Below are 128913 nucleotides of genomic sequence, written 5' to 3'. Positions count from 1 at the left end.
TAATCTAAAGGGGTCTTGATCAAATATAAACTTACTGTAATTGAGACTGGGGTGCTGCTCTCTTCCTCCATATCTAATCTATAAGGGTCCTGATCAAATATAAACTTACTGTAATTGAGACTGGGGTGCTGCTCTCTTCCTCCATATCTAATCTATAAGGGTCCTGATCAAATATAAACTTACTGTAATAGAGACTGGGGTGCTGCTCTCTTCCTCCATATCTAATCTATAAGGGTCCTGATCAAATATAAACTTACTGTAATTGAGACTGGGGTGCTGCTCTCTTCCTCCATATCTAATCTATAAGGGTCCTGATCAAATATAAACTTACTGTAATTGAGACTGGGGTGCTGCTCTCTTCCTCCATATCTAATCTATAAGGGTCTTGATCAAATATAAACTTACTGTAATTGAGACTGGGGTGCTGCTCTCTTCCTCCATATCTAATCTATAAGGGTCTTGATCAAATATAAACTTACTGTAATTGAGACTGGGGTGCTGCTCTCTTCCTCCATATCTAATCTATAAGGGTCTTGATCAAATATAAACTTACTGTAATTGAGACTGGGGTGCTGCTCTCTTCCTCCATATCTAATTCATAAGGGTCTTGATCAAATATAAACTTACTGTAATTGAGACTGGGGTGCTGCTCTCTTCCTCCATATCTAATCTATAAGGGTCTTGATCAAATATAAACTTACTGTAATTGAGACTGGGGTGCTGCTCTCTTCCTCCATATCTAATCTATAAGGGTCCTGATCAAATATAAACTTACTGTAATTGAGACTGGGGTGCTGCTCTCTTCCTCCATATCTAATCTATAAGGGTCTTGATCAAATATAAACTTACTGTAATTGAGACTGGGGTGCTGCTCTCTTCCTCCATATCTAATCTATAAGGGTCTTGATCAAATATAAACTTACTGTAATTGAGACTGGGGTGCTGCTCTCTTCCTCCATATCTAATCTATAAGGGTCTTGATCAAATATAAACTTACTGTAATTGAGACTGGGGTGCTGCTCTCTTCCTCCATATCTAATCTATAAGGGTCTTGATCAAATATAAACTTACTGTAATTGAGACTGGGGTGCTGCTCTCTTCCTCCATATCTAATCTATAAGGGTCTTGATCAAATATAAACTTACTGTAATTGAGACTGGGGTGCTGCTCTCTTCCTCCATATCTAATCTATAAGGGTCTTGATCAAATATAAACTTACTGTAATTGAGACTGGGTTGCTGCTCTCTTCCTCCATATCTAATCTATAAGGGTCTTGATCAAATATAAACTTACTGTAATCTATAAGGGTCTGACTGGAGGTGCTGCTCTCTTCCTCCATATCTAATCTATAAGGGTCCTGATCAAATATAAACTTACTGTAATTGAGACTGGGGTGCTGCTCTCTTCCTCCATATCTAATCTATAAGGGTCTTGATCAAATATAAACTTACTGTAATTGAGACTGGGGTGCTGCTCTCTTCCTCCATATCTAATCTATAAGGGTCTTGATCAAATATAAACTTACTGTAATTGAGACTGGTGTGCTGCTCTCTTCCTCCATATCTAATCTATAAGGGTCCTGATCAAATATAAACTTACTGTAATTGAGACTGGGGTGCTGCTCTCTTCCTCCATATCTAATCTATAAGGGTCCTGATCAAATATAAACTTACTGTAATTGAGACTGGGGTGCTGCTCTCTTCCTCCATATCTAATCTATAAGGGTCTTGATCAAATATAAACTTACTGTAATTGAGACTGGGGTGCTGCTCTCTTCCTCCATATCTAATCTATAAGGGTCTTGATCAAATATAAACTTACTGTAATTGAGACTGGGGTGCTGCTCTCTTCCTCCATATCTAATCTATAAGGGTCTTGATCAAATATAAACTTACTGTAATTGAGACTGGGTGCTGCTCTCTTCCTCCATATCTAATCTATAAGGGTCTTGATCAAATATAAACTTACTGTAATTGAGACTGGGGTGCTGCTCTCTTCCTCCATATCTAATCTATAAGGGTCCTGATCAAATATAAACTTACTGTAATTGAGACTGGGTTGCTGCTCTCTTCCTCCATATCTAATCTATAAGGGTCTTGATCAAATATAAAAACTTGCTGTAATCTATAAGGGTCTTGAGACTGGGGTGCTGCTCTCTTCCTCCATATCTAATCTATAAGGGTCTTGATCAAATATAAACTTACTGTAATTGAGACTGGGGTGCTGCTCTCTTCCTCCATATCTAATCTATAAGGGTCCTGTCTGTAATTGAGACTGGGAATTGCTGCTCTCTTCCTCAAATATAAACTTATCTATAAACTTACTTGAGACTGGGTGCTGCTCTCTTCCTCCATATCTAATCTATAAGGGTCTTGATCAAATATAAACTTACTGTAATTGAGACTGGGGTGCTGCTCTCTTCCTCCATATCTAATCTATAGGCGTCTGATCAAATATAAACTTACTGTAATTGAGACTGGGGTGCTGCTCTCTTCCTCCATATCTAATCTATAAGGGTCCTGATCAAATATAAACTTACTGTAATAGAGACTGGGGTGCTGCTCTCTTCCTCCATATCTAATCTATAAGGGTCTTGATCAAATATAAACTTACTGTAATTGAGACTGGGTTGCTGCTCTCTTCCTCCATATCTAATCTATAAGGGTCGTGATCAAATATAAACTTACTGTAATTGAGACTGGGGTGCTGCTCTCTTCCTCCATATCTAATCTATAAGGGTCCTGATCAAATATAAACTTACTGTAATTGAGACTGGGGTGCTGCTCTCTTCCTCCATATCTAATCTATAAGGGTCTTGATCAAATATAAACTTACTGTAATTGAGACTGGGGTGCTGCTCTCTTCCTCCATATCTAATCTATAAGGGTCCTGATCAAATATAAACTTACTGTAATAGAGACTGGGGTGCTGCTCTCTTCCTCCATATCTAATCTATAAGGGTCTTGATCAAATATAAACTTACTGTAATTGAGACTGGGTTGCTGCTCTCTTCCTCCATATCTAATCTATAAGGGTCTTGATCAAATATAAACTTACTGTAATTGAGACTGGGTTGCTGCTCTCTTCCTCCATATCTAATCTATAAGGGTCCTGATCAAATATAAACTTACTGTAATTGAGACTGGGTTGCTGCTCTCTTCCTCCATATCTAATCTATAAGGGTCCTGATCAAATATAAACTTACTGTAATTGAGACTGGAGGTGCTGCTCTCTTCCTCCATATCTAATCTATAAGGGTCTGATCAAATATAAACTTACTGTAATTGAGACTGGGTTGCTGCTCTCTTCCTCCATATCTAATCTATAAGGGTCCTGATCAAATATAAACTTACTGTAATAGAGACTGGGGTGCTGCTCTCTTCCTCCATATCTAATCTATAAGGGTCCTGATCAAATATAAACTTACTGTAATTGAGACTGGGGTGCTGCTCTCTTCCTCCATATCTAATCTATAAGGGTCTGATCAAATATAAACTTACTGTAATTGAGACTGGGGTGCTGCTCTCTTCCTCCATATCTAATCTATAAGGGTCCTGATCAAATATAAACTTACTGTAATTGAGACTGGGTTGCTGCTCTCTTCCTCCATATCTAATCTATAAGGGTCCTGATCAAATATAAACTTACTGTAATTGAGACTGGGTTGCTGCTCTCTTCCTCCATATCTAATCTATAGGATCTGATCAAATATAAACTTACTGTAATTGAGACTGGGTTGCTGCTCTCTTCCTCCATATCTAATCTATAAGGGTCTTACTGATCAAATATAAACTATACTGATACTTATTGAGACTGGGGTGCTGCTCTCTTCCTCCATATCTAATCTATAAGGGTCCTGATCAAATATAAACTTACTGTAATTGAGACTGGGGTGCTGCTCTCTTCCTCCATATCTAATCTATAAGGGTCTTGATCAAATATAAACTTACTGTAATTGAGACTGGGTTGCTGTGCTCCTCTCTTCCTCCATATCTAATCTATAAGGGTCCTGATCAAATATAAACTTACTGTAATTGAGACTGGGTTGCTGCTCTCTTCCTCCATATCTAATCTATAAGGGTCCTGATCAAATATAAACTTACTGTAATTGAGACTGGGTTGCTGCTCTCTTCCTCCATATATAATTCTATAAGGGTCCTGATCAAATATAAACTTACTGTAATTGAGACTGGGGTGCTGCTCTCTTCCTCCATATCTAATCTATAAGGGTCCTGATCAAATATAAACTTACTGTAATTGAGACTGGGGTGCTGCTCTCTTCCTCCATATCTAATCTATAAGGGTCTTGATCAAATATAAACTTACTGTAATTGAGACTGGGGTGCTGCTCTCTTCCTCCATATCTAATCTATAAGGGTCCTGATCTGATCAAATATAAACTTACTGTAATTGAGACTGGGTTGCTGCTCTCTTCCTCCATATCTAATCTATAAGGGTCCTGATCAAATATAAACTTACTGTAATTACGACTGGGTTGCTGCTCTCTTCCTCCATATCTGATCTATAAGGGTCTTGATCAAATATAAACTTACTGTAATAGAGACTGGGGTGCTGCTCTCTTCCTCCATATCTAATCTATAAGGGTCTTGATCAAATATAAACTTACTGTAATTGAGACTGGGGTGCTGCTCTCTTCCTCCATATCTAATCTATAAGGGTCCTGATCAAATATAAACTTACTGTAATAGAGACTGGGGTGCTGCTCTCTTCCTCCATATCTAATCTATAAGGGTCTTGATCAAATATAAACTTACTGTAATTGAGACTGGGGTGCTGCTCTCTTCCTCCATATCTAATCTATAAGGGTCTTGATCAAATATAAACTTACTGTAATAGAGACTGGGGTGCTGCTCTCTTCCTCCATATCTAATCGATAAGGGTCTTGATCAAATATAAACTTACTGTAATAGAGACTGGGGTGCTGCTCTCTTCCTCCATATCTAATCTATAAGGGTCTTGATCAAATATAAACTTACTGTAATTGAGACTGGGGTGCTGCTCTCTTCCTCCATATCTAATTCATAAGGGTCTTGATCAAATATAAACTTACTGTAATTGAGACTGAGTTGCTGCTCTCTTCCTCCATATCTAATTCATAAGGGTCTTGATCAAATATAAACTTACTGTAATTGAGACTGGGTTGCTGCTCTCTTCCTCCATATCTAATCTATAAGGGTCTTGATCAAATATAAACTTACTGTAATTGAGACTGGTGTGCTGCTCTCTTCCTCCATATCTAATCTATAAGGGTCTTGATCAAATATAAACTTACTGTAATTGAGACTGGGGTGCTGCTCTCTTCCTCCATATCTAATCTATAAGGGTCTTGATCAAATATAAACTTACTGTAATTGAGACTGGGTTGCTGCTCTCTTCCTCCATATCTAATCTATAAGGGTCCTGATCAAATATAAACTTACTGTAATTGAGACTGGGGTGCTGCTCTCTTCCTCCATATCTAATCTATAAGGGTCCTGATCAAATATAAACTTACTGTAATTGAGACTGGGGTGCTGCTCTCTTCCTCCATATCTAATCTATAAGGGTCCTGATCAAATATAAACTTACTGTAATTGAGACTGGGTTGCTGCTCTCTTCCTCCATATCTAATCTATAAGGGTCCTGATCAAATATAAACTTACTGTAATTGAGACTGGGGTGCTGCTCTCTTCCTCCATATCTAATCTATAAGGGTCCTGATCAAATATAAACTTACTGTAATAGAGACTGGGCTGCTGCTCTCTTCCTCCATATCTAATCTATAAGGGTCCTGATCAAATATAAACTTACTGTAATAGAGACTGGGGTGCTGCTCTCTTCCTCCATATCTAATCTATAAGGGTCCTGATCAAATATAAACTTACTGTAATTGAGACTGGGGTGCTGCTCTCTTCCTCCATATCTAATCTATAAGGGTCTTGATCAAATATAAACTTACTGTAATAGAGACTGGGGTGCTGCTCTCTTCCTCCATATCTAATCTATAAGGGTCTTGATCAAATATAAACTTACTGTAATAGAGACTGGGTTGCTGCTCTCTTCCTCCATATCTAATCTATAAGGGTCCTGATCAAATATAAACTTACTGTAATTGAGACTGGGGTGCTGCTCTCTTCCTCCATATATAATTCATAAGGGTCTTGATCAAATATAAACTTACTGTAATTGAGACTGGGGTGCTGCTCTCTTCCTCCATATCTAATCTATAAGGGTCTTGATCAAATATAAACTTACTGTAATTGAGACTGGGTTGCTGCTCTCTTCCTCCATATCTAATCTATAAGGGTCCTGATCAAATATAAACTTACTGTAATTGAGACTGGGGTGCTGCTCTCTTCCTCCATATCTAATCTATAAGGGTCTTGATCAAATATAAACTTACTGTAATTGAGACTGGGGTGCTGCTCTCTTCCTCCATATCTAATCTATAAGGGTCTTGATCAAATATAAACTTACTGTAATTGAGACTGGGGTGCTGCTCTCTTCCTCCATATCTAATCTATAAGGGTCCTGATCAAATATAAACTTACTGTAATTGAGACTGGGGTGCTGCTCTCTTCCTCCATATCTAATCTATAAGGGTCTTGATCAAATATAAACTTACTGTAATTGAGACTGGGGTGCTGCTCTCTTCCTCCATATCTAATCTATAAGGGTCCTGATCAAATATAAACTTACTGTAATTGAGACTGGGGTGCTGCTCTCTTCCTCCATATCTAATCTATAAGGGTCTTGATCAAATATAAACTTACTGTAATAGAGACTGGGGTGCTGCTCTCTTCCTCCATATCTAATCTATAAGGGTCTTGATCAAATATAAACTTACTGTAATCGAGACTGGGGTGCTGCTCTCTTCCTCCATATCTAATCTATAAGGGTCTTGATCAAATATAAACTTACTGTAATAGAGACTGGGTTGCTGCTCTCTTCCTCCATATCTAATCTATAAGGGTCCTGATCAAATATAAACTTACTGTAATAGAGACTGGGGTGCTGCTCTCTTCCTCCATATCTAATCTATAAGGGTCCTGATCAAATATAAACTTACTGTAATAGAGACTGGGGTGCTGCTCTCTTCCTCCATATCTAATCTATAAGGGTCCTGATCAAATATAAACTTACTGTAATAGAGACTGGGGTGCTGCTCTCTTCCTCCATATCTAATCTATAAGGGTCCTGATCAAATATAAACTTACTGTAATAGAGACTGGGGTGCTGCTCTCTTCCTCCATATCTAATCTATAAGGGTCCTGATCAAATATAAACTTACTGTAATAGAGACTGGGGTGCTGCTCTCTTCCTCCATATCTAATCTATAAGGGTCTTGATCAAATATAAACTTACTGTAATCGAGACTGGGGTGCTGCTCTCTTCCTCCATATCTAATCTATAAGGGTCCTGATCAAATATAAACTTACTGTAATCGAGACTGGGGTGCTGCTCTCTTCCTCCATATCTAATCTATAAGGGTCCTGATCAAATATAAACTTACTGTAATTGAGACTGGTGTGCTGCTCTCTTCCTCCATATCTAATCTATAAGGATCCTGATCAAATATAAACTTACTGTAATTGAGACTGGGGTGCTGCTCTCTTCCTCCATATCTAATCTATAAGGGTCCTGATCAAATATAAACTTACTGTAATTGAGACTGGGGTGCTGCTCTCTTCCTCCATATCTAATCTATAAGGGTCCTGATCAAATACTGGGCCATTGTCATTGACATCTGTTACTGTGATAATCAGAGTTGTAATATCAATCTGCAAGGTAAAAGGAGACAAAGTGTGATTACATGCAGTAGCCAGGGTCTATGGGGTGTACACAGATTTGAGGTCAAAGGTCATAAGTGAAATTATATTGCCATTGTCATTGACATCTGTTACTGTAATAATGAGAGTTGTAATATCAATCTGCAAGGTAAAATGAGACAAAGTGTCATTACATGCAGTAGCCAGGGTCTATGGGGTGTACATAGATTTGGGGTCAAATACTGGGCCATTGTCATTGACATCTGTTACTGTAATAATGAGAGTTATAATATCAATCTGCAAAGTAAATGAGATAAAGTGTGATTGCATGCATTATATGAAACATTGGCATTGGCTATAGCCAGGGTCTATGGGTGTACACAGATTTGGGGTCAAGGTCATTAAGGGAAATTACATGGTACAGTGATGAGACTTGCACATACGCATTGACTTTATCCAGTGTCCAGTATTTGTTTGGGTTCAAAAGCATATTTTCCTAAATATTGCATGATACAGATCAAGCCTTGAGCATAAAAGTCTTGACTAATGACGTCATGAGTGTTTATAGGGTGTTCTCAGATTTGGCCTAGAACACGGCTAGAGGGTCTGTTTTTGGGTCAAATTCGTAAGCTGATCAATGAAAATTGGTGATGTTGACATGATTCAAAACAAAGGTCAAATTTTGTTATTAGATGGATTGTTATTTAAATATGAAACTCATTTAAAGTTCAAATAAAGATATTGATCCATTGTCAAGGAACTGAAAATTAATGCTATTATTTTTATGTGAATATAATCTTTGGAGGAAGACAAAAATTCACAATGCAGAACCGTAATTAAGGCTTCTTCATCTTGCGTATGTACAATATATACCAAAGTGTAGTTACACTGGTTGCAGAATTGTACAGATACAAAAAACTGCCAGGGATCGCTACATGGACGCTTCTGCAATGACCCCTGAGGTATGTGCATCTAACCATGGTGGGGTGACCAGCACGTAAATAAATATCCACTCCCCCTGCGCAGCAGGTGTACTAGCTAAGGTTACGTCGAACCAGTAGCAAGAACATGTACTGGACTAAAATGACAGAATACGAGTTCTTGACCTGACATGGCTAATCCACTATTTTGTTCACGGTCAGTAACCACAGCAATTTCTAGTTCTATTTCTTTTAGAGCACTCCATTTGCTCATTTCATGGTTCCGCCATAGACAAGGAGAGACTGGAATGTCCCATTACCTGTTACAGATAGAGGGTTTCAACAGGTTTGAACTGTCAAGTTACCATCAGGACTATACTATGATCAGCTCTTAATAGGCGGGAATTATTCGGTTTTTGTTACTGCGCGAGTCAATAAAGTTCCAACTTACGCACGCGTAAGTTCACAAAAGCACGGGTCATTCGCGCAAAACGCAAAGCGCAGTTCGCGTAGGTGCTGCGCCTAGCTATGTGTACGCCATTCTGTATCAATACACGATGTTATGAGTCCCGCCTATTAAGAGCTGATCAGAGTATAGCTCTCACTTCTTCAGGACAAAACTAGAGAGTCCTGAAGATTAACCCCATGAGAACTACCTGCCTTTTTGGTCAAAAAGAAGTTTTCATTATCAATTGGACCAATCAGCAACATTGTTAAAATAATATTATTTCACCACACAAAAAAATTGGGGTGAATTATTTGCAAAGCTCCATTCTGATTGGTGATTAAAGTGAAGATATCACGTAATTGACCAATCAGAGACAATGTTAGATCGACAGGCAGTGCTCAGGGCTCTAGAGAGCCGATCTAGCAAACTGTCTATGTTTACTAAACCAGTTGAAACGCTCAATCTGACTCATGAATACACACATAAAAGCCTATCTAGCAATTATTACCTGTTTTCCATCAGATGCCCTTATTGTTATGACATAAGATCCAACACCATTAGGGGGATCGGTTTCCAGGGGACCAGATACAGTAATAATACCTCTGAAAAGACAGAATCATAAAGTCGGGGGTTTAGGACAGAAAGCCCCATCTGCAATAGCTGCCAGATGTTATATTGGGAGATTAAGTACAATATAGAATGCAGTAGTTGTCAAAATGTCTATAGGGCAGCTATTGCAGATAGGACCTTCTGGTCCTTAACCCCTGAAGTGTAACAACATGATTATACGCAATGCATTTTAATTCAATCACAGATAATAAATTCAAATATGCGGACGCACATGCAGGTTATTTAAAAACTATAATGACTGCATCTTGTAGTACAAAAGTTCTCTTTACAATGATCTGTGTTATGGGATATGTCATGTGGAACAATTTACACACTCGATGCCTGCTGTACTTGGATATTGCATGATTGCATTTTTTGCATTTCAGCATTTTCATGACCATATTTCAGTAGAACATGATGAAAAACATCCACAGTCCAAATTTGGTGGGAATCGGATCATGAGGGCCCGAGATATGGCCGCATGAATACCTAATTAGCCCCATTGAAATCAGTGTAAATTGGCCTGGTTCATAAGGGAAACAAGCAACTTCTTTGTTCATCCTGTCTCTTTAAAACTTTGTTTATCTTTGTAAGTGAAATAAATGAAAATACATTAATTATTCTACCAATGTACTTACTCTGGGGGATCCGAGATGACGAATGGAGCTCCTGATGGATTGGAATCTATTATGGTATATGTGATATCAGGATTCTCATCATCATCTGTCGCCTGACAAAAAATATTGGGAGAAAAATGTTGATCATGTCATGAACTATTGGTACCTCATTTGCTGAGCAAGCCGCATAACATTGCATGATCCTGGTGTGACCCCATTATTTTTATGCCATTACCAAGGCATATGCATCATCAGCCTGTGCAGAAATGTACTGGTAGTAACATTAAACATGTACATGTATGACCCATTGACAGCCTCATCAACCAACTTTACCTCATTAAAATACAGATTTTGGTATCAGGTCAAAGCTCATATTTTTCTCATCAGACCATAATAATGTTAGGCCTGAATACGGTCAGTTTTGGCAGTATGGTCACTGTGATTCACATTTTTGCTTTTAAAATCCACTTGAGCAATTTTACTTAAAACATGGAATAAGAACATTTTGGTGATTAAAGTTAGGATTAGGGTTATTTTGTGTTTGCTGGGTACTCATACTATGACAGTAATCACTATAAATCCTATCTTAGCATCCTCAGGTAAAGTTACATTGTAACTTGGTTAGGGTTAGGATTATTTTGTATGTGCTGGGTACTTGTATGCATACTATGACAGTTACAATCACTATATATCATATCTTAGCATATTCAGGGTAAAGTTGTATCATTGCTTAGTTAGGGTTAGGGTTAGGGTTATTTTGTGTTTCCTGGGCACTTGTATGCATACAGGTAAAGTTGCATCATAGCTTGGTTAGGGTTAGGGTTATTTTGTGTTTCCTGGGTAGTGGGTACTCATACTATGACAGTAATCATTATATATCCTATCTTAGCATCCTCAGATCAAGTTACATCATAGCTTGGTTAGGGTTAGGGTTATATTATGTTTGCTGTGTACTTACTATGACAGTAATCACTATAAATCCTATCCCAGCATCCTCGGGTAAAGTTGCATCGTAGCCTGGTTTCTGGAAAACAGGCGAGTTATCATTGATATCTGTGATAGTCACAATAACTGTGGTTGTGTCAGACCTAAAAGGAATAAGCAAAATATATACAGCTCTAGTTTAAACCATGGCAAAAATCCAGACAGTCAAGTATAAATAGCCAGTCATGGTAGCGACCAGCCTGACGTGAAGGTTTCCTGCTGATGCGCTCTGTACTCCCAATTTGGGTATCCCGATCGGATGGAACCAGGTCAGTCTAGCCTAACATGACATTTCTTACTCGTCCTAATAATCATTATGGGTTTAAAATGTTTTTTTAGATGGAGTTATATGCTTTCTAAGTTTACATTACAAGTTCAACCCCACTTCAAGGTTCCTAAAAACCTATAGTTATTTAAAGGCCTATTCAGCGATTTGCTCATCCAGAGGATTGTAAAAACCATCAAACCTCAGATTTTGGCACCTTTATTAGTGTCATAGTTGTGCTAGATGGGGCTTCAACTTTGTCGATACTGGTGTTTTTCTCTGTTTTTGACAAATTATTTATTTCAAAAATACCTAATGACAATTGTAATGACTTATCCTTCACCTTTGGGTGTAATTTTTTCACCTTTAAGCTGGGATCACCGAATGAGCCTTTTAAGTACCACTTTGTGAAGAATACTTAACAGAATGACATATACCCACATGCACACCCCTACACAAACAAAATAGTCACGAATTTTAAAACCATTCCTATCATTTAAAACTCTTAATATAAAAAAAAAAAAAATCTGAAGTCCCTAAATTTACAAGTACTAATATTATTAAGGATGGGTCCAGTGTTCCATACAAAACAGCAAATTCAGACAGATGTTCACACAAATGTACAGACACACTGACAGACAGAAAACAGACAAAGAGAGGGACATGAGAGAGAAAAGAGATGTTTAAACTTACAATACTGGTGCTGTTGTTGTATCCTGTGCTTCTATAAACAGTGTATACTCAGACACAAGCTCTCTGTCAATGGTGTCAGAATTCACTTTTATTTCACCGTCATCACTATCTACTATAAACAGGTTTTCACCACCATTACTAGCTGATTTCAGTAGGTAGAGTATATTATCAGTGGTTCCTTCGTCATTCAAAGCTGTCACCTTGGGAATAAAATGAGGTTGCATTATTATGTGTTCAATAAACATAGAGAAGTTTTAATTGAGGATTATCATGAAAGTTTTCTCCTTTCTCACGACCTAACCGATTTATATAGAATGAGTTATTCCAGTTGAAATCCATACAACCCCTATATGGCAGACATGATCTTAATCTGTCACACAGGGGGTGTAGATTTCTTATGGAGTCATCCATTTGGGTAGCATCATTTAAAATTCATACTCCCTGTGAAAAAGATTAAGCTTATGTCTACCATACAGGCGTAGGAATTTCAACTGGACTAGCTAGCCAAATAAAATGAAATTGAATCACCTTCCATAAGCACTTATGAATAAGCAGTAGTGTATAGCCAGCGGGGTGGCAGGGTGACAAAAAATGAAAGAAAAAAGTGCCCCTCTGACAAAAAATGAAAGAGAAAATCTGGAGGGCAAAGGAAAAGGAAAGGGGCAAGGAGCCTCTTTTCCACCAAAATTCATCCCTATAATGGGCCAAAATAGTGTAAAATACAAATTGTTTGCACGCTGCGAACGCACACTGTAACTATAAAGCCCTTTTTATCTCGATCATGGGCGAAAATAGTGTAAAATACAAGATCTGTGCACGCTATGCAATAATCATCACAAAGCCTTATTTGGAAGCTTGAAGATATTATATGATACAACAGCAATTTTTTTTCATCTGTGCCCCCAAAAATTTATTTTGTCCCCTCTGCCCCCTGTGAATAAGACAAACCTGTACAATAAACGTTCCTACTGCTGCTCCTTCAGGTACAGATCCTGTGTATAAGTCACTTTCAAAGCTGGGAGCAATATCATGTGCCGGAAACACGCTCACTGTAATATCGGTAGTCTCCACCGCGCAAGGAGGAATTACAAATGCATTGTCGTCTCTCACTGAAACCTGTGCACAAAAAGAAGTTAAGAATCATATACTTGCAAAAAGTCACATTGGTGATCTACCAGGGGCAAAATTATCCCACTTACCTAGCTACATCTGCCAAGCTACATCCCTGTGGAAATGTAGGCCCATGCACGTTTCTGGCACCTGCGGGGTCAGTGGTTCAAAACCGCACCCGATAAAAAAAGTTTTCTCTTCTTCTTCTTTCTTCCTACCTTCATTCTTTACATCCTCTCGTCAACAAGTAACTGAGGTGTTAGGGTTAAGAACACCTTAATTGTCCTCCTTTATGTGTATATTAACCCTAACCGTACCAAACATTAAAAAAACCTTGATTCCAAAAGAATATGCATGGGCAGGTATCCATGTGATGCGATTGCATCATCATACGAACAGTCATATGGCTACACCTCCATGGGAAGGTAGGGGTGTGCACGTCTATGGCACCTGTGGGGCCGGTGGTTCAAAACCACACCTGAGAAAAAAGGTTTTCTCTTCTTCTTTCGTCCTTCCTTCTTTCCTTCACCATTGCCAAAAAGCAACTGGGGTGTTAGGGTTAAAGAACAAAAACAACTGGGGTGTTAGGGTTAAAGAACATAAGGCCACTTACCTGAATGGAGTAGACATCAACATCAATGGACGTATCTGTTGTTACCATGTACCACTCCATCGTGTTATCCATAGAGTCTTCAGAAGCTGGCAGAAACTGAAACTTTCCTCCTGATGAGTCGCTCTCAATGTTTATGGTACCATTGTATATCTGAAATTATAAGATTAAAAACAAAAAGTGCTGTGATTTATATTGTGTTATGCATAAGAATAAGCCCACAAATCTCGGTATGCTTTACAGGAATTTGTTGACCACTATATGGCCAAATCCACATCATATACATTTATATAAACCATTTTGCAAGAAATAAGGATATAAATTCAAAAAGCACACAACTTAGACATACCACAATAAACCATCACAACCAGATTCAACTCCTAAAGTTATTGTACAGGTAATAAAGAAAATAATTCATTTCATGTACATATCCTTAAAACTTTTGAATCCATGCTTTCTTCAAATGTTTTCAGTTTTGACAGACAGTTGCCATGGCAATTGCCATGAGCATGAAAGTTAGTCTTAAAAACACAGTGGTCAATCTGTCATCCTAACCAGCTGGACTTCACTTGGGTCACCATACTATATGCCCTCTGTAAATTCCAGCCCTGAAACTCACTCCCCTGCCCAGCTGACCTCCAGAGCACCAGGAATGTGTTGACATGCAAAAGGTCAAACATCAGCAGGTGTCGAGGTATATAAGATCAAATTATGAAATCCAATATCAGAAAATGAAACCAGTGAAACAAAATTAATTACCCTCGCTTTTCTCTAATCGAGGGTAATTTTGTCAAAGTTCTTTAAGGACCCGTCGACGAAATGTTGATAAGTTCCTTGCCCAGAGGAATTTCATGTGAGCTCAATTATTTCTCAAGAATAAACAGGGAATGTGCCAGGGCTCGCACCAATGCATCAGATCCTAAAGCTGACTTAACTATCACTAGATCAGAGTGATTGTGATGCATCACTTTTGAAAAGTGATGGGCAATGTTAGAGATTTACAGTACATTGCTCATCCCTTTTGCACTTATACTAATCATGGCGATGGTTATTACAGACGCCAATAAAATATTCAAAATAAAACAAAATGCATTAATTAATTAATTCACTTCCAAAAGTTGATCAAAAGAGTAAATTAATTAACAAAATAATAGATCCAGTTGGTAGGTAATGGGGAGTTTGTGTGGCAGACTTGATCTACACTATTCCCAGCTCCGGCATAGTGTCCAACCAATGTTTGTATTGGAGAATAGGTATGGATTCGCATACTAACTCGAACTAGCCGTTATCCTAACCCTAAAACTTAATCCTAATAATCACTTACGGGTAGCGGAAGAGATCATTATAACTTTAGGTGATGAAAACAAAACCCCGTTCTACTGACCCGACCACCTCAGATTTTGCATCTTGGGAATATTTTTTAGCTGAATGAAATTAAAAACAGCTATTTTGTGGCCAAAGTGATTTGCTTTAGACTGAAATTTGTAACAAAAAAATGTTCAGACAAATTCAAATTGCGAAAAAATAATACCACAAAATAATCACAGTTTATAGTACAAAATACAATACCTGATCTCCATCTTCGGCCCTCAAAATAAACCTGCCATCAGCACCCAATACATAGCTTGTGCCTTGTTCTAGTGTACCGGTGTACATGTCTTCAGTGAATGATGGACACTGATCATTGATGTCTCCAACTGTTATCACAACAGTAGTAATACCAGATCTGGAATAGATTTAATGTACATAAATGATTGACATGATGTACCATAATGTTTATATCAAATGGGCTGCTTGTTTTCAGTTGACAAGGGGCAGTCTTCAGTAAACGGCTCCTTTTACGGCTACCAAACCTTTAAATTGAGCAGACAGGCGAGGTCTGCTTGTTTTCTGTTGACAAGGGCAGTCTTCAATGAACGGCTCTTTTCAGAGCCACCAAACCTTTAAAATTAGCAGATAGGCGAGGTTTACTTGTTTTCTGTAGACAAGGGACAGTCTACAGTGAACAGCTCTTTTCAGAGCCCCCAAACCCTTTAGAATTAGCAGATAGGAGAGATCTGCTTGTTCTCTGTTGACAAGGGGCAGTCTTCAGTGAACGGCTCTTTTCAAAGCCATTAGTAAGCAAGGGGCAGCCTACATGTTTCATTCTTAGGTACTTTGTCCTGAAGAAGTCAGAGCTACTTCTGACAAAAGCTTGACAGTTCTCAACTTGTCCGACGGCAAACCCGCTAAAAAATAAACCACACTAATTGTTATGAATTCCCGTCGTAAAAGCCTATCCCACAATCAAATGGGCACTTGATGATCCAGCATCAGAAACCATCAGAAACCTAGGTCCGTAACCACAAAAGAGTTAGACCGGGTCTAAAGTTAGACCTGGTCTAAGTGGATTTTATAGTTCCATCAGGAATGGTCCTTTACTCCTATTAAAGTAGCTAGCAAATTCTAAAGATTTAAATGCAGAGTTCAAAAATAATACACAATATCTTAAGCAAATGTAAAGGAAAATGTCCTTTCTCCTGGGACTAAATTCCACTTAGACCAGGTCTAACTTTAGACCCGGTCTAACTCTTTTGTGCATATGGACCCTAATGTTTGTAAGCTTATATCTTTCATGCAGATTGTCACTTGACAAAGATTTTTCAGTTATCAACACCTACAAATTACAACACATTGGCCTATTCGCTGGCGTAGTGCACGTTAGAATATGACCGTTGCTAGGTCAAATGGCTCACACTTTCTTTGTTACAAACCACTGATCGAAATGATCGTAACACAAAGCCTATGGCATATCATAATTCGGAACGGATGTATGAGCCCAGGCTTGAACCAGTAACTAATGGTTACTAACGTGCACTACGGCAGCGAATGGAGCCCTGTAATACATGTAAATAGGTGTAACTTGAACATTCAATTTCCGAATCAACCGAAATTTTGAAAATAAGCTTTTTTCTTGAATATCTATTGAACCATACCCTGGACTGGGCTTCCGGGTCTTAATCCTCTGAGCACTCCCTGCCGATCTAACATTGCCTCTGATTGGTCAATTATGTGATATCTTCACTTCAATCACCAATCAAAATGGAGCTTTGCAAATAATTCACCCCAATTTTTTTGTGTGGTGAAATTATTGTAACAATGTTGCTGATTGGTCCAATTGATAATGAAAACTTCTTATTGGCCAATCGGCAGGTAGTTCTCAGGGGGTTAAAATGGTGGCCACTGCACACATCAGCATGGGAATAAAGGGGAAATTATCACATGGTTGCATAGTTTGCAAGTGCATTTTGATCCAAAATCTTAAATAATAAATTGGCAATAATAAATAAAACCTAACCCTAATTCTGATTTCTAACCCTAAATATAACTAAACCATAACCCCAACCCTCATCCTATCCTAACCCTAACAAGGTGCTACAATAATGTGTAAGAAAACAATTAACCCAAAACGAAGGATTGGGTTAATCCATCTGAAATCCCCACTACCCCTATGGAAGATTTTAGAAATATCTTCCACAGGGTATGTTTTTTCAAATGTACCATAATTGGTCAGGGTGAATCATTTTAAAACCTATACTCCCCCTGCATAATGGCTTTACCTATATTTACCACAACTGTGAGTATTTCAAATGGAAGTTACCCAATTGTCTATTCTATTTGAAACTTGTACTCCCTCTGTGGAAGACTTTAGCTAAATCTTCCACAGGGGTAGTGTAAATTTTAAATGGAATAGCACATTGTTCATTTTACCTCTGTGGTGACAATCTTGTATCGGTGGCCTCAACAAACAGGACAAACTCAAGCACAAGTTCTGCATCAATTCCTCCATCTCGTACTGTTATATCTCCTGTGATTGGGTCGATCTTGAAGAACCGTGTCCCCTGATAACTTCCTGATTTGACACGGTATACAATACCTTCGCTAGTACCATCCTTGTTTTTGGCTGAAACCTTTAAGACAAAAAAAAGCAGGAATTTGTTAAATAAAACTACATAAATTTTGGGTGATTTGATCAACATGCACTTCAATCACCTACCAGCAGTGTGGTATTTAAGGGGGGTGAGAGGTTAAGTGGAATATTTTCTAAGCACCATGCGGCCTGTACACAAAGCTGAAAGATGAAGGTCAGCCAAATCCAATGATATTTGGTATGTAGTCTAGCTAGGTCAGATGGTTCACAACTATGATAGTAAAAAATCAGGTGACCCCCTGGGGAAATTCCATGACCCCCTAAAATTGGCCCTCTTTTGACCTGTCTCAGAATTGATACAGCTTAAAAATGAACAACATTTGACATCATGAAAATGTCCTTTGAAATAACCTGGGTCTGACAGAAAGTTGAACATATTGGAATTGAACTATGCTTTATAAGATGACCTATTCAGAAAAATTTATTTCTTTTGATATAATTACGTAATATCATCGTGGAATTTGGGCAAAAACATGATTTTTCATAATTTTGAAAGTAGCGAAAAAAGAGCATTTTCAAATCACATTTTCTGCTATATTCAGGCTAACATTGGATCAAACCTTTTGGATAATATAACCACCATGTTGTACTTCTGAAATATGTTTAAATTAGCGTGGGACTTTTTTCCTATACTGCAGGGGAGTTTGTTGATTTTGGCGGATTTCCGTTTTTTGCTCTTTTTTTGTAGACTCAATTAGCGTTTTCCAATGTATAAACATACTAATTATTTTACATTCACAATCGGCTTCAATTCTCAAACAAGGTTATTATTGATTTAAGTTTGATAACTATTTTCATGTGGATTTTGCTCTTTTATTATAGTGGAATTTGTCAATTTTCATGGAATTTGCATATGAATCTCCCTGCTAACTAATGATATGAAACTCGGGTTTCCTAGATTGATATGATATTTATTTTGATTGCTGATTTTAGAAATATGTTTCTAATAACAGAATGTGGTTTTTTTTTAATGGAATTTGTTTTTTTTTATGGAATTTGTGTCTTTAAACATATTTTCGAAAGTGGAATTTGCAACCAACATTACACTGTTTAGGTAATAAATCATATTTAAAATAAAATTGACTAATATTTAGTTAACTGTTAGATCAGGCAAAAAACAACAACACATTTATAACAAAACAAAACAAACACCACGCCATACTTCATATAATATCTACTACCAATGCAATGGAATTTTCATTTCTTTTCAAAGGCGAATTTGATAATATGAGTTATCTATCAAATAACATGTACAGGTACTTCAAGCATTGTCTAAAATTGGATGTGAATATGTACATGTAATGATGTACGTTTACAATATCTCATTGAGCGTGAGACTCGCGCATTCGGGGACTTTATCAGGTGTCAGATCTATTGCCATTTGGTCTAATACCATTTGGTCTAATACCCATTTTATCTACAGACTTGACATTTAGTATGGAATATTTTCTCGCAAAATTCGAGGACTGGGCTGGAATTTCGGACTTTATGCAAAATTGATCTGTTATTATCAAAATCAAATGTATAGGGGTTTGAGGTGATATTTCCTAAACTTCGTCAGCAATTGGCATTTATCACATTTGAAATACACTTGCAATGTACACATTTTTGAACATGGGAGGAGATTAAAATATGGCTCTTAAAAGTGGTGCGTACTCAGAAAGTTTAAATGACCCCGGGGTCAAATGTTATAAACTTATGGTACAAAAACAACTGCGCGGATTTCTGGTTGTTCAATGAACTCACACTGCTTCTTTGTGTACAGTAAGATTGTAAGGGGCTATTCAAACTTTCTGAGTTCGTACCACTTTTAAGAGCCATATTTTTAAAGCTCCTCCCACTTTCAAAACTGGTAAATTACAAGTGCATTTCAGTTCTGATGAACACTTATTGGTATTAAGGTTCAGTAAACATCACCTTAAACCTCAATAAATTTGATAATAACAGAATGATGTTGCTCACATTCAGAAATTTTACCCCCACAAAAATCCAATTCAGTCTCCTTAAAACCGCAATTTTAGGATAATTCACTACATTATGAGCGTCATAATGTTAACTAATGGAATTTGGAAAGCACATTTTCTGTCAAAAAATTATGTTACACCATCTCCCGACACACGCCGATTAATATTTAGCCCGTGCGGTTTATGCAGACCCCTTCCAGACCAGTCTTGGAATTTTGCAAAAAAATATTCCATACTAAATATCAAGTCTGTATATACAAAAGGTCTAGTACCAGAAAGGCTATAATTACCACGTCTAATAATCATATAGTCTAATGTCCATTTAGTATAACATTGTTTGGTCCATTAACCAGTATGTCTACTGACCATATAGACTAATAACCATTTGGTCTAATATTTTTGGCCCCACATATATGTGGGGCTATGTTATCATCCAAATGGTTGACTGGTTGTTTGTTTCTTTGTATTTTTGTTTGGCTGTCCGGGCGGAAGCAAATTCATTAATCCACTGTGCAGCTTAAACGTAATAACCTATCAATTTCAAACTTGGTTTGGTGATTGGTCATGGTAGCTTGATGTGCTGTATAGTTTTCTGTCATGTTATTGGCATATTTATGAATATTAATTAGCTTATTTGCATATTTTGCCTACATTTTGCAGCTACATTCACTCTGCAGCTTAAACGCAATAACCGATCAACTTCAAACTTGATTTGGTGATTGAATATGGTGGCCTGGTGTGCTGTATAGTTTGTGTCATGTTATTTGTATATCAATGAATATTGATGAGCTGATTTGCATATTTTGCTTACATTTTCATCAATCCACTCTACAGCTTAAGCGCAACAACCGATCATCTTCTAACTTGGTCTTGTGATACATGTAGTATATGGTGGCCTGATGTGCTGGATAGTTTTGTGTCATGTTATTTGCATATATTATTATTGATATTAATGAGCTTATTAACATATTGCATATTATTTGTTGTTTCCACACCTTTGGGTGGGGGCCACCTTAATTATAAACCGCGTAAATTCTAGTATTATTAACAATCTGGCCTAATTACCTTTGATTTAATAACCGTTTGGTCTATTAACCGTATGGTCTAATAACCAGTTATAATCTAATACTATGTCGTGTATTTGCCAATTCATCAAAAAAAATCGTCTACAACTGGTTACGGGCTGTAAAATATATGTAAATGAGGCAGACACGTGTATAAATATACTACATTCATCAAATATAGTTTACCCAAAAATTAAGAAGAAGACATATCACGGCCTGCATGTATTGAAAGTGACATTTTACCGGGCTATTTGTTCTTCTTTTCCGGTCTTTACAAGGTATAATATAACCGGTATAGGCTCATCATGCATCACCGGGGGGTGCCACAGGCATGGGACATGGGCCAGTATGAGTTATCTGTCACTCCAAACTTTAAAAGCGAAATAGGTTTCTATGGGGTTGACCCATAATTTTCATGTCAAAAAGGGAGGGGCCTTTGAGGTCTGTAAAGGGTGGCCCGAAAAATTTTCGCGATTTGCATCAGCCCCCCCCCCCACAAGTGTTTGTGAACTATTGGGTTTTGGTCTAAATGGTAAATAGGACCAAATGGTTATTGTACCAAATGGTAATGGGACCAAGTGGATGTAGTAAATTAAAATCTAACAAATTCTCACGCATCATCAAATTTAATTTAGGGATTCATTCATGAAAACCACGCTTATACCAGAACATTTTGTGATACTATACTATTTCTTCATCATATACCATTATTTCTCCACCTCACCTCCTGCCACGCAAATCAGCCGGTCCTAAGCGCTGGGCCATATATCGCCGTTGTTTAGTCTCAAACAATCAAGCGCGTTAGGTAGCGCCATGTATGTATGAGCATATATGAATGTAAATTATTGACCAAATACAGCCAAAAATGGGACATTTGGACATTAAAAAGTCACTTCTAGGTAAAAACTTGCACTCAGTTGTTATTAATAATCTACATACTGATGTTATATAATATTTTCTTTCTGATTAATACAAATTGTACATAGTATTAGAAAATATTAATATGCTCATTTTGATTTGGTTGATTTACGAACTAATGCAAAATGCAATATTTTAAAGACCCCTCATAACAAATTGGAAAAAGATCCCACAATAGAAAAAGCATTTTCCTATAGTCAAAGGATGGGAAATGTTCATCTAAAAAGGTCATATCAAACTCAGCCTGAATAAAGGCAATAATTAAGTTAGAAATTAGGTACAATTTGCATTTTTTTCTCATTTTTACATTTTGAAAATATGGCTATATTGAGTTTATGAAAAATCCACCTTAATGAAATTGCTGGCTTCTGCAAATTTGTGAGGAGATTCACCAATATATGTATTTTCAATGCCAATTTGTTTGGGACCTGTTGAATTATGGAGTTTCTTACAATATTTCCTTGAAATGCGATGAAAAACTGCTTTTTAAAACATATTTTAGGTGATTTTGGAGGCGATTTTTAGGGGTGGTCATATTTTTAATGGGGGCTCAGAGAATTTTTTAGTGTCGTGATTGAAAAGTGTTATCAAAACCTATCAATGTCCCAAAATATTATTGATGGCGGCCGACCTTCATCTTTCACGTCTGCAGGAAATTAGAAAATATGCCACTTAAATGGACCTCCCCCCCCAGGGTTTAGTTTGCTAATTCAACCCTGCCCCCAAAAGAAAATTTCACCCCTCCCTACAACCAACCAACAAAAGAAATTTCAACCCCCTCAAATAGTGAAAAATTTAAATTGGCCCGGTAAACACACAATGTCACCTTTAATAACAGTGTAAATTTACATTTTTTCCGTGCTTTGTGTGTACATGTAACTGTCGCAATAACACAGGGCCAAAATGATGTCAACTGGGAAATTTGCTATCTTTGCTCCTAAGACAACTGACTGTGATGCACCACTGAACACGTAAATTTTTTACAAAGACCACCAGCACACTTCATCAACAATTTATTCCACTACTACTATTATATATGTATATCCCAGTATTATTTCCCTTATATAGTGTAGGTCCTCTCAGTACTAATTAACTTTTATTCTTAGTCAGTGAGAGTGATCATTATGTAGATACATAATCTGATTGGACAATCGCATGATTTTGGGTGCCGTCTATTAGGCCGTAGATGATTACGTCATCGTGAGTGTTGAATCTGGCGTAACACGCTCATAGAGGTACAGCGTATGTATCACGTTAGGCGCGAGGCGCAGTGCGGAATACTTTCGCCGCACGCGCTTGTCTGTATAACAAAAGAAGTTGTAAACAAGTTTCGTTCATTTTAGAAAAAGGGGAGTTTTTATAACGGTAACATAATTTTTGGTTTAAAAAATAGTTTACAGTAATTAAAATAACATTTAACTGACTAAGAATGAGAATAAACGATAGGAATTTTTATTTTCACTATCCTCTACCTATGATAGACGACAGGCAGGTCCAATATTTTTATCTTAGTTGCGCCGGCATCCACTACTCAAAATATTGGACCTGCCTGTCGTCTATCACAGGTAGAGGATAGTCAAAATAAAAATTCCTATCATTTATTCTCTAAATTACCCCTGCCACTCTTACCTCCCTTACATCTGGATGTAAATTGATCAAGTCAAAAATGAAGGCACTGTAGCGCAACGGTAAAGGCTTCAACTCATAACCGTGAGGTAGCAATTGCGGTTGTGGGTTCGAGTCCTGTCAGCGACAACATGTTGTGCACTTGGGCAAGGTGCTTTACCTCGCTTGCCTTAACCCACGCAGTGTAATAGGAAGGGATAATTACAATCTGAGTGCAGGGAGGAGCTGTGCTATGGTTGCGCACTTGTTGACATGAAATGATTCTGATGTATCTCAGTGCAGGGACTGCCTTTTGAGGAGAGCGAGAGGAATCGCTCTCTACTGCTCTCCTTAAATCTGATATAGGAGAGTGATTTTTAGCTCTCCTTATTTGACCATTATCCTCTTTCACTCTATTGTAAATGCTCTAAACAGCTCTCCTTGAAGGCTCGAGAAGAGCTATTTAATGCTCTCCTGCAAATTCCAATAGAGCTGTAGCAGAATAATTTGTGTGCTGGTGCACTCTAGTGAACTGCACATTAAATCAAATACACATATTTTTATTTATTTATTACATTCTGCTATATTAATCCATATTGAGTCTTAATTATTATATAGAGTACCGAAGTGTGACGTCATGAAATTTTCTTTTTTGCATTTCAGCCTTTTCATGACCATATTTCAGTAGAACATGATGAAAAACATCCACAGTACACAAATTTGGTGGGAATAGGGATCATGAGGGCCGAGATATCGGCCCTCATGACACCTAATTACCCCATTGAAAGCAGTGTAAATTGGCCTGGCTCATCACTGTTTGGAACCAGGCCAATGAAAATGCTGAAATGCAAAAAAAGTTTTTTGTGACGTCATCACTTCGGTACTCTATATATTAAACAATAATGGGCTATTCCGTTTAAAGTTCACACTGCACCTGTGGAAGATTTAAGGGCAATATCTTCCACAGGGGGAGTATTAATTTCAAATGGAATTAGCACATTAGCCAACTCCATTAGCTTCTGTTTGAAATCCACCCTCCCTCTGTGGAAGATCAGATTGAATTTTTCTCAGAGGGTGTATGGAATTCAAACGGAACTGTCTAATATGTTCATTCTGGGACAATTAAAATCCAAACTCCCCCTGTGGAAGATATTTCCAAAATCTTCCGCAGGTGGAATGTGAACTTTAAATGGAACAGCCCAATGTCAATCTGTTCACCCAAACCCTGTAAACAGATATGAAATTAAAGTTACAATTTTTTAGTTACCTTTCAATTTAACCTTTGACCTTTCAATTGACCTAGGTTACTTACCTGAATTATAAAGAAATCTGGCAATGATGATTCCGGGACAGTAGCCTCATATGGATCCTGGTCAAACACTGGAACCATGTCATCTGTCACCGCAATGGTGACATTGGATAGATCCCGAGGGCAAGTAATAACAGCTGTATCGTCTGTCACATAAACCTGAAGAAAAAAGTAAATTATTACATATTTTATTTCGTTTTATTTTATTGATACATCTTTTGGATATAATCAAGATGGATTAGCATCCCTCCTAAGGAAGGAGTACTCTCATAGTTTGTTTATCCAATGTTAAATTAACCAAGGGGAGAGCGGAAGTCTACAGATCTACAGATTTATTCTACAGATGTTGCCAATTAAAAAGTCAGCCATTTTTTTACAAGCCAGTACCCCAGCGAATTGCCACTGTTGGGAATTGAACCTGGGACCTCATGCATCAGAAGCGAGTACACTAATCACTACGCCATGCATGTTCTCTCAATATGTATTATTACCATACTCATTTCATAATGGTAATTTAGAACATATCTTGATCCTATTTAAAGGTGGGACTATACTGAAATATTTAAAAAAACATGTCCAAATACAACTTTTTGCCAAGGTTCCATATTTACAGCAACTAAACTAAATTTCCTAACTGTTCAGATTGATGTGATGTGTGTTACGCCTATACTAGTATGAACTGAGAAATGATAAAAGATCATGCTGATTGGCTGATCAACAAACATGACAACAAGTTGATCCATTGGTCAGAGCACAAAGAAGGGGCGGAGACATATGTTAATTACAATTCATAACCTTATTAATAAACGCGATGTGTGCGATCCAATTACATTTAGGTATTTGTGAAAACACGAACGCAAATGCAGGTCATTGATATCTCAGAATTGACCGCAAAATGCGTAATTGTTCCAATGTCGCACACAATTGACCGGCGTTTGCATGTTGTTGTGCGTCGAACAAACTGCGCGTGCATTGTCTGCCGTATTTGGATTACGCGCTACCATATTTGCACAGATTGTGATACGCACTTTTGTTATTGGCATACCTGCCAACATTGAAAACCTAGAAAACAGAGTACATGGCATACGTAGGGCGCGAAGCGCCCATAGTATCGCCTCTGACGGCGGGGGGGGGTCCAGGGGCAAAGCCCCGGTGGGGGTTGAGGGGGCGAAGCCCCCCAAAGCTAGAGGGTTTCTACACTGTAAAAACCCATATAAGCCCCTTCACATTAGAAACATTTTATAGAAAAACAACAAGGTGAAAATGAAGCCCTAGGCTTTTATACACTTTGAGGAGGGATTTATACTCCATATCTAGCAACAATTTCAACACATATTTGATGACTACAACCTTTGAAAAAAATGCGAAAAAACATTCTGGGACCTGTTTTTATAAGTTTGAAAAATATGCTTCCTTCACACAGAAAATGTGCTTTTAAAATGCAGTTTCCTATACTTTTGTACATAACGATCATTCGTTGAAGCGATTTTTTGGCTTTATAACAAGGCCTACGTGACTGATAGGACATTGATATGATGCACAATACAAAGGTAAATTTTTTTTTTTAAATCCATTTTTTGGCAACTTGAGATCCTTTAGACCTATTCTGAAGGTTGCATTTGAGGAGGGATTTAGAATGATATCTGGCAATAATTTCAACACATATTTGATGACTGCAACCTTTGAAAAAATGTGAAAAAACATTCTGGGACTTGTTTTTACAAGTTTGAAAAATATGCTTCCTTCACATAGAAAATGTGCTTTTGAAAATGCAGTTTCCTATACTTTTGTACATAACGATCATTCGTTGAAGCGATTTTTTGGCTTTATAGCAGGGCCTACGTGACTGATAGGACACTGATATGATGCACAATACAAAGTTAAAAATTCAGAAAAAAAAAAAATAAAAAAAAAACATGTTAACGTTTTTGTTGACTTTGGAGAAACACTAGACGTATTCTGAAGTGCTAGGATCATTCACAGATGATTTGAAAAAAAAAAATTGGAAAACATTACAAAAAAATTACGGTTTGTTATCTTTAATATGGAAACCACTAATTAATGTTTACCTCTTCATCTATCACAATATTATACATGCATTGGTTTTCCATGCATTTTATAATATGTGCTAGATGAAGAGGTAAACATTAGTTAGTGGTTTGCATATTAGGATAACAAACTGTAATTTTTTTGTAATTTTTTCCAATTGTTTTCAAATTAACTGTGAATGATCCTAGCACTTCAGAATAGGTCCAGTGGTTCTCCAAAGTCGCCGAAAATTTTGAAAAGAAATTTAAAAAAATTATTTAAAAAAAATTTTTCGGGGTTTAAAACTCGAAATCGGAGTAACTCCGCGAAAATCGGAGTAGTTGGCAGGTATGCATTGGTCGTCCTGTTTTAGCCTGATCGATTTTTGAAAGGGAAGATGTAAAAATCATCTATTTTTATAAACTTTTGAGCAAAATTTGGTGTTATTTTGTAAGGTGAAGAGATTAAAGTGACGGTTATGAATGAGGTTAATAACTTTGCATCGGTAATATGTCGGGCATTGTGAAAAATCTAAACATTTTGCTTTGGACCTCGGGGCTACGCCCCTCGGGATATTGCTCGGTTCCAAAGGCAAAATGTTTAGATTTTTCACAATGCCCTCCAAATAACCGATGCGCAGTTATTAACCTCTAATTGGATTAAGAGAAAAATGGCCTTCTCTTGCTCTGATCAAGCGGGACCCCACTTTTGTGTTTACGAACTGAAACAAGTGCAGTTCTTCTCAGCAAGCAAGTGTAATATGCTATTCCATTTAATATCACACTACCCCTGTGGAAGATTTTGGAAATATCTTCCACAGGGGGAATATGAATTTCAAATGGAATGAACAAATTAGCAGCTCCATTTGAAACTCACCCTCCCTCAGTGGAAGATTCGGGTTGAATCTTTCTCAGAGGGTGTATGAAATTCTAATGGAGCTGCCGAATGTGGTCATTCCATTTAAAATTCATACTCCTCATGTGGAGGATATTTCCAAAATCTTCCACAGGGGTAGTGTGGATTTTAAATGGAATAACACAATGCATCTCTATCTGTTCTTACCATAAGGGAGTGTATTCCAAGTACAATACGAGAGGCATCAGCAACCCTGACATTCCATTTGTTTGGATCGGCTGCCTGCACCAGTTCAAATCCTCCACCTGTAGAATCAATGTCAACTCCAGCAGTACCAGTGAAGCCCTGGGGGTAATAAAGAAACATTGATGTAACATTGATTACTCTATAACTTTCCATACGGCATGGACAAGATCAACTGCAAATACTGAGATATTCATTACTTAAGTTTGTTCGGCTTATAATTGGTGAAAATTAGTTGTGTTTTGTTACCGCGTGCTTCAATAAGGTTCCAATTTACGCTTGCGTAAATTTACATTAGCACACTCCAGTCACAAATTATGCAATGCATAGCTAGTGTGTTGCGCACCCAATTGTGTGCACACAATTCTATTTTAATACACAATGTTACGAGTCTTATTTTTTTTGCCAATTATAAGCAAACCCATATTAGATGTCGTTGAGATTCTTGACTATTGGACTATTCCAGTTGAAACCCATACACCCTATGGAAGACATGACCTTACTCTCCCGCTGTAGAATGTCAAATGGAGGTACCCCAGTTGAAATTCACAATCCCTGTGTGGAAGATTAAGGTCATGTCTTCCATAGGGCACCTTTGTTCCATAACCATTAAGGTATAGGACATTTTTTGTTTTTGCTATAGCCCCCTAATGAAATGTATTTCATTATGTTTGTACTCACTCAGGTAGCATTGTGTGTGAATTTCACATCCGAACTAGAGGCTATTCTTTTTTTATGGGCAATTTTAGTGTCTAAAATGGCCCAAAATGAGGGTTTTTCAATATTGCCGTCCATTTCTAATCGTCACCCCCATAGGCTTTACATGTAAAACAAAAAGGCACATAAAAATTAAATAACCTCTAGTTCGGATGTAAAATTCACACAAAATGCTTTTTGAGTGATTACAAAGATAATTAAAACTTTTTATTCGGGGGCTATGTGGAATTTTTTTTTTTATGTATTTCTTGTACAGTGACATTTCACAATAAAATGTCCATTGTAAACAAAGGTGAGGGGTGTGTGGATTTCAACTGGAATAGCCTGTTTTGTCTTCAAAAACCATTAACTTTTTCATGTCTCCAAATACCACAAAATACCACAGGCAGGGTGCCTCCTTTATGTAGGGCAACATATCAAAGCATTACGGTAAATACGGCACATATGGTCAAAAAGTGACCACCAGAAATTTCGCCAAAAACAACAACAATTCAGGATGACCCCAGAGGTACTAGGTGTTACAAATTGATTGAAACCACCCATGCCATGACTGAAAATCAGCAACTGATTGCTCACAGTGCCGTAAATACCACAGAAAAAATAGTTAACAGCTGCCTTGCCCCACCTTATTATAACTTATAATATAAGTGATTACATTAATTACTAAAATGTATGTAATAAACCACATAGACCCCTCACTATATTCTTGGGTTCACCTCAAGTTTGGTAGTGACGTCAATGCTTTTTTGAAGTTGCGCTGCAACCGTGCTGACAAACCGCCCAGGTATGCACATGTGTAGACTTTATGCATTTAACATTACGTGCACAATTCAATACTGTGACCAGTGAATTTCAATAGTGTGACCAGTGAAATATGAATCAAAGCCAATAACGAACTTGAGGCGAACCGATGTGTATACACCAACAGTGAGCTCACTCAAGGATTCTCGAAATTTGTTGAAACTCTATTTGGCTATCCCAATTCAAATCCATGATATGCGGCCCCCTAGCTATATGGAAGACATGACATTAATCTTCCACATAGAGGGTATAGAATCCAAATGGAGTCAGTCACTCTTTCAGGTAATCCCATTTGAAATTCACACTCCCTGTGTAGAAGATTGCGGTCATGTTTTCCATAGGTGTATGGATTTCAACCTGAATAGCGAATAACCCATGAGAACTACCTGCCGATTGGCCAAAAAGAAGTTTTCATTATCAATTGGACCAATCAGCAGATGTTAGAATAATTTCACCACACACAAAAATTGGATGAATCATTTCCAAAGCTCCATTCTGATTGGTGATTAAAGTGAAGATATCATATGTAATTGACCAATCAGAGGCAATGTTAGATCGGCAGGTAGTGCTCAGGGGGTTAAGGATCGAATACTTGCTTCCTTACCGATGAATCTGCATCCACTGCCGTGAGCACAAGTCTGTCTGTACCATCAGTCTGTTGAACATAGTTATCTTCTATACTCATGGATCCACCATAATAAGATATCAAAAATGTTGGGCATTGGTCGTTAATATCCCCAACAATAATTGATACCGTTGTACTACCAGTTCTATCGGGGACAAAAGCAGAATATGAATATATTATACTATTTGGCAAATGTCAGGCAAAACTCAATATTGACAAGAATAAAGGATGCCTAAAACACCAAAGCTGAGCAATAATTATGGGTAAAATTGGGGGGGCAAGAATTTTTGGTGAGCTGAAAGCGTGGGGAAGCAATTTTTGACATGCCGGGGGGGGGGGGCAAGCAATTTATGGCACACATTCATGGGGCACCTTTTAAATAAAATGCTCTAAATAGGCTTATGAAAACAGTACAGAAACGCTTAAATGTGTAAATTTTCCTGCTAGCAACATGTATCTAGACCATTAAAGGTTTGCAAATTGAGATCCAACAAATTTGGCATGTGCAAGGAGTGGGGGGAAAAGATTTTTTGATAGGGCAAGGGGAGACAAACAATTTTGGCATGCCATTTGGAAATTTTCCCCGGGGCTCATAATTATTGCACAGACCCTTAGAGACAGAAAAACAAGGTTACACAAATAATAAAAATAATTGGAGAGCCAATTGAGGACTAAATGGAAGTGGCTACAGGAAGAAAGGGCCCATATGGATAAAATGATCTCTACAAAAGAGATGATGAGGTGCAGTGTGAATGTCTCATCATTCATTCATTATAATCGTGTCATAATCAGGAATTATCTTTTGGATTTTGTTTTGCTCTTGTTTTATCGCACAACTTTAGAATAATGGCAGCTTATACGACTGAGTAGTAACTTTTTGTATCGTCACTTCCACTGGGCTATTCCAGTTGAAATCCACACACCCCCTGTGAAAGACATGACCATAATCTTCCACACAGGGAGTGTATAAATTTCAAATGGAGTTACCTAAATGAGTGACTCCATTTGAAATCTACACCCCCTGTGTGGGAGGTTATAAGGCCATGTCTTCCATAGGGGGTGTATGGATTGCAACTGGCATAGTCCATACCTTGGTGGTTCCAATGTAGTATCCGTTGCATCCACGATCAAGATGAATTCCCCAACCAATTCTGCATCAATATCTGCACCAGCTTTAACGGTTATGTTTCCAGTATTTGGATCAATTTCAAAGAAGTCCTGATAATTATTACTTCCCGTTTGGATGCGGTATACGATGCCATCGCTATTGCCGTCCCTATTTTTTGCTGTTACCTGAAGAAATGAAGAAATGACATTTGAATATGAGACAAAAGAGATTACACCCAAGGAGTACCGACTCAAAATTGCACAGTGTGATAATGCTATGCATCTGCCATTTTGTATTGTTAATATGTTACATGGCAGAGAAGTTATAGTCTAAAATAGGTTTTAATACAATTATAATGTTATCAGTTCTACCTTGGTAACAAGACCAAATCTGTCAGGTACGCTAGAGCTTAAAGGGGGTAAAAACAACAAGGCGATTTATATGCCCAAGACGCACAATATTAAACCATTCAGCAACATTCATGACACAGCTCTAGCGCTGCAAACCCTACCAGTTTACATCTAGAAATAACCATCACAGCCAGAATCAGCTCCCCATGTCTGTGAATGGGCAACTGATACTACTCCATTTGTTTCAAGCTAGCTCAAACATGCATAGCCGAATGGGCTATTCCATTTAAAATCACACTACCCCTATGGAAGATTTGGGAAATATCTTCCACAGGGGGAGTATGTTTTTCAAATGTAATTAGTCAGGGTTAATCATTTTGAAATCCATATTATGCCTTATATCTTCCACAACTGGAGTGAGTATTTCAAATGGAAGTTACCCAACTGTCTATTCTATTTGAAACTCATACTCCCTGTGTGGAAAATATTTCCAAAATCTTCCACAGGGGTAGTGTGAATTTTAAAAGGAATAGCCCAATACCAATGCACTACAGTCTTGCATCTCAATGATCGATTGAGCTAAGTTGACTACAACAAATAGGTTGTACTTACTTGAATAATAAGATAGTTTGGAGGTGAATTTTCTGGGACTTTTCCATCATAAAAGTCTTTGTCAAACTTGGGAATGAAATCATCGGTTACTGTAATAAAGACGTCTGTTCGATCTTCGTTACAAGGTTGATCTCCACGGTCATCTATGACTGAAACCTGGGGAAAGAAAGAAGAAGAACTGTGATGTATGCACAGATACAATGCCTAATCGTTGATCCACAAACCTCTGCATACTTTACAGGTTGTTGCTGACCACTACGGGCCCCATATCATTCCATAAACAATTAAACGAACTAAAGAACACAGGGACTTGCAGCTATGAAGTGCACACCCTAGACAATCCACAATTGAAATTTGTAAACTTTATTTTTCACTATATATTTTTGTTAAATCTCGTAAAATTTAGAGTAGCAAAGACAAGCACATGAAAGTATTCTTTTTTCGAAAGGAAATTATGAAAGGACTTGAATTACATCTTCAAAATTTGGAAAAAATGACCCAATTTTTGAGAAAGATCCAAAAACTGGTTGTGCTTGTACTTCTGAATGATACAAATTACATGTTATTTCTTTCAGTCAAACATATTGTTACTCCCAGGACTAGTTACTATTTATTTTATCAAAATATGGATTGAAATAGGTGAACATTTTAACTTTTTCAATTTTTTTACCAATTTTGGTGATATTTTTAACCATATAACAAATTTGAGAACAAATTTTTTTTTTAAATGACTTTCGTCTCTAGGTTAATAATATGTTATTTAAATTATTTGGAAATGTTTATTTCTCTCAACAAAATCATCAGAACTTACCACAACAGTGTAGTCACCCAAATCAACCAGAGCAGGGTTTATGACTTGTATGTACCACTGTCCTGCAGTTGATGTAGGCACCAGTGAGAATCCACCATTTGATGTATCCGATTCAATCCTCGGAACGCCAATAAAACCCTAACAAAGAAACACAATGGTATTATATACATGACAATTGAGTACTTTTTAGCGACAAAAGAAATTGTTGAAATTTAGCACCACATCTCTTAATTTCGATCTGTAATTGAATCTATTTTGAGAATTTGTTGATACTTTCCACCCCTGAAATTCACTATGCACCCCATCCCCCCAAAAAACATTCTGGGCAGCCACTGTCCCCTCCCCTTCCTTATGGGGTGGCTTACACCTACAGTGATATCTTCGTCCATTCCAATCAGTCTTAGTATTGCAGTGCTTACTGTATGCAACACAAAGGAATTCCCTGGACCCATTGAGCCCATGTAGTATGAGGATTCAAAGAAGGGCCACAAGTCATAGGAACCAAGCAAAGACCAGATAACCCCCCCCCTCCTACTCCTTCTGGGCTGGGTTCAACTTACAGTGATATCTTTGTCCATTCCAATCAGTCTTAATTAGTCCCTCTGTGCTGAACATATCCAACACATATGAGTCCCTTTGAACCATTGAGCCACGTACATATTATGGAGGTTCAAATGAGGGACACACTTCATATAGGAACAAAACACAGACCATAACCTTCCCTCCCTCTCCTTCTGGGTTGGGTGGGTTACACTTACAGTGATATCGCCAGACTATCAGCCTTAGTTTCTAAGGTCCGTATGCACAAAAGACTGGGTCTAAAGTTAGACCTGGTCTAAGTGAAATTTAGTTCCATCCGGAATGGTCATTCTCTCTTATTTCCTTCCTAGAGTAGCTAGCAAATTCTAAAGATTTACATGCAAAATTCAAAAATAATACAAAATAACTTTTAAAATGTAAAGGAAAATGTCCTTTCTCCTGGGACCAGGTCTAATTTTAGACCTGGTCTAACTATTTTGTGCATACGGACCTATAAGTGTCTACCCTATCCAAAATGAGTCCTCTGACTTACCCATTGAGCCCACATATTATTGGGGTTTAAATGAGAGGCACAAGATAACCCTCCTACCCCACACCACCACACCCCACCCTCTTCTTTCTGGGGCGGGTTACACTTACAGAAATATCTCCATCCACTGCTATCAGTCTTAGTCTATCAGTGCCAAGCAAATCCAATACAAATGAGTCGCCTGGACTCATTGATCCGGAATATGATGGTGAATCAAATTCAGGGCACAGGTCGTTAGAATCAATAATGGTTATAATGACAGTTGCGCTAGCTGACCTGAAAGGAAGAAATATTTTATTTTTAGAAATATTGGTCACTGTTGGTATTTGTAATTTCATACAACTATAGTCCAAATATTTCCACTTACTTGCAGACGTTTCGGAAACTCACAGTTTCCTTTATCGATGCTATTGTTGCAGTGACGATCTGTGTACAGCAGATGATTTTTGCTGCTTAGCAACCGAGTTGCCAGTTGATTATAAGCATATAAGAGATGGATTAAGGAGGCAATCACCATCAGAAAACGGGAAAAAACCATGAAACGAGACGAGGGGCAATACAACTTGAGTCACGTCTTTGACGATCTGATAGCTGAAAAATCAACTGGCAACTTGGTTGCTAAGCAGCATAAATCATCTGCTGTACACAGATCGTCACTGCAACAATAGCATCGATAAAGGAAACTGTGAGTTTCCGAAACGTCTGCAAGTAAGTGGAAATATTTGGACTAGTTGTATGAAATTACAAATACCAGTTTACCATGAACAGTCCTGATGAACATCTTCAAGAATTGGTCACTGTTGTTTCCAAAATACAACAAATCTCAAACCTAACCCTTTAACTGGCAATAAAAGTAATATTTAAATATTTGAAAATAAGGCCACAACTTGCAATTTTAGGGTGTTTTTGTATGCTGCAACAAACACACCTTTGAACAAAGCCTAATAGCAGTGCACTCTAATTACAGGTTAATAACTGGACATACAGTTGTTTGGAGGGCATTGTGAAAAATCTAAACATATTTTGCTTTGGAAGCAAGGTTATTGCAAGGTCCATAATTTTAATAACTTAAAAGTTATGAACCAAATTCATAAACATTACTTTCAACTCATCACTTTACAAAATAACAAGATTTTATTCTATGAGGCTAAAATTGGTAAAACTTAAATTTTGCTCTTCAAAAAATTGAACAGGCTAAAACAGATTAACCGCTAACGACCAATTACAGCAGCGCGAAAGCACACAATGTACAAATACGGTATTTGTGCAGACATGAACTGTTCCGGGCGCGGGGCATAGGAGGCGCACACACAGAAGTTATTGTGTCGCGTAATCCATGGCGTCATCACCCGCAGAAGTCCTTGATGGCTATTCATAACCTCATTAAACGCGATGCGTGCGATCCAATCATTTTTATTTATTTGATTAAATAAAAACGCTGAACGCGGTCACTAATAAACAACAGTGGACCTCCGCGCCATCAGCATAAATATTAGTAACCTCCGCCCGCGCCGTGTTGTGCGTTGAACAAATTGTGAGAGTGCCGGTCGCCGTATTTGGATTGCGCGCTACCATATTTGCACAGATTGTGATTCGCACTTCTGTTATTGGTCATCCTGTTTTAGCCTGATCGATTTTTGGAAAGACAAAAGGTAAAAATTGTTTATTTTTTGAGGGAAAATTTTGTGTTATTTTGTAAAGTGAAGAGTTAAGTGATGGTTATGAATGAGGTTAATAACTTTGCATCGGTAATATTTCGGGCATGAGCCCCTCGGGATATTCCTCGGTTCCAAAGGCAAAATGTTTAGATTTTTCACAATGCCCTCCAAATAACTAATACGCAGTTATTAACCTCTAATCAATAAGCTCCATGCGTATGTCGTCCAACAAGCAATTTAATTGGGATGAACTTGTGGTTTGATACGTGGAGGATATGAATGGTAAGCAAACACAATATTCTATTCTATTTGAAACCAGTTGTTAAAAAATAACATTAATGCTCTGCGTGCTAGCCATGCGCTTCAACGGAAAAAGTTAAAGTTTTGAAATATTTTCTCAAAATATCAAGAGCTAACTTAAGAACTACTGAACCAATACTAGGCTTGCTTGTACTCATTTTAGTGCATTTTTCATGCTGATTCCAAATATGGTAATGAAAATTTACAATTCTGAAATTTTTGAATTTTTTTCAAAATGTGTAGTCTGCAGTCGACACCCGCGTGAAGAGAATTAAAAATAATAAAATTAAGAGTAACATGTTAGCCTATCAAGATTCTGTATGCTTAGACTTGTAAAGTCTTTGAATTTTGTGACTTTGCTCTTCCACTGATGCAACAAAGGTTTGCTGTACCTCGATCTACAAAACGAGTCAGAGACAATTTCTATGTTGTTGTTGCACCTCGGGTTTTTAGAATAGTGTTTTTGGTGACATCAGGGAATCTGCGTCCGTGTTTGTATTCAATGCCTGAAAGCATCTGAACCCCCCAGTCATTAATTATACTATAGTAGTGTACAATAATACTCATTTGAAGGGGGCATTTTAAAAGCAAAAACAGCCACTTGATTGGGTGGAAAAGATGTGACACTTTCAATTGCCAATGGGCTATTCCATTCAAAATCCACACTACCCCTGTGGAAGATTCTGGAAATATCTGCTACAGAGGGAGTATGTTTTTCAAATGTAATTGGTCAGGGTTAATCATTTTGAAACCCATACTCCCCTGTATTATGGCTTTACCTATATCTTTCACAATTGGAGTGAGTATTTTAAATGGAAGTTACCCAATTGTCTATTCTATTCAAAACTCATACTCCCTCTGTGGAAGACTTTAGCTCAATCTTCCACAGGGGTAGAGTGGAGTTTAAATGGAATAGCCCAATGTATACTCTACTGTAATGTCTGCATTAATGCTTACCTTGGAGGTTCAAATCTGACATCCTGTGCAACTACAGACAATGTATACTCTGCTGTGATGTCTGCATCAATGCTTACCTTGGAGGTTCAAATCTGACATCCTGTGCAACTACAGACAATGTATACTCTGCTGTGATGTCTGCATTAATGCTTACCTTGGAGGTTCAAATCTGACATCCTATGCAACTACAGACAATGTATACTCTGCTGTGATGTCTGCATTAATGCTTACCTTGGAGGTTCAAATCTGACATCCTGTGCAACTACAGACAATGTATACTCTGCTGTGATGTCTGCATCAATGCTTACCTTGGAGGTTCAAATCTGACATCTTGTGCAACTACAGACAATGTATACTCTGCTGTGATGTCTGCATCAATGCTTACCTTGGAGGTTCAAATCTGACATCCTGTGCAACTACAGACAATGTATACTCTGCTGTGATGTCTGCATCAATGCTTACCTTGGAGGTTCAAATCTGACATCCTGTGCAACTACAGACAATGTATACTCTGCGGTGATGTCTGCATCAATGGTATCGCGGGCATAGATTTGTCCTGTTGCAGAGTCTACCCAGAAGTGTGTAAGACCATCTCCTGTTGACCATGTTAATGAATACACTATGCCATCAGTCGTACCATCTTTGTTGAATGCAAATACCTATTTGGAATATAATAATATTCAATCACATTGTAGACTACGGTAATACCGTAAAAATTTTAAAGCATATGTGCCAATTAACAAGTTACTCTGACAAGAACAAATATTTTGTTCTTGATTTCTGTAACTCGTTTTTGACTGGTATCACCACTGACCAACTTAACAGACTTCAAAGAATACAAAATTGTGCGCCCAGAGAAGAAACCTTAGCTTGAATCAAGTATTCCATCTTTGCTTACCTGCAAAACCAAGGTATTATCAAGAATTTCTTGGGACACCGATCCTGTGTACTCAGGCTGTGAGAAACTGGGTGACAGATCAACGATCAGGATGTTGACTGTGGTTCGACTGAGTCCGCAAGGGATGGTATTATCAGTCATAGAGACCTAGTCAAAGAAAGTGTAGTGAACAAGGTAAAATTAATATTAAAGTTAGTGTTGTTACATGTAGTAGTAACGGGCTGTGCAAGAATTATGAGCCCGTAAAAGTTTTCAGATGGCCTGCCAAAATTCCTTTCCCCCACTCTCAGTCTGCCAAAAAATCTTTGCCCCCCCCACCTTTGCAAACATAAAATGGCCTAGATATATATTGCAGTGCAGCGAGCAGGAAAATTTGCATAAGGCGCTCCATGAATGTGTGCCAAAAATTGCATGCCCCTCCTCTCGGCTTGCCAAAAATTGCTTGCCCTCCATTTTGGCTGGCCAAAAATTACTTCCCCCCCCCATTTTTGAGCACAAATTATAGGAATTTCCATTGTTCTTTGCCCTGCAGTGTGCGACACGTCATAGTTTGCTCAATACAAGAAAGCCATTGAACAGTGAAATCAAACACAAACATGCAAATAAACAAACAAAGCTTACCTCTAAAACGTAACTCCTGCCATCTTGTATGCCCTGGTTATCTGCCAGGACGACGCGGATTTCACTTGGTGTGACGGGCTCTATGGCAAAACCTCCGAGGGACGAGTCAAACTCTAAATTGGCAATACCGTTAAAACTCTAAAAAGAATGTGTATGCACAGTTTGAAAGAAGTTACATATGCAACTTATCTCATATAATTGTCGGTTAACTTGTGAGTCCTTACATGATCAATAGCCTTAAAACAGAATTTTAGTGGAACGATTCACTGATGCCAGCATACTGCCATTACAGCAACATTCACGCAGTGGCGTAGCTATATTATAGGGGTTGTTGCACAAATACCATTAATTTTAGTAATGAAGTTGAATTTTTTAGTCTTAAATTGATCTTTCAAATGACTATTTGTGCTGAAAATGCGTGCAAAACGTGCACAAATTTGACTTTCATCGCAGGGGGGTGCAGCAAGGGGGGGGGGGCGCCCAGTGCACGTGCCCCCAATCAAAATAGTCCTTAGAAACCAATAATTTGACTGGTAGGTCCCATGGGGTTAAGCCTAAAAATGTGTTTTGAATCCAGTACTCTTCTCACCGTATCCCCATCAGACGCTCGCAACACAAGATATTCTACTGCTCCTTCTTGCACGACATAAATATCCTCGGTAGTTATCTGTCCAAAGTATTCTATTTCATCCCATTCTGGACACACATCATTTTCATCTGTGATAGATATGATGACCACTGTAGTAGCGAACCTGTGAAATATAAAAATGGCCCTTTCAATTACTCACAGATCCAATTACAAGAGCACTATCTGAAGTAGAAAATTCTTATGCAAACAAACAAAGAAACAACCAGGCAACCATTTGGATGATAACATAAGCCCCACATATGTGAGGTAGCAAACAAGAAGCCGGGTCTGGCACACATTATTATTTATTTTTAAATTGCATGCCAAAAATAAACCTATTGTTGATCTAAAGTCATGCATGTTGCAGCTTACAAACTGATGGAAGGTCCTACATATGTAATTTCAGACAACACCAAGGATATCAGCTTATACAATTCTGAGTCCTGTCAGGTAAGTCTTTAGTCTTTCTTACCTGGGAGGTTCAGTTCCCCTGTCTTGCGCTTCTACAACGAGTGTATACTCTGTGACTGACTCATAATTTGTTTGATCTGATATGACCGAGATCCATCCTGAGTTCTTGTCCACGTCAAATAAAATAAGGCCTCCATTGGTGCCTGATTTGACCGAGTACGAGATCTCTGCTGTGCCGGCATTTTGACTGGTGGCATTCACCTGTGGGTTCATCACAAACATGGTTATCAGGGTTTAAAAAATCTCAGAAGATTTTTCCAGATTTGATGATTTATTTCTTTGTCTCTGTCTTGGGTATATACCTATAATAGCTGCCAGATGACCAGACTGCCTATCCAGGATAGGATGTGAAACTGTTGCCAGTTCCGAACACAGGCATAGATCCCGGGGGATGGGGGAGGATGGTCCATACAATCATCCCCCCAATGTTGATGCCTGTATGAGGGTTTCTGACCAAATTAACCTCATATTTGGCCATTTTAGCCCCCAAAGCCCAAATTTTATTCCACTTTTGAACAATATTTCATCAGTTTAGCTTCAAAATGGCAAATTATTTTTGTGCACTTTCTGTGCATTTGTACATGTACCATACACTTATTCTGTTACCAAAAGGTGCTGTATTCACTATATTTCAAGAAATTTTTCTAACCCCACCCCCCCCCCAATGTCAAAAAGAAATCTACACGAATAATAAATCCAGTTGAAGAAATTATACCTTTGGTTTAACTACTTTGCAAACCTGGATGACTGAGAATATACAAATAACTACATGGTCAGGATACTAATTTTTGAGCAGGATTTAATCTTTCCCTAGAGAAGCCTTTTCAGAGGGCTGAGCTTCTGGAACTCTCGCGAGTGCTATCATCAAAGCACTGAAGATGGTACTCGTGAGGGCTTTGAAGATGGCACTCTCTAGGGAAAGATTAAATCTTACTCATGTTTACCAACCTCGAGTACCAAGTAATTTCAAATGATACTAACTTTTACTCAAAAATGCAGCAACCATTTTATATAACCACATACTTGGGATTTTCCTCAAGTCTATTTAACAAACTGATTACGGGTCCATATTCAAAAGGGTCACAAGTCCAAAAACCATAAATCCTAATCCTTACCCCATTCATAACCCTAACTTTCACCCTAACCCTAAGCCCTAACCCTAGGCCTAACCCTAACTTTCACCCTAACCCTAAGCTATAACCCTAGGCCTAACCCTTAACCAAATCATAAACATAACTCTAATCCTAATCCTAACACTGACACTAACCTAAAATGCCCTAAACCCTAACTTTAACCCCCTTTTCTGACTCTTTGGACAAATGGGCTGTTCCCAACAAACTTCCCATCTTTATCAAGTTATCAGGGTTGTCACTACACTGGTCGGTGCCGGTCGGTAGTAACCAGCACTCAGGCAGACCAACCGGCACTCAAGGGAATATGAGGACTTGCCAACCGGCACTTAAGTAGAGAAATTGTACTTTTTACCTAAAAACAGCTGGAAAGTGATGCATGAGAGTATTTTGGACAAATATCATGGAAATTTAGCCGGCACTAAATTCAGTCTAGTGACAACCCTGCAAGTTATTATATCTGGCCAAAGGCCATGTATGTGATCTAAACAATTATAATTAAACATTTAAAGCAATAATGTGTGATTTGCACAAAGAATAGATTCCTATTTAAATGCTACTATTCATTGATCACATTGTCCCCTTTTTAATTTCAAGCCAAACAAATGAGGTAAAATTGCTATTTCATTCCAGTGCCTACAGAGCATGTATTAGTTCGCTGATTGTATTATTATCATGATTATTGGCAGAGCTTCACGCAGCTGGGATGTACAAACAAAACGTAAGACGAATATACACACTGTTCATACATCAAGATATACGATGAATGGCGATATGCACTCAGTTTATACATCACTGATTCAACGATACACAATCATGCACATGATGTGTTTAGCCATCACTCCATTGGTGAACTCTGAATATTACTGGAGGTCTCCAGATTTAATATAAAAACTTATATTTTTCTGTAATTAAAGCACTTCAGGTTTAGTCTTTCACATGGTATTTTAGGCATTACAATCATGCAAAAAGTAGAAATTCAAGAAAAATTGAGGGTGTCACTGTGGGACAAATCACATATTATGGCTTTAATCCTGAAACATTATATTCCAATGTTCTTTTAACCCCCTGGACACTACTGGTCATCTAACAGCATTTCTGTTTGGTTGATAACTTGAAATGCTCATTTCAATTGCCAATTATGACTAGGCTTGAAACTATTTATGGTAAAACTTGCATTTGCAGATGATCTTATTAATACCCTCCTTGATTGGTTCAAAATTGGACACAATATTCATTTTGGCCAATCAGCAGGTAGTTCTCATGGGGTTAAACAAGCTCATGATTATGGTCATAAAATATACATTACCTGAACTACAAGAAATCCAATGTTAGCGCCTTCTCTCACATTACCAAAATATTCTTCTTGATCAAATTTTGGTGCCAGATCTTCAACCACGTTTACTGTTATAGTAGCTTTGTTAATCACACATGACCTAGGGGCGTCAGTTGTCGTAATCTGAAATAATCAAAGATATTATAGAAATATTTGTACCAAGAAGAGCAACACAATATGCGAACCATAGTAGTGTACTATCACTCAGGCATGAAAATTGGTCTTTTACCATTTTCTGTGAATTTGATTAAAAAATATATTAGGCTGAAAAACACTGAAAACAATAATAACAATAACAAAAAATGCTGAAATCAGCTAAAACCTCAAAATTTTCAAGCCTGAACACTGCACTAGTAAAAATCCCCAAACCACAGGGATGTAGACAAAAGCTAACAATAAATTAAATTAATTAAGCCCAAATGATCAATGTGAACCAAGAGCCACTTTGGGTAAAAAGTGGCTCCTAGTTCACATGAAATCCCTGTGAACCAGGAGTCACTTTGGGTTAAAAGTTGCTCCTAGTTCACATGAAATCCCTGTGAACCAAGAGTTACTTTGGGTAAAAAGTGGCTCCTGGTTCACATGAAATCCATGTGCTCCTGGTTCACATGAAATCCATGTGCTCCTGGTTCACATGAAATCCCTGTGAACCAGGAGTAACTTTGGGTTAAAAGTGGATCTCCTGGTACACATGAAATCCCTGTGAACCAGGAGTCACTTTGGGTTAAAAGTTGCTCTTGGTTCACATGAAATCCCTGAGAACCAAGAGCCACTTTGGGTAAAAAGTATCTCTTGGTTCATGTGAAATCCCTGTGAACCAGGAGCCACTTTAGTTAAAAAGTGGCTCCTTGATCACATGAAATCCCTGTGAACCAGGAGCCACTATGGGTAAAAGTGGCTCCTGGTTCACATGAAATCCCTGTGAGCCACTATGGGTATAAAGTGGCTCCTGGTTCACATGAAATCCCTGTGAACCAGGAGCCACTATGGGTAAAAACTGGCTCCTGGTTCACATGAAATCCCCGTGAGCCACTATGGGTAAAAACTGGCTCCTGGTTCACATGAAATCCCTGTGAACCAAGAGTTACTTTGGGTAAAAAGTGGCTCCTGGTTCACATGAAATCCCTGTGAATCAGGAGTCACTTTGGGTAAAAACTGGCTCCTGGTTCACATGAAATCCCTGTGAATCAGGAGTCACTTTGGGTAAAAGTGGCTCCTGGTTCACATGAAATCCCTGTGAACCAGGAGCCACTTTGGGTAAAAGTGGCTCTTGAAGGTATAAAAAACCATAATTTCAACACACTCTACGTTGACAAATTAAGGACACTTTTGGGCCTCATAACTTCTAAATTGTTGGTCTAAACAAAATTTTTTTTTACTCAAGAAATTTTTGTTACGGTATCCGTAAATTTGGGCCCCCCAAAAAAAAATTGGGGGGATTTTCTCTCAAACTGAGCATTTTTGCCCAAATTTGACCTCACAGATGGATTCATCAAATCTTTTCCATTCTAAAATATGTATACTTTTATATACTTTAGATCAACAATTTAGAAGTTTATGAGTCCCAAAAGTTTTAATTTTAAATTTGTCATTATATACTCAAAATGCTGAAATAATACTAGTAATAATTATCCGGAATGGTTTCTGTCCATTTTGAGCTGATAGTAACGAGGTAAAGTAAAAGAAACACTGCTTGTTATTTTGGCCGTTTAACACGCAGTTCTATGGGAGGACATAAAGTCATAATTCTTTGAATTATGACTCTATGTCGAACTTTGCTCTGTTTACCTACAAACACAACAAATTTGGCTGATTCCATTTAGGTGCAAGTTGTGACATGTGTAAACATTACAAATATGCCAAAAAATCAGGTTTAAAAAAAATTAACCAAATTTATATTATAAGATGTACATTATGACTTTAATTAAGACCACCCTTAAGCTTACCTCTAAGATGTATGTTGGATCTGCAAGTAATTCTGGGTCCAACAGTTGAATGTACACCTCTATTTCTGTATCACCAGGATCGCTATAGGTGACGATATTAAAGATACCAGTCCCTGGACCAGACTCAAGATTGAATGTACCAATGAATCTCTGGAGAGCAAAGAAACGATAAAACTGAAATTACATGTAATTCTTGTGGGCAAACGGCATTATTCATGATGTGAAATAACAAGCGTTTTTTTGTCTCAATATCGCATATACATCACATATGTGATGCGATGATCAGGCTAAATAAGTCTGATGTCGATCGATGAGTTTTTAATTTCATTACATGAGCCATTATCAGACCTTTATTTTGCTGAAAACCCCATCATAATTAGACATATGGTTCCAAGATATGGTCATTTTAATGTTGCTCAGAACAATAAAATACAAAGAAGTTGAATACTAGTATTGGCTATATCTCAAAATCAATATTCCCTACATCCCGACTCATTTTGCTTGATCGCATCACATATCTTGATTAGGCCTATACATCTTCATTGGGCTACTCACAGTTGAAATCCAAAGGGCCATCATGTTTGAATGCTATAGCTATAGTGATATAGCTTCAGATTTCAAGATGGCTACTTATTATGGAAGACATGACCGTAAACTTCAAAGTGGGGGGGGATAGATTTCAAATGGATGGCTTTTGATGAGTGAGAAGCCAGGGCCACTGACATATTATTTCATAAGTTGGAACCCATACCACTAAGTGGGGGATAAATTTCACATGGATGGCTTTTAATGAGGGGCCAGAGGAAACCATGGCAAGAAGAAACCTGGATGGCAACAAACCTTGTTCTGGAAATACATCCAGTGTCTTTTTGGGGATATGGACAGCATGCTGAGTCAAGGTCAACTATCAGCAATGGGTCAAAACCGATGTAGCTGGAGTAAACTTGCAGTCCCCTGCTCAGCAGCCGAAGGATGATGATGATGATGAATGAGGGACCAGGGCCACCTGCAACAATGCCTAACTTAGAACCCATACCACTGGGGGGAGGGACAGATTTCAAATGGATGGCTTTTAATGAGCGAGGGGCCAGTACCACTGACACAATATTTCCTAACTTGGATCCCATACCACTGAGGGTAGATTTCAAATGGATGGCAAGTCAGGGCCACTAACACAACATTTCCTAACTTGGAACCCATATACCACTGGGGGAGGGACAAATTTCAAATGGATGGCTTTTAATGACACAACATTTCCTAACTTGGATCCCATACTACTCACCGTATCATCATCGAAAGCAGTGAGTACAAGTCTTTCTGTGCTGCCACTTCCAGTCACTACATATAAATCATATGCTGATATTACTCCAGTGTAAGTGTCCTGGCGAAAGTCTGGACAGTTATCATTAGCGTCTCCAAGATAAACAAAAACGGTTGTGGTGGCTGACCTGGTGAAATACAGTTACATTGGAATGATGAGTGAGTTATTTGTACTACTTAAGAGTGGAAGTCTGAATTTAAACTATCACATTCGGACTTCACTTTCCCAGGTGAATATTAAGATAATATTAATATTATTAATATTTTATATTAATATAGAAGTTTATACTTCAAGTCTTTTCATGAGTCCCTAGAGCATCCCCTATCATTTCAAATTACCTGATTGGTTCTACTCCTCTGTCCTGAGCCTCAACAACAAGAGTGTACTGTGTTGTGCTCTCATAGTCAGTCTGGTCTGACGTGACCAGTAATTCTGTCTAGAGCAAAGAAACTACTACCACTGTAACTTACCTGAATGGTTCTATGCCTCTGTCCTGAGCCTCAACAACAAGAGTGTACTGTGTTAAGTCCTCATAGTCGGTCTGGTCTGACTCAACCGTAATTATGCCACTAATTCTGTCTATAGCAAATAAACTACCACCATTGTTGCTAACAGACTTTAGGATGTACACAATGTCAGGTTTGGCACTCTGCGATGTGGCTTCAACCTAAAAGAGAATTGATTTAATTAGACAATAATAACTGTGCATCATCTATTTTGAGGTCATTGTGTGAAATCGGAGGGTTTTGTTTTGGAGTTACTTTTCCAAGGGAGCGGTTGACAATTGACAATTTCACACAATGAACTAAAAATAGATGGTGCAAAGTTATTATTATCGATTTTTGTTTTGGGCCTCAGTATTTTTCCTCAGGAGCTACCGCTCGATACCTTGGCTGATTTTTGTCTTTGAAGTCTTGTTGCATAATGTGCTGGGAAGAGATATATTCATAAGAAGCATGCAAATAAAGAACTCAAACAAACCACTTACTTGCACCACAAATGTGCCGATAGGAGCTGCTTCAATTATGTTTCCTGAATATTCTGGCAGGGTAAAGTTGGGTGCAAAATCACTGACCACTTCAACTAGGACATCGACAGGGGTGCCACTACAGTCTACGCTGGGTACAGCTGATGGATCCGATGCAAGGATCTAAACAGAAGAAAAAATGTCTTTGGCATGTCAGCATAAATTACAATGTATGTGTGCATACAAATCCCCCACTCAACACAAAAGTAGATAACCAATGAATGATCTTCCATTTTTTTTTAAGATCGCTTTTCAGTTATTTTTTATCCAATTTCCACCCCCTTTTTTTATACAAAATCAAGGATAGCACTTTATTTTAGCTTTTCAGGGCATGGACCAATATGGCAAAGACTTCAAAATCTGCCAAAGATGCCATATAATTGTATATGTTTTTCCTGGGATATTTTTGTTTAAAGAATATTTTGAAAAAATGAGAAAAACTTCTCTCGACTCAGAGCTCTAAACGATAGTGCAAAAAGTTTTTACCCTTTGCTTGCATATTTTTTATATATCTTGTTGCAAAAATAGCGCAATACTGTCAAAAGTTTCAAAACTAGGCACAAAAAGGGCTCCAATAGCGACAACGTTTGCACAGTACTTTTTTGGGACCTGAGCACATATAAGACACATCAAATTGCATTCTGAATACAAGGAATGTCCTTCTGATATAAAATAATTTTGATTTTTTTTTTCTTCAAATTTACGATATAATACAAACTTTATGGCAATTTATTAGTCCTCAAAGTTAACTTTATAAATCTTAAAGTGCATGTACCGGTAGCTAGAAGGAAAAGCCGTTCATCATATGAAAATTTTGACCGTTACAAGATATACATGATCAACGTGTCACCACTCAGCGGCAAGCAGCAGAAAGTATGAAACCAGCATTTTCCATCAAGCAGTTGCCACTACATATACTTCTCCACTACTACTCCATGAACCCACAAATGTAATTTTGTTGAAAAGTTTAAATGTTACCTTTGAAGCAGCAACCTACCTGTAAGTCATACGAGCTGTCTGTAAGCCTATCATACTCCATGAACCCACAAATGTAATTTTGTTGAAAAGTTTAAATGTTACCTTTGAAGCAGCAACCTACCTGTAAGGCATACGAGCTGTCTGTAAGCTGATCATCATCAAGAAGTCTAATGAAGACTCGTGATTGGCCAGTTATTGACCTGTCTTCATCTATAGCAAAGACTCCATTTCCAGGACCCGGCAATAATTCAATATCACCATCAAAAGTCTGAAACATATAAAAAATAAGAAAATAATATGCACTGATCATATTTACAGATGGGTGACCCGATCAACAGCCTCATCCCCCACTTCTTCCTATCAAAATGGAGATTTTGGGATCAGAAGAAAGCTCATATTTTTCTCATAATCCCCGTAAATTTTAGACCTAAAATATATTCCGTTTAGATGTTATGAACAAAAAAGAAAGCATACCTTAAAGGGTCCATAAAAGCAAAGAAAAGATACCTCATGGGGGTCCGTAAAAAAGGGGCCCTGTGCGATCATTTTACCCCCGGGCCCGTAATGGCTCTCAGCGGCACTGGATGTAGCAACCTTGTCTTCTAGATCTAAAATAGTTGTGTGATAATAAACTCACCATATCCACATCATAAGCCACAAGAACGAGCCTATCCAATGTATCCTTGTCAGCCACGAACAGATCCTGTAAGCTTATTTGACCAGCGTAGAATGTGCTTCCAAATTCTGGGCAGTTATCATTGGTGTTATTGACATTTATAATAACTGTTACAGTTGAAGACCTGAAACACAAGATATATAATTGGCTATTACATTTGAATCTGCCATACCCCTGTGGAAGGTTTAAGAAATGTCTTCCGCACAGGGAGTATGTTTTTCAATTGTAATTGATTATAGTGATAGACAGAGATAAAAAGACTAGTTTGCGTCTAAAATTCTGACAACTAGAGAGAAAATGCTGTACTGCGCAGGTCCGCAACCAATCATGGCGTGCCTTTTTATCTCTGTCTTTCATTATAGGTTTAATTATTTAGAAACCCATACTCCCCTGTATATGGCTTTACCTATATCTTCCACAACTGGAGTGAGTATTTCAAATGAAAGTTACCCAATTGTCTATTCTATTTGAAACCCATATTCCCTCTGTGGAAGACTTTATCTGAATCTTCCACATGGGGTTTAGGATTGGGTGATATTCTTCATCCCCAAATTAACTCCATTAAACTCAAGCCTGCAAGCCTTATCTGACATCAGATGCAGGGATAGCTCATATTTTTCTTATAACCATGTAAATGTTGATTGATTGATTGATTGATTGATTGATTGATTGATTGATTGATTGATTGATTGATTGATTGATTGATTGATTGATTGATTGATTGATTGATTGATTGATTGATTGATTGATTGATTGATTATTTGATTGATTGATTGATTGATTGATTGATTGATTGATTGATTGATATTTTATTGCCAATTCGTGGCCCGTAGGCCCAATTACATACAATAAATTACAATATAAAAATGCACATAAGAACAATTAGAATTAAATATTTAAGCAAGAACTGCACCAGATATAAGCCTGATATAGGTTTTGTTTTGATGATATGGACTAGCAAGTGGTAGTGTGGTGGCAGTTTGGTGGCAGTGATGTCAATGCAGCACCTTAGCATTGGCTATCACTTGCTGCTGCTCAAAAAAAGCATGCCGCTACTTGCCTAAAATTGAGTTGCCACTTTCAGGCCACAGCAATAATTTAGTTGATTTATAAAGGCTTTGAGGGCCTGAAGCTCCAACCGGCACTAATCTGATCACCTACCCTTAACTCTCTTCACGCTGGTGTCGACTGCAGGCGACAAGTTTCAATTTTTTTTTAATTCAAAAATTTCAGAAATTTCAGCATGAAAAATGCATTAAAATGAGTACAAACACGCCTAGTATTGAGCCAGTAGTTCTTAAGATAGCTCTTGGTATTTTGAGAAAATATTTCAAAACTTGAACTTTTTCCATTGAAGCGCATGGCTATACGCAGATGATTAAAATAACCCTTATAACAATTGTAGGGCCTTTGGAATACAACTTTACAAACTAAACTAAAAAAATAAAATACCAGCCTTTTTATATGGCTTAGGATGGGTCTCCTCGGACATGATTTTTAATTAATTTATCCCTATTAATCAAACTAAAGGATTTAATTATGATTCAGCTGTTTCAATCTGGTAAAACCACAGAATTAAAACCAGAGAACCAGGACTCGGCCACCATCTTGATACAGGCATGGAGTAAAAATTGGGGTATTCGGTTTCCCTCGAATGCGCTTTCGAGGTATTCATTGTCATGCAAGCGCGACATGGATGATGGGCACATTTGAGAGACGCACTTGATACAACCTGCACGCGAGTACCAAGACGCTTCAGATGAGACCCAGAATTGTTTTCGTTTGTCTCCGCGCACCGTCGGCAAGGACCCGAATACCCCCAATTTTCTCTCCATAGCTGACGGCTTGATTGTATGTGGCGGTATAGGGAGTCCCGGTTCTCCTTCTCTAATTCTGTGGGTAAAACAGAATAATAATATTTCAATCACACCTCCACATGCACAATTAGTTCAGTATTTGTCTGACATCTCACCTGAATGGTTCTGTGCTTCTGTCCTGTGCTTCAACTACCAATGTGTACTCCTGTATAAGTTCAAAGTCGACATCAGCTGATATTGTTGTTATATCACCCGAATCACGACCAATCTCAAACAATCCTTTGCCGTCTTTCAACTGGTATTTGATATTACCGGTACTTCCATCGTAAGATTTTGCAATAATCTGCAAGATGTTTACAAAATAAAATGCACAAAAAGTTAGCATCTCCATACAGTGACCTGTCATTGGTAAAAATATTGTCTTAAATGTTAATACTTTCTAATTTGTGACCAGCTCCAACAAAACCTGGAACAAGTCGCTAGACATGTTTTTGAGTCATATGCCTTTAAGAAGATGACATTCCCATACAAAAAAAAAATCAAATTTTAGAATTCTTAATTTTATGGTGTTTGACTGTGGGACTAAGTGGACTTTCAAATCCTTCAAAGTACTTATTAAAAAGAGGTTTATTTAATCAATAAATAAGTTGAACTGTGATAATCCCTATTTAATCCTGTATAAAAGGAATAGCAATTTGGCAAAAATATGAAGGTATCATTTACAAAATTATCCATATCTTAAGAAATATTGATGCTTTTCATATAATTTTGGTGTCAGTTTAAAGCTTATTGTCTCAAGCTTACATTTTTATTCAAATCATAAAATGTCAAAAATGCGACTTGTTCCTGGTTTTGTCAGAACGGGTCACAATTATTGTTTATCTCAGTTTCAAAATTAGGATTGAGCGCACAAATCGGCTTCACTAAAATTGGGCTCACTCTGGCCTCAATCAACATATTTTCTCTCGACACACTGTCTGGCTGCAGCAGCCTGTGTGAGGGGACACTTAATGCAAATCACCATATGGGTATGCTACTGTTTTTGGACCGTGCAGCTCCAATAGACCAAAGAATATGATCAAAACAGAGCACTGAAAGACCCTGACTTTGATCATTTCAGCTGTAAAAGACCCCTAAATTGCTCATTCCTCACATTTCTGGGTTTTTTTCAGATAACTTTCAACCAGAAATCCAAACAAGAGCCTTGATTTAACCATTCTCAGCTCTGAAAGACTCCCCTTTTACTGGTACACCATCAGCTCCCAAAGAACCACTATATCCAAATTCTGGGAGAGGATACCCACCAAAAAATTGATGATGTGCTCCTTGATGATGATGTGCCGACCTTGAGTTGGCCTCACTTGCCCTCTCTTAGATTACAGTTGGCCAGAGTGAAGCCATCCTCACTAGTTTGAGAACAAATTGTGCTCTCATTTTTTACACATGCATGTACAATCATTCTGCATAGGTTATAAGCAGGTTCCTACGATTTTCGCAGTGCGAAATCGCGCACCACGCTGCGAAATTCTCCTTTCTCAGTACAATTGTATTTACTCCGCAAAAATAATGTTTTTCACTGTGAAATGTGAACAAATTCCCTCCACCAAATCACATCACGATACTCCTTATCAGTTCCAAAAAAATAGCACACGCAAGCTCGGACGGAATGACAGAATAACGGATGGGCAGACAACCAGGAAACATAATACTTCTGGTGGAGGCATAAAAAGCAACAAACAAACTAAAAACCCTTATTAATTACCCATGTGAGACAATTACTTACTGTAATAATAAATGTACCGATTGGTGAATTCTCCGGCAGATATCCTATGTATCCTCCAGGAGGGATGATAAACACTGGGGATAAATCTGCAGTGATGATGATGCTGACATTAGCTATGATGTCGTCACATGGTGGGACACTTGGTACGGTCATGGTATCGTCAGTTATTGAGATCTGCAGACAAAAGAAACCAGTAAATTAAGCAGTTCATTTATTCATATTAAACCAAATCTCATAAATGGATATAATGTGTATACCATCCAATTGCATTTTATCATTGGTAAAAAAATACCTTTAATACACAAGCAGAATCACCTCAATGCATTACAAAAAATTTGGATAGTGAAGTAGCTCACCAAACACCCAAGCAAAACACATACAAACACCCACCTGCACAGTCATCCACACAGATATTCTATAGTAGGCCAAAAAACTTTTAAAACTCATTTGACTTACTTATTCATAAGTTTCTAATGTATTTATCACATTTGTACAGCATAAATTTTCTTTGAACTTCTTTATTTGTATAACTTGTTATCTAGTTGTTTGTGGCAAACATTTCATCAGTTTTGGGTGCCTTTGAAGCTTCATACATTGCACCTTTTGTAGCATCCACTCCTCATGATTATTGCTTTATACTTCATACACCCCCATCCCATACACAATTACCCGACACATCCCAGCCTACACTCCCCTTACCATACATTACACACTTACCGATACAGTATAGAAATCCAATCCTAGTTTTGTAGGGTCTTCCAATGTAACATAGACTTCTTTACACTACCATCCACACACACACACCCATCCTACACATATCCCCCACACACCCCAGACTACACTCCCCTTACCATACATTACACACTTACCGATACAGTATAGAAATCCAATCCTAGTTTTGTAGGGTCTTCCAATGTAACATAGACTTCTTTACACTACCATCCACACACACACACCCATCCTACACATATCCCCCACACATCCCAGACTACACTCCCCTTACCATACATTACACACTTACCAATACAGTATAGAAATCCAATCCTAGTTTTGTAGGGTCTTCCAATGTAACAGAGGCTTATATAGCACTACCATCCACACATACATACATATCCCATTCAAAATGCAACCCCCCCATACAACCCTCCCCCCCCCATACAACCCTCCCCTCCCCCACCACAGCCCACCCCACCCACTTACCAATACAGTATAGAAATCCAATCCTAGTTTTGTAGGGTCATCCAATGTAACATAGACTTCTGTAGCACTACCATCTGATACCAGGTTCTCTTCTATCCCAAATATGCCATCATTTGGGCCCTCGATTTGACCACTATAAATCTAAGAATGAAAACAAAAATAGCTTGATATCAAAAATCTAGATATAACCTCCAGCTTGATGTACCATTATGCCTTCTTCCCTACTACAATTAGGACGTGGAATGCTTTACTAGCTGCATTGGACACGGCTCTCCCTCTTTGAGGTATCATGAGAAATAGTTTTTAATACCAGTCCTTGAGAACCAATGAAAAAAATCAATGATCATCCAGTATTTGAACCTGTGGCCGTAAAGCTGAATTTATACTCGATCGCCGAGCGCTTGCGATGAAACGCTTTTGGAAAGCGATGGTCAATCGCCCAATTTTCCGATGCATCGCTCGTCGCTTTTGCATTTATACTCATCACGGCGATAGCAATTGCAGACGACAATTAAAGCATTCTAAATGCCACAAAATACATTTTTATATAATTATTGTTTTGAATTAATTCAACACCAAAAGTTAATAATTGAGAAAGGTAAATTAATTAGCAAAATAATAGATCCAGTTGGTTGTATATGATTGGTTGACGCATTCACGTGTCAAGTGATATCGCTGGGAAGTTGAGATTTCTTCAACTTGCAAAAGCGACATCGTTTTTGTCTCAGTGATTTAAATCAATTGATCGGCTTGCGCTCTGGAAATGTAAGTAAACACTGAGCATGTGTGAGAATCGCTTTTCTGCAAAAGCGATCGAGTATAAATTCAGCATTAGACCACGGACCAATGCCCTATCAACTGAGCTAATGAGTCAGGTGGGGAAATACACTGTCTTACTTATTTTTATTCTTTTGTCAGGATTTATGGCAAAATGAGTCTCAAATATCAAATATTTTTTGATCCATCAGTTACAAAGTAGGCTTGATGTGTGAAATTGATTTTAATTAAGTGTTATCGATTTCATTGTGATATACAAAAATTTAACCAACAATAAAATCACAAATATATTGTTCCTGGACATTTTATACATGAAAATGTGGTGTTTTTTTCTGGATTTCACTGATAAAAAATGAAATGTGGTAAAATCGGAGAAATACATGTACTGCTACTAAAAAAAAAAAATTTTAAATATCGCTAAATATGTGTTTTTTTTCAAAACTGAATAATTTTAGCTACTCTTGCCTGTTAGGTGAGAGCCTTAAACTTGTTCCCTAAAACAAAATACAGGTGTCCTCAACTGAGAAGAAACATTTCGTTTATTAGCCCATTCCACATTCTCATAAATTAGTTGGCCTTACCTTGTCATTATCTACTGTAGTCAAAATAAGTCTGTCAAGACTGCCATCATTCTTGACTACATACTTGTCTTAATGGTGTAACCGTTCCTGTGTATCGCAGCTCATCAAAACGTGGGCAGTTGTCGTTCATGTTAAGCAAAGTAACAGTGACAGTTGTAGTTGCAGATCTGTCAATCAAGAACAAACATGTTTAGTAAATTACCCTATTTATTAAAAGGAAATTAAACAAGCATTCGTGCATGGCAATCTACAACACTCATGTTTCCTTTTGGTACAAATGCACAATTCTTGCGTTTCACAATATGATGCGCCGCCAGTGGTTGCTCTTTGGCAGTCAAAATTTATACTACAGAGTTGACATCGCTGTTCTAGCTGCTATTGAATTTTCACGTGAGTGTAATAATAAATATGTTGAAAACAGCTCCACGAAGGATTCCCTGTGATCAATAGATAGAAAATGGATCTACTATAATTGTAAATTGTTGTTTTAGTGTGCATTCGCATGTAACATCATAATAATGACATTTAAACCCACAATGATGTTCCTGTATTGTATTTGTATTACGCGGGCTTTGGATGTCGATATTTTCCCATGATCCACTCGTATTTTGGCCTCGACCGGCGACCGTTGAGGCGCATCGTATTGAGAAATGCGAGAATTGTTTGATGTGATCATTTACTAATTTTTAAAATTTTAGACCTGGACAATACCAACAGCAATAGCATATACTAATATAGGCCTACACATAATACTTTTTAGCTATTTTGAATATAGATTTCCCTTTCTTTATCAAATTTTTCTGCCTTTTTGTGGTAATTTTTATTCTATAAACTGTACATTTGTTCAAAATCCGAACCATCATGGGTTGATCCACCACTGTTTAAACTCTAATGTCTTTTAACAATTGTTTTTGAATATTTTATCTTGCCTGAGACTTGCTGGTCGGGTATCTCCATGTCCTAGATTGTCAATGCCAGTTTGTTTTACTTTATATGTATTTTATTGTTGCTATACTTATTTTATTTATGTATCATTATTTGTCTTTCTATATGTAATTAATGAGAATAAACTGGCTGATTTAATCAAGTCTACCCCTTGTAAAGTTCAAATGGTGCAGATTTTAAACTGCACTCAACCACATGGGGTTTTCCATGTAACAATTAAGCCATGAATCAACTTTTGTGACAATACTGAGGCCTATATTTTGTGACTTTTGAATATGGCAGTTTTTGTCTTCAATTTGGGCTCATTCAGCCCTGAAGTCATGGACATCTTTCATTTTCACACAACACTTAGTAAACAGTCATATAATTATATCAAAGTTAGTTTTATTGGTACAAAACGAAACCTTACAATGTTCTGATGAAATTTTTAGAGGGGGACTTATTTCTTGTACTGTGTTTATACATACCTGAATGGTTCTGTGCCTCTGTCTTGAGCCTCAACGACAATAATGTATTCAGGGATGGCCTCAAAGTCAGTTTGGTCTGATGCTACTCTAATAATGCCAGTATCTCGGTCTATGGTAAAGAAACTAGCACCAATGTTGCTAACAGACTTTATGATGTAAACAATGTCAGGTTGGGTGCCCTGCGACGTAGCTTCAACCTGGAAAAGAAAATAATCAAATTAGCAGTCAAGTTAGCTCAATCCATAACGCGTTCGACTATGGTGCGATAGGTTGCAGGTTCGAACCCTGGCAGTTGCTTAGTATGCTCTCATGGAAAAATTGAGTTAGTTTAATCCCCTGGACACGGAACTTACTGCTGTCTTGTTGTAACACGTACAAAACTCGGGCTGCGAAGTCCCTGTGTTGTTGTTAAATGGTTTATGGAGTGATGTGTGGCCATAGTGGTCAGCGACAACCTGTAAAGTGTGCGGAGGCTTGGACTCTTTGCACGACATATCCGTGTTGGAATTCATCACACAGTTTCTGCACAAAGTCCCCGGCCAAAACGTGTAATTCCACCCTGTAATTACACCTTGTTTTAGGGTCGGTAGATCGGTTTTTGTTGGTTTTTTTTTCCAAAAAAAAAGAAAAAAAGTGTAGGGTCAGGCCTAATAATAGGGTCGGTCGGGTTACACCAACATAACAATTTTTTTGGCCTAATGGCTAAAGAAAATTATATGATTGCATACAAAAAAGAAACACAAAGCAAAGGATCTTACCTGTACTACCCATGTGCCGATAGCAGCTCCTTCAATGATAGTTGTTGTATATTCAGGGGAGGTGAAAATTGGTGCAAAATCACTGACCACTTCAATATGGACATTGATGGGGGTGCCACTACAGTCTACACTGGGTACAGCTGATGTATCATATGCAAGGATCTAATGGAAGAAAAATGGTATGACATGTCAATATTATGTGTATAGTCTCAGACTACTTTGATAAGGTCATTAATAGGGGTGCCACTACAGTCTACACTGGGTACAGCTGATGCGTGCTACTACATTATACACTGGGTACAGCTGATGTATCAGATGCAAGGATCTAATGGAAGAAAAATGGTATGACATGTCAATAATATGTGTATTGTCTCAGACTACTTTGATAAGGACATTAATAGGGGTGCCACTACAGTATACACTGGGTACAGCTGATGTATCATATGCAAGGATCTATTGGAAGAAAATAATTTGACATGTCAATATTATGTGTATTGTCTCAGACTACTTTGATAAGGACATTAATAGGGGTGCCACTACAGTCTACACTGGGTACAGCTGATGTATCAGATGCAAGGATCTAATGGAAGAAAAATGGTATGACATGTCAATAATATGTGAATTGTCTCAGACTACTTTGATAAGGACATTAATAGGGGTGCTACTACAGTCTACACTGGGTACAGCTGATGTATCATATGCAAGGATCTATTGGAAGAAAAATAATTTGACATGTCAATATTATGTGTAGTCTCAGGCTACTTTGATATGGACATTGATAGGGGTGCCACTACAGTCTACACTGGGTACAGCTGATGTATAATATGCAAGGATCTATTGGGAGAAAACAGTTTGAAATGTCAATATTATGTATACAAGCTGTATCAAAATTATTTGTACCCATCAGTTTTCATTGATAATGGATGAGTCTGACAAATCAAAATTCAACATAGGATCCAAATAATTTGCAGATTAATTGATTGAATAACAAATCATAAACTATACATTCTGCACATTTCAAGAGTATCAAATCAGTGTTGCATTTGGAAGAGGCAGGCTTTCCAATAAACATCAAATTTGATGGGTACCAATCATTTTGATACAGCCTGTACAGACTCCTATTACCAAGTATTACTATAGCCAAAATATTAAATTCTCGATCATGAGATCCAACTTGGGTACACACAGGTCTTTGTGTCGTGCGTATTACGCAAATACCAGCACTTACGGCGCAAACACAGCTTTTGAGAATTGACCAATCACACGGTCGTTGCTAGGCAAGGTCAAGGTTCGGTCATGCAGGTCGCGTGATCGTGTTATTCTATGAAAAGTACGCTGAATTTGTTACTTTGGCTTATCTTATGAAAGTCCACTGTAAATGCTACATGTTTGGCCAATTATGACCTTTGTTTCATAACCACTTAAGTATATAGGACATATTTTGTTTTAGCTACAGGCCTCTCTTCAGAGGCATTTAACACTCTCCACACGGGTGTTGACTGCAGATGACAAAAGTTTCATTGTTTTTAAATTACAGAATTGTACATTTCCATTACCATATTTGGCATCGGCATGAAAAATGCACAAACAAGCCCAGTATTGGTTCAGTGGTTTTTGAGATAGCTCTTGATATTTTGAAAAAATTTATCAAAACTTGGACTTTTAATGTTGATGCCTATATGGCTAGCATGCAGAGCATTAATTATATTTTGTGCTCAACTAGGGTTTCATGTGAAATGTGTTACATTATTGTATGGGGTTCTTTTTATGAGCATTTTTAAATGCTCATAAAAAGAACCCCATAACTTAAAAGTGCCTAAAATGGCCTAAAATGAGGCTATATTACCCTTTCCAGCGTTTTCTAATCATCAACTCCATAGACTTTACATATTAAATGAAAAGGTCCTTAAAAAAGAACCCTATTCAACTGAGTTTGTAAATAAAATTCAAGTTTGCACAAAATGCTAATTGAGCAAATACATAATGCAATGCACTATATTTTTTGAGAGGGAGCTATACAAATTATCTTTTATGTTTAATTTGTTTTTGTATAATACTGGTATGTAACTATGTAGGGTCTCAAAAATAAAATGACCATTTGAAACGCAAGTGTCAAACCCAATCACTCATTTCTGAGATCAACCAACCTGTAAGTCATACGAGCTGTCTGTAAGCCTATCATCATCAACTAGTCTGATTGAGACTCGTGATCGGCCAATTATTGACCTGTCTTCCTCAACATCAAAGACTCCAAGCCCAGGACCAAACAATACATCGATTTCACCATCAAAGGTCTGCAACAAACAAACATTTATAACAAATTTATTGAAAATATTGGCTAAGACCAAGTAATCAAATTAAACAGTTTCTTCCCTAGAGTTACAACAAAAAAAAGAAGAAAACAAGAAGAACAAAAAAAAAAAAAAAAAGAAAAGAAATAGGACTGCAGGATGCCATTATTAATGGTGTAAGTAATTTGATCAATGATTCCATATAATTTACACTTGTCATAGGAGGCTGTAGTCATTTTAACAAAGTTGATGCTTCTGAAATTGTGATCGACAATGAAAATCGCACTGACTAATGTGAACAATGGAATATGATTGTTGTTTTCAATGTAACTGTTTGCTGTAATGAGCCAGGAAAGAAATGTCCAAAACAATACCATGGCCCAATGTGATTAGCACCATTTCAATGATATAATGAATGGCCACTCTTTTTAGAGGTGTTTCCACTGATTGGACAATGATTATGAATAACCAAAGAACTATGTGCTATTTCAGTGGTATTATCTATCTATTGTGTAATTCTTTAAAAACATTATGGTATCACCCATTTATTTACATTTTTACTGCCTCTGACAAATTCGGTGGCGGTGCCATGAGGGATGGGGGGGGAAAAAAACAGTAAAAACTCAAAATTACAAAAAATTACACTTTTTGCAGCAATTTTGCCCAAAATTGGTTGGTTTTGCCCCACCCCCTGAAAATCACTTTGTCCCCCAATGCCCCCCCCCCTAATAAAAAAAAGGGTTTAAAGGCTGGGCATTATTACTCTTTATGTGATTTACTCATAGTTACCGGATCGGCATCATTAGCTATGAGAATGAGTCTATCCAATGTATTATCTTCAGTCACATACAAATCTTGTAAGCTTATTTGACCACTGTAAGATGTTCGTTCAAACTCTGGGCAGTTATCATTGGTGTTAGTGATACGTATAATGACTGTAGTAGTTGCCGATCTAAACAGAAAGACAAACATAAATGATGAGCAAAATTAAAACAAGTGTATTTACCGTATTTCCTCGAATAGTCGCACCCCTTGAATAAATGCCCCACCACTTTTTTCAACCAAGATGTTTCAAAAATGCCAATATTTACATGCTATCTTTTGTAGTAAGCTTACCAGGTTGCCCACATGGTCAATAATAGCTTCAATAATGGGCAAAAATCTCGGAAACCCGGAAGTGAACCAGAAGTCAGTGTTTCTAGTTCATAGTTTGTCATTTCCGATGTGAGTTTTAAGCTTACCTAATGATTTTAACGTGAATTATCGTTCTAAAAATGTCCTTAAATAAATGCCCCCCGTTTGGAAAATGCAACGCCCCAGTGGCGTTTATTTGAGGAAATACGGTACATGTATTCACAGCTGTGAAAATCACCTAATTTCTATACTTCACGTAGTTAAGATTAGGTAAAGGTTAAGTCATGCCGAAGGAATGACCATGTTCTGAATTGACCATCTCTTTTTCCTTGAGAAATCAGCCAGACTCACTATTAACTTGTTGTGGGAGGTCCGTCACCTCATGCCTTGTGTAAGGGCACAACACAAGAGCACCACTGCCCGGGTAAGGGTTTGAACACACAACCAGTAGCATAGCGGGGAGTAGGGGCCAGATTCTGACAAAAAATATGTATTATAGGGTAATTTTCAGTCGAGTTTTCTTTAGATCTAATCTCTTACAATTTGATCCCTACATATTATGAATTCTACCTGAATGGCTCGGTGCTTCTATCCTGTGCTTCCACTACCCAGTACACACCCCACCCTACACCCACAAAACAGACTTACCTGAATGGCTCGGTGCTTCTATCCTGTGCTTCCACTACCCAGTACACACCCCACCCTACACACCCACAAAACAGACTTACCTGAATGGCTCAGTGCTTCTATCCTGTGCTTCCACTACCCAGTACACACCCCACCCTACACACCCACAAAACAGACTTACCTGAATGGCTCGGTGCTTCTATCCTGTGCTTCCACTACCCAGTACACACCCCACCCTACACACCCACAAAACAGACTTACCTGAATGGCTCAGTGCTTCTATCCTGTGCTTCCACTACCCAGTACACACCCCACCCTACACACCCACAAAACAGACTTACCTGAATGGCTCAGTGCTTCTATCCTGTGCTTCCACTACCCAGTACACACCCCACCCTACACACCCACAAAACAGACTTACCTGAATGGCTCGGTGCTTCTATCCTGTGCTTCAACTACCCAGTACACACCCCACCCTACACACCCACAAAACAGACTTACCTGAATGGCTCAGTGCTTCTATCCTGTGCTTCCACTACCCAGTACACACCCCACCCTACACACCCACAAAACAGACTTACCTGAATGGCTCGGTGCTTCTATCCTGTGCTTCAACTACCAATGTGTACTCCTGTATAAGTTCAAAGTCAACATCAGCTGATATTGTTGTTATATCACCCGAATCACGACCAATCTCAAACAATCCTTTGCCGTCTTTCAATTGATATTTAATATTACCGGTACTTCCATCGTAAGATTTTGCAATAATCTGCAAGATGTTTAAAATTAAAAACAAGATTAGTATCTACATTCAATGACCTTGGTAAAAATGGTATATCTTAACAGCAAATGCATTCTTCCTTGATTATGCAAAAAAAAAAGACTTGCTTGTCCTCCACCGACCGAACCTGAATCTGGAAAATCTGGAAAAAAGGTTTGTTGTTTTGTTTTACTGTACAAATGACTACCAACCCTAATTTTGGAAATTTCAGAAAAAGTTTTTTTCTTTCAACATTTTTAACATCCTGAAAAGTTTTTTTCAGTTTCTACACACTTCTAAACTGTTGTAAAAACATTGATGAAGTGGTTTACAGAAGAGAAATATCCCAATTTACAACTATTTGGGCTATTTATTAAACTAATTTAAAGGCATACAGTCATGTGACCTTTAAAAAAAATCCCGACCAGCCAACCAAATTCTGAAAAAGTTGTGGAGGACAAGCAAGCTATCTTTTTTTTGCCTTACCTCAGTACATTGATGCCACAGCTAGGCATATGTAATACCATCATTTTGCAGAGACAGAGTGTTACTATATATAACCCCCTCCATCAAAATTAAATTTTCTTTATCATTTAAAACATCTGTCCAACGATGTGAAAATTTCATGAGTCTGGCCCCTATACTGTATTGCAAAATGACTGAAAATGCCTAGTGGCTCAAACGCTGTGATCCAATTGTTTATTCTAACAATTCAGATATATGAAGCAAATAACTTACTGTAATAATAAATGTACCAATTGGTGAATTCTCTATCAGATATCCTATGTATCCTCCAGGAGGCACATCAAACACTGGGGATAAATCTGCAGTGATGATGATGCTGACATTGGCTATGATGTTGTCACATGGTGGGACACTTGGTACAGTGTTATCATCAGTAATTGAGATCTGCAGACGAAAGAAACAAGTCAATTTAAGCAACGAAGTTCATGATGTTGGCGCATAAATGGAGTACAGTGGTGTCATCAGTTACTGAGATTTGCAGAAGAAACAACACAGTAATTTAAACAACATTGAATATCCAACCAAAATGGATGCAATGTGTGTTTAATATCTAATGTATACAATGCACATTTACACATATACTATTACACTATATAGAAATCCAATCCTAGTTTTGAATGGTCTTCAAATGTAACATGCCTTCTTAATACCACCCACAAACTCCCCCCACCCACATACCCCCCCACATACCCCGCAACTCAGTCCCACACACTTACCAACAGTATAAAAATCCAATCCTTGTTTTGTAGGATCTTCCAATGTAACAGACTTCTTTAGCACGATCACCCCCACACACATACACCCCCATCCCACACCCAACCCCACACAACATAGCCTATAGTCCCCCACCATACATTACACACTTACCAATACAGTATAGCGATCCAATCCTAGTTTTGTAGGATCTTCCAATGTAACATAGACTTATTTAGCATGACCACACACCCCAGATACCCCAACATACACCATATACACCCCAACCTACACCCACCTACAGTACATACACACACTTGTTTTAAGCAAACATTACTGATAGACCAGCACACTAAATAGTATAGAATAATTATTACAGTACAGAAATACAATCCTAGTTTTCAATGTAACTTAGATTTCATTAGCAACAGCACATACATACACTCCTCCACCTCATATACACCCCACCCCACACACCCCAACCCCAACCCATACTACACACACACTTACCAATAGAGTATAGAAATCCAATCCTAGTTTTGTAGGGTCTTCCAATGTAACATACACTTCTGTGGACCTATCTGATACCACATTCTCTTCTATCCCAAATATCCCATCATTTGGGCCTGGTACCTGCTCGATTTTTCCACTGTAAGTCTGAGGATAGTAACAAATATATACTCCTTGCTTCCAAAAACCAAGATGCAAAAAATACTCTTTTATTTCTTTTCTCTTTGTAAGGATTTATGGTTAAATGACCCTCAAATCCCCAAATACATTTTGGTCTAATCTGTATAGGGTCAATGTAAAATTGTTTAACATTTAACCCCCTAGACACTACTGGTCATCTAACAGCATTTCCGATTGGTTAATAACTCGAAATGCTCATTTCAATAGCCAATTAATATGACTTAGCTTTAAACTATTTATGGTCAAACTTGTATTTGCAGATAATCTTATTAATACCCTCCTTGATTGGTTCAAAATTGGACACAATATTCATTTAGGCCAATCAGCAGGTAGTTCTCATAGGGTTAAGAAATCTGTAGACTGAATTTCCATAAGTATTATTGCTTTCTTTGTGCTAAGAACAAATTTTATGAAAAAAATATACTTTCTCAATGTTGTTCTTAGGCATTTTATGCCTAAAATATCTGGATATCTCAAGAAAAATAGGGATGGTGGTTCCATATAGGTTGTTTGAAGATATGAGACATTTTTTCTCCATTTTCAGCCTATTTTACACTTGACTTCAAATGACCATTGACCTCTGTATGTGACCTTTGACACCACTATTACACGAAATCTCCCAAAATGCATGGCTCAAGTTTAGTCGCAATATTGGATTGAACCACCCTAAAATGAATTGCAGTACAGTTGTTACCTAAAACTAAATACAAGTGCCAACTACTCGCTTATTAGCCCATTCGATGTTTATAAAATCTTTGGTCTTACCGTATCTTCATCTACTGTAGTCAAGGCAAGTTTACTGAGACTCCCATCATTGCGGACTACATACTTGTCTTGTGGAGTAACCGTTCCAGTGTAATACATGTCATCAAACCTTGGGCAGTTGTCGTTGATGTCATTTAGAGTAATGATGACAGTTGCACTTGAAGTCCTGTGAATCATAAGAGAAGAAATACTTTGTGAATTTAGGGATTCAATCATGTTTCACTGTTGTTCATCACCGATTAACAATGATGCGTACGCCTCGTCTCCATGGTTTACTTCGCGAGGGCAGCTTTATCTGCCTGACCGAAGTAAACCACGCAAACGCGCTAGACACAAGTTGTTAATCTGTGATGGATAACGGTGAAACATGATTGAATCCCTTTCAACAATGAAAACAAGCTAAAGATCATCTAATTCACATGATTCTTTTTAATTTGGAATGTCCGTTTGTCATTGCCACTCAACCTTATAAGAAGATCGATGATTTCTCTGTTGATATTATCAGCAATAAAAAACTAAAGAATAAGTAACACATACGCATAACCTTGTGTTCACGTATACGCTACTGGACTGTGGATTCATCACCGATTAACAATGCTTAACAAAAGCATATGAGGAGTTGTTGAATAGTCAAATATTAACTGGAATATGCAATATACTATATAGCATTTGCCATTTAATTTAAGGGGTGTGTGGCTAGCAAGAAGGGCTGTATTTGGAATACCAGGGAGGGTGATATAAAAAGAATTGATGTGCCCTTCAACAACTGATTAATAACCCTATATATACACGTCTAGCCCTCTTCTTTTGTTCCATTATCTATTGTATTTCTTTTGTTAAATGTCTGGTCAACTGTCAATTATATCAAGTAATGTGGACAGGTCAAGATAATCTTGGTCAGGTCAAGATAATCCTGGTCAGGTCAAGATAATCTTGGTCAGGTCAATAAATTTTGAACAAGAGAAGTACATGTTCGCATTTAGAAACACTGGCCACGTTATTTGACTTTTTGGACATTTCAACAAACTTAAATTGCATCAAAGTACATTATGAAGTGATCAAACTATAGAGGGCTCTAATTTTGAATTTATTTTGCAAGATCAACATAAATTATTATGCAAGTTTATGCATATTATATTTAAATGAAGATGGTAAACAATGACACCAAGGACATCTCTATTGAATAATGCAAATTAGTTTGTATTATGTCTCATAACTTAAGCCTGCATAATTAGGACGAGGGTGTCAATCTACCTTTGTCCCCCCTCTCCCAACAACGCAGATTCCGACAAATTAGGTTACAAAACAAGAGCCATGTGGTCTTACATCAGTTCAACCAAGGATATTTTGAGCACCTAAAATGCAGTACATTACAGGCCACAAGACTAGATGTAGGAAACCTACAACAATCCGCGGCCTAACCCCAACCAAAATAGGTCGAGGAGGGTACCCAGGAATATGCATTGATTTGGTTCAGAACATTTATTCTATAAGTATATTAAAGATAAATATATATTCTATGGTGTTAAAAGAGTTACCTTTATGGTAATTTGACCTTTGAACTATTTACATATTCATTATTGATATTATGAATTAATAAGGCTCTCGAGTGGGATAGGACCACAAGTGAATTGAATAGAATCTCCCGTAAAATCAACTAAATCAATTCTGTATTGATTTGATTAAATCACTTGCATTTGTCACTAGATAGACTCGAACGCAGGACACCTGGGAAGAATATTACACTGTTTCGGGTGCTTTTATTTTGGGGAAAACCCTAAACTTTTACAAGCTTTTCCATTTTGTCTTTTGGAAACTATTACAACAAATTTGTTTATTTTGGCTCGCCGTATATGTAAGATAAACGGTTCAAAACAGATCATTACCATAAATAATCGGTGTCTTGTTGAAGTATGGTTCGCATGTTAGTCGCTCAGAAGGCTCGACCCCTTCGGTGTCTCGCCTTCCGAGCGACTAACATGCTCACCATACCTCAACAAGACAACGATTATCTATGGTAATGGTCTGTTTCTCACCCTTTATCTACTACATAATCTTGTTCTGTCCAATAAAACAGTACGAGTACGAGTCATTGCACCTGAGGTTGAACCGTGTTCCATTGTTCAGAATAATAGAAACTGGCTCCAAATGGATGGAACTGGGCGGAACCGGCAGTTGAGTTTTAACCCCATGAGAACTACCTGCCGATTGGCCAAAAAGAAGTTTTCATTATTGACTGGACCAATCAGCAACATTGTTAGAATAATTTCACCACACAAAAAAACAAGAGCACCAATGGTACTGTGGCTCTACGCTTCTTTGGTGGGAAAGCAATTGTTCTTGAAGTCGAATGCGCAACAGGTTGGTAGCTGACCCCTAGGTGACACCAGATGACCCCGAAATGACCTTCCAAAAATTTGACCCCAAATGTTGACTGTACCCACCAAGTTTCATGCCCATACGACAGTTTTGGCTCATTTGACCTCAGATGACCCCTGGATGACCTCAGTTGACCTTGACCCACTAACCAATACAAACTTAATTGTTCTGCCTGGGGTCAAGATGCACCCACCAAGTTTGAGGAACATGCTACCCCACAAAATTTGGCTCCAAATGTTGACTGTACCCAGTTTCATGTCCATACGACAGTTTTTAGTAATTTGACCTCAGATAACCCCTGGTTGACCCCCGAATAACCTGAAATGACCTTCCAAAAATTTGACTCCAAATGTTGACTGTCCCCACCAAGTTTCATGCCCATACGACAGTTTTTAGTAATTTGACCTCAGATGACCCCTGGGTGACCTCGAATGACCCGAAATGAGCATCCGAAAATTTAACTCTAAATGTTGACTGTACCTACCAAGTTTCATGCCCATATGACAGTTTTAGTAATTTGACCTCAGATAACCCTGGGTGACCTTGAATTGACCTACCATAAATTTGACTCTAAATGTTGACTGTACCCAACAAGTTTCATGGCAATACGACAGTTTTTAGCAATTTGACTTCAGATGACCCATGGGTGACCTTGAATGACCCTGAAATGACCTTCTGAAAATTTGACTCTAAATGTTGACTGTACCCACCAAGTTTCATGCCCATATACAAGTTTTTAGTGATTTGACCTCACATGACCCTTTGGTGACCTCGGATGACCCTGAAATGACCTTCCAAAAATTTGCCTCTTAATGTTGACTGTACCCACCAAGTTTCATGCCCATACAACAGTTTTTAGTAATTTGACCTCAGATGACCCCTGGATGACCTTGGTTGACCCGAAATGACTTTCCAAAAATTTGACTCTAAATGTTGACTGTACCCACCAAGTTTCATGCCCATTCGACAGTTTTTAGTAATTTGACCTCAGATGACCCCTGGATGACCTCGGGTGACCTTGACCCACAAAACAATACACACTTGTTTTGTCTGGGGTCAAGATGCACCCACCCACCAAGTTTGAAGAATGTGTGACCCCCAGTCTCTGAGAAAATAGGTTTTCGCCTGTAATGCACAAATTATGCATGATTAAGTATTTCATAACCATACTTTGTGCTCAAAATCGAATCAGGTCGAGACCCTCTAGTCATGCTACCCCCTATCAAGTACATCATCATAGCGCTAAGGGTTCTTATGCATGGATCCCCATATACAGCTCCACAAGGCGGATTTCTTCAGATTTCCAACCATATTTGTAGAAGTGTTCGCATAAATTATGCAAATTAACAACTAAATGCGCATAATCTTTGCCAAAAACTAACCAGGTGATCAGCAGGTGTGTATCGCTCCCAGGGGTAGCGCTAGAACTAAACACTCCAGTGTACGCAGGGACCCCGAACTTGCAGAAAATTAAAAAGTAGGGGGTCCGGAGTAGAGTTTGGCGAGTACCGATTTGCACAAATGCAGCATAAATATGCCTGCAATAGCGCTAGATTGAAAAAAACTGGGGATCTGCAGGGACCCCTGAACTTGCAGTTGCAGAAAATTTAAAAATAGGTGGTCCGAACTCTATTTTGGTGGGTCCGGGACCCCAAAAAGCAACCTAACGCTATACCCCTAATCGTTCCTGCCACCAGGTTTCGTTACCATGCGCCCAACGGATCTTCAGATCTTGCTATCAATTTATGCTGATTTTTGCATCCACCGAAAACATACGGTTACGGAGCAAACTTGTATATGCTTCCTCCCACCAAGTCAATGTCCCCGCAGGTCTTACGGTTCCCCAGATACAGCTCCGGACGGACACACGCCCCCTCCCCCACACACACGGACAGACAGAAATAGTGATTACTAAGGCCCATCCTGAACGAGGTATCGGTACATGAGACCAGATATAAACATAGACCAGACGAGACAAAAATCAAACCCTCTCTTTTGCAGTGTTTGTATCCAAAGCTTATGCTTACATTTACAACATTATTTACTTTAATCAAATTCGGAAGACTGAACAGTCACTTCCGGGTCCATTTTATCTACATCTGCACCATTGATCCATTTCAGAATCTGAATTGATGCAGAATTTATCCTCATCTAACAAATACTCATGATTTTCTTCTTCATCTGAAACATTTGCGACATTATTTGCACAACTGAATCACTGCAATTTAATCTTTCCAAAAACTACGACTTTCGCCATTAGAATTGTTTATTGTGAACACATGTGCGAATGGTAGAGGGCTGACATCCTGAATTAATTGCATAACGTCATGCTCATCAGTCATCACTCTCTACACAGCCACTGTGGTTCCGGTCCCTTCACTTCTAGTGTGGAGCGAGCGGACCAAAGCGGCTGGTGTAGAGACTGAAAATTATATTCATTCCTGATTCATTCATAAAATTCACGCGTGCGTCGATTCTACTACATGGGTGACGTCGTGCATTTAATTGAAAACAGCAGCAAATTAATTTCCGACATTTTCTTTCGAGATTTATGAAGAAAATATGAATGTTTTTCAACAGATCATCAAATTACTTTATCATATATATTTTTTCAATTGGTAGCGTTACCCACACGCTTTATATATTGCTCCCACGCTTTTTAGAAACCCACCATTTATTCCACAAAATTTTAACCCCCACCCTTTTTACAGATTTTCAGAATTCCCAACCCCACGCTGGTAGAAAGCGTGCCGGACAAACAATGCCAGCTGTGACCTTCGCTGGCGAGACGTTGTTTTCAGGGTTGTCAAACCCAGCGATTTGGTAGCCCAATTGGGCGACTTTTGAAGATTTTAACCGGGACAATTTCCTGCCCCATAGAATACAAAGGGTAAAGAAAAAAATTGGGCGACTTTTCGATTATTTGATTCGGGCTGATTTTTTTTTGGCAACCCTGGTTATTTAGCATTAATTTAACTAAATTACTACGCCACTGGTCTCTAAATATTTTGAAGTGTTGTCCCATGGTGACGAAACTCCCGAGAACTCAATAAACAATCTGGACAAAGGAATCATCCAATCACGTTTCTAGCCATGTGAGATCACCGCAAAAATTCATGATAAAAGGTCACTTTCCCAAAGAAAAATAGTGCAATCCGTCAATTCCCGCCATGATCTCTTAACTTAAATTACTCAGACCAAAATAATCTCTAAGCGCATACAGGGAACCAAGCAAAAGATAGAAATGACTTGTTTCTCGTGACGACTTTTGACTTTTCTCACTTCAAAATAAGTACTTTCCCCACTCCAAATTCACCTCTAAAGGAGTGCAATCGATTGAAAAATAACTCAGCAAAGCTTAGAACCCAATTTGATATCTAAATATCACACACACAAAAAGCCTTAGTATAAACAAGCAGCGCCGGAAGTTGCCGAAAAATGAGGTAAAATATGGCTACCATCGAGCTGGAGTCCTTAGGCCCATTAGCTCCGCTAAGAGCCAAAAATGGGGTGAATTATTTGCAAAGCTCCATTCTGATATATTGGTGATTAAAGTGAAGATATCACATAATTGACCAATCAGCGGCAATATTAGATCGGCAGGCAGGGTGTTAAAGCCATCCCTTACCTTGTAGGCTGAGTGGCTCTATCTTCAGCAACCACCACTAAAGTAAACTCTTTCACAGTCTCTGCATCAGTTTTATCATCAATGACCGTAATCCATCCAGTTTTCCTGTCTATAGTAAATACAGCTAAGCCTTGGTTGTTGCCAGACTTCAAGCTATAGTAGATATTAGTTGTAGTGTTGTCATACCCGCTGTGTGCTTCTACCTGTAACAAAAATTAGCAATGAATAAAATGAGATGAACATATTTTTATACGGGTGACATACGTTTGAATCAAAGTCTGTTCCATAAGTAAAAGGCCGATAATGCATTGGCTAATTCATTTAAGGTTCACACTCCCCCCCCCCCAGAAGATTTTGGAAACATCTTCCACAGATGGAGTATGAATTTCAAATGGAATTAGCACATTACTCTATTTGAAACTCATCTTCCCTCTTATGTGGAAGATTCAGGTTGAATCATTTAGGGTACAATATTGAAATAGAGCTGTCTAATGTGTTCTAATGTGTTCAATATCAGCCCTCTCACCAATAGCTGCTGCGAGGGCCATATAGGACTTAGCTGCACAACAAATGTACCAACAGCAGCTCTCTCATTAATAGCTGCTGTGCAGGACAAATAGCACAAAGAATAGCTGCTGTGAGGGATATATAGGACTTACCAGCACAACAAATGGACCAATATCAGCTCTCTCATCAATATCTGCTCTAAGGGCATATAGCAGTTACCTGCTTAACAAATGTACCAATATCAACCCTCCTATCAATAGCTGCTGAGAGGGACGAATATGACTTACCCACACAACAAATGTACCAATATCAGCCCTCTCATTAATAGCTGCTCTGAGGGACATATAGGACTTACCCGCACAACAAATGTACCAATATCAGCTCTGTCATCAATAGCTGCTCTGAAGGACATATAGGACTTACCTACACAACAAATGGACCAATATCAGCCCTCTCATTAATATCTGCTGTGAGGGTCTTATAGGACTTACCTTCACAACAAGTGTACCAATAGGAGCTCTCTCATCAATAGCTGCTTTGTATTCATTGAAATCAAATCTTGGTGACAAATCGGCAGCTATAATGGTCACATCAATTACTTGTGGCGTACAACGCCCAGTTGCTGTATCTGTCAGGGTGACCTGTAATATATTCAAAATATGCAGAAAAAAATGAAAAACAAAATAAGAAAACCAAACAACAAATTCAAAATAATTGCTACTACCATGAGCGCATGTTTTTGGATTAGGGTTAGGCTTAATACTTCCTTCGCTCACAATGTATAAATAAATGTGCCATGAGAAAAATCTCACTCCTTGTTCAGGGTGTATAAATGCACTGATAGCATAAGCCCATGGTGGCCATCTTGGATATACAAGTGAGGGAAAACATATACTATCTACAATTGACCTTTTTCGGTAAATCCCATAAGCCTTTGCGAGTACACCTGAGAACTCGTCATTTGACGTCACGCCGACTTGCAATGCGCGAGTTACGTTGTTTAATAAAGCGATGTGCGATCGGCGCAGATCGGCGTGATGTCAAATGACAAGTTCTCAGGTCTACTAGCAAAGGCTTATGGGATTTACCGAAAAGGTCAATTACTTCATAGACATTTCAAAACAGTTTTTAAATTTACCTTTACTGCATATCCAAGATGGCTGCTCATGTCATGGCTGTGTAGGGAAGGGAAATATTCGTATTATATTTTTGAGGTTGTATGTCAGGCCATCTTGGATTAACAAAGGTTAGGCTAGCTTGATGGACCATTGGTCTGAATATGGATTACCTACAATCATCTGAACACAGCTATCAATCTTACCGTTAGGTTGTATGTCTGGCCATCTTGGATTAGCAAAGGTTGATGGACCACTGGTCTGAATGTGGATTACCTGGAATCATCTGAACACAGCTATCAATCTTACTGTTAGGTTGTATGTCTGGCTATCTTGGATTAACACAGGTCCACTAGCTTGATGGACTACTGGTCTGAAAGTGGTTTACCTACAATCATCTGAACACAGTGGACTGAATGGGGATTACCTACAATCATCTGAACACAGCTATCAATCTTACCGTTAGGTTGTATGTCAGGCCGTCTTGGATTGTCAAAGGTCCGCTAGCTTGATGGACCACTGGTCTGAATGTGGATTACCTAGAATCATCTGAACACATTTATCAATCTTACCATGAGGTTGTATGTCAAGCCATCTTGAATCAACAACGGTTCCACTAGCTTGATGGACCACTGGTCTGAATGTGGATTACCTAGAATCATCCAAGCACAGTGGTCTGAATGTGGATTACCTACAATCATCTGAACACATCTATCAATCTTACCGTTAGGTTGTATGTCAGACCATCTTGGATTGACAAAGGTCCGCTAGCTTGATGGACTACTGGTCTGAATATGGATTACCTGCAATCATCTGAACACATCTATCAATATTATGTTAGCTTTTATTTCAAGCCATCTTGTATTGACTATGTTCCACTAGCTTGATGGACCACTGGTCTGAATGTGGATTACCTAGAATCCTCTGAACACATCTATCAATCTTACCGTAAGGTTGTATGTCAAGCCATCTTGAATCAGCAAAGGTTCTACTAGCTTGATGGACCACTGGTCTGAATGTGGATTACCTAGAATCCTCTGAACACATCTATCAATCTTACCGTAAGGTTGTATGTCAAGCCATCTTGAATCAGCAAAGGTTCTACTAGCTTGATGGACCACTGGTCTGAATGTGGATTACCTACAATCATCTGAACACATCTATCAATCTTACCGTCAGGTTGTATGTCAGGCCATCTTGAATCAGCAAAGGTTCTACTAGCTTGATGGACCACTGGTTTGATTGGCGATTAACTGTGTCTGATGGATCCAATGCGAATATGTTGTCAACATCTCCAGAGGATATTGATATATCTGTATATTCAATTATCTGCAAGAAATGAAGAGTAAATATTAAACCAGAATTTATGAATAAACATTTTGTCAATCAACTATCAAGTTAATTTTAACAATTTCTTTATAAAATGTATTGATACCTAAGGACCAGTTGTATAGCCAGGGTGCAAGAGGGCAGCTGCCCCCTGTGAAAAGTCTTGCCCACCTCCCCCATGGCCTTTTGTGTAACTTTTAGCCCATTTTTTACCATTTACCTCATAGTGACCCCCTTGCAAATTTGCCTTGACCCCCCCCCCTGAAAAATTCCTGGCTACGCCACTACTAAAGACAGACTACTCTCATGGTTCATGTCACAGTTTTGACTTACTGTGTCATTATCCGTGGCTATGATTAGAAGTTGAGTGAGTGTGCCCGATTCCACTGCATACAAATCCGATGCCGAAATCTCGCCAAAATATGCCTCCTTGCTGAACTCTGGACATTGATTATTGGTGTCGTTGACAAAAATGGTGACAACAGTGCTGACACTCCTGCAACGACAAAGAAATTGGAAATGTAAATTAAAATTATAATTATAATTGTGTCATGGTGAGTATTACATTTATAGGTTATATGCATATCAGAAGTTGAGAAGAAACTGGACTCAATAATGCACACACGCTGATGTTGATGCGTCCAATCCATGAGCCCCACAGGGGAGTGCATGACGCACCAACATTCAGCGCAAGTGCACAGGGTTGCCAAAAGATTTCAGCCCGAATCCCGGGACAAATAATTGAAAAGTCGCCCAATTTTTCTCTTTACCATTGGTTTCTATGGGACTGGAAACTATCGGAAGTCGCGGGAGCCAATGTTGAAAAGTCGCCCAAATTTTTTCTTAACCATTGGTTTCTATGGGACAGGAAATTGTCAAAAGTCGGAAAAATCTTCAAAAGTCGCCTAATTGGGCTACCAAATCGCTGGTTTGGCAAACCTGCAAGTGCAGAATTTCATCAATTTCTACTATTTTTACAACAAAAAAATACTACAAATGTTGGAAAATTTGACCAATATCAATGCACCCACCTTGAATCAATCCTGCAAGATTCGAATGCACACTGTGTTGTACGAGAAACCGCGCGAGAGTGCAATAATTCTAAAATATTTATGCACTCCACATTTTTTTCTAACAGATTTTCTGATTGGCTAGGTGATTCTAAGAGTATATGAACTGGTTTTAATCATAGTTTGCTTAGAATGCTGAGTCACAACCCTGGGTAACTCAAGAAAGCCTCAAAATGGTGATTTTATCCATTTTGGATCTATGACAATTTCTATAGATACATACTGGGTGTCCCTAAACGAATTGGACTATCGGAAACTTTCATTTTCAGGGCTGTCAACTTTTTGGGATTACTTGGCATGAGATATGGTTGAACGGGGGTGTCCCAGATGGAAATATTGTTTGCTGACTAAAATTGTGAATTGTTGACCCCTGACCCTTTTTCACCCGAGTGCTCAAGAAATTAAAAGTGGAGGGGTGGGGGTAAACAATATTTTTTCTCAATCTATATTTTTTTTCAAATTTTTGTGTGAGATTTTTACCTTGGTGTGAGAGCATGATAAAGTGCTCAAAATCATGAAAATGTTTGAGACTCATGCCGAATGCATGAGAGTTGACAGCCCTGCAGGCCTGCATTTTTTTTAATCATGACAATAGACATCGGTGGCTTAAAAATGTTTCATTGTAAAACCTTTTTTTAATACCTCGTTGGTTGACTCCTCCTATCCTCAGCTTCAATAAACAGGACATACTCTGGTGTCTTCAATGCATCCGTTTCTTCGGATACCACCATGATATCCCCATTGTCATCATTCAATTCAAAGACGAACTCTCCCCCATTGGTTGCCTGTGTTAACAGGTACATGATGCCCTCTTCTTTGTGGTCATATGTTCTTGCTGAGACCTGCCAACGTAATCAAATTAAGACAATATAATATTAATATGATTTGAAAGAATTCTATGCATTAGTATTATCATTAAATGTGAAAAACAAGAAACAATACTTAACCTGGGCCGGCAGAGATATCCTAATTTTTTATGTCGATATTAGATTTACACGTAATCATGAAATTCTTGCGAACAATTCTATAGTACGTTTTGAAATAATATTTTTTCATTCAAAATCCATCCGGATTTCAAGAATGAGCCCTACTCTATCACTATTTTTTATGCTTTTGTGCGAATAACGGTTATTCACCGAATGATTGACCTGACATCAATTATTTATGTTATTTGTCTAATAATAAATAATAATCATGCTTCATAGAAATAGCCCCCCTTTGCCACTGGGTTGATTCTGCTCACTCCATACACTGGTTTGTGCAAAGAGACTACAAATAAACTGGCGGCAAGTCAAATCAAGGCGACAGGTCCCTGGTCTGATTTCACATAACCAAACACCCCCTGTGTGTGTTTGTCGCCAACCGAGCACAGTGTACATCGCTATCTAACCGAGGATGTGTGTTGTGGACTAAAATGGCAGATTTTTTGTGTATAATACGAAACAGAATTTTATCCATTAACTGCTGACTGTAGTTTTTACACGTGTGGACCTCGGTTTAAGGCAAATAGTGCTATAATGCATTTAGCATGCATTTGAGGTCTTTTGCAGCAGTTTGAGACTGAGGACTGTCCTTGGTTGGAAGTAAGTCCGCAGTTTAGGGTGAAAAATCTTGTGTGTGTCCTCGTTTGCGGCAAACACGCATTTAACACATCTAACAGAGGTGACCATGGTCTCATATTTATTGCCTTCTAGGATGCTAGCAAGTATTAAAGCAGGCTATACTATGACCAGCTCATAACAAACGAGAATTATTCGTTTTTTTGTTACTGCGCGAGTCAATTAAGTTCCAACTTACGCCTGCGTAAATTCACAAAAGAGCATGCCAGTCACACAATACGCAAAGCGTAATTTGCGTAAGTGCTCTGCCCAGCTGTGTGTAAGCCATTCTATATCAATCCATGACGTTATGAATCCCGCCGATTATGAGCTGATCAGAGTATAGTCAAAGGTGATTTCACACACACACACACATCTTACCGAAGTGACAATGGTCCCATATTTTGTCTCCTCCAGGATGCTTGCCAAGTAAGCGGGCTGGTCAAATCTGGGTGACAGGTCCACTGGTCTGATTTCAATAGTACTGTCATAGTAGCCGGGTGGTGCTGGTTGGCATGTTATACTGACATCGGTGACTGAAGCCTATACAAATAGAAGATAATGAGCAGATCAATTAATATGACCACAAACTACGAGGGGCAAGGGGGTACTATGGGGGGGGCAAAGGGGTTATTTGTCCCCCATTTTTTTCTTGCTCCCCACTTTGATGGCAAACCTCCAAAATTATAAAAATTTCCATTTTACTGCAACTTTTGTAATGTTTGCCACCTCACCACCCCCCACCCCCCCCCACCCCGAAATTCATTATCCCCAATGCCCACCCTCCGGAATAAAATCCTGGTGCTGCCACTGCACATACTCAGTCAAAAATTACTGGAATGCTTTTAAAAGTCATTATTAATATACCAAAAATATTCACCTGGTGGTGTATATGTGCTCCTTTGATATAACTGGAGTTTAATGCACAAGCTCCCTCCCACACCAGCAAATAAGGGCACAGACCTTGATTTTTGCTGGGATGTTCAGAGGAGATAGCTCTCTATTTGTATGTAAATAGAATTATATACCTTATACCAACTTGTTTTACTATTGTCATACCGTAAAAAAATCGATAGTTAGCATATGTCCTTACTATCAAGCACTTTTAAAACATGCAAACATGAAGAGCCCCATCCACAAAAGTGTAAAGGGTTTTGAGCAAATCATCAATACACATAGTTATATACGAACAAGTAAACCTGCAAATATGTCAACCCCATTAGCTTAGTTGGTAAAGCGCCAGACTTTGGTACAATTTCATGTTTTCTAAAGCGCTCGATAGTAAGCACATATGCTAAATATCAAGTTTTTACGGAAATTTATTACCTGTATGTAGTAATTTCTAGTACTATCCAGTAACCCTGGATGTAAGAGCTGGATGTATATCTGCTTGGAATTTGTCCCCGGTATTTGTTCGTCTGTTGCTTCAAATATACCTAGAGCATCACCATAATCATATTGCAATTCCCCATTGAATGGCTGAAATGGAACAACATAAAAAGATGATAACACATAGACATGTACGTTGCAGCCATATCAGCTCATATGACATAGGCATGAACCAATGATATTTGCATAACAGTTTCAGAACCTCATGAGTACTACCTGCCAAATTATCAGCCTCTAAGAACTATTTTGATTGGTTAGAAAACGGGATATATCATCTATTGAGCCAATCAGAGATATGGTAAGAATAGTCAATAGGACTGAAGGGGATCAAGCTCACGAGTTGCTAAGAGACTTTAAAGCTCTATTTTGATTGGTTACTAAGATGATTCTATTATGTAATTAACCAATCAGGGGCACTGTAAGAAAGGCAGTAGTGCCCAAGGTCAGAGGTCATTTTTTTAGGAACTGACTTACAGACAATTGACTCCTTACCAAAGCTATAGCAGTAATGAGTATTCTGTCCTGGGTTTCATTATTCATCACAAATAAAGAATTAACAATTAACTCCTTACCAAAGCAATATCAGCATCGGTAGCAGTAACTAACATCCTCTCCTGGGTGGCGTTATTCATCACATATATATCCTCCACAGTAATAATACCGCTGTATTCTGGTTGATCAAATGTTGGACAGTTATCATTTACATCTTCAATTTCAATAGTCAATGGTGCTGTCGAAAACCTCACAATATTGAACTTCTGAAAAGCCTGGGAAAATGACACAAAATAAAAAATTTTATGTTTCTGACATCACCTTTTTGGCAAACAGAAATGTGAAAATAATCCTGTTCTTTGCTAAACCCTTACTATGACTATCCATACATCGCACAACATACACACAGCAACAAATATAGCATTTTGGTGTCGGTTTATTGCTGCCAAACGAGAAGCACACACTGTGCCATGCTATAAAGTATACAGAACTAGGATATCATGCCTACGCTAATACAATAGGGCAGCCTACCACAGGAATCAACGTGATAACTAGGGGGCTGCGCAACCTCAAAAAAACTTGAACACGATTTTTTATTTCTTATTTTTTATTTTTGTTGAACAAGAAAAATCTGAGGGCATAGTACTTGGCTCCTGCCTAGGCTATCCCATGCCAACGTGGTGTTGATTCCTTCCTTCCCGCTATAAACAATCTTAATCGACCAAAATCCCACCCGAGACTAAAACTGGCTTTAATAAAAATATTTACTAATGATTCTAAACAATCATGCTTCTGAGAAGAAGCAACTTGACACACACTACTTAAATTCAACTGCAAGCAACAGAATAGAACGTGTTGCCGTGATAGAAACCGAACCTGAAGTGAGGTTACTCACGACTCTCCCACACAGGAATAGTCATACTATTACGTAACGCAAAGAACATTAATATATTCTTATTCGGGGGCTCTCAACCGAATATATTTTCATTTATTAGGAGCTGTGCAATATTTCTGTGTACCCCCAGGTAGTCAGAATTAATAGGTAAATTTTCACGGGAAAATTTTCTGGACACGTGACACCCATGGGCGCAGACATATTAGCATTATGGAATGTGACCCGAGCACAGCAGGTGGTCTGCCAATGTATTTGAATAATTTTTTATAAATCCAAAAATTATTTATTATTATTATTAGGAAGAATTCCTCCTTTGATGCAAAATAAGTAACTTGTCACAAGTTAATAATATTATGGTAAGAGTTTCCGTAGATAAATATTTTTTTCCGTAGGTAGATATTTTTGTAATTACGTTTTGATGATATTGTGAAGAAATTAAGATTGCATGATATTCAATAAATTTGCAATACACAAATTTCTATCAAAATTGCAGCCAAAAATACTATTCCAATTCAAAATTACTAAGACTTGATTAGCGAGGTCACCGCCGGTGGTCAGAGATCAGGCTCGAGGTCACACTCACATTGATACGCATTGGTCATGTGTCCAGAAAATTTTCCCGTGAAAATATACCCATTAATGTTGACTGCCAGGGTTGTGAATTTTCAAAATGGTCTGCCAAAATTACTTGCCCCCCCCTCCCTTGGCCATGTCAAAAAATCTTTGCCCCCTTTTGATGTGCCAAAAAATCTCCCCCCCCCCCCCCTTTTACACATGCAAGATTTTGGGGAACCCAGATTTAAAATCTTAAATTGTCTTATCATATAATATCAGTGCAGTGAGAAGGACATTGTGCATATTTGAAAGATTTCCTAACACTTTCCTACACCTTTTTAGGGCTTAACATGCCCAATACATCTGTGCCAAAAATTGCTTGCCTCCCCTTTCAACCTGCCATAAAATGCTTGTTCCCCATTTTTGCCAGCCAAAAATCTTTATCCCCTTAATTCACCACCCGGTACACATAATTATTGCACGACACCTTAAGGGATCTGGAATGAGCGTTTTGAGCGATTCAACAGTATTTTTTGTGGGACATGAGAGCACATCAGACATATCGAATTGCATTCTGAATACGAAAATGTCTTTCAAACAATTTTCATTTTTTGAAATTCACGATATAATATTTTTATGACAAATTAAAATTTGATATTTTTCACATTTTTGATATATAACAGTCCTTGAAATAAATTTTATAAATCTAATGATATATTCTTAAAGTGTATGTAGCTGGGAGGAAAAGCCGACGATCAATTGAAAATTTTGACCTTTAATATTGAAGATATGGATTTTTTTCCCAAAAAGACCCAATTTTTGTTGGTGTTTTGGGGAAAAACAATCCATATCTTCAATACGAGAGGTCAAAATTTTCAATTGATCGTCGGCTTTTCTTCCCTGCTACATACACTTTAAGAATATATCATTAGATTTATAAAGTTTACTTCGAGGACTGTTAAATATCAAAATATCATTTTTTAATCATTTGCCATAAAATTATTTGATATCAGAAGGACATTCTTCGTATTCAGAATGCAATTCTGATGTGCTCTCATGTCCCACAAAAAATACTGTCCAAACGTCCATACCCCATCCCTTAATTCAAATTGAAAATTGATACCAGCACTGGCAGCCAGCTGCCATTACTGCTTGTAGACAGGAAATCTGGACAGTTGATCTTCACACTGTGGGTGGTCTTCCTGTACACTTGATTTTTAGAGCTTTGTGAAGTTAAAATAAGACTTTTTGTAGCTAGATTTTTATTTCCCGTTGGTAAATATTTTCTAAATTAAAATTTTCATAACACATAATAATTCACTGTATTATGAAAGTAGCTAATTACAAAGGTAAATAGGTAATTTTTTGTGTGTACAAGCATACTTGCTGGATTTCTCATGGCGACGCTCATGGCCATCTGACGAATTTTAAAATTCAATTTGATAAATTTAATGTTATTGACTGTTTTCTGGCAATTTGAACCACTTTTTGTGACACTTGTTTCCTTCCTTGCATTTTCTTTTACTCTCAATAGAAAAAGTCCTATACAAATCGAAATGTCATTATTCTCAATAAGTGAAATAGAATATGAACAACTTTTTTATGTTAAACTGTTTGAAATAGCCACAAAAATATCCATTTATAGGGGGTGAAGTCATTTGCAAGCAATGATTTTATTCATTTTTTTTTGGGGGGGGGGAAGGTCCACAAAATCCTGTGTATTAGGCCTGTTAATTGCTAATCTACAATCAAGTGCAAATTTCCCTGGGACACTTGTTCATATTTTATGCCCTCTGTTCAATAAAACCGGTCATATGAAGTTCACCATGTGATATTTTATTTGTATAGTTTCCAACCTATTTGAATCCCTCCTCCCCACCAACCAATGTTGGAGCAAAAATATAGGCCATTTAAAAATGAGGCGTTTGGTATACAACATTGAATAAGGAGGTGGGAGGTCATTGAACTATGAAAGTGTCCCAGCAAATTTGCACTTGATTGTATAGGGATGCTGAAAAATAATCTATTAATATCAATAAAATCGCCATAACTCTTGAACGCGTTGCTCGATTTTCATAATTTTTTCAGTGATGTCAAGATAATTTCATTATGCATTACATGATTAGCCAATTTTAAAAAATTTATTAAAATAAACATTTTTTGAATATCTAACCCTGCAATGCATGCATTTTTCAAGGAATATTTGACACATTGATTGCTTATATTAGAGTGGACATACAAATTCTCCTTTGGTAGAATTTACAAACATAATAAAAGCAAACCAAATAAGAAATTAAGAAAATATAGAAATAAATAGAACAGAATCATGATGTTTGTCTCATCATTGATCTTTCAAACTCATTACCCTATTTCAAATGCTATTATCGGAATGCACGTTAAACTCTTTAATATAGGCCTTCAACTACCCATCACAGACACGCTAATTCAACGTAACAATGCCATGCCAAAAAGTGTATATACAATTATATACAATTACACATTTTAAATGTGCTTATTATTGGTATTCAAAAATAAAAAAGAGATAAAGAGCAGGATTTAAAAGTAAACATATCGGCGCATAATGAGCTTGAACCGTAGCCCTCATGATCAGAAGGCAGTAAGCAAACCACTACACTATGGTTGAGCTGTTGTTATTCATGCGAATATATTTATAACAAGGATAACAAGAATTAATGAAGCAATAACGGTCTACCAGAATAATATAACTTAAAAAGTAATATATATTTATTTAACGTTATGGTAGACCGTGCTCATTTGGCTTAAATGGAGGAATAATTACCAATAAACGTATCAAAGTTAGGAAGGTATGTATAATGTGACCGTGTATATTCAAAATATACGTTAGATAAATGCTGAATACGACCAAAATATGAGTTTTAATGAATGATTTCATTGGATCGAAGCTCGATAACACAATACAGTAGCATTGCAATGATAGGATTAAATACGCTGAAATCGAGTGCAATTGTCATCAGTCTCCGGTGGCATATAGTTACTGGCTTTGCTTCTCGCCCCGAGATCTCGAGTTCGAATCCATGTAATGCTATTTTTCTTTCTTTCTTTTTTATTCTTTTTGTCTTTCTTTCTTTCTTTCTTTCTTTCTTTCTTTCTTTTTTCTTTTTCTTTCTTTTTTTCTTTTCTTTTTTCTTTCTCTTTTTTTCTTTTTTTCTTTTTTCTTTCTTTCTTTCTTTCTTTTTTCCTTTATGTTGCCAATTTACATTTACATTTATCAATGAACTAAAGGGAAACAATTGTTTTGTTTTATGATTTTTTTTGTTATTTCAGTAGGTATTTTTAACTGATTGTACTCTATATTTCCAATATGATTTAATTTTGATTAGTTTTAAATTGTTTTAAAAGTGAATTTTGAGATAATTCGCTTATAATAGCAATCATGTGTCAAATATGCCTTAAATAATGCATATATTACAGCGTTTTGATACCTAAAATATTTAGTTTGACAAAAATGACAATTAAAGTAACCAAAATATGCGTAATGTTATTTGTTTTAAATTAGTGAAAAAATCATGTCAATCGAACAACGCGTTTATGAGTTATGGTAATTTTACTGAAAGTAATAGATTATTTTTTGTCTTCTTCAATACAATCAAGTGCAAATTTCCCTGGGACACTTGTTCATATTTAGCGCCCTCTGTTCAATAAAACCGGTCATATGAAGTTCACCATGTGATATTTTATTTGTATAGTTTCCAACCTATTTGAATCCCCTCCTCCCCACCAACCAATGTTGGAGCAAAAATATAGGCCATTTAAAAAATGAGGCGTTTGGTATACAACATTGAATAAGGGGTGCGGGGAGGGTCATTGAACTATGAAAGTGTCCCAGCAAATTTGCACTTGATTGTATAGAAAATGAGAAAAAATAATCTATTAATATCAATAAAATCGCCATAACTCTTGAACGCGTTGCTCGATTTTCATAATTTTTTTCAGTGATGTCAAGATAATTTCATTATGCATTACATGATTAGCCAATTTTAAAAAAATTTATTAAAATAAACATTTTTTTGAATATCTAACCCTGCAATGCATGCATTTTTCAAGGAATATTTGACACATTGATTGCTTATATTAGAGTGGACATACAAATTCTCCTTTGGTAGAATTTACAAACATAATAAAAGCAAACCAAATAAGAAATTAAGAAAATATAGAAATAAATAGAACAGAATCATGATGTTTGTCTCATCATTGATCTTTCAAACTCATTACCCTATTTCAAATGCTATTATCGGAATGCACGTTAAACTCTTTAATATAGGCCTTCAACTACCCATCACAGACACGCTAATTCAACGTAACAATGCCATGCCAAAAAGTGTATATACAATTATATACAATTACACATTTTAAATGTGCTTATTATTGGTATTCAAAAATAAAAAAGAGATAAAGAGCAGGATTTAAAAGTAAACATATCGGCGACAATGAGCTTGAACCGTAGCCCTCATGATCAGAAGGCAGTAAGCAAACCACTACACTATGGTTGAGCTGTTGTTATTCATGCGAATATATTTATAACAAGGATAACAAGAATTAATGGCGCTTAATAACGGTCTACCAGAATAATATAACTTAAAAAGTAATATATATTTATTTAACGTTATGGTAGACCGTGCTCATTTGGCTTAAATGGAGGAATAATTACCAATAAACATATCAAAGTTAGGAAGGTATGTATAATGTGACCGTGTATATTCAAAATATACGTTAGATAAATGCTGAATACGACCAAAACATGAGTTTTAATGAATGATTTCATTGGATCGCAGTTCGATAACACAATACAGTAGCATTGCAATGATAGGATTAAATACGCTGAAATCGAGTGCAATTGTCATCAGTCTCCCGGTGGCATATAGTTACTGGCTTTGCTTCTCTCCCCCGAGATCTCGAGTTCGAATCCATGTAATGCTATTTTTCTTTCTTTCTTTTTTATTCTTTTTGTCTTTCTTTCTTTCTTTCTTTCTTTCTTTCTTTCTTTCTTTTTTTTTTTTCTTTCTTTCTTTCTTTCTTTCTTTCTTTCTTTCTTTCTTTCTTTCTTTCTTTCTTTCTTTCTTTTTTCCTTTATGTTGCCAATTTACATTTACATTTATCAATGAACTAAAGGGAAACAATTGTTTTGTTTTATGATTTTTTTTTTTGTTATTTCAGTAGGTATTTTTAACTGATTGTACTCTATATTTCCAATATGATTTAATTTTGATTAGTTTTAAATTGTTTTAAAAGTGAATTTTGAGATAATTCGCTTATAATAGCAATCATGTGTCAAATATGCCTTAAATAATGCATATATTACAGCGTTTTGATACCTAAAAATATTTAGTTTGACAAAAATGACAATTAAAGTAACCAAAATATGCGTAATGTTATTTGTTTTAAATTAGTGAAAAAATCATGTCAATCGAGCAACGCGTTTATGAAGTTATGGTAATTTTACTGAAAGTAATAGATTATTTTTGTCTTCTTCAATACAATCAAGTGCAAATTTCCTGGGACACTTGTTCATATTTCGCGCCCTCTGTTCAATAAAACCGGTCATATGAAGTTCACCATGTGATATTTTATTTGTATAGTTTCCAACCTATTTGAATCCCCTCCTCCCCACCAACCAATGTTGGAGCAAAATATAGGCCATTTAAAAAATGAGGCGTTTGGTATACAACATTGAATAAAAAGTGCGGAGAGGTCATTGAACTATGAAAGTGTCCCAGCAAATTTGCACTTGATTGTATAGGGATGCGAAAAAATAATCTATTAATATCAATAAAATCGCCATAACTCTCGAACGCGTTGCTCGATTTTCATAATTTTTTCAGTGATGTCAAGATAATTTCATTATGCATTACATGATTAGCCAATTTTTAAAAAATTTATTAAAATAAACATTTTTTTGAATATCTAACCCTGCAATGCATGCATTTTTCAAGGAATATTTGACACATTGATTGCTTATATTAGAGTGGACATATAAATTCTCCTTTGGTAGAATTTACAAACATAATAAAAGCAAACCAAATAAGAAATTAAGAAAATATAGAAATAAATAGAACAGAATCATGATGTTTGTCTCATCATTGATCTTTCAAACTCATTACCCTATTTCAAATGCTATTATCGGAATGCACGTTAAACTCTTTAATATAGGCCTTCAACTACCCATCACAGACACGCTAATTCAACGTAACAATGCCATGCCAAAAAGTGTATATACAATTATATACAATTACACATTTTAAATGTGCTTATTATTGGTATTCAAAAAAAAAAAGAGATAAAGAGCAGGATTTAAAAGTAAACATATCGGCGACAATGAGCTTGAACCGTAGCCCTCATGATCAGAAGGCAGTAAGCAAACCACTACACTATGGTTGAGCTGTTGTTATTCATGCGAATATATTTATAACAAGGATAACAAGAATTAATGACACAATAACGGTCTACCAGAATAATATAACTTAAAAAGTAATATATATTTATTTAACGTTATGGTAGACCGTGCTCATTTGGCTTAAATGGAGGAATAATTACCAATAAACATATCAAAGTTAGGAAGGTATGTATAATGTGACCGTGTATATTCAAAATATACGTTAGATAAATGCTGAATACGACCAAAACATGAGTTTTAATGAATGATTTCATTGGATCGAAGCTCGATAACACAATACAGTAGCATTGCAATGATAGGATTAAATACGCTGAAATCGAGTGCAGTTGTCATCAGTCTCCCGGTGTCATATAGTTACTGGCTTTGCTTCTCGCCCCGAGATCTCGAGTTGAATCCATGTAATGCTATTTTTCTTTCTTTCTTTTTTATTCTTTTGTCTTTCTTTCTTTCTTTCTTTCTTTCTTTCTTTCTTTCTTTCTTTCTTTCTTTCTTTCTTTCTTTCTTTCTTTCTTTCTTTCTTTCTTTCTTTTTTTCCTTTATGTTGCCAATTTACATTTACATTTATCAATGAACTAAAGGGAAACAATTGTTTTGTTTTATGATTTTTTTTGTTATTTCAGTAGGTATTTTTAACTGATTGTACTCTATATTTCCAATATGATTTAATTTTGATTAGTTTTAAATTGTTTTAAAAGTGAATTTTGAGATAATTCGCTTATAATAGCAATCATGTGTCAAATATGCCTTAAATAATGCATATATTACAGCGTTTTGATACCTAAAAATATTTAGAAAAAAAAAAAATGACAATTAAAGTAACCAAAATATGCGCAATGTTATTTGTTTTAAATTAGTGAAAAAATCATGTCAATCGAGCAACGCGTTTATGAAGTTATGGTAATTTTACTGAAAGTAATAGATTTTTTTTTGTCTTCTTCAATACAATCAACTGCAAATTTCCCTGGGACACTTGTTCATATTTCGCGCCCTCCGTTCAATCAAACCGGTCCTATGAAGTTCACCATCTGATATTTTATTTGTATAGTTTCCAACCTATTTCGAATCCTCCCTCCCCACCAACCAATGTTGGAGCAAAAATATAGGCCATTTAAAAAATGAGGCGTTTGGTATACAACATTGAATAAGGGGTGCGGGAGGGTCATTGAACTATGAAAGTGTCCCAGCAAATTTGCACTTGATTGTAGGCCTTTATACTGTATTGTCTGAAATAAACGCCATGGGGCATTGCATTTTTCCAAAAGAAAAAAACGTTTAAATCAGGTTCAATTTCCCAATGGTGCTCCGGTAGAAAGCAGGGATTTACGACTATACTAATACTACTGTTGGCTGCGCCCACGTGAATGCATGGAAAATGACATACACCAAATTTAACCCGTAGTGCATCATCAAGCAAGAATCTGATGAAATTTGTGAAATTCTACCATACTTAGGCAATGACATGGATGGAAGTTTGGGTCATAATAGGTTTGGTTTGGTCCATGCAACTTAGCGATCATCACTGACATGACTGATGCAAGTTAAGCTTACTCCCATGATATGGCATGGAAATTGCATTTTTGCCAATTTTTCATTACAAAATTGGAGGGGCACTTATTAGAGGAGGAGCGTCTATTACAGACAATATAGTAATATATAAATCCTTGGACTTACCCTGACCATCACTTCACATTCACCATCAATTTCCCTATCAAAGGGTTGTATGACAGAGACCGCTGCTGTGTCTAGATCAATGAATAGATGGCTTTGGCAATGTGGAGCTTCATCAACTGAAAAACAAAATTAACGGTAATAACAGTAAATACAGGATGACTAAAATGACTTTTGTGCATGCTAGCCATAGGCTTCAACATAAAAAGTTTGAGATATTTTCTCAAAATATCATGCTGATTCCAAATATGGTCATGAAAAAGTACAATTTTTAAATTTTTAAATTAAAAAAACAACTTGTTTCTGCAGTTGACACCCACGTTAAGGGGTCAAATCAAAACTCGACCGCCGGCTGCCCGCCGGTTCCGGGCGGTTCCGTCCGGTTCTAAATTATACACAGTAATGAGGTCAGTCGTCACACCCTAGTTCATATGGCCGGTTGGTATCATCGAGTGAATAAGTCGAGTGATTTCTAGTGGTTTCTTTTCAAAATGTGTACAATAGGAACGGGAATAGGAAAAATCGATTTTCCTTCTCGGAGTTCTTCTCAATCAATGTAGTTACTTTAAGCATTTTGTTTTGATAAAATATAAGCAGAGACTTGGTCTATTTATTTCTAATTATTTTACAGTGTGACAAGTTAGACAAAACCTATTTTAAAGTTTCATTTCCGAGGGGATAATCGCGATCACGCAATTCTGCATGTTTTAAACGCAAGGGTAATACATTTTTCATAAACTGTGTTTATAATCGAAAGAAAGAAAGCAAAAAAGAATCTAAGAAAGAAAGAAAGAAAGAAAGAAAGAAAGAAAGAAAGAAAGAAAGAAAGAAAGAAAGAAAGAAAGAAAGAAAGAAAGAAAGAAAGAAAGAAAGAAAGAAAGAAAGAAAGAAAGAAAGAAAGAAAGAAAGAAAGAAAGAGTAGGTAGTGATAAGATGACCAAAGAAGGGGAAGCGAGAGGGTGAGAGGAAAACGGAGAGGGAGGATGGGGAGAGGTGGAAAAGGGGTGAGAGTATGAGATGTGTCTCTCACATCACATGAGAGAGAGAGGGGGGGATAAAAAAAACTACAATAAGTTCGTAATATAGGCCATATTAGGCCGGTATATTTGGCCTACAATGATGTTGGCCAGGCTCGTTGAGGTGATGTGCCAGAAGAACTAATGATTTTGCAAGATCGACAAAATGTATGCGAATCCCATCACCCCTCAGCACCGAGCCCTTCATCAACACCAATGGAGATTAGCCAGGGGTAGGGTGGCAAGTCATTCCCCTCCCATCAGTCGTCAGAAATGTAGTGACAAAATCTTTCTTTCGGAGGGGGGGGGGGTAGGTGTCCCAAGTATACCGGGAGGAGGGGTCATAAATGTATTCAATACATTTTTAGGCTGTTTAGGGTGTGTCGGTGGTGGGATCATAAAATTGTTGTTGCCGAAATAGATGGAATCCTAATTTTATTGACGCCGACGCTTCTATCTCGGTAATGCCATTCTGTGAGTAGATCTGCGAGAAGTCCCCTTGAAAATTCCTTTTTTAAAAAAGAACTTTAACACGAATCTCAAAAATGAGAGCCTTCTGGAGGGAGATTTGAACTAATGACGTATATAAATATGTCCATCACCAATACAGGCCTATGTGATTCATAAAATAATAAATTCACAACTTCTAAATTACTTAACCTATAGAAATCATTGAAACACTGTTCTGAACTGAAATTAACTGATCTAAACAATGGTGATATATTCAAGCAATTTTAACCATAAACAAGAAATCATTTCCAAAATTAATTTGCTTTGGTGACAAGCCAATAGACACATGACTAAGAAAAATCGATCATCGTGTAATACTTTCAAGTATGGGCTATTGTGACCGTGAAATTTCAAGTATGCGCTATTGTGATCGCGAAATAAACATATCGACATTTTGTTAATCTCTCCGGTTATGTGCTTAAACCAACCGGCGGTTGCTACTCATGCATTCTTGAATATTCATATACAAATGACCTCTGCCAACCGGACGGAACCGCCCGGAACCGGCGGGCAACCGGCGGTCGAGTTTTGATTTGATCCCTAAAGTCAGTGACAGATTCAGGAATTTGCAAGGGGGGAACGTTGCACAGAGTGGTGTTTGGGGCGGATGTGCCCCACCCCACACCTGAATTTTTTGCTGAAATAAAGGACCAATTGAAGCCATTTTGTGGACCATTATATACACCATTATTGTTATTATTGCTGAAAATAAAAGGCAAAATTGGCACTTCTTTATGCAGGAGGTCATGGAGAGTTTGTTTCTCTCCTTTGAAGTTGAACTTTTTTTTTAAATATGAACATGATGAATGCCCAATTGAAACCATTTTGTGGACCATTATTTTAGTGACTATTATTGTTATCATTGTTTAAAACAAAAGTGTAAGGGTGCCCAAAACAGATGAGGTTCTATTAAATGTTGAACATGATTATGAGGTTTCATGTAGCTACAGGTGTCCATACATTATTTTCGGTGTTGTCGTCGAGTATTTGTGGCCTTCCCCACTCATGTCGGTCTTGCCTTTTGGTGTAAATTGACAGTTTTGTTAAAGAAAAGAAATAAACCCATCTGTCCACTTGAGTCACTGTCTTCCTCTACTTCTTTTCCCCTCAACTTTTCCAAACATAACCACTTTTACTAGATTGATTCCTTCCTGCCTAGCCTGCCAAAACACTGTAACTTCAGGCTTTGCCGTTTGAGGAGAGCTAGAGCGATTACTCCCCATCACTCCCCTCAAATAAAACTGAGGAGAGCTTTTTATTGCTTGCCTACCTTTGTTGTAACAATAATAACTACATACAATACAGTAAAAATGCTCTCCTAGTGCTCTCCTGTAGCACTCAAGGAGAGCGATTAAAAGCTCCCCTGCAAATTTCAAACGGCAAAGCCTGAATTTCTGTTTCATCACTGAGTTGAAGAGTGAGTCTTTTTCCCCTATTTCATGCCAAACACTTTCAATATTATTGTCCTTTTGGCAGTCCATGGGATGCACAGAAGCTTTCTCCAGCACCACATCTCAAACGCTTCAATCCTTCTCTGATCTGCAACATTGATCACCCATGTTTCACTCCCACATGTTACGATCGGGAAAATCAAACTGGAGACAAGTCTAATCTTTGTTGACTTGCTGATGCTTCTGTCCTTCCATAACTTGTGTAATGTCCACATTGATGTTTTTGCCATTGCTATACAATGTCTTATGAAACAGATTCATCAGGATCGTTCACCAGAACAGAGTGATCAAGATTCCTGATAGGAATTGAAATATTTCTGAGTAAGTTCCAGAATAATTGGATCTGAAAAAGAACCTTTTCTACTTTATTTAATGTCTTATTTAAGTTGAGCATCTGCCTTCGTTTGAAATAATGAGCGCCTCCAAGACTTAATCTAACCTGAAGTTTCATCATTCATATGCCAGAACTGACAGTTTTAAATTCACAGCTTTCAATAGATTTTCTGTTTATTTTGACAATTTACCCTCTCATGTCAAGGACCAACTCTCGATGAGTCTTCCTAATTTTTTACAAGGTACTAAAAATACTTAAATGAAATCAGCTGGCAGGTCCAGAAGTAGTCCTGTTTTTTTTTTTTACCTTTTTGGGTGCAATAACTGTATATAATTTCTATAACTTTTGTATTTTTGTTCTTTTCAATTGATATTATTTTATTTAAATTTTAGATGTTCATATGAGCTGCCTGGCCTGGCGGGAGTATTGCTCTTTTGTCCTGGGGTGAGGGTCTCTCCAGCGCTTTTTGCTGTTTGTGTGCGCCATACAGTTACCCAATAGAAAGTTGACTCCTTGTCACTATTTGGCTTTCCCTGCCAGGGTTCTCTTGTTTTCTGTCCTGTTTTGTCATTTTGATGCTCCGACCTACCTTCCCAGGGAGTTGGTGCTTATATATAAATGTTTTTAAATATCTATTTCTGATGTAGTGCTTTTGAATGTGTAACATATGTAGGGCCAGATTTACCATTTTTGGGCACTGGGCCAGGCCAAAATTTGGAGGCCCCAAACGCACCGTGAGGATAGCATGTGCACTTAAGTGGCCAAGTTTTTAGACTTCAGCAGGACATTTGTGCGCGAAGCGCGTGAAAAAATTTCAATTTTAGACTATTTTAGCCCGAATTGAAGCTGATTTTGCTATGTAATAGGCCAGTATGAGCAAAGAGCGCAAAATTGTGCAATTTTTGTAGGCTATTTTGGCCCAAAACATGGTGTTTTTCAGCTAAAATGGAAGATGCACACTGCACAGTGCAATTTTGGGCATCTGGCCCTATGGTAAATCCGCCCTGAAAATATGTATTTTATACGTTTTCTGGCAAATAAAATGAAATGAACTAAACGAAGTACGCGGTAAAACGAATGCACAGCCCCTGAAGGCAACTGTGCTAATGTCAGGAGTATCTTTAACTTTGATGTCAGTCATACAGTGCTTATCATGGAAGCATTATGCAAAACTGGGCAAATTCAAACGAACCCACTTCGGTCAGCCTATTGTGTCCGCCATACCTCTAAGGACCAGTTTCTCGAAGCATGGCTAGTGGTCAGACTTCGTAAAGTCATCAGCCTTAAGTCCAATTAGTCCTATCAACCAGTGCTTACAATTTCACATCGTACATCACCTTGAAAGATAAACCAATAAATTGGATCCACATAGGGCTAGCCTGCTGGTTCAGGAACCCTGACCACTTGCCAAGCTTTGAGAAATCGGACCTAAAGGGTCAATGGACTTACCCACAAATTCATATGCTATTTGTGCATTCAGTGTGTCTTGATCTACAGCATATATTTCAATAGGTGCGATTGGTATTCTTCCTGTGGGGGCATTTTCCACCACCGTTGCTCTGTATGATATGTGATCGAACTTGGGGTCCTGATCATCTAAATCATCAATGTGTATGTTCAAGGTGGTGTTGATTCTATTAACCGTTCCATAGTAGTCAGCCAAGTCCTGGGGTAAATAAACGACAACAAATGAAATAAACATTTTGAAACATAGCGTAATTACTGTAAGGCCTAAATAAATGTTTGATTGGCGTAACCCAACCGACCCTAAAAGTAGGCCCGACCCTGACTTGCAAAAAAAATAAAAAAAAAAATAAAAATAAAAAATAAAAATATATAAATAAATTTTACAACTTTAAAAGTAAAAGTTAAAAAAATCCCTACCTACCCACCTGCCCTATTTTTTTTATGTTGCCCCAATCGAACAATTAAAGGCCTAATAAACACCCCAGGAGCGTGCATAGCCAGGGCCAGCCGGGAGGGGTAAATTTCCCCACACAGAAAATTTTCAGGGATATAATGGTGACGGCAAAGAGTAAAGTGTCATTAAAATTAATGTTGGCCGATACTGATCTGTGAATCGGAGATCGGTGCCGATATGGACTGCATCGGCCTTGAATCTGAATCGGCAGATGAGCTATCAGCTGCCGATCTAGCTTACCGATCTCTGAAATTGAGAGTAATAAAAGTACACAACAATTCTTTAAGCTTACCATTACTTTCTTATGTAACATTACTACTATTTAATGCCAATATATTTCCAAAAAACGTTGTTACCACCGCAAGAATCATGTCGTTTCATACTGTATTTTATGTATGTATCCACCCTTTGATAGACCGAATTAAAATGTAAACAAACAATCACGTGTCTCACTGTCTTGTGCTTGCTCTTTTGTCGTCATGACTTGTTGCTGTTTGACATCTGTAACCTTTTTCACATACCGCAAACCTTGCTGTTGTATTTATCAATTGAACTTGCACGCTCGCGGGCAAAGACTAATATTTTCCAAAAATAAAGCCTGCCATCATTCGGCCGAAGGGATCTGTGAATTGCCCAATATAATGAATATACCTACCCCCTCCAGTACCCCAGCAGTCGTGTGCCTGGCGTGTGGCTTCGCGCGCAATAACCCGGTTGCCGATAGCTCAATGTTGTAACTCAATTAGGCGCATTTTGAAGTGATTGAATTCAGGAATCTGAATCGGGATCGGATCAGCCCGATCTGCTAATTTTCAGATCGGAGATCGGCAGATCCGATCTTGGGTTGGATCGGCCAACACTAATTAAAATGACTGAAAACGGGACAAAACATTGACAGGGATGAAAATTTGGTCCCCCACAATGCTACAAAAAAATTGACAACAGGGGACAACAATTTGGCTTTGCCCCCCCCCCCCCACAACTCCACTAAAAGGCCGGCTAGGCATTAACAGCTGAAATCTAAGAGATAATGCTGACAAAACTTTGGCCAGTAAATTAGGGACTGTTTTTAATATTTTGGATATTTGTCTCAACAAATACGCAATACTGTTATAATACAGAACTCAGTACTTACAGCAATTTGTAGAGTGACGCTGTAAAAGTTTATTGTTTCATAATCGAGCGTAGGAGGTGGCGGCGTCACCTGCAACCTAGCCGTGTTCTGGGCAAAGAAGGTGATTTCGTTATACTCCGTTACACATGAAGACACCAAGAATGGCACATCCTGTGAAGATAAGTAGAGAGAAAAAAAAACAATAAAAAAATTATGCCCCATTTTATTATTTATTCATAACCTCATTAATAAACGCGATGCATGCGATCAAATCATATTTTATCATTTGTGAACACGCGAACGCAAATCGAGGTCATTAATATCTCGCAATTCATAATGCGTAATTGTTCCAATGTCGCACACAATTGACCTCCGCGTGGCGCCGTATTGTGCGTCCAACATACTGCGCGCGCACTGGCTGCCGTATTTTGATTGCGCGCTACCATATTTGCACAGATTCTGATACGCAATTTTGTTATTGGTCGTCTTGTTTTCGATTTTGGGAATGGGAAGATGTAAAATTGTTTATTTTACAAACTTTTGAGGAAATTTTGTGTTATTTTGTTAAGTTAAGAGATCAAAGTGACGGTTATAAATGAGGTTAATAACTTTGCATCGGTTAATAACTTTGCCTCCTAATATCCCTTTGGGCGTCGGGATATTCCTTGGTTTCAAAGGCAAAATGTTTAGATTTTTCACAATGCCCGACATATTATCGATGCAAAGTTATTAACCTCTAATTATTGGATTATCTTTTCCTAACTGTATAGTCAAGAGTCAGTGAGCCTATCCATTGATAATACCCGTACAAAAATGAGATTGTGGAACATAAATATTTAACATATCATAGTTTGTTTTAAAGCCATAATGTACGATCTTATAATATGAAATTAACTCTTTGAATAAGTTCATCAGGATTGTTTGAAATCAATTATTGGTAAATTGTGCTTTACAAATCCACTTGATTACTCACGTTTTTAGACGTTTCATCGTCCTACGGAAGACTTCATCAGTAATGTGATGAACCAGCAACACTCCTACTCTCATCTCCAGAGTGCACAGTTCTTTGCAGTAGCTGGTCATATACATGATTGAGTGAGTATGTCCCTTCATCGCGGTTGATAAAGTTGCCCCCCCCCACCCCCACCCCCCGTTTCCTGATCCACATGGCTTCTCTGATCCATCTAGTTTGCTTGCAAGAGTCTTTGTCAATTACTTTGGCTCCTTCCCAATCAATAACATGATTTTCTTGTGACACATGGTCTGTGATGGCGGATTTATTAATCTCTGTGCACTCTGGAGATGAGAGTAGGAGTGTTGCTGGTTCATCACATTACTGATGAAGTCTTCCGTAGGAAGATGAAACATCTAAAAACGTGAGTAATCAAGTGGATTTGTAAAGCACAATTTACCAATAATTAATATGAAATTAGTTGTTGTTTTTAACCTGATTTTTTTGCATATGTGACCGCACAGCTCGATTGAGCCGTAAATTCCCTAAATTGTATTCTGAGTTACAGTGTAAAATGTGTATGCAGGTCGTATTCATCGACATCTCTAGCTGGCGCGACATCTATCTCATTTTAAAGTCAAACACCAATCAAAAATCCTATTATTGAAGAGGATAATAAGCTTCTACCTTAGATGGCAATAGAATTTTTAATAGCTCTGGTCTTCATTTGCTTTGGCTAAATCCTGTTCAAGTGGTGGGTTACCAGGCATTGTATTTTGTATAGGTATGTATAACCAACAATTAACAATGAGAGAACTTTCTTGAACCTCGTTGACTTAGGGATGATTTGATATGACCGCCAATTATGACTGTTTGATATTTATTGCCAGCAATGTGGAAAAAGAGACACACGTAGAAACGAAAAAAGCTACCATTTTGTTCAAGGAGCAAAGTTCAACAAACCATAACCCCGCTACTGGATATCGTTTGAAGTCAAATAATATACCATTTTAAAGCTTATGATGTATATTTTCTAAACACAAAATAAAACAATTTTGACCGGAGGAGGAATTAACAGCTCATTCGCCGTGACAGGTCACATATTTGTAATCTTTCCACATGTTCCAACTTGCATGTAAATGGAATCGGCAAAATTTGTTGTCTTTGTAGGTCAACAGAGCAAAGTTCGACATAAATGGCCAAAATAAGGCCAAAAAAAATGTTTGCTTGCCCTCATCTGACCGACCCTGATTTTGGAAATCAGAAAAAATGTCTGTTTTTCTATTTACTCTACAAAAGAATACCGACCCTATTTTTGAAATTCCTGAAAAAGATTTTTTTTTCTTTTCAAATTTCTGCATACTGAAAATGTAAAAAAAAATATTTTAGAGCTTGTGTTCAACATTTTAGTTGTTTTATAATGTTAGTTGATTCATTTTGACACCAAAATTGTCTGATTTTTCATATACAATCAGTAGAGTTTCCTAGTAATTAAAAAAAAAAAAAAAAAAAAAAAATCCTGACCGACCGACCCAATTGTTAAAATTCAAGCAAACAATTTTTTTCTTGGCCTAACCAGTGGGGTTTCGTTCACTTTACCTTGTTATTTCAGCTTAAAATGGACAGCAACCCTTTCCGGCAGTTATTACTAATATTATTTCCACATTTTCAATAAAGAATAACAAAATTAAAATTTGAAGGAAATCGTACATTAAGGCTTTAATGATCAGGTTCAAACATTATTCCCAATTAATGTTATAACATCTAGAGAACAAAAATTAATTGTGCCGCAGGTCCAATTTCAACAAACAAGGTGTCATAATAAAGGTAATCAAATTTAGAATATTCTCCCCCCCCCCCCTTTAAAAAAAAAAAAAAATTAAATTAAGTGTTTCTATTTCAAGTTATAGGTGTTTCTAAATTTCCCAAAATTCAATAATGTAAAATTATACTTCTAAAAAAGTTAACATGATATTTCCAAAAATTTCCACAGGGGGAGTGTGGATTTTAAGCCCAATAAAGCTCTGACAAGGTTACATACAATGAAACTTTGTCTGATCACATCACAAATTTCCCTTATGTGACAAAAAGAAAAGCATGTTCTACATGCCAGACAGCCTAAATTTGCACTTTAAGCTGTATGAAGAACAACCATTTTTTAGCCAAAATGGATTGATTTTGATTGATTTTTTTTTTCAATTTGTCAAGCTTTCAGTGATATTTTTGGGGCAATTGATAGCCTCTTCCAGAAAGAAAATTTAAAAAATTTAAAAAAATCCTGACCATCCGCCCCTACTTGGCAAGTCTGTTCGCAGGTAGAAAAGTTGTAAGTATCTGTGTGAATTGACTTTCAAAAATGCGAGGATGTCGAAATTTTGGCAAACCCTAAACGAGGATTTTACGCAAATAAAAACAGCCTAACCGAGGAATTGGTTTGAAATTTTCCCCTAACAGGGAGATACATTGAAAAACACCCAAAGCAAAGAATTGGCTTGAAATTTGTCCCTAAACAAGGATAGACGTTGCATGTGTCAGTATGAGTGTCATTCAGTGATGATGATCGGCTATTCAAGGCGCTGTTGAAGTCGACTCCGAATTTTTTTTAATCTGGTGTGTAAAATCAATCGGAAACCACTCTTTGGTGCTGAATAATTTGATAAATATGTCACCACTAATGGCCGTTAATTGGGTTATTTTAAAAAACTACCCTAAGCGAGGATCGTTCTTTAAAAAAACACCCTTTCTTCCACTAAAATGAGTGTTTTGAGACCCTAATCGCGGATCCACATGGATCCTTGTTTTGCTTTTCAAAACTACCCTAAATCTGTGTTTTCTTTCACTTGGATGCTTATATAATTCTTAGTGCCCCCCCGGGTTTTTTCGTCGCCTTACCGAGTCCAGAATAGTACAGGTAAAAGCCTCCCTATCGAGATTCAGGTTGAAATCTGTATCGTATGTAATGATATCGTTGTCGAACACTAGATTGGTATAACCTAAGGCAAGCTGCAACAAATCAAATTACAGAATACACATTTGGAACATGATCAATGTAATACAGATTCAGATCATGAGCTTTCTAAAATAAGTTTAAAGGATAAAAATAGGCTTCAAAAGTCCCAATTTTTGAAATATTTTTTCAAAATATTAAGAGCTATCTGAATAATTATACTAATCAAATATTGGGCTTGTTTGTACATGCAGTAATATAATTTATGCTATGAAAGAAATGGAATCACTTGGTGAAAGAAGCATTGTCACATTCCATTCCCAGGACTGGCTCATGAAATTTGAAATAAAAAAGACTCAGTTTGTTTACGAGTGTTGTGATGATCAAGTTTCTGAACAAAGCAGGAAAATAGTGTGCCTTATGGTTAATTTTGCACCTTCAAATATACAAACCATCTCAATAGTTAGATCTTAGTAATAACCAACTTTCTTTCCTGAAGGCACCATGTCAACAATGTCTAGAAAAGTTGCCTTTTGCCTTGTAAAAGGGCCATAATTTTCACCATTTTCTGCGATTCCTGTTTTCTGATGAGGCACCAGATGAATTGACCATCCTTTTACAGATGCTACTAACCAATCAAGGGTTGTGGGGAGTTTGATTAACAGTGATGCAAGATGCAAACTAGTCTTTTTTCATTCTGTCTCAGATTATAGCCTGTCTTTTGCCTTGTAATTATATTTTCACCATCACATGCATAAGCACAAGAAATCTGCACAAAAAATTTCTTTTTTGGCTTACTGTATAAAACTGCAGCTAACAATTTTTTTGCACTATAATATCAATCATGTTCAGAATTATGATCAATCAAACAGTTGCAGACTTTCATTTTGCAAGCTTACCTCAGCTACGGACGTGGTGAAACTGCCATCCATATTCATCGGCTCATTAACATTATTTATGATGGGCGGCTGAATAACACGGGATACCTGTTATAGATAAATAAGTTGAAATAATATCAAATTTCTTCAAAAATTTTACTGTGCTTAGAATTTAAGCAAAAGCCTCCCATATCATGTAGCCATTAAATAGGTTAAGGTCAAATAGAAATTAAAAAGGGACTAGTGCCCACCCATGGTAAAAATAAATGAGGATGATGTGGCAATATTTTTAACCCCCCTGAGCACTACCTGCCGATCTAACATTGCATCTGATTGGTCAATTATATGATATCTTCACTTAAATCACCAATCAGAATGGAGCTTTTCAAATAATTCACCCCAATTTTTTGTATGGTGAAATTATTCTAATAATGTTGCTAAGGTCCAATTGATAATGAAAACTTCTTTTTGGCCAATCGGCAGGTAGTTCTCATGGGGTTAAGGGGCACTTTTGAAAGGTAAGACAGAATAAAGCCAAAACTCCTGAAGTGGGGAGGGGGTCACACAGTATTATAGTTGAACACACAGTCTTGAAGTAATTCTCATGCAACCATTGCTACAGGCATACATGTAATCCTGCATGGTTATAAGTTGTTTTCTGGTCCCCCTCTGGTCATTACGTGAGCAAAGATTCACTGAAAGGAGTAATTTTCAAGATCAAAGCACTGTACATAACCTGAATTGGGTATCTAAAACAAGCAAATTTGGGGAAAAGGGTCCTTGTCAATGCAACCCCCCCCCCCCTCCTCCTGGGTTTCTGGCCCCAGCACATTTGATTATGGTTAACTACATCATTATGGTTAAATCCATACACCACCTATGGAAGACATGACCTTAATCTCCTACACAGGGGTGTGTATTTCAAAAGGAATCACACATTCAGGTAACCCCATTTGAAATTCACACTATAGTGGGAAATTATGGAAAATTTTGGACCGCATAACGACCAAATTGTTGGTCTAAAGTATGTAAAAGTATACTTTAGAATGACAAAGATTTGACAAATCCATCTGTGAGGTCAAATTGGGCTAAAATGCTCAGCTTTTTGCAAAAATCCCCCAAAACAGGTTTTTTGACCCAATTTTTCTATACCACTAAAATTAATTATTAATTTGATCAAATAATCCTACATATTTAGATATGCAAAATATTAGCTAGATTGATTTACTAATTAGATGAGTACCTTTCAGATAGTATGATTGGTACAAAATCAGATCTTTGATTCATTTTTAGTACATTTTTATGCTAAGGTTTCGTTCTAGAACAACTGAAAACAATGACCGCTTAATCGGACCATGTGAACGGTAGCTGACCATATCGATATTAAAATGGCAACAAAATGGTCTGAATTAAAACTGAATAAAATTATACTCTTTGTGTGTGTTGTGTCAGTTAGTTTCATCATTTCAAAAGGAAACCTTCTATCAGTTCCCTGAACCCAGATTCATCAATTGAGGCAATATTACTACAAAATCAACAAACTAACCGATTCTATATCTCCTTTAGCTGTGCAGGTAACAAAAGTTGATTGTGAAAATCGATATACAATAAATCCTATACGATCTACAAGTTGGTCCGTTAATGGCCCAGTGAGTTCACCTCCCTGTAAAATATAAAAAAATATTTGTGATAGTTTTACTTAAAAGAAAATTCAGATATGCTATGACGTCAAATTCAAATAATTCATAAACAACATGTGTTACAAAAAAGTACTGTCAGTTGTGTCATTCACCAACACTCTAAAAAATGTTGCCTCAAGGCCTCTTTCAATGCAAAACCAACCCATTTCAACCCCATGACCAACACACATCATATCACAGAGGCATAGATTCATTATTTTCCTACCCTACACAAGCCTTGAATTCCTAGAAAACATGGTAAAACAAACCTTCAGATACATTGAAAAAACAATGCATCATAAAACCAATGCACTGCAAGGCCTTTATGAACAAGGGGCTAGGAGTAAAAATGTCAAGGTAAAAATATCAATGCATCCAATTTACTGTGTAAAATTTAGAGGGAAGAAATACCTTGGTTCTACTATCAGAGGCATTGGAAAACCAATGCATTGGCCTGTATGAACAAGGGGTTGAGGAATCAATACCGTAAAAACTCGATAGTTAGCATATGTGCTTACTATCGAGTGCTTTAAAACATGCAAACATGAAGAACCCCATCCACAAATTTAGTGTAAAGGGTTTTGAGCAAATCATTGATACACATAGTTATATATACAAACAAGTAAACCTGCAAATGTGTGCCTCAACCCCATTAGCTCAGTTGGTAAAGCGCACAATCCTGGTACAATTTCATGTTTTCAAAAGCGCTCGATAGTAAGCACATATGTGTACATCCATATCAAAAGGATGCACTTGTCGGTTGCTACATGTGTCTCATTTTACATAATAGCTAGGAATGAATACCAGACTTATCTCAAGTGAAGGTCACATCAAATCATCCCCAAGTCACATGGTTCAGGAAAACAGAGAACATGCCTGAAACCATATGATTTGGGGATGATTTGAAGAGACCTGCACTTCATATGAGTCTGGTACTTATTCCTAGCTAGTATGTCAAATGAGACACATGTAGCAGCCGACAAGTGCATCGTTTTGATATGGATGTACACATATGCTAACTATCAAGTTTTTACGGTATGATAAAAATAAAATAGGAGAAGGTAAACCATGGCATGGTCAGTTATAGAATGTGTTTACATTCTTTCAAATTTTGAGATATTTTCTCAAAATATCAAGAGCTATCTTAAGAACCACTAAACCAATACTAGGCTTGTTTGTACTCATTTTCATGCATTTTTCATGCTGATTCCAAATAATGGTCATGAAATGTACAATTCTGAAATTATTCAATTAAAAAAAATTGAAACTTGTCGTCTGCAGTTGATGCCCGCATGGACATAATTAACCATGTAGTATTTGTATACTACTTACCTCAATGTCTATCCTTTTTTTCAACAGCAACTGTGTGCCTTTTAATTCGATATAATCGCACACCTCTGGGACTGGATACGAATCACAAGAGAAAGTGAAATCGCTGTCTGGTGGAGTAACGATGAAATTTTCAAGAACCGTACCTATTTCAATGAAGAAGAAAAATGGAAACAAATTGGGAGTTAGGCAAAGAAACAAAAACCGTTTCTGCACATAGTACTAACAATAAATTGTGATCGGACAAGGTTAGGGGTTACTCTAAAATCTCAGGGTCTAGAAAGGACATGTTGCCCCATAGAGCAGTGAAAACAGTGCATTTTAGACCCCAAAACTGCGCAAAAGTCCAATTTTTGGGGTCTCAGCATTAACAAAAGTGTTGTGGACCCTAAAACCCTTTGCAACACTAACCCTGGATCTGATAATTCTTATTCGTAATTATTTGCCACATTTTTTCTGTAAATACAAAGCCCTGCTGTTTATACTGTAGCTGCATTATACATGTACAATGTCCACGTACATGTAGTGGCTACTAGCTGGCCATGTCTGTATTCCTTCCTTCCTTCCATATACGTGCTTACCTCAACAGTTTTAGTATCAGCGCACAGGCTTTACGTGCACAGTTTTTTACCTATGCGCGATTCTGGAACCTACAATGTAGGATAGATGATTGTATTTTGAAGTACAGTCAACAGTACCGGGATGATTCCCTGCTCTTTACAAATAGCCTGTGACGTTCTTTAACATGCACACTACATTAATGTGAGAAAATATGCATGTACAAGGGACTGACAGTTTAAAGTGCCCTCCGAAGCACTGAAGCAAGTAGAGTGAAGTGCCTTGCTCAAGGACACAAAGAGCCAGCCGAGCTTAAGCAGACACCCAGAATCGAACCCGGAACCCTTGGGTTCACAGTCTAACGCCTTAACCGTTATTTTGAGGGATTTTGAGGAAGTGGGATATCTACACAGAGGCATTAAAAGCTGCCAAGATTCACATTATGGATGCTCTGGTTTTCCCGATTGCCTTGAATGGCTGTGAAACATGGGCGGTTGGAATGACAGATATGAAAAAGATCTTGGCTTTTGAAATGTGGTGCTGGCGGAATATGCTGATAATATTGTGGAAAGAACATAAGATCAATGAATTTGTAAGAAACCAAATTGGAGAGCATGCTTCCATATGCCAAAAAATAGATCGTTTCAAACTGGCATATTTTGGCCACATTTCTAGAAGGGATGGTGTCAATATTGAGAAGATAATTATGCAAGGTCACATAGAAGGCAGTCATAGAAGAGGTAGACAGAAGCTTAGATGGACTGATGGAATTAAACAATTAACAGGCCTTTCTCTTGTCGCAGCCCACAATCTGGCTCAAGACAGAAGCTGCTGGAATACCATCATCAACAGGGTCACAAAGGGTAAGTCATGACCCATAGGACCACGACGACAGGATATCTGATTGAGGATGATGAGCTTCCTGAAGTCTTTAGCAGGGTTGCTAAAATTGGTCTCTATCTGCTTGTCTTTAGGAGCACACCATTTTATTTCCAGTGGGAGGCATAGGAGTTTTTTGGACAAAATGGAAGTTTTTTGGGAGTGGGAGTTTTTTTGGACAAAATGACCAAAATCACTAAAAACACACAGTTTAGGCCTACTTATGAATTCCAAGAGGTCATAGGTCAAAAACCATAGGTCACAGAAAAATGTAATATTGACATTTTTGATTCAAACATCCATCTCAGTAAATTGATACACTTTCCAAGATGCAAATGTAAATTTTCAAAAAATTTCCCATGTAAAAATTACTATTTTTGGTCAAATCTGACCCCAAAATCACCAAAAGAAAGTAATTTTTACCCATAAATTAAATGTATTGAATTAAGCATTGATTTTGTTTACATGTTTCAATTATCCTTGTGACATGTGTTCTGCACACCAAATATCAAGTTTCTACTCCATTTAGTTTTCAAGAAATAGGTAGTTTAAATGTGCCATTTTTAGGTAAAAAAATAACAAAAATCCTTAAATAGCGTGACCGTTGCCATAGAAACGGAATAGAACGGGCGGGTTACAGATTTCTCAACATGGCAGAAAAGATTCTACAGACTCTTCTGAACAGTTTGATATACGTCGATTTGTCCAGTGGGAGGCATGGGAGTTTTTTTAAGAATAAAAACTTTGCCAACTAATGAGATGAAAAACTATATGCACTGTGCATGTGTACATCCCACGTGATGTGATGATACATTTTTCGTTGGCCTGGCCAGCGAAAGACCCATGGCTTCCGGTCGCCGACCTAGTGCTTGGCATGCGAGGGGTCTTGGGTTTGAATCCCACCAAGAGCAAACAACTTCTTTGTTTGTTTCCTCTCTTTATTCCCTTCCAGTCGCCAAAAGCCACTAGGCCGATAATAATATGTTGAGACATATTATATTGTAATTTGGTCGCATAGCATAGCATAGCATAGCACAGCACAGCACAGCACAGCACAGCACAGCACAGCACAGCACAGCACAGCACAGCACAGCACAGCACAGCACAACATAGCATATCTGAGAATATGCACTATCAGAGAATATTCACTATTATATTATATCATATCATATCATATCATATTTCATATCTGGACCCCTTAGCATCTTACGAGTTGTAATCACTTCACTTGTGACTTTTGGGGGTATTAATTACATCAAGGAAGCAAAAAGGAATGATGCATTTTTTGTGTAGAATTAAAAGTAGATTCATGTTTCTAAACTTACCGATAGGCAATTCTTCCGGTACATCAATCAGGATATCATTGACAGGCGAAATGCTACATACTGAAACACAATAATCAAGACATGTCAAGATTACGTAACAGAAATTATTTTCTCATGACACTTGCCATCTTACACCTGAAGCATTTCGGTCATCTTCTTAAAGCCATAATGTATGATCTATTGCAATTGATTAATTTTTTTCAAACCTGACTTTTTTGTCACATTTGTAGTGTTTATACATGTCCCAACTTACACCTAAATGGAATCAGCCAAGTTTATTGGATTGGGATTCAAAGCATATTTTACCATTTAAACCTTTATACATTAAAATAAACACAATCAATAAAATGACAAAATGCATCTATGTTTTTGAATACATACAAGAACAAGGCTTGAAATAAGCAGACTGGAACCAGTCCAGGAGCAATTTATTTTTGAACTAATGAATGGAAACCCTGTGGTATCTCATATTGTTCAGGTGATGTGCTTAGCCCGAGACGCTCGGCCTATCTCGAACAAAATCGCCATGCGTAGCTGTTGAAGAACTAGTGGATTCGCCCTATACTATCACGGCAATTTTTGACTGTTTTTGCATTTTCTCAAAAATTATAGCGCATTGGTGACAAGTAAGATATGTATATTGTAGGGGCAAAGACTACAACTACTACAATGAAAATTCAGCAACCCAAGGCAAGTAGTTATTGAGTTACTATATTGGTTTTCCCTCATTTTTGACTGTAACTGTTGTCTGTGCTGAAATACAATTTCCAGTGCAGTAGTTGTAGTCCTTGCCCCTATAATATACATATCTTACTTGTCACCAATGCACTATAATTTTTGAGAAAAATGCAAAAATAGCCACAAAATTGGGCAGGGGTGTAGTACCCCCTTAACCTATTCCCATTCTATTTCCAGTAATGTTCAACTTCTAACGAATGTTTGATGACGTAAAATCGATAATATTTATTTCTACCAGATAATCTATGTAACATATTATCGATGTTATGTTGTCAAACATTCGTTAGAATTACTGGAAATAGAATGGGACTAGATTAAATAACGTAGATATGTTACATTAAAATATTCTACATCGAATACTTGAAGTAGTAGCGGCCCTAAGTCGATTAGGACTTAATAGTAAAATTGATTACAAGTTTTGCCCAATGAAAACGGGATATTAGTCTTACCTGCTGAAACTTGAGTAGGATTAAGCCATAATATAAGAATGATTGTCATCAACCATGGCACTGATGACTTCCCAGTTGCCATGGTAACCAAGAACCGCTGGAATCACACTAGATTGAGAAATAGGATGAGGTTGTTCTAATTGTTCTGTAAAGAAATCGTCAAAGAGAAAACAATAATGTGCATTAGATATAAAATAACTATATACACTGAAATTTTCGCGGTGCTTTTATTTTCACGAATTTCGCGGATTAATATGTGCCCACGAAAATAATAACCCGGGTGTATGTTAAAATGAAGAAATTTCTTATGTATTTTATTATATAAGTAGCCAACAACAGAAATTTTAACGCCTCGCAAAATTGTCAGTGATATTTGAAACCGGTACGCGAGAATATTGGCGTATACAGTAGAAACAAAATGAGCACAAATAAAATTTGAGCCATGATCCCATCATATCGAAACACATTACTCAGATGTTGGAAACTCTGATGTGGGAGTTTGCCCTTTTAATTGTACAGTTCCATGAAAAAACAATTTCTAAAATTTCAGTTGATTTGGACATTGACGTCGCAAGATATACATAATTTATTAATTATTGCATGTATTATGGTGCTCTACATGTATAGGCCTGTGTTATTTCTGGCTGTCGACAACACAAAATACAAATTAGACAATGTCTTTGACAAACGACCAATTCTGCAAGAAAGCTTATACACACAATCATGATATGTGACCGTACACCATGAATGAGCCATTAAATGTCCTAAATTGTATTCTGAGTTACAGTGTAAAATATACATGAAGGTCGTATTCATAGGTACCTCAAGTTGGTGCTACATGTATCTCATTTTGATAGCGCTAGTCAAACACCTTTTAAACCAATCAATAATCATATTGTTGAAGAGGATATTAAGCTTCTACATCTATAGAATTCTTAAATAGCTCTAGTCTTTGTATGCTTTGGCTAAATCCTGTTCAAGTGGTAGGTTACAAAGCATTGTATTTTGTCTGTGTATAATATAACCAACAATTAACAAGGAGAGGACATTCCTGAGCCTTGTTGACTTGGGGATGTTGACCGCCAATTATGACTGTTTGATATTCATTACTGCAGTAATGTGGGAAAAGAGACACTTAATGTAGAACCGAAAAAGGTATACCGTACCGTACCATTTTGTTGAAGGAACAAAGTTCAACAAACCACAACCCCACTTCTGGATATCATTTGAAGTCAATGATATACCATTTTAAAACTTAAAATGATATATGTTTTCTAAACACAAAATAAAACAAAATTGGCCGGGGGCCAACTTTACGGTTCATTTGTAGTGTACGGTCACATATAGTTAGGTCCCTCTGTAAAAATAGCAACAAAAATTGAACCTTGCTTGTCACATATAAAATAAGTACCGGTATATTCTACATTCCAATGAATAAAGTGTGAGATGCCATTTTAAAGAAGAAAAAACAGAGGGGAAAAATAAATGTTCAATTTTGAAGACAACTTACATATGTAGTGATTAAACTCAAAGAATACCAACTTCGCCATGTTTGAGTTTCGCTCATGCCCAATGGGCACAATTTTAGACGTCAATATGACGTTGTATGTATTTAGGTTTTATTTTGGTTAGTGGTTGTAGCGACGTAAATACAACCAAATTTCAACTTCATCATATTTGGTTGCCCAAATATTAACCAACCAAATACAACATTACAGCCAAGCATGCAAGTAACATGTAGGCCTACCCACAGCGTGGATCTTCAAATCTTTTTGTTATTTTTCTTCATTGCTCCCTTTGTTTCTGAAATTGTTGTAATGGTAAGACACATGTTAAGGGGGTACTACACCCCTTGATAAATATGTGACTATTTTTGCATTTTTCTTAAAAACTAATAAAACCCTGGTAATAAAAGTTATGTATATTATAGGCGCAAGGAATCCAGTTACTACATTGGAATTTCAGTGACTCAAGACACGTAGTTATTGATTTATTGATCAAATATTGGTTTTCCCTCATTTTTGACTGTAACTCCACAACTATTGGCTGTGCTGAAATAAAATTCCCAGTGCAGTAATTGTTGTCCTTGCCCCTATAATATGTATGTATATCTTAATTGTCACCAATGCGTTATAATTTTTGAGAAAAATGCAAAAATAGGCGCAAAATTGGCCAGGGGTGTAGTACCACCTTAAGTTCTTGGTTATCATTAAAACACATTGTAAACACTCTCTTCAAGCTATGGCTTTGGGGAAATAACAAAACTATTTAGGGGCCTGCCCTTTTTTATGATGTGTTGACAAGTTGACGTTCCAGGTGAGTGAAAAATAGTATAGTGTTGAAGTTAAACTCTTTATATTCATCAAATTTTGGTTATATTAAGGGGGTACTACACCCCTGCCCAAATTTGTGTCTATTTTTGCAATTTTCTTAAAAATTATAGCGCATTGGGGACAAGTAAGGTATGTATATTATAGGGGCAAAGACTACAACTACTGCACTGTAAATTTGATTTCAGCACAGACAACAGTTGTGGGGTTACAGTCAAAAATGAGGGAAAATCAGTATTTGATCAATAAATCAATAACTACTTGCTTTGAGTTGCTGAATTTTCAGTACAGTAGTTGTTAGTCCTTGCCCCTATAATATACATATCTTACTTGTCACCAATGTGCTATAATTTTTGAGAAAAATGCAAACATAGGCATAAAATTGGCCAGGGGTGTAGTACCCCCTTAAACACATCATCAAATGTATACCAATACACCCTGTTTGCTCAATTGGATGGGCGAGATGGCCGAGTGGTTAAGGCGTTGCGCTGCCGGCCGGGAGATACGATTGACGAGGGTTCGAGCCTTGGGCTTGCCTTAGGTGAAAATTCTCTTCCCTCCCAAAAAGTTCCTATATGGTCAGAAATCCTTCAATTCAGTTCTGAAATTTAATTTCAGAATTTAATTGAAGAATTTCTTCTCGCCCCCATACACTGCTTATCACGTGCAGATATAGGTAGTGTATGTGCTTTGTCCGTGATATGGAAGTCACGTAAAGCCGTTGGTCCCGTGCACAGGAAGAGTCAAACCCTGTGCACGTTAAGTGTCAGAGCTAGGTTCCAGGATCGTGCATAGGTAAACTGTGCACGTAAAGCTCGTGCGTTGATACTCAACCATTTGAGGTAAGCATGTATATGGAAGGAAGGAAGGAAGGTAGAGCACTAATATACATGCACCGACTACATTTTTCCACCTTTCTTATTTATTTATTTATCTATTTATTTATTTATTTATTATAATTCATTTATTTATTTATATGATATTTAACTTTCCAACTTGTGTAATTTTGTAATGAAAATGCATAGCCATAATCCACAAAGTGCAGCATGTTCAAGATTCACATGTTTGAACTTATCAGTTTTATGAATAGTCAAGAGGGGCTCAGAGATCGATGGTCAAGGATTTAATCTCTTATATAATCTGCCTTGGATAACAAGAGGAGTACGCTACCTTTAGTTTTACCTTTACTGCTTTGTGATTGTCCAATATATTGGAGAATATCAGTCTGAGTAACCTCGGACCTATACATACAGACGAAAAGGTCATGATTAGGCCTACATACCCACTTACGACGAGACAACCCCTGCCACCTTCAAGTTACAATTCCTTCAAGTAGAGCCCAAATGCAAAGCAAGTACCAAGTCTTCCAAATTTTGCATCCTCGCCGAAACGTCCCGTCTCCGATTCTTCTTCTTCCACTGAAGTCATCGTGCATATACCGCACAAATCTCGATTTATTCTTTGATGTGGCTGCCAAGTACCCCACCATAGACAATGACCAACACGCCTCGTATAAACAGTCAGGAATTGTATAAAGTTATCTCGGCAAAAAAATCATGTTTACAAACTTCACGCTGCCACTGCCAGCTGATTGCAAATTTGGAATCGAGGCTATTGACCTATGACCTTTGTACAGGGGATTTCGCTCACACAGAACTTCGACGCTAAGCATTGCGAATTCGATGTACAAAACCCGAGATGGAGGATTTGCCGGGAAGTGTGGTGGGGTGTTTTTTTTTTTGGGGGGGTTGTTTGTTTGTTTATTTATTTTTTGTCTTTTTTTGTTGCGGTTGTTTTTGTTTGTTTTGGGGTTTTTTTTTTGGTGTTGACTTTACTTCAGTTGGCCTGTCCTAACCGTCAACAAAAACTCAGTGGTTGATCAATCTCAACATCAATTACCAATCTAGTTGATAATGCGGCGGCTACATGCTTTATAGCCCGTTGAACCCGCAAAACGGCTATATAATTATTAATAGGTGATATATTCAACATGTTCACCAGCCACACCAGCTGTAATATGCAATTAGGAAATTTGCCATGAGCTCTTTTCATTGCTTTACCTAATTTGTTCGGCTCAAAATTAAAAGGGGATGTATATCTGCTAGTAAAAGCTAACATTTTATGGACACTGACTAATCTTTTTTTATGGAAATGTAACAATATGGCTTTAAAGGGGTGCCCATTTCATTTAAAGCCATATTATAACATTTGCTGAGGAGGACGCCCTCACCGATGTTTTTAAAATTCATTTTTTACACGATTATATTGTACTTTATTAAACCAATATACCCTGCAAAAATCAAGACTCTAGGTGCTGTAGTTTTGTGTCAAAATCCGAGATTTTAAATAAAACGATGGAACCGGCGTTTTATTATTACGATGGAATTATTAGTCGAACGCATACACGATGTTCATAACACACAGTACGTACACGGCGTGCGGGACGGTGATCTACACACAAAGGGTCGTACCATAACATGACCGAATGACTGGTACGTATTGGCGACATATGCGCTGGTAGTAAATTCCAATTTTCTTTGCTTTGCCGTAGTTATTCGGCTCAAAAATAAAATGGGATATATCTGACAGTAAAAACTAACATTTTATGGCAAAGAAATGCTAATCTATTTTGTATGAAAATGTTATAATATGGCTTTAATGGGGAATCCTATGAAATACTCTTGTGTTTCGATAGGTAAGCTGTGTATGTATATACTTATCAGTATCATGTACATTGTGCCATATACGTATAGGCCTATCACGACTAGAGATTTATATTTTGTTTGAAAGATAATATAAACAACTCGTTTCTTTTGCATACTGCATAATTTCTTGCTGACAAGTTATAAGCTTCATTAGATGCGTCAAGGGTGTGGTATAGACCTAGAATCTGTCAATCTGGACCTGTAGAAACTACTGGGCACCAAGAATTAAGTTCGTTAAATTGCTTTAAAAAAAGCTCAATATGTTTTCCCTATACACCGTATGTGGCTTAAAAACCTAAATGCAAAAATTCGGGTTTTGTTTGTTTGTTTTTTGCTTTTGTTTTGTTTTGTTTTGTTTTGTTTTGTTTTGTTTTTTAATCATTTTAAAGAGTCAGAATGTAGGTATCATTATGCCCGAAATCACTTATTTATTGTCAAATCAGTGATGAGTAGATATGAAAATTGAAAATTACTATTAAATTGAAAAATACTATGCACCTAGTATTACTATACATGATTGAGGCACCTGTTCTGATTGGAGGACAAGCCGTTTTTTGACCATTTTCCATGGGATTTTTTTACTTTTTAAATCGAAGGGGGGGGCTATGACACTACGCAACGGTAGGAATGTGTGAAACTGGATTCGTCAGTCTATAGCAGTTTTACGTGACCTCGTCCATTTATAGTTCACTACTCGTCAGTTCAAGTTCAACAATTTTAGAAAAAGGACAGTTTTTTGTTTTTTTTCATGGCCTATTGTGTTGTGAACCATATACTATCGTGTCACTGTGCTAGCTACATTTTACAAACATATGTGCAATGGCGAACGTTATGGCAAAAGACCGAGGGTGGGCATGGGTTATAACTCTTACAGCATTCATTGCTTTGGCTCTTGGGACAGGTACAACAAAAGCCCTTGGTGTCATGTTACCGAGTCTTCGTCAACAGTTTTCTACTCAAACATGGGTCATTGGATTAAGTATTGCATTGAGTCCTGGCTTTGGAGCAGTTACATGTAAGTACGAAAATTGAATTTTATATGTTCAATTACCTTATAGACTTTTAGACGTTGTTTTATTTAGAGAATAAAAGATGGGATTTTGTCTTTTGCCTATCCAATATCGTGTCATAATGGATGGGCTGGCCAATATGTTGAGTAGTGGATGCCTGCGCAGTCGGTATCCACTACGATAGAACATCTATATCTGTTTCTATCATTAATTTATATTATTGTTAATATTTAGTGCTAATAATCACACTGGTGCTACTGTACATATGTTATATTGTTTAATATTCGTATGCCGTGTTTTGTAAGGTTTTAGAACAACAAAATAAAATGAATGGAAAATGAATGGAAAATGAACTCAAATGTTTAAATTTTAATAGAACACTCCTTCAAATTAGTGATCTCAGACTCACAAATCAAAGACATGATGGGGTGATGTTGAAGCCCGGGTGTTGAAGTCATCATCGTCTCCAATTTGGACTCAACATTAAGACCTTATGTTCATGTTTTTGAACTATGGAAGATTTGATTGATATGGTTCACATTAAAAAAATTATATATACATTAATTTCCAATAAGGTCCATTTGCTGGAGCACTGAGTAAACGCCTCACACCCAGACACACCGTCATTGGCGGTAATTGGGCTCATTATGGCGTCTCTGGCAACATCGGTGCAATTTCTGATGGTAGCGTTGCTTTTAACAGGTAAGCATGCAGTGATGTAGTTAAAGGGCATATATAATTGCTCGGACAACATCATAATCACTGGCAAGCTAATATTATGAGGAAAATGAAAAGGACTCATTTTTTGATACATAAGTCGTTTCACATTGATATTCCGCAAAAACCAACTGTACGACGGTGAGTTCCTTCGAACGACGCAGATTTGAGCTAGTAACTACAGTGACGTATAAATATATGAGCATGGCCAGCTTTGAGAGAATGGACTTTCAACACTCTCAATGCACAGAACGTATACTGTTTTTGTTATCAGAAAAAAAACCTCTGAATCAAGTATTACAAATTTAATGGTTTTTACACATATGGATAAAATCGGACCGCTTCTTTCTTATATATTAGTAAATTGTGATATTACAATTCATATGTATATTAACTTGATGAGAACTATTTGGACTAACAAATTTTTTTTTAAATAGATCAATTTCACCGTACGACCAGAATTAAATCAAGACATATCAATATTGTATTTATTATGCAAATAACTAAGTTCCATGGCCCGGGAACTAACCTTTTTCTTGTGTCTTCCCTATTTCTCGTGTACAAGGTCGCGCATTACATACATCAATGAACATCAAAAGAGCTCTCCGAGAGCTCATGTATATGTACTACTCGTGAACTGTTCATAAATGTACGTCATCAGTCTGCTGCATTGGAAATCAATTTCGTTTCGAACACTTAAAAAGCCGTACGAGCCAGCATTTTACCAACACAATTGGTCTTTTGAAAATGACATTGACCCGATTGAAGCTATAATTTAATACGATGTTCAATTTTTATGTTGAAGTACTATGTGTTTCTTATTTTTCTGTGCATATAAAGGTTTTTCACTTGGAGCTGAAGCAGTCATCCTAGGCGAAGAAGCCATCTACTTTGACAAGTATTACAGTGTATCGCTTGCTATTTCCCAAGCAGGTATTTCCTTCGGAGTGATGGTAATGCCTCCTATGACACAGTTCCTCCAGGAGATCTACGGATGGCGGGGTACCATGCTATTATTAGCTGGCCTCAATCTTCATCTTTAGTTGGGTGATCTAGAGCAATTCCGTGACCGTGGAGAGCGAAGGTTCGTTTTTCAGTGGATTTGTCTTCTATGAAGGTTAATTAAAAAATTTAGCGGGGGTGCCCCTCGCGAAAGTGTGGGCGGAATCCGTGGGAGCCCAAAATCCAAAATGGCCGCCATCGGCCATTTTAAAAATTATTTTTTCAATGGTTTGGCCTACAATGCTGTTCAGTATATGTTTTCTGAGGTTTTTTGGGTCGAGGAATTCATATCTGATGTCTATTTTATGATATTACCAACTTTTGACCTTCAAATTCAAGATGGCCGCCGATTTTCAGCTCAGAAAGGTAAAATTTTCACATTTGTCGTAGAGCCTTCATAATAGGCTCTAATTAAAGTTCTGCTCATGCCGAGTTGAATAATTGACTCTAAAAACTACCAGTAATAATGATTTGACCTATTTTTGACCTTCAAATCCAAGATGGCCGCCAATTTTCAGCTCAGAAAGGTCAAATTTTCACATTTGTCGTAGAGCCTTCATAATAGGCTCTAATTGAAGCTCTCAACCCCGGGGGGGGGCTTTCAACATGCCGAGTTGGGTGATGGACACTAAAAACTACAAGTAATAATGATTTGACCTATTTTGACCTTCAAATCCAAGATGGCCGCCGATTTTCAGCTGAGAAAGGTAAACATTTCAAATTCGTCGTTTAGCCGTCATAATATACTCTAATTAGAGCTCTGAGTAGTCGTAGAGTCTTCATAATACCTCCAATGAATACCGTACCCCATTCTGGCATACACATACACCCCCGCACACCTACATATACATTATATTCACATTATTTGAATGAGTTTAGTCGTTATTGGTTTCAGGTCTAGGGCCTACGTGTGTTTTGCTCTGCACCCTATCAACAAAGACATTTATATATATTTAGAAAGAAATAGTATTCTATGAGACTAGTGCATAGATCACCTATAACACTGCTTGCTTGTTACCTACAGCAAAATCATCCCCTATCAATGTCTACTGAAATGTAGCAATCCGTGTAGGACCTAAGTCCTATCATACTATTGTCCAAGGTAAATGTGGTAAATGGGAGAGTTTACAAACAAAAAACGAAAAACTGTTCAGGACTTGACAAATATGGTGATTTTTACAACACTTCTTCATGGAAATAGGCCTATGGGTCTAGAAGTCATCACATGCATCACATGTTACATTATATCTCAATCTCATCTTCAGGATTGAAAAGGCTCAGTATTCAAGTAAACCACCAAGTTCTGAAAGTGATGATGAGACAGAGGGACCACTGGCACCCAAGCGCCCGCGTTCATCTGACGTGGACCTCTTCACGAAAAAAACTAAATGTGTATGGTGCATGCGTGGTGTGGATCTGAAGCACCTGGATAGACCACGGAGTTAGCTGTTCATAATCAACACACACACGGCATGGCGCTCCTTTTAAGCGCCACACAGTCCTCGTAAAACATGGGGAGTTGAGGGATCGTCTCACACATATTGGTGAGTCCACGTCATCACTGTCAGATCCTTTCGCAAATTGAGTGTATTACCATGCCTGTTGGTCGAACCATGTCAACCACACACAAATCAATGTGTTTTCAGAACGTGTGTCTCGCAGAGGTAAAGAGTTTGGTCTTTCTACACATGGATTCGATCATCTTCACTAAGCACAAGATCCGTTCACTGCAGCCCCTCTTTATAGCAGACTACAAACGCATGACTATGCTATGCATAGTGACTACTATTACTATGCAGTGGGTGCTGTAAAATCGTCCAATCTCAAGGACCTACTCAATGCTTATTAATGAGTATCAAGAGACAATTGGCTTCAAAGAGAGAAATGAGAAGGGTGAGTGGGTCTATGATATTGGGGAAGAGGTGATGACACTGAGGCTGCCATTTCATCACTTGGTATCAGTAATGAACAGAACTTCCCGAAGAACCTGGCACAGCGGTTGTCTAAGAAGATCAAAGACACATCTACTGCCGCCTGCCCACCTCATATCGATCATCTTGAAGAACACAAAGAGTTCTGTGAGTTGATTAGTTAACAGTTAAAGCTGCCGACTTGGCTAAAACAGCCTCAGAGAAAACTGCCGATCTCAACCATTCCATACTCAATCTGGCATCCATGATCACAGCACTGGACAGATCACCACCACTGTTATCAACCTTGTATAACGAGGAGTCAAGATCTGGTGGAACTCTACACAAGAGTCGTGTCTGCATCAGCTATGCTGATTTTAAGATAACTGGACTCTAATGGTCGTTGAAGCATAGGCAACCTGCCAGCAGGAGATTGCAGACAGCAAGCCAGCCATTGTTATCGTTGACACTGACGACTTCAAGATCGATACTATAACAGGCAATGCAACAGGAGTAACAGAGGGAATAAGAGGGTCTCGTGAACGGATCTCGTGCTCGGTGAAGGATCGAATCCATCCACGTGTCTAAAGAGCAATTTTTTTGGCTCTGCGAGACAAACATTCTGATGATGCATTACATCATCTAACTTTAATTGAGTGTGATTGACGTGCTGCAACCAACAGGCTTGTTGGTACATGATATCATTTGCGAAAGGATCTGACAGTGCTGACGTGAACTCAACAAGCTGTGTGAGACGATCCCTCCCAACGCTTAAAGGAGCGCCATGCTGAGTGTGTGTTGATTATGGACAGCTATAACCCTGTGGTCTATTCGGGTGCTTCAGATCCACATGCACCATACGCATTTAGTTTTTTCGTGAAGAGGTCCACGCACAGATGAACGCGGGCGCTTGGGTGCCAATGGTCCCTCTGTCTCATCATCACTTTCAGAACTTGGTGGTTTACTTGAATACTGAGCCTTTTCAATCCTGTCTGAAGATGCGATTGAGATATAATGTAACATGTGATGCATGTAATGACTTCTAGACCCATATTTCCATGAAGAAGTGTTGCAAAAATCACCATATTTGTCAAGTGCTGAACAGTTTTTCGTTTTTTGTTTGTAAACTCTCCCATTTACCATATTTACCTTGGACAATTAAGTATGATAGAACTTAGGTCCTACACGGATTGCTACATTTCAGTAGACATTGATAGGGGATGATTTTGCTGTAGGTAACAAGCAAGCAGTGTTATAGGTGATCTATGCACTATAGTCTCATAGAATACTGTGTTTCTTTCTAAATATAAAATTATATAAATGTCTTTGATGCTGCATTCATTCTTTGTTGATAGGGTGCAGAGCAAAACACACGTAGACCTGAAACCAATAACGACTAAACTCATTCAAATAATATGAATATAATGTATATGTAGGTGTGCAGGGTGTATGTGTATGCCAGAATAGGGTACGGTATTCATTAGAGGCTATTATGAAGACTCTACTACTCAGAGCTCTAATTAGAGTATATTATGAAGGCTATACGACGAATTTGAAATTTTATCTTTCTCATCAGTTGAAAATCGGCGGCCATCTTGGATATGAATGTCAAAAATAGGTCAAATCATTATTACTTGTAGTTTTTAGTGTCCATCATCCAACTCGGCACGTTGAGAGCTTCAATTAGAGCCTATTATGAAGGCTCTACGACAAATGTGAAAATTGGACCTTTCTGAGCTGAAAATCGGCGGCCATCTTGGATTGCAAGGTCAAAAATAGGTCAAATCATTATTACTGGTAGTTTGTAGAGTCACTCACTCAACTCGGCATGAGGAGAACTTTAATTAGAGCCTATTATGAAGGCTCTACGACAAATGTGAAAATTGGACCTTTCTGAGCTGAAAATCGGCGGCCATCTTGGATTTGAAGGTCAAAAGTTGGTAATATCATAAAATAGACATCAGATATGAATTCCTCGACCCAAAAAACCTCAGAAAACATATACTGAACAGCATTGTAGGCCAAACCATTGAAAAAATAATTTTTTAAATGGCCGATGGCGGCCATTTTGGATTTTGGGCTCCCACGGATTCCGCCCACACTTTCGCGAGGGGCACCCCCGCTAAATTTTTTAATTAACCTTCATAGAAGACAAATCCACTGAAAAACGAACCTTCGCTCTCCACGGTCACGGAATTGCTCTAGATCACCCAACTACTTATCGTGTGTGGAGCTTTGTTAAAACCTTTCCAAACGGATGCGACTGAATTGGAAGATAACGAACTCTTCAAAAACTCAAGCAAAAAACGGTCACAAAAAAATTCGACAGTAACAAATCTTGTTCATTATTTAGATTTAACGTTATTCACTGATGCTGATTTTGTCTCTATGGTAGTTTATAATACTTGCAGTACTTACTGCTTTACTGGCTGGCTAATATATTTAGTTCCTCATGCAATGGAGCTAGGCTTCCAACCCTACGAATCGTCATTTTTGGCGTCAATAGGAGGAATTGGTAATCTCTTATCATGCATTCTCTATCCTATATTGAACATTTGTGTACCTGATAAGACAACTCTATACCTGACAACACTCATGGTGACTTTTGCATTAGGCTTGGACCCGCTGGTATCCAGTTACCATTCTTATATTGGACTAGCATTTTCATCAGGCATGTATATCCTTGCCAGGGCAATTGCTATTTTGAGTGCGTGTAAAATGGTAAAGAATGTCGTGCAGGATGACAAGCTGACGAATGCAATGCTTTGGAATAACGTTGCAACCAGTATTGGTGCAATTTGTAGTGGATTTTTCTCAGGTAAGACCGACGTTTGTCATTGACTAAAATTAACCCTCTCCACGCGGGTCTTTACTGCAGACGACACGATTTTTTAATTAAAAACTTTCAGCATTGTAAATTTCTATACCATATTTGGAATCAGCATATAAAATACATTAAAATGAGTACAAACAAGCCTAGTATTGGTTCATTGGTTCTATTAAGATAGCTCTTGATATTTTGGGAAAATATCTCAAAACTTGGGACTTTCTATATGTTGAAGCATCTGGCCCGGGCCTATGGCTAGCACGCAGAGCATACCGAGTGTAGTGGTATAGTCAAGATACTCGCACCTGTATTAAGGGATGAACCTAAGTGCAAAACCCAACGTCAAGATTGAGCGATATCTTGACGAATGCATTTTGCTCGAACGTAATTATTCATCATACACACCTTGGTCTGGGGCGGACATTTTAAAAACGAATTTAGAAGAGCAGCAATGACACCACTTGCATTACATTCCAGATGTTAAATATACATCATATGCAAAATTTGAGGAAAAATGAACGAGGCCATTTTATTTTAGGGCCATTTGTCTCTAACTGATCTTTACATGTAGCCCTATGGAGAGAGTAACCGTTGAGGGCGCTATAACCCCCATTTTAGGAACAAAAATGTGATTAAAAAAAACGGCCTCGTGCGAATTTTGCGAGTATGTAGTATGAATATGTAGAAATATAATCAAGTAGTTACCCTACCTGCTCTTCTCCGAAAAAATAAAAAGTCCTATACCTCAATGATAATGAAACCTAGGTTATTCTAGTTGACTAGAATCAACTAGTCAACTAGAGTCTTCCACACAAGGATTGTGAATTTTGAATGGGGCTACCTGAATGCATGAAATGGGTGACCATGGTGACTCTATTTGAAATCTACACCCCATAATTCTGTGACACCAACCGAGTTACTTATTGCGGACGCGCTTTCAAAGAGGATCCTGTGTCATATACTGGGGTACCCAAAAAGGTGGTTTTGTTACATTTTGATGTGCAGCTTAGATTTCAAAACACTGTCTCTTGAGTATTCCTTCACTTAGAAGATTTAATTAGGTCTTAAATTGAGGCTAATTTATTCTATATTACTCATGTTTTTAACCTGTTTTAAAATAATTTTAATTATTTTCTTATGACGTTGGCATGAAATGTGCCAAGGGTGGTTGAGGATTAGGGGGAGGAGGATTAGGGGGTGGGATTCGTATCGTAAATTTGATCTAAAACCCCCATTAAAGTTTGAATCTAGTAAAAAAATGTCTAAATGAACTCCCAGACATCTAAACCAAGTAAATAAATACAGAAGGTCATTTAAAAGACTAATACTTGCTCAGAATGATTGTAAATGTGGAAAAATGAGGTGGGGTTAAATCCAACATACTTTGTGATTGTTTTTGCCCGCACTCTCTCATTTTTTAACCGATTTACATAAAAAAGGTGTCAAAATGCTCAGGAGGATGAACCACTTCAAATGAGATGTGTAGGTAAAATGTTTGAAACATTTCATTTTTTTACTATGTAACACAAAAGTACCCCAGGTTGTGACACAGGACCAGAGATATGTTGGTTACGGTATAATGTTATCATTGATATGTGCATATTTCAGACCGTGCTGTATTGAATCCTCATTTCGCATACTGTATTAACACCATCTTTTTTTCTGTTTCTCTCACACATGCAGGATGGATTTTCGACGTGACTGGGAATTTTACATTGTCATTCCTGCTATTAAGTGCAATATCACTTCTTGCCTTATGTCCACAGTTCATTGTGGATATTAGAGGTGTGTGGAAATCTAGGAAATATTCATCGCTTTTGAATGATAAACATTAACCTTCATTATTATATTCGTAGACTGAATTTAAAAAAAAAAAGACTAGTTTGCGTCTGACGCACGATCAACTCCACACAGCACGTGATTGGCCAGTAGCCGGTAAAAAGAAAGTTTTATTCATCTGGTGCCTTTAGATCATCGGCAAAACGGTTAATCGCAGGAAAAGTTGAAAAAAAGTTTTCTGTGCATTGTTTGATATGTTGCCTGCAAAAAGAAAGCTTCCAATTACTAATTACCTAAGTTTTGAGACATTTTGCTTGTTTGAAGGTGCAAAATTAACCACAGGGCACGCTGTTTTACCTCTGCGTTCATAAAATCATCACGACAAATCGTAAACAAATCTTTTCTGAGTTTGATTGACAGGTGGTGTCAGACGCAAACTATCATTTTAATTCAGTCTCCGATTATAAAACCCACAGGCAATGTAACATTTTTGTAATGGAGACTATATAATTAAAAATACCTGCTCTAAGAGTAAGAGCAGCTAATTTTTATAGATACCCACAGCCATAACTCTTATCATTTATATGATTATAAAACATCGAAACACCATGCTGATCATAATTATACAATGGCATGTATCATAACTCCGGATCTTTTTTCTAAACCTACCCTTAAAACCTAACTATTATTATGGTTGTGCAATCAATTTTACTCGTAGAAGCCATGAGAAAGGAATAATATTGAACTTACCAACACAGAAAAGCAGATATCGAAGATGCGCATGCAGCATACTCGTGACATATGCAGCATCATAAAACAACTTGAATATCAAAAATAAATCTATCACATATTAACCAAAAAAGAGCACTTAATATACGTCCAAAGGTTAACTGATATTCACCGTGCAGCTAATATTAAGTAACGTGCACCCCTACACACATCCCATGAACAAGATGGACTTTATACTCCCGGGGAGGGGGCACTAAATACAAATGACCATACGGGTTTGTTCCCCCGGAAAGATCCCTACTTTTGCACAGCGCAGCTACGAAAGACCTGGAATTTTACCAAAACAGGACCCTGAAAGACCCTTGATTTTGATAATTTCAGCTCTAAAAGACTCCTATTATAAATTGTCCATTCTCCCATTTTGGTTCTTTTTCGGCGATTTTCAACCAGGAAGCCAAGCAAGACCCTTGATTTTAACCCATATTTTTTACATTTTGATCTCACCAAATACCCCGGCCCTTTACTGTGAAAGTGTCAGCCTTATGCCAACATCCATATCATCCTCACAATGAACTAGGCCCTATACAATGGTTTTGATGGATTACGTCACGTATACGTACGCCACGGTTGTTTGGTGGGATCATTTATTAGTTTTTCAAACAAAACATCATGTACAACCAAATTTTAGGCTTAAACAGCTAAATGTGATATCATCATAATGCATGCAGATGCTTTTGAGTCATTCTCAACTTTAATTTCCCCTCTTTTACAAAATTATTCACTTTTATAGCATTTTTATAGCTTTTTCGGATATAAAATGTAGCTATTAATGACAAAATTGGTGGCGCTGTTTAGATACTAGAAATTACCCTTTCAAGCTTTTAATGCAACAAATTCCTTTTATTGTTTTATAAAATATGTTTATAAAATTTCCTTGTTGCTTGTTACACCTATTCCATCTGTTTTAATGGCAGTATTAATCACCTACCACTTGCAAATAAAGAAATAAGATTTAGGATAAATAGCGCCATCTATAGTTTGCATTTAGTTAATAATGAAGCCAATTTTATATAGGCCTACATCAAACAACAGTGACTCAATTTCGGAATGGCAGACCTACTAGGTATATTGTAAATCGTGGGTTCAGAATAGCGGACCTTCGGAATACTATAAGACAGAAATCCGACAATTTCATCCATAGACAACCGTGTTAAGTAACCACAATCCAAAGTAAGTATTCCACTTAGGAAGTTAACAAACAGAGGGAGTACGGTCACTGAAAAGATCACTGAGATGTAAAAAGCTATCAAATGAGCACAATTATTGATACAAATCAAGAGTTGTATGCTTAAATGTGGTCGGCAAAAAATGTCCCGTTTGCATCATTTTGATCTGCTAATAGTAGTGGTGTACACCTTTAGTGGTTGTTTTAAGAAGACTGTATACATGGTATATAAAATCAACGACTTGGTATAATGTGCGCCGCGCTTACAGCTGTGCATATAGCGCTACTTTTACACTAATTTGGCCAATTATCAGCTTGAATTTTGGTGGGAAACGGGCTCCTTGCCCCTTTTCTTTTTCTTTGCCTTCCCAATTTTCTCTTTCATATTTTGTCAGCGGGACACTTTCCTCTTTCATTTTTAACCCCCAGTCCCTATCCCGCGCTGGCTACGCAACCACGGATGGCAGTGTTTCAAATAAGGCAAGTCATAGGGGCCAAATGACTCTAAAAAACTGCGCGCACGCCGATACGTTACATACCGTTCTGTAGGCATGATACACGTAGGGACAGTGAAATTTTGTCCAGTCGGCAAGCATAGCAAGACATGCTCTCGAGTGATTACTGATTGGGCTATTCCAGTTGAAATCCATACTCCCCTTGATATGGAAATATCTTCCACAGGGGGAGCATGTTTTTCAAATGTAATTGGTCAGAGTTAATCATTATTTTTGAAACCTATACTCCCCCTGTATTATGGCTTTACCTATATATATCTTCCACTACGGGTGTAAGTATTTCAAATGGAAGTTATACCCAATTGGGTATTATATTCAAAATTGATACTCCCTCTGTGACAGGCTTAAACTAAGTCTTCCATGGGTAGTGTGGAATTTAACTGGAATAGCTGATTCCAATCAATTCTTGGCATTTCTTGCGAAAGTTCATTCTACAAGTCATTTATTCATAACGTGCTTGATTTATTGTTGTTAATGAGTTATGTTCGTTTTAAAAAAGGGTTGTTGTTTCAGCCCTCTTTACAACATGACTCAAGAACTACAAACGTATGTGATATTTGAATACTTATACACACACTATGAACTGATCAATGCAATTTTGCCAAAGCTCACTACCATTCGCAAGATGCTGTGAACTACCAAATCGCAACAGTTTAAAATAGTTGCTAACCTTAAGACTACGGTAATCTATAGAGGATGAAAGTCGTGTTTCAGCAACTTACTTGAGTGATTAAAATCTCATTCAAAGAGGCGGGTAATTAAAGACCCATTCAGTGATTCCAGCGCAAGTGTAAAAACTAAAATTGTTTATAAATTGCTTAAAGGTGAAGGAGTAAGTCATTCAAATTGTCATTTGGTATTTTTGAAATGAAATATTTGGTAAAAAACGAAAAAAACAGCAGTATTGACGAAGTTGAAGCCCCATTCAAATACATGTAGCTAATGTATATACTGTCAGTATATAAATTACAGATTCATATGTAAATGCCTTATTTTGTCACGGCTTTCGGCTGGACCACTAGCTATGTTATGCTATGTTAGCATATCTATGACAATGACAAAGTACCAAAATCTGATGATTTTTATGATCGTCTGGATGAGCAAATCACTGAATGGACCTTTAACAAAACGAACAAGCGAGCAATTTTTGACAAGTCACATAATGAAAATAACTTACTTACCCTATTAAAATAAATGCGACATCCTTTATGAAAGCTTCAAGTGGCTTCAATTGAATAGTAGCTGATTCTCCCCGAATTGTATCCTATTCCACAGCTTGTTACTGTTAAACAGCTACTGGTTAGCTTCTGCAGGCGGTCGGTAGGTCGGTGACATATAGCTGGCCCTACCCAGGCTTGTCTATTTGCATTACCAAAGATCACTTTTGTGCTAAAACTGCAAAATCATTACGCCCTAAATATGTTTATTTTGATCCTATTATATAAGTGATTTTATAATTCTTTTCTCTTTTGACTCATCCCCTACTCCAAATTGAACTTTTGAATTTTGTAAAAAGTGATAATTTATCAAATGTTCCGATTTGATGCCCAAAATAATAATAACATCAGTTATTTTGTATGGTGTTGTACTTAAGTTCCTATATTGTCAGTGCTAAATGAAAATTATCTTCTTATCGCGATATCGCTGTCAATATTATATCTGATATCGTAATGATTATTTAACACAGAATACAAATTTTTGACCTTTGACACTATCTCCTAATGGATGACAACGCCCTGAACTCATCAACCCCGATTGTGGGAACGTATTCGTGACCCAGCAAATACACATAAATATAATATTTCTTAAAACGTTTATTCAAAACGTTTTAATTAATGGGTTATATGAAAGTCATGAATACGATTTTAAAACGTTATTGTAAAATATTTTGGGCATACATTTTTTCAAATATTTTGTCAACAGTTACCCGACATTTAAACGTTTTCGGTAAAACATTGTGTCATTGTAGGTGCGATTTTTCACAATGATGTCGTGCCCTATTATATTGAGACCTATGGAGCTCTTCTCTTCTACTATGCTGTCAAAGATTGGGGTATTATGCGTAATATAATAATGTAATAGCGTGATCTCGATCTTCACCCCATCAACGGCAGAAAAGTGCCAATTATAGGGATGGTCTATTGAGCTAAAAGTAGGGAAACGAATCTGAAAAATATGATTTCAAATGCAATAATAATCAAAAAAGAATTTCAGAATCCTGATTAGAACATAAGGTACAAAATTACAGTTTGTCCCCAATTGTAATCTTGAACACTAAAAGTTAACTCATAATTAAGGGCTCGGATAGCGCCGTTTTCACGTATTTTTTGTGGCACCTGGGAGCACATCATCAAGGAATGTCCTTCTGATGTCAAATAATTTTCAATATTTGAAATTCGCGATATAATACACATTTTATGGGAAATGAATAAAACTTGATATTTTTGATACAGTCTTCGAAGTAAACTTTATAAATGTAAGGATATGTAGCGGGGATGAAAAGCCGACGATCAATTGATCTTTCATATTGAGAATATAGATTTTTTTCCAAAAACCTGAAAAATTCAGGTCTTTTGGGGTGAAAAATCTATATCTTCAATATGAAAGGTTCAAATTTTCAATTAATCGTCGGCTAATTCATCAATTTTATTGATTATTTTATTATTATTAATTATTATTATTATATTCAAAAATATCAATTTTAATCATTTGCCATAAAATATGTATATATCGCGAATTTCAAAAAATTATTTTATATCAGGACATTTCGTTTAAAAAATGCAATTCGATATGTCTGAGGTGCTCTCAGCTCTCACAAAAAAGCCCTTAAGTTAACAGACGGGATTTTGTAAAAAAAAAAAAGGTGTTCTGAATGATCCTAAAAGGACCAATTTTACCACAGTATTTGAAGGTACCGGTATATATGAGTAGGCGTTCACGACATTCCTATTCCTATAAACCACAGAGTGGTACCAAATTTGCCCTCTGATACCCGTATTGATTATTGGTCTAGTAGAAATAAATGCTTCACCCCCATATGTATTTAGTCTGACTTTTCATCTGATAACGACCATGGAAGTGCCTACAATCGAAAGCATAATTGAACTATTTAGGAATCTATTGTTTGGATATAATTTTGGACTTTATACTTTCTTATCAAAATTAGATACCGCACAATTTACCTTACTGTACTTCCGATGTGTAATAAAAGGCACGCATTTTTTGCTTCAAAAGTCGGGACTAAAGTCCCATCCTTTGTTTTCCCTTGATAAAAGTAGCGTGATCAAATAAAATAAAGCCCAAATCATCAGTGATCATGAAACCCAAAAATAGACTGGTTCTATTTCGGAAATGTGCTTATTTAAGCGACATTTTGGCAAGTCATTAGGAAAAGTTGGATGACATCTCCCATTCACCCTTGTGTGGTGAATTGACTACGTAATAACCACATACTGAAGGGTATAGGCCAACTTTGCGTATCCACTCCTTTTGAAAGCCGTACCTTGATAAACAAAATGTATTTAGGCCAAAATATCACAATAAATATTGATTTGAATATGTTATCTTAATATTTCATGAAAAATTTTAAAAATACTTAAAAAACCGACACAGGTACCAATGTAATTTCAACCAAGCATTTTACTGTTTCATAGTGTATCAAGGTTTGGATGGCGGTGTGTTACCATTCATACTACAGTTAATTCATAAAAGTATCAAACTCACTCGATAATATCGACCAAAAGGTATATTCGAGCCAAATTTGGACACCATCTGGGTATTTTACCTTCAGGTACCATGCAATATTCCTAAATATACCACTATAATGCCCATATTTGGCAAACCATTACACAAATATTATACACAAGTGTGCTAGAAATTCGGTGTCATTTTTTGACACGGAAAACAGCTAACTTCTCTTTTGATGTTTACTGAGGTGTGGAAAGTGTGGCCTTCGACACGTAAAATTGGGAAGGGTATTTAGCATAATAAAGGGTTAGTTCCCGATATACTGTGGAGCAAGGAAAGTGGTTATTTGCATAGTAAATCACGGCGAGATGTAAATTGGGTAATGATGTCACAGCTCATTCTAGAGTTTGTCACTTGGTCTATTGCAACTTGTTATAATGTTCACGTAAACATGGTAAAAGCTAGCAACCTCCTTGGCTCAACAGATCCCAAGGTCAATTTGCATGTTGTAGCCTATAGGGGTATAAATCAAAGTTTGTCTGATTTTTGTAAAAATACAGCCTGTCTCAAAAACAATTGTGCTAGTAAAAAGCGCCCTCTTTGGCAATTAGAAAATACCGTTGTGACATGATGCTTACATCAACGCCAAGGGCGTAGTCTTAGCTCTCAAATGCCGTTTGTTCTGTTCAATTTGCATGTTTTAATCTCGAGATATCCCAGCAAACACAAAAACGTTTTACAAACGTTTTAAATAAGTTATATTTGGGCTTTTGGTTTAGGTAAAAACGTTTTAATAACATTAAAATGTCGGGTTATATAAAGGTCATGATAACGTTTTAAAACGTTTTGTATGAAAAAACACACTACAACAATATTTTTAAATGTTTTAAAAAAATGTTATTGTAAACTATTTTTGCAAACATTTTTGCCAAATATTGTGTCAATAATTATATAACATTATGTTAAAATATTTGAATCCAGCAAACACAGAAATGTTCTTAAAATGTTTTTTTCAATACTTTTTAATAACATTTAAATGTCGGGTTATATAAAGGTCATGAAAACGTTTTTAAAACGTTATTGAAAATATTTTTCAACCCCAAAATAACATTCTGTTTAGAATGTTTTGTATCAAGTTTCAAGAATGTTTTTGGAATGTCATTAAAACGTTTTTATACCCTTTATATAACCCAACATTTAAACGTTTTCTGTAAAACATTTTTGTTTGCTGAGCAGTAGATTATCAAAAATGTTTTTAAGGTTATGAAAACGTTTTATACTCTTAATATACCCTTTATATAACCCGACATTTAAACGTTTTTGACAACCTTTTATAACCTTTTGCGAATGATGTCGAAAACGTTTTGTGTTTGCTGGGATGTTTGTTAACAACGAAAGGGTAATTTATCAAGAGTTCCTTCGTGAAATCAAAAGAATGTATCAATTACACATCAATACAAAATTGTTCTTACAGTTTTATCTTGATACAGGTATAATGATTCTCCACATTTTCCACTTAAAACAGATTAAAAGAAAAATAAATATTTCACATTCTGCTGTAAAATTAAATACATGTGCATGGCAATGATTTTATCATGGTAAATACTATTCTCTTTGTCACTCAGGATATGTTAAAAGACAAACAAAATATTGCACACTTATAGGTTAATGAACGAGTATTACTCGAGAAATTACGAGAAATTAGACAAAATAATGCACGCGCGCTGATGTTGATGCGTCTAATGCACGAGCCCCGAAGGGGGGACAGCATTAGACGCATCAACATCAGCTATCATTGATTTACATGCACAGCCCTCTTCCCTAATAACAGTTTCGTTGTAAACTCAACATATCTCGAGATTGAAATAAGCAAATTGAACAGAACAAACGACGTTGGAGAGCTAAGACTACGCCCTTGACGTTGATGTAAACATTATGTCACAACGGTATTTTCTAATTGCCAAAGAGGACGCTTTTCACTTGCACAATTTTTTTCGAGACAGGTTGTAGAGTTGTTTCTCAAGTTCAAGGGATGCAAGAAAAGAATAGTTTGCACTATCTGCGATGTGAAGTGGAGAAGTGGAATAAAAACAAAGGCCATTGAATCCTACTGATCTTTTAACTCTATTTGCTTTGTAGCAACTAACCAGCCTTCATGGATAGTGCAAACTATACTGATAGGGGCAAAACACGTATATGACGTATTATCGCAGGAACAAGAGACAGACAACACTGTGATTGCAATTATTTGATACAGAAACGCATAAAGATGCAAATAGCCATTAAAATCTTCACTTTTCTTATAATTATATCAAGGTGATGTCACAAGGGCTGTTAACATAAAGCGTCGTCTTAAGTTTAACATTGTATAATATTCTTTGAATAAATAGTTTTTAGTGACTAGTTATTTTAGTTATACCACATCATAATTAAAACAATTTAATGTATATTGTTGTAGCATAATTCTGTGTAAGCACTGATGATAAAGAAGAGAGGGAGGGTAGGTAGGAGAGAGAGGGAGATAAAGAGGGGAAGGCGAGATAGAGGGAGAATGCTATGAGGGAGAGAAGGAGAGAGATGGAGAGTGAGAGAGAAAGAGTGAGAAAGAGAGAAGCAGAGAGGGAGCAAATTGAGAGGAGAGGGGAAAAAGAGAACGGAAAAAGGAGAGAAAGAGGAACACACGCAGCAAATATTGTTCTGAGTAAAACAAAATAATGGAAACTGTAGTTTAAAAAAGTATTGATAATGTACATCAACATATTCCCCACAATTGGGGAGTCTCGTCATCTTTGTAACTCTGGTGTGATGTGAAATCGTTTTGTCCTCTTCTAGCAGATTGATTCACCAGACTACGTCACAATGTTTAGAATAGATCATGTACATTCAACATATTCCCACCACAGGGGAAACAAAAAAGCAGCCTGTCGGCGTCATCTTGGTAATAACTTTTTAATTTGTATAAAATTATGTATTGCTCACGTACGACTTATTCCATAGCATTGAGGAGAGACACAGAAGCATGTCTCATTATTCTGTTACAATATGATGGTGGAAGTCTGTGTGTCCTGCTTTAACATACTGACTCACTTTCTACAATATTTAGAAGTATTCATCATGTACATCAACATCAAGATATATTCCACCACTGGCGAAAGATGCAGAAGCTTGTCCTGTCATGTTGGTAAAATCTGGTGGCGGTGGGAAGGCTTCGTGTCCTGATCCAGGTGATTGATTGATTAGTAATGACTGTAGTACCTCATTTTGTCCCTCCTCAAATGGAGGAGGAGGTGGGGGTGGTGGATGGAATTGGGTAACGTCATATGATTGGGCAATTGATTCAGTTGAAGACATGTCGTCATCTACATCGTCGTCGACGTGGAATTCAATCGGGATAAATCTCCCATCAGATGTCTGAGGCATCAATGGTCCTATTTCTGCATCAATGTCCACCCCCGCTTCATTGTTGTGTTCATTATTTTTACCACTGAGCTTTGACTGAGTGGTT

The 128913-nt window shown here is 37.4% G+C and overlaps 3 protein-coding genes and 1 long non-coding RNA gene across 4 annotated transcripts; all 4 read right to left on the bottom strand.

Moving 5' to 3' along the window:
- Nucleotides 1-7979: 7979 nt before the first annotated feature.
- LOC140171090 (cadherin EGF LAG seven-pass G-type receptor 2-like) lies at nucleotides 7980-37877 on the bottom strand. The gene is made up of 18 exons (XM_072194259.1): nucleotides 37854-37877; nucleotides 37452-37648; nucleotides 34185-34350; nucleotides 33006-33143; nucleotides 32195-32350; nucleotides 31215-31417; nucleotides 30104-30269; nucleotides 27946-28083; nucleotides 24859-25014; nucleotides 17776-17975; nucleotides 15595-15751; nucleotides 14029-14178; nucleotides 13254-13421; nucleotides 12306-12505; nucleotides 11322-11451; nucleotides 10385-10476; nucleotides 9646-9739; nucleotides 7980-8066 (listed from the first exon to the last, which is right to left on the bottom strand). Exons 1-18 carry the CDS (start codon nucleotides 37875-37877, stop codon nucleotides 7980-7982), a joined length of 2622 nt encoding a protein of 873 aa, XP_072050360.1.
- Nucleotides 37878-39019: 1142 nt separating this feature from the next.
- On the bottom strand, nucleotides 39020-54187 carry LOC140171088 (cadherin EGF LAG seven-pass G-type receptor 2-like). The gene is made up of 13 exons (XM_072194258.1): nucleotides 54180-54187; nucleotides 52822-52954; nucleotides 51622-51795; nucleotides 49994-50181; nucleotides 47983-48145; nucleotides 47467-47613; nucleotides 46329-46490; nucleotides 45811-46007; nucleotides 45302-45467; nucleotides 44020-44169; nucleotides 42047-42196; nucleotides 39609-39808; nucleotides 39020-39260 (listed from the first exon to the last, which is right to left on the bottom strand). The coding sequence occupies exons 1-13, from the start codon at nucleotides 54185-54187 to the stop codon at nucleotides 39020-39022; spliced, it is 2079 nt and encodes a 692-aa protein (XP_072050359.1).
- On the bottom strand, nucleotides 52851-76517 carry LOC140171087 (cadherin EGF LAG seven-pass G-type receptor 2-like). The gene is made up of 17 exons (XM_072194257.1): nucleotides 76500-76517; nucleotides 75842-76003; nucleotides 74505-74704; nucleotides 73126-73288; nucleotides 72637-72792; nucleotides 70840-70989; nucleotides 69842-70044; nucleotides 63835-64000; nucleotides 62890-63036; nucleotides 61900-62070; nucleotides 60983-61170; nucleotides 59430-59592; nucleotides 58497-58643; nucleotides 56350-56511; nucleotides 55592-55788; nucleotides 54180-54346; nucleotides 52851-52962 (listed from the first exon to the last, which is right to left on the bottom strand). The coding sequence occupies exons 1-16, from the start codon at nucleotides 76515-76517 to the stop codon at nucleotides 54226-54228; spliced, it is 2514 nt and encodes an 837-aa protein (XP_072050358.1). The 3' UTR covers nucleotides 52851-52962; nucleotides 54180-54225.
- Nucleotides 76518-86901: 10384 nt separating this feature from the next.
- LOC140170685 (uncharacterized) lies at nucleotides 86902-93400 on the bottom strand. The gene is made up of 3 exons (XR_011861568.1): nucleotides 93260-93400; nucleotides 91653-91869; nucleotides 86902-87011 (listed from the first exon to the last, which is right to left on the bottom strand). It is a non-coding gene; the product is annotated as an uncharacterized lncRNA (long non-coding RNA).
- Nucleotides 93401-128913: the final 35513 nt, after the last annotated feature.

The sequence above is a fragment of the Amphiura filiformis genome, chromosome 15 (genome assembly GCF_039555335.1).
Source record: "Amphiura filiformis chromosome 15, Afil_fr2py, whole genome shotgun sequence".
NCBI classification, from domain to species: domain Eukaryota; kingdom Metazoa; phylum Echinodermata; class Ophiuroidea; order Amphilepidida; family Amphiuridae; genus Amphiura; species Amphiura filiformis.
Note: the sequence above shows the minus strand (reverse complement) of the source record. Positions and strands in the feature narration are given on the sequence as shown.

Bases quoted from the DNA above. Each gene is read 5' to 3' on its own strand.
- LOC140171088 (XM_072194258.1), bottom strand. The intron at 46,008-46,328 runs GTAAGTGGTTTG...ATTCTCTTTTAG, and splicing joins TCGGCACATTTGTGGTGCAA to GTTGAAGCCACATCGCAGAG. The intron at 45,468-45,810 runs GTAAGTTACAGT...GTATTTCACCAG, and splicing joins AGAGGCATAGAACCATTCAG to GTCAGCCACCACAACCGTTT.
- LOC140171087 (XM_072194257.1), bottom strand. The intron at 70,990-72,636 runs GTAAGATTGATA...AATATATTACAG, and splicing joins GCCTGACATACAACCTGACG to GTCACCCTGACAGATACAGC. The intron at 59,593-60,982 runs GTAAGTCTGTTT...CTTTCTGTTTAG, and splicing joins AGAAGCACCGAGCCATTCAG to ATCGGCAACTACTACAGTCA.
- LOC140171090 (XM_072194259.1), bottom strand. From the start codon at position 37,877: ATGGAATACTTGATTCAAGCTAAG. The intron at 34,351-37,451 runs GTAAGCATTGAT...TCTTCCTTTCAG, and splicing joins GTCAGATTTGAACCTCCAAG to GTCAGCTAGCGCAACTGTCA. The intron at 11,452-12,305 runs GTAAGTTTAAAC...TATTCCTTTTAG, and splicing joins ACAACAACAGCACCAGTATT to GTCTGACACAACCACAGTTA.